We start from the raw sequence: 144,179 nt of genomic DNA, 5'->3' as shown, positions 1-144,179 counted from the left end.
TAAAAACACTCATTATATTCCTAACACCTTTGCTGTAAACTGTTTCGACTTCCAAAAAAATTGTGGCAGATGTTGTTCCTTCCACAAGTAGGAAGTGGATCATAGCCCATGGCTCACACATGACAGGATTTTTTACCAACATCTTCCACACAAGTTGCCTCTACAATGTGAGAGTACATACTACTATTTTCCTGCAATGGTTGCTCTGATCAGGGAACCCCCCTCTACTAGTCAGTGTTGCCATCTCACAAAAAAACTCATTCTGTAATGGTCACAGTACACTTACTTGTTGAATATGCCTCATATTATGAAAGCTCCTAAAGTTTCCAAAACAAGATAGTGGAAAAGCTGCCAGAGTTAACAGAAGAATGAAGAGCCATCTTATTATAGAGAACACTCTGTGGTACAGAAATTAAGAAAGCGAGAGCTGTACTTAATCCATAGGACAAACTTTACTCAAAAGTTGAAACTCCATAACCGCCAGTACTGTACAATTTTGATTTGCAAAAAAATTTTGGCAGATGTTATTCCTTCCACAAGTAGGAAGTGGATCATAGCACATGGCTCACACATGACAGGATTTTTTACCAACTTCTTCCACACAAGTTGCCTCTACATTGTGAGAGTACATACTACTATTTTCCTGCAATGGTTGCCCTAATCGGGGGATCCCCCTCTACTAGACAGTGTTGTCATTTCACAAAAAATCTCATTCTGTAATGGTCACAGTACACTTATTTGCTGAATATGCCTTGTATTATGAAAGCTCTTATCGAAAAATGAAAATATTTGTATTATTCACAAACAATAGAACACTCCAAGAATAAAGCAATAGGTATTTGAAATATAATTGAACAAGAAATAAAGATAGGCAGAGACCTGAATTAAATTCACCGCCTCGAAAATAACTGCAGTGGAAATGATAACACATTGAAATCAGTGGCCAGCAGATTCAGTGAATACTTTGTCACAGAGACAGCAAAAATTGTATCCATTTATAAAGCTAATGATACAGATGTACTAGACATTTCATCAGATACTGGGTACACTCCAACATACATTAGTTTTAAAAAGATACAACATCTAAGAAGACTACAAAACTAAACTGGTCATTGAGGTGTGATAATTCCATTTGCTATGATGTTTCTAGCAAAGAATGGAAATTTTGTGCTGACTTAATAGGCCACCCCTTATACTATTTTTATAATCAGTCACTGATGTAAGGCATTTTTTCTGATAAATATGCTGTAGTAGCATCCCTCTACAAAACTGAAAATAAATGCATTATGTCTGGATAAGTCTCATTTGGCTCCATTCAGTCTTTTCAAAAGTTTTTGGGGTGTGACAGAATACTGACTTATTTTTCTGGTTGACTGCTTCTCATTTTGGCTTAAATAAAGGATTCCCCATATGGTCCATAGGGAGATAGAAAAACTCCACTTGTCATGGTACTTGGACCGAGTTTAAGGTTGCCTGTCTAATTGTTTCCAGAGGTAACAAGTGTTTCATATCATTATCAAACAAATTAAAATGCTGTCACAATCTACTTATTAAGACATATAATCTTTCATTAAAAATTTAACACAATAAATCAAGTATTACAGTTAGAAACTGTGTATATGTCTTGAGGCAGCATAACTCACCATGAGCAAATTATCCACAGTACATTTATTGAGTATTTGAGAATGAGAGCACTGATTGACTTTCAACAAATTTTACACATAATTTCAAATCTTTACAAAACTTTTTCTCACTGACACCCCCAATAAAAGGAAAAAAAGTTATTGCTTACCACAATTTTGCTTTTCATGCAATAAAACTGGCACATTAGGCACGATGATTTGATTTATTATTTCTTTAGTGCTAACTCTGTTTGCTACTAATTTTGCAGAAGGTATACACATGCATTACTGAAGCCACCCACAAGAATATTTCATTGTAAATACATAGTTTGGGAGAAAACTAGCTCTTCAGAAAAATGTAAATAGTTCTTAATAGCCAAAATTAATGAAACCAACATAATTAGGATTTTGTATCGTCAACCATAAATGTTTCACATACTTTATGTGAAATATTTAAAATGTTACTCCAGAAAGAAGTGCTACAGTGTACTGCAGAATGTAACTGAAAGAAACATGCAGTGAGATGAACAGAAATGACATGTTTATTCAAAACAATAATCACACTAATTCATTATGGTTCCCTAGACATTACAGAAGGTGGGACATCATTCGTAATAGTGCTTGTGATCAGAAAAGAACAACAATGCATGCTCTGCAACATGCTCCCCAGTTGACCATGAGGTTGGTAAGGAGTTCTTGTGGTAGGGCTTTTCATTCCTCCATCAGCACTGTTGACAACAGCTAGATGGTAGTTAGCACATGCAATACACCTCTTCAGTGCATCCCACACATGCTCAATGGGATTTTAGTCAGGGCAATGAGCATGCCAGTCAATTGGCCAAATATACTCTCATGCCAAGAACTGTCCCTCCTCCTATGTTGTTTAATGCAGTTGAACATTGTCATCCATAAAAATGATGCCAGGACTGAATGCGTCCCTGAAAGACTCACATGGAGAAGAAGTATAGTGTTACATTAACATTGGAGGTTAGTACCCTCATGCCTCCCCACAAAATAACACTTGGACCACCAAAATGACAATGTTCGACAATGATGGATGTACCCTCACAAGATGAGAGCTGGGAATACCCCCAGGAATATTGTCAAACATTATCATTTTAATGGCCCAGGTGTTATGGTTTTAGGAGGCATAATGCTACATAGACTTATTGACCTCCAAATCTTTGAACATGGTACATTCACCGGTCAATGTTATTCTGACACTGTACTCCTTCCCAAGGTGTGACTTTTCAGGGGTAAATTTGGTCTTGACTTCGTTTTTATGGATGACAATGTGTTACAGCGTTGAGCAGTGCCGCAGATGGGAGTATCTCTTGGAATGAGAGGTTATTTAGCAAATGGGGTGGCATGTCCAACCCCCAACATAAATCCCATTGAGTAGGTGTGGGATTCATTGACAAGACATATCACAGCGCATCGACATGAACCAACAACCTTCCAGCAGATGTCAACAGCACTGGTGGAGGAATGGAATGCCCTACCACAAGAACTCCTTACCAACCTTATGCGTAGAATAAGAGTGTATTGCAGAACATACATTGCCATCCGTTGTGATCATGCACCCTATTAAGAACCATGTTCCACTTTTTGTAATGTCCAGGAGACCATCCTGAATCACAGTGGCTTCAACGTAATTATGGTCTTTGAATAAAAGTGTCATGTCTGTTCATCTCATGGCATATTTCCTTAGTTACCTTCCATACTATATTGTAGCCATTCTTTCTATGTATTGTTCAAGTTTCATGGGGCTATGTTACTTGGCAGAGACATATTGTGTGAAAGTTACTTTGTCCTCAAGTTTCCGAGAAGCAACTATGTTGTCATCACCAGGTGTTTTGATGAATTGTTTGGGTAGGAGATGACACAGGGCTTATATCTCCTTCCCCTGTCCCTCTGACCTGGTTCTCAGAGTGTGGTCCACACTTAGTTGCCAGTGTGTGTCCAGCATTTTCTCTCCGCTACTCCTGCCAATACATGCTCCTTCTGATATTCATGACCAGGAATGGCTGTTGGCAGTATCTCTGCTGTTGCTTTGTCTACCCCAGTTCATTGTGGCCTATCTCCTTCCTCTTCTTACTCAGACTAAGTGCAGTTTCCCAGGCCCTGCTACGGATGTAGCCACTATCATTTTCGATCAGCAGTTTCCATACTTTAATCTATATTGAATCTCACATCACATAACTCCATAAGTTCAACATCTGTATCAGACCATTGTTATAGTCGCAATCCATTCCATCCAGTTCTAATAGGGAGTGTCCTATGATTGCCAACTTATGAAACTGCTGCAGTCTGGTGTGCCATTGGTGTTCACAGCTGTGATTTTCAGCAGTGTGCACCATCTCTCCATCTGACCTATGTACATTATACCACATTGGCAGGGAATCTGGTAAACCCCAGACTTGCATAGCCTGATGCCATCCTTGACACTACCAAGCAGCATAGATGTTTTAGCTGGTGGCCAGAGGACTGTCTTCAGTTTGTGTTTCCAGAGTATTCATCCTGTCTTTCCAGATAATAAACCACAAAATGGATTAAATGCAATGGCTGCATCCTTCAACATTCCTCTTCCATTTCCACCTGCTATACAGTCAGTGCAGGACATAGCATCCTCAGAATTGTGGCTCTGTGTAGTCCTTCCAGAATACTGTCCTCAGGTGTTGAAGTTCTTGGTTGAGACTCTTATTGTAAGAGAGAGTGCAAGTCTTATGTTTGAATGTTTGGAGCACCCTCTTCCTCTGCACTGGATGGAGGCAGCTGTACACATGTAAGTATAGGTTGGTGTGCATCTTCGTACAGTACACACAGTAGCACAACCTGTCATCTGCTATTTGTTCTAACTGGGCATCCAGAAATGGGAGCATTCCATCTACTTTGAGTTCTACAGTATAATGGATGCTCTAGTGTATGGAATTGAAATCTATGATGAGGTCAGTTAGCTTGTCACTCCCATGTGGCCATATAATGAAGGTGTCATGAACATATAGTGAAAACAGGTAGGTTTCTGTTGGGATGATTTTAGTGCTTTCTGCTCGAACTGTTCCCAAGACATGTTGATGGCCTGTTGAAAGAAGACTCCCCTTGGGTACTCCAACCCTCTACTTATAGTAACCACCTTCATAAAGAAAGTATGTCAGCGTCAAAACATGCCTTGTGTCAAATACCTGGCCAATATAATTAGAAGGATTCTTGTGAAACCAGTCTGGTGAAAGAAGAGACAATGTCAACACTCACAAGAATGTCAGAACCCTTAGACTGAAAGTTGTTAAGGCACTCAACAAGATCCACAGATCTGCCAATATGATGTTGACATTTTTTGATTGATTGCATTTATTCCATTTTGTAGCACATCAGCTGGGAAAAAAAATGATGAATGCTCTGGTAACACCAACTGAAGACTGTTTTCCACCCACCAAATAAAATATGGGCACTGTTTGGTTGTGTCAAGGATGACCTTAGACTAGGGAAGTCTGGAGTCTTACCAAATTCCCTGCCAATTTCGTATGACATACACAAATTAGATGGTGCTTACTCTTGCAGATTGTTGGGATAAACGTCAATGGCACATCGGAATGCAGCAGCCTAACAAGGCACACTGCCTATCAGAATTACACAGAGTGGATTATGACCATACTAAGGTTCTGATACAGACATCTAACTTCTGGGAGTGTGTCGTTAAAGAACCTATTGAGATTTGAGAAAGGAATCGTTGAACTGTCGTCATAGTTGCTACATCCTTAGTAAGGTCTTGGAAAGCGCACTTTGTGTTATTGAGATTGAGGCTTCAAACTATTAGCTTTGAGCCACTTTTAGATCTGTTCAGATATCATAGGATATATGTCTGCCAAAACCGAGTTGAGATCTTTCCTTGTGTCATCAGCAGACATTAAAGCTTTTCAGTTGCCCAATAAACTCATTTGAAGATCATTTATGTAGGTTAAGAACAAGAGTGGCCCCAGTACCGATCCTGTTATGATCCCTTATTCCGAGGTTAGTTTCATGCCTGTAAACAATCAGTCAGTGAGACCATCTGCTTTCTGGTACGAAAATAAAACTCCGTTCACATAAGAGAGATGCCATTTACACTGTAACATTTTAGTTTGCCAAAAAGAATTTTGTGATCCACATAATAAAAGGCTTTGGCAAAACCGTGAAATGTACCAGCAGGATAAAATACTTCTTGTTTAGTTCTGCTAGCAGTCCATTTATGAGGTCTTATATTGCTTTCTCTATGAATGATCCTTTATGAGTGGCAAACTGTTGACAGGTTAAATGAGTCAGTATTGTACCACAGGCCATTTCCTCAAAATAGGTCCATAATTAGAGGGGACTAGCAAAACCCTAGATTTATAGATGGTCATTACTGCAACATATTTATTTAAATCTACCAGTAAGTAAGCCCTGATTTATTGATTGATTATGAAGATTGTTCAAAGCTAATTGTATCAACTCAGCATGACATTTTAGTATTTTGCTACAAACACTATCACAGCCAGCAGAATTATAGTGACATTCAAAACTAATATTTGTTAGTGGTGCATGCAGAGTATGCAGAAGTAAATTTATATTTGGCTATTTATCAGTAGGTGAAATGTCTGCTGCTGTTGTGGGAAAATATATATTGGATTTGATGGCTAATGATTTGAAAGGTCACTATTCTGCCAGAACTATTTTCTGGGGCTCAGTTCTATTTGGGTAACTGTTTTTATTTGTTTCTTGTGTAATAATGTTCTAAATTGCTTTTGCTTTATTCTTGAAGTGTGTTATGTCTTTGACAAGTATAAGAGTTCTGCTAGTTAATGTCAGACTAGAGGATATTACAATACTTGAGGTAATAGAGTTTCTTCTGTATGCCAACAGTCATGGAAAAGATCTATCCAAACATTTTCACGAAAGTATGCCTTCAAAGCATTCAGTTTTCACGAAAATCAAACCTGGTGCAATGTTAAATGCAGTGGTGGAGAATATTACAACAGAAACAAGTCAATTGGACAAAGATGCTCACATTGTAATTACTGGCGGCGGCAACAATACATACAAAAACGAAAGCAAGACAGCCCTGCAAGGCTTCCGTAACATATTACCAAAACTATTTCAAATGAACATTGTCATCACAAATGTGCCAGTGTGACATGATTTACCACTGTGGTCATGTGTAAACAAAGAGATTCGACACTACAATTCTGAGCTAAAGAAACTGTGTGATAAATTTAGCCATGTACATTTGATAGACTTAAGTAAGATGAGTCGTGATGAACATACAAAACACGGATTCCACTTAAATAGGAAAGGGAAGGCCAAGCTAGTTTCCCACATAAGCAAGCTGTGCAGTGTGGAGAAAGCTCCAATTGCTCTGGGCTACAACAGCGAGACTTTTTTAGAATAAAGGACCATAATAATAGTTTTCAGGGATGTATTTCGGATATGATTGAGTCCTGTGTGCGCAAAGAAAAGCCAGGCTGTGAAGTAAGTGCTCAGTCATTGCAGGTCAGTTCCAAAAAACCGGTGTATGCAAAATGTCATAAAAAGTGTAACTCAAACAATTTTGATTCGTGCAAAATGGTAAATAAACAAGAAGGGATAACACCCTTAAAGTTAATGCACCTAAATATGCAATATCTCAGAAACAAACTAGACATTCTACAAATATCCATAGAGGAACACTTGCCACATGTACTAGTAATAACAGAACATGGGCTAAAATGCAGTGAAATAATATTCTATAGATTAGAAGGTTACTTACTAGCAAGTAGTTATTGTAGGCAAAACCATAAAGGTGGTGGTGTGGCAATTTATGTTAACAAGGATGTAGAAGCTAAAAAAAATTACTTTCTTGAACACCACACCAAAGAAGGATCAATTGAAATTACAGGTATTGTACTCCACAGTAATGATCTTAAGTTACCAAAGCATAAAGTGATTGGAGTGTGTAGGCCACCAAATGCTGATGTAATGCTGTTTATGGATAAACTTAGTAGTGTTGTTGGTCAGGCCAGTTCTAATGACCTTACTATATTAGGTGACTTTAATATAGATGCAAACTCAAATAGTATAGTAAACTTGAAACTCAGTGACGTACTGACTTCATACAACCTTGCAAATATAGTGAACTCTGACACCAGAGTGACAGACACATGTTCCACTAGAATAGATTATGCTATAATCAACAAAGATGCTATAGATAAGGTAAATTACAGTAACTTAGATTTTATTTTTCTGACCACTTCTGTCAGGTGATAGAATACAAAAATTCAGTTGTGCCTAAAATAACAAAAATTGTGCTACAGAAACGAATGCTGAATACCTCAAATATTAATGCTCTTAAAGACAAACTAGCGAATGAGAAATGGGATTCTGTGTACCAGGTAAAAGAGTCGGATGAGAAATGGAATGAATTCTACTCAACCCTATTGCATCATTATGAATGTAGTTGTCCAGTCAGAGAAATCCAGAAGGTAGTTAAACACTGTCAAAATGGAAGTAATCCTAGACTAAAACTCCCAAAAAATCTGATTAGGCTCAGGCAGCAAGTAAATGATCTAAACCAGCTTTATAAAGCTACTACTATGCAAGTTTTCAAGGAAAAATACAATAGGACCAAGCAAACTTTTAAAACTGAAATTTTCAATTTAAGGAAGCAGATTAACAGCAAAACAATAGAACAGTCTGACAACATAAGCAAAGCATCTTGGAAGCTGATTGACAAATACCGAAAAGGTCTAACAAGATGAACATGGAACCACTCAGCATAAGACATGATGGTAACATTATAAAAACCCAGATACTATATGTAATATTTTTAATAACTACTACATTACTGGTGAACAATCAACGCACGTTACAGATTCACAGATAGAGATCAGATGCCATCTCACCCCGTGTACCAAATTTGAATTAGTGGAAGTGAATGAGCAGGAGGTTCGCAGGGCAATATACATGCTAAAGAAAAAATTTTCATCTGGATGGGATGGCGTATCCAGTGCTATTACTAAAGCACGCTTAAAAGAAATTTCTAAACCTCTTACTCACCTGATTAACTGCAGCATTAGAGAAAACATGTATCCAACGGTTCAAAAAATGAGTGTAGTGAAACCAGCGTATAGAAAGGGAAGCAAGGAAGAAGTCTCCAACTATAGACCAATATCATTAATTCCCACTTTTAGTAAGATATTCGAAAGCATTATCCTTTCTCAGCTAAGTGCCTTTTTCACTAAACATAAACTGCTTGTAGATTCACAGCATGGCTTCAGATCTAAACCAGATATAGACTGGGACACTCAGATGTTTAGGACGGGTGGTAGGGACAGAGCATCGAGTGACATTATACTGAGTGCACTATCCGAAAATTACCTCGAGCAATTAAACAGAGAACCGACTCGTGGAGATAACATATTGGACCTACTGATAACAAACAGACCCGAACTTTTCGAATCTGTATGTACAGAACAGGGAATCAGTGATCATAAGGCCGTTGCAGCATCTCTGAATATGGAAGTTAATAGGAATATAAAAAAAGGGAGGAAGGTTTATCTGTTTAGCAAGAGTAATAGAAGGCAGATTTCAGACTACCTAACAGATCAAAACGAAAATTTCTGTTCCGACACTGACAATGTTGAGTGTTTATGGAAAAAGTTCAAGGCAATCGTAAAATGCATTTTAGACAGGTACGTGCCGAGTAAAACTGTGAGGGACGGGAAAAACCCACCGTGGTACAACAACAAAGTTAGGAAACTACTGCGAAAGCAAAGGGAGCTCCACTCCAAGTTTAAACGCAGCCAAAACCTCTCAGACAAACAGAAGCTAAACGATGTCAAAGTTAGCGTAAGGAGGGCTATGCGTGAAGCGTTCATTGAATTCGAAAGTAAAATTCTATGTACCGACTTGACAGAAAATCCTAGGAAGTTCTGGTCTTACGTTAAATCAGTAAGTGGCTCGAAACAGCATATCCAGACACTACGGGATGATGATGGCATTGAAACAGAGGATGACACGCGTAAAGCTGAAATACTAAACACCTTTTTCCAAAGCTGTTTCACAGAGGAAGACCGCACTGCAGTTCCTTCTCTAAATCCTCGCACAAACGAAAAAATGGCTGACATCGATATAAGTGTCCAAGGAATAGAAAAGCAACTGGAATCACTCAATAGAGGAAAGTCCACTGGACCTGACGGGATACCAATTCGATTCTACACAGAGTACGCGAAAGAACTTGCCCCCCTTCTAACAGCCGTGTACCGCAAGTCTCTAGAGGAACGGAGGGTTCCAAATGATTGGAAAAGAGCACAGATAGTCCCAGTCTTCAAGAAGGGTCGTCAAGCAGATGCGCAAAACTATAGACCTATATCTCTTACGTCGATCTCTTGTAGAATTTTAGAACATGTTTTTTGCTCGCGTATCATGTCATTTCTGGAAACCCAGAATCTACTATGTAGGAATCAACATGGATTCCGGAAACAGCGATCGTGTGAGACCCAACTCGCCTTATTTGTTCATGAGACCCAGAAAATATTAGATACAGGCTCCCAAGTAGATGCTATTTTTCTTGACTTCCGGAAGGCGTTCGATACAGTTCCGCACTGTCGCCTGATAAACAAAGTAAGAGCCTACGGAATAACAGACTAGCTGTGTGGCTGGATTGAAGAGTTTTTAGCAAACAGAACACAGCATGTTGTTATCAATGGAGAGACGTCTACAGACGTTAAAGTAACCTCTGGCGTACCACAGGGGAGTGTTGTGGGACCATTGCTTTTCACAATATATATAAATGACCTAGTAGATAGTGTCGGAAGTTCCATGCGGCTTTTCGCGGATGATGCTGTAGTATACAGAGAAGTTGCTGCATTAGAAAATTGTAGCGAAATACAGGAAGATCTGCAGCGGATAGGCACTTGGTGCAGGGAGTGGCAACTGACCCTTAGCATGGACAAATGTAATGTATTGCGAATACATAGAAAGAAGGATCCTTTATTGTATGATTATATGATAGCGGAACAAACACTGGTAGCAGTTACTTCTGTAAAATATCTGGGAGTATGCGTACGGAACGATTTGAAGTGGAATGATCATATAAAACTAATTGTTGGTAGGGCGGGTGCCAGGTTGAGATTCATTGGGAGAGTGCTTAGAAAATGTAGTCCATCAACAAAGGAGGTGGCTTACAAAACACTCGTTCGACCTATACTTGAGTATTGCTCATCAGTGTGGGATCCGTACCAGGTCGGGTTGACGGAGGAGATAGAGAAGATCCAAAGAAGAGTGGCGCGTTTCGTCACTGGGTTATTTGGTAACCGTGATAGCGTTACGGAGATGTTTAATAAACTCAAGTGGCAGACTCTGCAAGAGAGGCGCTCTGCATCGCGGTGTAGCTTGCTCGCCAGGTTTCGAGAGGGTGCGTTTCTGGATGAGGTATCAAATATATTGCTTCCCCCTACTTATACTTCCCGAGGAGATCACGAATGTAAAATTAGAGAGATTAGAGCGCGCACGGAGGCTTTCAGACAGTCGTTCTTCCCGCGAACCATACGCGACTGGAACAGGAAAGGGAGGTAATGACAGTGGCACGTAAAGTGCCCTCCGCCACACACCGTAGGGTGGCTTGCGGAGTGTCAATGTAGATGTAAAAGAGCTAAGTACAGCCACAGCAGTTACACAGTTCATCCAAGAAGTTTACTGTCTGTTGGACCAGAAGATGCAGACTGCAGGTATATTTTTGGACCTGACAAGAGTATTTGATATGGTAAACCATAGGGTACTTCTTAAAAAGCTAAAATCTTATAGTATTGGGGATCAAGCCATGAATCTTCTAACCATGTACCTGTTGAATTGTAAGCAAAACACTAAATTCTCATACAAACTAGATAATAAAATCATGAACTCCCAGTCCACCAGTGAACCTGTATTACAAGGTGTACCACAGGGTTCAATCCTTGGACCCTTTGTCTTCCTTATATATATTAACGACATTGCACAACCCATTAACTCCCATATTGTAAGCTATGCAGATGACACGTCAATCTTATTCTATGGGAGTGAATCTAAATAGCTAGAATCTCTTGCTACTAGTGGTGTAACATAAGTAACAAAATACTTCAATGATCAGGGACTCAAGGTGAATGTCACCAAATCTCAACTACTGACATTTAAAACAGGCAGTTCTCATCACAACAAGATGAATAGTGTGTGTAATATCTCTGCAACAGAAAATGGTAACTGTAAATTCCTGGGTGTATATGTTGATGAGAAAATTTGCGGTGGACATGCCACATTAATTTCGTATGCGGAAAATCCAGTAGTGCCATATATCTCCTCAGCCAGCTCGAAGATAGTTCCTAACCAAGCACTGAAATTAGTATATTATGTAACACTTTACTCCTTTCTCAATTATGGAATTGAACTATGGGGCTGTGCAGCTGATGTACATTTAAAAATACTACTACTACAGAAAAGAGCAATAAGACACATACATGGGATGGGACATAGAGATTCATGTCGTGAAGTGTTTGTGCAGCACGAATATCTGACAATATATTCTCTGTACATCTTCAAAATAGTTGTATTTTTTATAAGCCAACCAACAGAAGCTATAAAGGGCAGTGATGTACATGATCACAACACTAGAACGAAGTGTAACTATTTACGTAACAGAACAACATTAAAAATGACTGATAGAAGTCCATATATCAGTGGTTTGATTTGTTATAACAAGCTACCAAACTCTCTAAGAACGTACACGGGAAATGTTTTTAAAACAAAATAAAAATCTTTTCTAATAGAAAAATGTTTATATTCTTTTAATGAATTTTAAGATAGTGATTGTAACATGAGGCGTTAGCATATCAGTTGTAATGTGATAAATGTAAAAAATAGACATAAGAAGCAACTTTTGTAAATCTTATCAAGGAACAAGAGTGGCAAGATGTTTATAGTGCTGATACAGTAGACGATAAATATAATGCTTTCCTCAAGACTTTTCTCGTGCTCTTTGAAAGTTGCTTACCGCTAGAACATTCAAAACAGGGTACTAGCACAAACAGGCAGCCTGTGTGGCTGACTAAAGGGATAAGAATATCTTGTAGAACAAAGTGGCAATTATATCAAAACGTTAGAAACAGTCAAAATCTAAATGCAGCAGCCCATTACAAACAGTATTGTAAGGTGCTTAAAAAAGTTATTAGGAAGGCAAAAAGTATGTGGTATGCAGATAGAATAGCTAAGTCTCAGGAAAAAATTAAAACCATATGGTCAGTCGTAAAGGAAGTGGCTGGTCTGCAGAGACAGGTCGCGAATATAGAATCAGTGCATAGTGGGGATGTCCGTGTTACTGATAAGTCGCATATATGTACAGTACTTAATAATCACTTTCTGAATATAGCAGGTGAACTAAATAGAAACCTAGTCCCAACAGGGAATCATATAGTGCTCTTAGAAAAAAGTGTTCCGAGACTGTTACCTGAAATGCTCCTCCATGATACTGACAAGAGGGAGATTGAGTTAATAATTAAATCACTAAAGACCAAGAACTCTCATGGATATGACGGGGTATCTAGCAGAATACTGAAGTATTGTTCCACGTATGTTAGCTCAGTACTTAGCCATATCTGTAACTTTTCCTTTAGGAGTGGTCGGTTTCCTGACCGATTAAAGTACTCGGTAGTGAAGCCACTTTATAAAAAGGGAGACAGGGATAATGTTGACAATTATAGACCTATTTCAATGCCATCGGTGTTTCCTAAAGTTATCGAGAGGGTTGTATATACAAGGTTACTGCAGCATTTAAATTCACATAATTTGCTGTCAAATGTACAGTTTGGTTTTAGAAATGGCTTAACAACTGAAAATGCTATAGTCTCTTTTCTCTGTGAGGTTTTGGATGGATTAAATAAAAGGTTGCGAACGTTAGGTGTTTTCTTTGATTTAACGAAGGCTTTTGACTGTGTTGACCACAAAATATTACTGCAGAAGTTGGAACATTATGGAGTAAGGGGAGTAGCTTACAATTGGTTCACCTCCAACTTTAAGAACAGAAAGCAGAAGGTAATCCTCCGCAATATTGAGAGTGGTAATGATGTTCAGTCCCAATGGGGCACTGTTAAATGGGGCGTTCCCCAGGGGTCGGTGCTGGGGCCACTGCTGTTCCTTATTTATGTAAATGATATGCCTTCTAGTATTACAGGTGATTCAAAAATATTTCTGTTTGCTGATGACACCACCTTGGTAGTGAAGGATCTTGTGTGTAATATTGAAACATTATCAAATAATGTAGTTCATGATATAAGTTCGTGGCTTGTGGAAAATAATTTGATGCTAAATCACAGTAAGACTCAGTTTTTACAGTTTCTAACCCACAATTCAACAAGAACTGACATTTTAATCAGACAGAATGGGCATGTTATAAGCGAGACGGAACAGTTCAAGTTCTTAGGCGTACGGATAGATAGTAAGCTGTTGTGGAAAGCCCATGTTCAGGATCTTGTTCAGAAACTAAATGCCGCTTTATTTACCATTAGAACAGTATCTGAAATAAGTGACATTTCAACACAAAAAGTAGTATACTTCGCATATTTTCATACGCTTATGTCATATGGTATTATTTTTTGGGGTAATTCTTCTGATTCAAAAAGGGTATTTTTGGCTCAAAAACGGGCTGTTCGAGCTATGTATGGTGTAAGTTCGAAAACCTCTTGTCGACCCCTATTCAATAGTCTGGGAATTTTGACATTGCCCTCACAGTATGTATTTTCTTTAATGTCGTTTGTTGTTAGCAATATTAGCTTATTCCCAAGAGTTAGCAGCTTTCACTCAGTTAATACTAGGCAGAAATCAAATCTGCATGTGGAATGCACTTCCTTGACTCTTGTGCAGAAAGGAGTGCAGTATTCTGCTGCATCCATTTTCAATAAGCTACCACAAGAACACAAAAATCTTAGCAGTAGCCCAAACACTTTTAAGTCTAAACTGAAGAGTTTCCTCATGGCTCACTCCTTCTATTCTGTCGAGGAGCTCCTGGAAGAGATAAAAAATTAAGCAAATTCCAGTGTTACATTCTTGATTTTCTTTATTTAAACTAACGACTTGTTTCATTTTATCTGTTTCTACAATCGTGTTATAATTTCATGTATTGACTCGTTCCATGACCATGGAGACTTCTCCTAAATGTGGTCCCACGGACCAATAAATAAATAAATAAATAAACAGCTACAGAATGTGGTGTATTTTATAAGTATAAATATAACCATAGTATTAAGTCTGACGTTTGCAAAAGCCATCATTACGATGGCTCCACCCAAAGAAAATGTAAATAAATAATAATAATAATAAAACTTTTGACTACAGCTTGTCCTGAGAATTAGGTAGAGCAATTCTAAAACAGTCTGAAAAAAATTATATTCATATTATGCACAGGGGTCAGAAGTTAAATGAAGCTGAACATGTTAAATTCTTAGGAAAGCAATTTGGCAGAAAACTATCGTGGTCCTCACATACTGACTACCCGTAAAATAAATCAAACAGCCTGTTATTTTCTATGTCAGTCTTAGCCAATGTAACCAGTACAGACACAAAAAATAGAGTACAACAGTTACTTTGAGGCAGTCATGAGATATGGAATTGTCTTTTGTGGAAATGCTAGCAACTTGACATGAATATTAACCTTGTAGAAAAAAAATCATCAGACACAGTGACATCAGTACTCCGCAAGCCACCTGACAGTGTGTAACACCACTAATCTATCTCCTCCCTTCCCTGTCCCGCTCTTGAATGGCACAAGGAAAGAAAGAGTTTCAATAAGTCTCATTATTAGCCCTTAATTTCTCATCGGGGTCATTTCCCAAGACGTGTGGGAGGAAGTAATAAGTCCCAAAAAACAATGAAATTTACAAAATGTGCTTGGTACCCTACAGTTGTCAATAGGAAATTTATGCAGTCATGACAGAGCTACAAAGAAAAATCTTCTGTGTTTATGTGCCGTCAGTCACACATTTTCAGTAAGTGCAATGGATTCCAGTAAGCAAGTACAAGAACATTTTAAAGCGTAACAGCATATCTTTTGCTACAAAAGCTGCTGCAGGGTTTCCAATTGTAATTTGAGTGCCAGCCTGCGATGATGTTCAGTACATTCAAAGCATTACAGTGAAAGACTGTCAAAATAACACGGACCCTAAATTCAGAGCCTCACATGATCGACGAGATAAGTTGAGTTTCTGCACACTGAAGGACAGTCCAAGATAATAGTATTTTGAATCATATTTCAAGGGGACAGGGCAGTGTACTTCTGAGAAAAGCAGCCACTCTTTTTCAAGAAAAGTACTGGTGTTCTGTGCAAGCTGATTCATAAATAAATGATTTCAGAGTGACTGTGACAAACCTGATTTTTTTCCAAAGATAACTGTTAGTAGAACAAAGGATTGATTGCAGTACATAGAACAATGTCAAGTTAACTGATCCAGAGTTCTAATTTCCTGGAAGGAATTATGTTCTGTTAAGTGTAGGATTTTACCCTTATATTCAGTGATTACATTTGCTCTGTAGAAAATCTCATTATCAAAGAGACAGAGCTGGGTTGGTTTGTGTCATTCCAATAACAATCTACTTTATGTGCATGTTTGTCACTAGCTGGTAGTCTCAAGCTTTGCTAAAACCAATACTGATGCTAAAATTATCTTGAAAAGTTTTGGAACCTAAGAACACCGATTCACTTATAGAACTAAGGAGGAAGACAGGTTTGAGGCACATTTGTGAAATACATGACAAGGGATTTCTCAGGAAGGTTTGTTGTGTGTCTACCATTTTGTGATGATATAGGTTACCTTTTGCATAGCAGCAAGATATTTTTCTTGGGTAGAACAGAGGTTCACCAGGCATCCTAAACACAAAGATGGTTACACAAAAGTTATGATTAGTACAAAGTGTTGGGCGACATGGAACCAAAGAACCCTCAATGACAGCCAGCCCTTACTGCATGCTTCATCATATTATTATCAAGTAATTTGGATCCATCTCCTTGACAACAAACTTGTCTGAACGTTCCACCGTAGAGCCATCCCTTTTTCTTCTTATTAGTTCTACACCAGCATGCTATTAGCTGGTATCCATCAAGATGAATACGCTCAGTTTTAGTGATTTGCAGGTGATACTCTGATATGTAGAGCAAGTCTGGTTAAATTCCATCAATTCTTTCATTTTCTTGCAGAACAATTCTGGTTAAATTCCATCAATTCTTTCATTTTCCTGTGTGAGTATGAAAAGTTCGTGCTTTTTATTGGTAATGCTTCTGATTTGTTGAGAGAGGATAATAAATACATATTCTACAATATCTTTGGCTTTGTCCAAGCTGTAGTATGCTGTAGTATTTTGTTTTACTAAGAGCTGAATAAATTGTAATTATATCTGCTCTACAGTTCTGTCTAACAATGGAAAATCCAAGATGGAATAATTACAACATTATGAAAAGGATAGTTGCTACCCACTACATAGTGGAGATGCTGAGTCACAGATCAACACAACAAAAAGACTGTCAAACAAAGCTTTCGGTCAAACAGGCCTTCATCAGAATTAGACAACACACACACTCATACAAGCACAGCTCACATGCACATGATGAATTTCTCTGGTTGCCAAGGCCAGATCTGTCTTGTGGATGAATTTATCCTAAAAAACAAAGACCCAGTGAACACAATGGAAATCAGTGGGATAGAATGAATACTGCTTGGGTCAGACTGGGTCCTTCTGGCAACTAGTAGTGCATATCAGAGACATCCAGAAGGACTATGTATGTTGCAATTGAATGAGGAGAGCTGCATCAATCACATTTATGTGTGAATGACCTTCTCCCTTGTGTGTTTTCCCAGTAACATTGTACTTAGCTTTGGGGATTGAATTAATAGTTGCCTGGATACATAATTAATACCATAATGAGGCAGTTGAATGTGTTTTATCTTCTGTTTATTAATTGAAGTAGCACCAAATTGTAACAACACTGTTCATTTTCACATTCCAAAATCATAGCATAACTTTTCATAATTTCACAAATTAAACAATGCATGATCTTGAATTACCTAAAACTAAACACACAACTCCAAGAACCATCAACTGCCACTGCTGCTGCCACTGTGGGCACATCAGTTCAAACATGGATATGAATATAGCAATCAATATCTTATGAGGCAATGTTAGAATGATAACGTAATTGAATCTGTAATTTTTAAAAAAGATTGATAGAGCATAATACTTCATAAAATAGAGGACATAATTTTGGTACTGGTCAGTGTATATTTTCAATCTGAAAATTAACATAACATGTTCTGCAAACAGTCAGGCCAGAATAGCTCTTAATTATGTTTTAACTGCAGAATTATTAATTGTACTTTTGTTTTATCTTTCAACAATATTCATCTGTCATTTCTAGGATATACAAATAAAAGAAGCAATTTCAGAAACTGATGACATGTCAGTCTTTTCGGACTTTTCTATAAAAGGAAATTTTTGTAAAATAATGAACTGCAAGTCAAAAACATGTCTACCTGACCACAAAGTAATTATGTACTCACATCCAAGTGAAAACAAGGTTGAACATGTTAGCAGTTATCTACAGAAATATCTGTTTCATATGCGATCAGTGTATTGGAATGATCACCATCCCTGGGATCCATAATTTTGTAGCGTTATCTTCTCATCTGCCATGTTACAAGCTTATCATACCACTCAAAGAATAACACAATCTTCATGCTAATGTGAGGAGTTTTCTAAGCAATGTGCATATGGCATCCTCCTACTTAACCTGTACCACCACAAAATGGTAGAGACACAACAAACCTTCCTGAGTCCCTTGTCATGTGTTTCATAAATGTGCCTCAAACCTGTCTTCCTCCCTAGTCCTGTAAGTGAGTCCGTGGCATCCCAGAATGTTACATGCAGCTTGAACTGTAACTGTCTTAGACAATCCACTACAAGTTATCAGTCACAATCTTTGATGAAAACCTTGATATTGTCATGTAGAAGAAGGTGTACTTAGATGAATGACGAACACTAACTTCACTTAACAAAGGTTTATTCAGCACTTGCACATACAAGAGCGCAGAGCGAACTGCCTCCAGCCAGAACACATACAATATATATACAGCTACAAAACATTCCAGTACAATGATTCTTAACATTTCTGGATACTTCTAGAATGTACCCGAACTGAATATAGAAATTAAAATGGTACAGTCCAGGTGAGTTTTGAACTCACAACCCTGAACAGTTTAGTATCATAACCACTACACCATGGTACTACTCAGCTTCTTCTCCGACATTGCTCCCTCCTTAACTGAACAGCATCTTGGTGTTACGTCCTCCTAGTCCAGGAACAAGTCATCGGTCCTGCATACTCTGACTCCTGATGACTGATTCTCGCCCTGGTGGTAATCTTCTTAGAACTTCTTTTGCTGCTACACTCTTCATCATCTTTCTGCTTGTTGCCTGTCGCTGGAGCTTCGAATTTACCCTGGGTTGCAGGATCCTTATGGGGCTTCATTCAAAGGACGTGGATCGTATCCCTGATCTGTCGTCATCTTGTGTCAGGGTCGAAATCTTCAGCTTCATCAGTAACATCAGACAACTGTCTTACAATCTTATAAGGTCCAAAGTAGTACTTGAGGAGCTACTCAGAGATACCAACTGTCCAAATAGGAGAAGATCCAGACGAGGTCACCAGGCTGGTAGACAACAGGATGGCATCATACCTTCAGCGATCATTTTCTTGAGCCTGCAGTGTGCGGAGTCAAGCTAACTGCTGAGCTTCCTCAGTTCTGGTTAACACCTGGCCAATGTAGTTGTCGTCCACATTATCAGGATGTAACGGAAACACAGTGACCATCGTCATAGTCACCTCATGCCCATGCACCAGGAAAAATGTGTAAATCCTGTGGTGTCTTGTTTGGCGGTGTTGTAGGCAAATATCATGACAGGTAGAACCTCATCCTAGTTGCTCTGCTCAGCATTGACAAACATTGATAGCATATTGTTCAAGGTCTTATTAAGGCATTCAGTAAGCCTGTTAGTTTGCGGATGGTAGGCAGTTGTCGTGTGATGAGTAATGTTGCATCGACAGTTTGTCTCTGTCACAAGATTCGATTGAAAAACTTTCCCTCGATCTGTAATTAATAACATTGGGGCACTGTGTTTTAATACAACATCTTCCACGATGAATTTGGCTACCTCGGATGCTTCGGCTGTTTTCATGGTTTGTGTAATGGCACAGCATGTCAGATAACCAGTGCAAACAATGATCCATCTCTCGCCACTAGCAGGCATTGGAAATCGTCCGAGGAGGTCAATCCCAAAACGCTGGAAAGGCATTTTGGCTAGTGGAATTGTATGAGTCGGCCAGGTGGTTTCTGAGGAACTGCCTTTCTCCTCTGGCATTCCTGACAGTGTGACACATAGTGATGGACACTCCTAAATAAACCTGGCCAGAAACATTTCTTGCACATTGTATTGTAGGTCTTAACAAATCCTAAACATCCGGCCTCAGGTGTGTCATGGAATTTCTGTAGAATATATAAGAGTATGTGTTTAGGAGTCACTGGTAGCCACCTCTTTCCAAATGGATCAAAGTTTTTCTTACAAAGTAATGCATTAACTGCCTTAAATTGTCCTTTCACATCCTCTGACCAATTTAAGGCAAGCATAATTTGAGATATCTTGCCGTCCTTCTTCTGCTCAGCAGAGAGATCCTGGAGTGCAGTGAGACAGTCACTATCTTCATCAAAGTCTTGATGGTCTTGCACAGGGTTTCTTGAGAGACAGTCAGCATCTTGGTCTTTTGTTCCACTTTTGTACACTATGGTGTAAATGTGTGACTATGGCCTCCCATCAGGTAAACTGTTCGCTGGATGCAAGTCTTTCGATTTGAAGCCACTTCGGCAACTTGCGCGTCGATGGGGATGAAATGATGATGATTAGGATATCACAACACCCAGTCCCCGAGCGGAGAAAATCTCCGATGCAAATGGGAATTGAACCCGGGCCCTTAGGATTGACATTCTGTCGCACTGACCACTCAGCTACTGAGGGGAGGGGGGGCTATACTATGGTAATGTCATACTCTTGAAGACATAGTGCCTACCTGGTGAGTTGTCCTGTTGGATTCTTAAGACCTGTCAACCAACAACTATGAATGGCCTTCCAGAGAGATACTGTCGAAATTTGCACATGGCCCGAAACACAGCAAGACATTCTCTTTCTGTAATTGAGTAGTTTCTCTCAGCTTTTGTAAATGTCCTAGAAGCATAGGCTATAACCTTCTCTTTTCCATCTGAAATTTGCACCAGAACAGCACCGAGCCCATACCCACTAGCATCTGTGTGTAGTTCTGTAGGAGCTCTCTCATCATACAGACCAAATACAGGGTCAGTCATCAGAGCTTTTCACAGCACATCAAAAGAATCTTGTTGAGCACCACCCCAGATAAATTTAGCATCAGCTTTTAACAACTCTTGGAGTGGCCTGGCTTTGATACAAAAGTCTTTGATAAAATGACGGTAATAAGAACATAATCCAAGGAAGCTCCTCACATCTCTAATACTTTTAGGAACAGGAAATACCATTATAGATCTCACCTTTTCTGGATCTGGCCGCACACCTTCATTTGAAACAAGGTGTCCAAGTATTTTGATTTCTTTTTCTCCAAAGAGACACTTTCTTGGATTAAGTTTCAGTCCACCTTGTTGGAGACACTTAAGAATGGCCCTCAGCCTTTTTATATGTTCATCAAATGTCTCTGAGAACACTATAATGTCATCTAAATAACAAAGACACATTGTCCACTTCAGGCGACGTAGAAGGCTATCCATCATCTGTTCAAAAGTTGCTGGTGCATTACACAAACTGAACGGCATTACCTCAAACTCATACAGGCCCTCAGGGGTGATGAATGCAGTTTTCTCACGATCAGCCTCATCTACTTTGATTTTTCAGTATCCCGAGTACATGTCAAGGGTCGAGAATAACTCAGCTCCCTTCAGACAATCTAGAGTATCGTCAGTTTGTGGAAGAGGGTAAATGTCCTTTTTAGTTATCTTATTAAGCTTCCTGTAATCAACACAAAAGCGCCAACTGCCATCCCTCTTCCTGACGAGAACCACTGGTGATGACCATGCACTCTGGGAAGGCTGAATGGTGTCATTCCTGATCATTTTCTCTACCTCGTCGCAAATTATTTGATGTTCCATTGCTGACACACGGTATGCTCTCTGGCTTATTGGTTGATGGTCTCCAGTGCTAATCTGGTGCTTCACTATCGATTTGTCTAATTTCCTCTTCACCTGTGGATTGAAGCATTCAGAGAACTATTGAAGAATGGCAAGTAGCTTCTTCTGTTGTTCCTTCATGAGATCTGGTGATAGTCGAGCTAGAAGATCTTGTCTCGTAGTGGCAGCACTAATTTCGCCCACAGACTTGGCATGAGAGGTTTCTATGATGCTCAGCTGTTCTTCAATTAATGCCTCAGTGTTTGCTATGCACACGCATCTTGGAACGATTTGCGATTCATGGTAACGGTTAACTATCCACAATTCACCAAATCCGTTCTTAAATGAGACGATAGAGGCTGGAATGACTAAGTTATTCTTCAGTGATATGCTTCTCTTACATTCCACTACAAGATCCATGGGTTGATGCATGGCATGACATGTAACAGTTACCTTTCTAGCACCGACTGCAGGAATGATCACTTCACCCAGCATACATAGTCTCCACACACTCAGATACGCATCTTCCTGTCCACAGTATCTCATCTCATCTAGCATCATCTCCAAGTGACCACAATCTATAATGGCCCATCCGAGAATTATGTCATGACTACACTCTTGTGAGATGACGAATTCTAAGGGCCACACGAATGGTACATCTTCCGGTAGGTTTTACATATTTCCCATTAGCCACCTTCAGCAGAGATGTTTTGTTGTTGACGAATACAGTTTTCTGCAACGGGCGATGGTACTTCTCCGAAATGACTGAATATGATGCTCCAGATGCCACAAGAGCTTGGGCTGGTCAGCCATCCATGAGGATATCGACGTAGTTTCCTATCATTTTAGTAGTGATCAATGGCGGAGGATTTTTCTCTTCAACAGCCTCACCTCCAAGGAAGGTCCACGCTTTAGTTTTCCAGGTTGTGGTGGCTAGGTGATTGGCTGGAGCTTCTAAACGGCGATGGAGACCTTGATTGGTGTGTTGGAGAGCATCCTCTCCAGTGGCTAGCTTGCGGTGATGGTGACCTACGTCGTCCTGCACCTACATTTTGTTGTTCATCTTCATCGTCCCAGAGTTGGCGTCAGCTAAGATCTGTCTGCTGTCTTCTTGCGCAGGCATCATCAAATATCCACCACCTTTCTCAACAATAGCGCACCACATGTCCTGGTCGTCCGCAGTGGAAACATACTGATTGGTTATCCTGGGTCCTCCAGATGTCAGTCTTCCTTCTGCCCAAACAGGTTCCTCATGCAGAATTGTAGGAACATAACTCTGCCTGGGTATCAACTTTTTCACCGTTTTAAAGGGAAATGAAGGACGACAGATTGGGTTCAATGTCTGTTCCACTTCTTCCCTTAAGACCTCTTGAAGTGTCTCAGTTTTTTGCTCGCCATGCAATCCAAGTGCCTTCTCAATTTCCTCTCTCACTATCTGATGAAGAACACTTGTGAAATCAGTTGCTTCCTACATCACAGACATCAATACGATGTTTGGAAGCTGCTCAAATCTCTTGCGTGTAATTCTTTTTTTGATGCATTGTCTCCATATACTGGCACCATTTTATGAAGTCATCTGTTGTCGAAACCTCCTTCAGAAGTAGGGCTCGATACATGTCCTCAGCAACACCCTTCATGAGATGTGCAACTTTATCTTCCTTCTTCATTCTAGGATCCACTATTTTACAAAGCTGCAAGACATCTTGAATCTTGGATGCTGTAGTTTCTCATGGATGCTGTAACCTGCACTTTAATTTATCTTCAACCTTGCATTTCTGTCGTTGTGTGTCGCTGAAATACTTGCTCAGTTCTGCCTGGAATACTTCCCAGCTTGTGAACTTCTCCTCATTGTTCTCATATCATTGTTTGGCAGTGCCCTCCAAGTAGAAAAATATGTTAGCCAAACACACGGTGTCATCCCATATTTGGCCATACACTGATATACCTTCAGCCACTTGTTTGGATCTCGGCCATCGTCACCAGAGAACCTAGAAGGATGTCTCATGTGGTGGCACACAGTTGCTGTCATCATAACGTCCTCTTCTTCTGCTGTCTCTGGTAGATTGTGATCTGTTGAATATGGCTTGAACTCGGGTTTCTCACCAAGTAACCTGCGGCTCTGTCGTGGCCTGATGGGAGCTACTGTGTCATTGATAATGTGCGCTATCACAAGTTCCAGTACCCAGTGCCTCCACCAGAATAATGTCACATAGAAGAAGGTGTACTTAGATGAATGATGAACACTAACTTCACTTAACAAAGGTTTATTCAGCACTTGCACATACAAGAGTGCGGAGCAAACTGCCACCGACCAGAACACATACAGTATATATACAGCTACAGAACATTCCAGTACAATGATTCTTGATATTTGTGGATACTTCTAGAATGTACTTGAACCAAATATAGAAATTAAAATGGTACAGTCCAGGTGAGTTTTAAACTCATGACCCTCCATTCAACAGTTTAGTATCATAACTGCTACACCACAGTACTACTCAGCTTCTCCTGCGACAATATATTCGCTTTTATAAATATTGTAACTTCTCATTTCATGGCATTGATATACAATCATGAATAGAAAAGAGACACTTTTGGTTGGTAATTTGAGCATTTTGCTTAAGTCTGTAATTAAGAATCATAATAGGTAAAACTAATAATGTATGACAAAAATATCAGTTAAAGGGGCAACAAATTGTTTGCATCATGTTAACTGTGGCACTTTCTATAAATTATTTCCTTTGTAGACTAGTGACTGGAAAAGAATTTTATGTGGTGTTAAGTTGTTGTGTACCTAATATCGAAAAAGGCTCTTGGTCTTGATAACATCACTCTGGAATGGATACAAAATGGAGGTATATCCTTGAACACTAGCCTTTTTACACTCATCCTCTTTGTTTGGGAAACTCGGGAAGTACCTGATGATTTGAAGAATACTGCCACCATCACTATCCTCAAGAAAGGTGATCACAATGTATTTGGGAACTACCATGGTATATTGCTATTTCCAGCTGCAGATAAAGTTCTTACAAGAATTCTATTAAATCAACTCCAAATCATTTGAGAGATAATTTTACCTGAATCTCATTGTGGCTTCTGAACCTTCAGAGGCCCAACAGATATGATGTTTCTGTGCTAGACGACTCCAGAAAAAATGCAGAGAGCAACAGAGGTCTCTACATTTAGTGTTCTATGACTTGGAAAAAGCCTTTGATTCAGTGCCAGCTCTGGCATGAAACACTTTATGTCCTGAATGCTATGTGGAATTTGTTCAAGCTTTCCATGATGGCATATCTGGGTGGGCCCTTCATGTTAACTCTGCATCAGTTTTGTTCTCAACCACTCAGGGTTTGAAACAAATCTATGTGCTCGCTTCAATGCTCTTTGCAGTGTACATGGGTGCCAGGTTGTATGAATCATCTGCAAACAAGCAACGCATGAAGATGAAGTTTTGTTTTGATAGAGGTCTCTTCAGTCTGGCAAGACTTTACTCACAAAAAAGGACACAGGTTACCTGATGACACCACATTTCTGCTTCAAAACCTGCAAAGTTACAATAGTCAGTTGACTGCTTTAAAACTGCATGTGATCACTTTAGTCCTATCAACAATGTGAAAAAAATGAAGGTACTCACACAATACTCACACAAACTGCCCCAGGAATAACACTCCCTGAGTTCAATATCTTCATCTTAGAAACAATACTGGAACACGTTGATCGCTTTTCGTATCTTGAAAGCATCTTGTCTGAATGGTGTCCCTGTGAACAGGATGTCAATAAAAGAATTGGAGTTGCTCAAGCAGCATCCAGATGTTTAATGCACAGAGTCTTCATGAATAAAGACCTAATGCTGCGTATTGAAATCATGTTGTGCAGAGCTGTTGTCATTTCTGTGCTACTATATGGCTGTGAAACTTGACACTCTATCGCTGTGATATCAAAAAACTAGAGCACTTCCACTAACCGAAAATGAGATACATCTTGGGCATTAAGTTGGAGGGCTATGTGACCACTACTGTAGTTCTGGAAAAAGCACAGCGTTGAGGCAACCACCATCCCTCATCAGATGAGATGATTAGGCTATGTTCACTGCATGACTGATACCAGGCTTCCCCTTTAAATTCTTTATAGAGTACTCTGCTTTGGCCGTAGACCTCATGCAGCCCCTCTTAAGTGTTTTGACAACCAGCAGAAACACATCATGAAGATGACTGGTTTAAACATACAACCATGGGAAGAATGTGCCTTGGACTGCTTACTGTGGAGGAAAACTATTTGCACACTGTACACTGCAGGTATGAAGAGGCCAAGCAACAAGTAAGAAAGCTCCATCAATTAAAACCCCACCCTCCTAAAACCATTCACTGTAATTCATATGAGTGCATGTTTTATGGCAGGATTGGTCTGCTCAGTCATTGGAAACACATCCTTTTAAGCTGAGTCAGAATCCTTCCCTATGCAGTAAGAAGTTACGTATTCTCGAAATGAAGCTGCAGCCAACAACGACCTATGAAAGAGTGTTGATGCTGAATATTAACAAATAATTTGTACTTTTCCACAAAATGAAAGCAAATGTAATTCAAATAAAAACATCACAAATTTGTAACTAAAAGCTCATATTTGTAAAAAAAACTGTGATGCAAAGAAATTTAAGTGAGATTGTTAAAGCAGTCGTGACATCAAGACTGTTAAAATATTGTAAACTGTGGGGTCAGGAATTTTTCCTGCCTCGAGATGACTGGGTGTTGTTGTGTCGTCTTCATAATCATCATTCATTCCCATTACGGTCAGAGGAAGGCAACGGCAAACCACCTCCATTAGGACCTTGCCTAGTAAGGCGGTGCGGGTCTCCCGCATCGTTCCCCTACACTCTGTAAAGAAGCATGGGACTTCATTTCCATTTCAGTAATAAAATGAACTACACCTTAATACATAACAAAGATAGGAATTTTTAAAAACTTATAAATATTTTTGTGACCATATGCTTTGGTATTATTTCAGTTTGTTTACTTTGTTTGGCAAACTAATTTGGCTCACATTGTCATTTCCTTGCAAATGTAAAATAAACCCCAGAGATGACATATTTGATTTAATAATATTAAAACCTGAGGACCATCCAACTTCATTTTCACTTCACAGAAGATAAACTGAAATTAGACTTCACAGCAGTTAACATAAAAGGGAAATGTTCATTCCCAACTTTGCATGACATGTATCTAACTTATAGCAATTGCAGTGAAATATAAACACCAAGCAGAATAAAGGAAAGTTATTGTTGATTAAATATTTCATAGTTTAACGATGGTAGAAAACTTAAGGAAGCAGTATGTCAACCCCTCGCTATTATTACGTGATCTTCTTTTTCAAGATCATTTCCCAAAGAGCCTAATTCACATATGACATGTCTAAGCCCTGCTCTTAACTTAAAAATACTAGTTACCTGGTAATCACTTCATGTCTGACATTCCCCCCCCCCCCCCCCCTTGTGACTTCCACCCAGCAGTAAGACTTTCTTATTCTTCTTAAAAAATTTATACTTGCACTTAGCTCTCAGCTTATGCCCTATATTGTCAGACTATTTCTGAATTTCTGGGGTTGTATGAATGCTTTTGTCCTCAGTCCCCAAAGTGCTGTAGCTATTGGACACAGCTAGATTAAAACTATCGGAATGGGAAGAGATAATTTGACTAATTACAATACAGACAGAGGCATTTAAGCAGTCTTTCCTCCTGCACAACTGGGATTGGAAATCTTAACTTGTGATACCTTGGTAAGTGCTCTCTAACATACACTTCATAGTAATTCGCATAGTATGTATGTACATGCAGATTTACTGTTCACCTTTTAGTCCTGTCATAAATTTCGATTCTCTGCAATAAAATTAAACACCTCTTACTTATCTGGTCTCCCCGTCCAACGATCAGCGATTCTCTGTTGCACCAAATTTCAAAAGTTTCTGTTTTAGTTTATTTGAACTGTTTATTGTCCGCTTTTCACTTCTGTACGCAGCTACATGATAGGCAAATACCTTCGGAAAAAGACTTCCTAATACTTAAATTTATATTCGATATCAACGAATTTCTCTTTTTCTGAAGGACACTCTTGGAATAAGAGATGATCTAATGTATATGGACTTAAGATATCCTACAGCATTTCGGAAAACATAAAAACATGTAATTGGCGTGTTATTTTATATCTTTCACTACAATTTCAAAATCAATACAATTAATATTGTACGTCTCAAAATTCTACTTCTCAGTATTCCTACAATCGTCTTCTACTTTTTGAAATAATTAAAATACTGGCTACTTGTATGTACGGTTCATAATCAGTTTCATATATACCGCGTACCATTCTTCGAATTATGTCGATGTTTGGTTTTTAAGATCGATTAGCTGCAACAGTGACGCCAACCATAGACAACGAATTGTTGTAACAACTGTGTTGCAGTTAAATATGAACTGTAGAAATATTTTAGCTGTTGCTTTATGACATGCAAGTGGTGGTAGAGGAAGTCATTTTCAGCAGTGGTAAATGTGTTGGGTTTGAATAATACCAGCTCATGGAAGATCTAATTTCCATGTGTCCGAAGTTAGGGACTACAGTTTTATCGACATAATTACATAACCTTTAAACTGACAGTAATATTCGATTCTCAGAATTTGTTAATTTTGCAAACAATTCTCATGCTGTGTTGGTAGTTGTTGTTTGTCGCAAAAAAGAAGTGTTAAGCTGTAGTCGCATGTAAGGTTTGAAACAGCTATATGATATTCATTTCGTGTATGAGCGATTTAGCCCTCTGTTATGAATTTAAGAATTTCTATTACCGTGAAAAATGAATTATTGTATGGGATGCCTACATGCAGGTTAGCCGTACATTGTTTGAATTTAAGACACCCTCTCGCTACAAACATCTACTGCTCTTAACTTAAAAATACTAGTTACCTGGTAATCACTTCATGTCTGACATTTCCCCCCCCCCCCCCCCCCCCCCCTTGTGACTTCCACCCAGCAGTAAGACTTTCTTATTCTTCTTAAAAAATTTATACTTGCACTTAGCTCTCAGCTTATGCCCTATATTGTCAGACTATTTCTGAATTTCTGGGGTTGTATGAATGCTTTTGTCCTCAGTCCCCAAAGTGCTGTAGCTATTGGACACAGCTAGATTAAAACTATCGGGTTAAGTACATCTCCTGGAGCTTTTCACTGATCTGAAAGACTTGCCTACAATCCAGTCATCTGATCTAGCTGCAACATTACTGCTGCAGACTGTGGTAGCATAACTGCCAGTTCTTCTAGTTCCTGTACAAACATTTTCTTTAAGGAAAATGTTCAAAGTTTATAGTTCAATTAATTATTTGTTTTGGGACTACTATAACGTGCATGAACAACTTTGTATCCTTCTTGCACTGAACATCTTATCTTCTCTGAAACATAAGTAACTGAGGAAATGTCTTTATTCAAAATAATTGTTATTGTAAGTGCCTGGAGACGACAGTGCCCATGCATGTGTGTGAGGTGTGTGCTACTCGATCTGACGAAGAACTTTGTCTGATAGTTTATCCAACAGTCTACTTTTAAATGTACCTGTCCACTGCTCTAGGACTCCTCTACATTGTGAATAACAGTCTATTCTGATTCTTATAGTACAGGGTTTATTCAGTAAAAGTGAGCAGTAATAATATTGTATAAGTAGATAATTGTATAACTTGCAGAAGCCATGTTAAGGACTTTGGAATTCTTACAGTCACATCCCAAAATATTTACTCCTTGATGGTTTTGTTGCCCATGATAAAAATCATTGGTTTACACAGCCACAATACAAGACATAAAAATAATTTTCATGTGGACTTTGCCTACTCGTCTAACGCTGATAATGGAGTTATGTACTCTCATGGGAAGACTTTCAACAAGCTCCTCTCTAACATAAGCAAGAAACTGGAAATCTGTACCAGTTCATTAAAATTAAAATATATCTAGTTAGCAATCTTTTCCACAAACTATCTTAATATCTAGGTTTGAAGATCCAAAAGTTCTGTTAACTGCAAGGCAGTTAGTAGCGTTTGTTATAAAGCTGCGTGACAATTAAAGTACTGTACATAGGACTCAGTATTTACAGATGTTAGAAAATTTTTTGTTTGAAAAATATCATTGTATTCTAGTAAATGATAAGCTATTAATAGCAGATAAACAGAAACTATATTGTAAAACTAAGAAAGCAGAAGCTTTTTTCAGACTAGCAACTTTCTTACTGATTTACTCAGTTCAGTTTAGATAGCGTAAGTTAAGATAATGCTAAGCAGCACAGTAAAATTTATTGTTTATATAGTCTACAGACTAAGTTTCTGTTATGTTCTTGTATTGTGCTGATGTATACCTTGACTTATTCCACATCCCTGAATGTTCTCGTTCTTGATGGGATCTACAGTACACAGTCAATGAATGGGATGTGACAAATGTTAATTCCAAATTTAATGAATTTACAACTGGGTTTCTATAAATTTTTAGAGCTGCTTACCCAAGAAAGCCCTGGATTCCGAAGCAAATCAAAATATTATGTCCTAAGAAAAGGAAATTGTTTGAAATGGTTAGGACAAACAGAAGAGCAGAACTAATTACATATTATAAGTAATACTGTGCTGAGTTAAAGAAAGTGATTAAGAAATAAAAAAAAAAAATCTTTATAATGAGTGAAATCAATAATTCAAATAATAAAATTAAATCTGAATGGCAACAGCTAAATCTGATTTAGAAATGTGAAGGCTATGTTTTTAAAGAAAACAGCCAAATAAAAAATATTGCTAATGTGTTTAATAATCACTTCCTAGAAGCAGCTCAGAAGATTGCCATGGGCTGTTCAAGGGATAAAGTGATAGAATATTTGCAAGAGGAAATTCCTCATTCATTCAGGCAAATTATGATTATTCCATGCCCTGCCAAAGAAATTAAGAACACAATAAACTTTCTCAAAATTAAAAACTTCCATGGAGTTGACAGTATCTCAAGTAAAGTACTGGTGCTAAAATACACAATGTATTCAGTCACATTTACAACACATCATTACCACAGAGGATATTTCCAGGCATACTGAAATACACCACTATCAGACCTCTTACAAGAAAGGTAGTAAGTCAGATGTTAATAACTAACCAGTCTCACTACTTATCTCCTTCTTGAAGGTACTGGAGAACATTATGCATGCAAGAACCATAACACACCTCTCTCAAAATAAGAGACTTAGTTGGTCTCAATTTGGATTTCAAAGTTGACTCTGTGCAGAATACCTCACAAATCAGATTACACATAATTTAAATGACAAAATATTGCCAACAGGTATTTTTTGTGACTTGTCAAAAGAATTTCATTGTGCAATATGCTCTATTCTCCTCGAGAAGTTCAAACATTGTGGTACAGTAGAGCGTCGATTAGCCAAACGTCGGTCAACCGAACGGCCGCTTAACCGAACTGTGTACTCACTTGCACCTGTTACTCTCCCACCCTACCGTCCATCATCCCCCTCACTCCAAAACCAAGTTTCCCACAGTAGTCGCCGCACTGGGCCACCGCTGGCGGAACATTGCTTCTAATGGGGCCTTCACGAGGCGCTGCTGACCGGCCAAGCCGCCAGTTGCTGTGTTTCAACAATCAGCACACTTCTGTTGGCTTGGCACTGGCAGTAGAAGTAGCGGCAGAAGAAAATTCACAAGGTATGATTGAAAATGACAAACAGAATGATATGTCCGAAATTCTCGGTATGCTAAAAGAAATAGATTGCCACGAATGTGATGAAGAAGATGTTCATGAATGGATGAATATCGATGATGCAGATCCAGGACACCAAATCATGCAGGACAGCGAGATTGTAAATGTCGTCACTGATAAAGATGACGCCGCCAGCATCTCATCAATCAGTGCTCCAGAAAGTGCAGATGAAAGTATACCAACAGCTTCTTAGGCGTTCACTTGTTTAGATACTGCCTTGCAATGGTTTGAAACCCAAGATGAAAGTTACCAGTTTCAGATATCTGTAATGAAAAAAGTACGTGACTTAGCTGCTCGTGCTGGCCAGAGTGGCCATGCGGTTCTGGGCGCTACAGTCTGGAACCAAGCGACCGCTACGGTCACAGGTCTGAATCCTGTCTCGGGCATGGATGTGTGTGATGTCCTTAGGTTAGTTAGGTTTAATTAGTTCTGAGTTCTAGGCGACATGATCTCAGAAATTAAGTCGCATAGTGCTCAGAGCCATTTTTTTTTAGCTGCTCATAAGCGTGTAGGCTTGCTTAGACAGACCAAAATAAAGGACTTTTTTAAACGTTAATTTTGTATACTGTGTGTATTGTTCATGCAAAATGCGTATGTAATATGTATATATTTTTGTTTAATAAACTGTACCACATACTATATATTCCTACTGAAGTTGCCTTTGTATGTTACTTTGTAATACTAAAAGAGATGCCTGTTTTTATGAATAAATTTACTGTACAGTACTACTTTTTGGCAAATAAAAATGTACAGTTCAATTATTCGAACAAACCAGTTTTCCGAACACCCATGTCCCCCAATTACTTCGGATAATCGACGCTCTACTGTATTATGAAAAGGATAGTTGTTGCTCACCATATAGCAGAGATGCTGACTAGCAGATAGACACAACAAAAAGACTTTCAGCCACCAAGACCCTTCTGACTTCAGCTGCTAGAGACTGTGGTCATGTGTGTGTGAGTTGCATTTGCATGAGAGATAGAGAGAGAGAGAGAGAGAGGAGAGAGAGAGAGAGAGAGAGAGAGAGAGAGTGTGTGTGTGTGTGTGTGTGTGTGTGTGTGTGTGTGTGTTTTGCGAAAGGCCTTGGTGGCCAAAAGCTCATTTTGTGACAGTCTTTTTGTTGGGTCTATCTGCAACTCAACATCACTGCTATGTGGTGATAGGCAACTATCCTTTCCATAATATTACTACAGTCCATCCTGGAGTTTCCATTGTCTACACATTATGATACAAGAGATAACTTGTTTTCCGTCTGTATAACAAAAAGGATGCAAAGTGTTGCATTAAGAAAATCAGGAAGTGCAATCAATAAAACCGCATCTTCTGAGTGAGAAATAATCACTACCGGTGTACCAAAGGGATGAATATTGGGCCTACTCTTGATCTTGTTGTATGTAAATGATCTTCTATCATAGATTCAAGACTTAGAAATAGTTCTCTTTGTTGGCTATGCAAGTATTATAATTAAGCCTATTTGAGTAACTTCAACACTTGAAATTGTAAATAATATTTACTTGGAAATTTAATAGCTCTCTGTAAATGGACAATTACTGAACTTAGATAAAATACAATAAGTGAAATGTGAACAATAAACATCAGTTCAAACAAGCGAAGAACAGAAGCTTTTGATATGTGGTGTTACAAAAAATGTCTTATTGGTGTAGGTTGAAGTAATTATTCAGAGATGAAGAGTCCTGCACCGGATGGACTAGTATGGAGAACTGCATCAAAGCAACAACTCAACAACCTGTCATAGACATTCACCCTTGCATGTAAAATTCTGTTCTCAACCACAGTAGAGATGCATATTCTACACAGAAATGCTTTTTACTTGTAATATTACGGTTGTGAAATTTACAGATAATCCTAAATTCATTCTTATTATTAGTCACAAATACCATTATGGAATATTGGCATGTAAGTGTCAGAATATCAGGATCCCTGGACCCCCAAAGACACTTCTGCATGATGTTCATTTATTAACTGTTGAAAAAATTCTTATTCCACACTACTCTAGAATAAAACTTTATTGACCTTAGCTGCATTGCCTCAGAAGATTGTGTCCTAGGACAGTACTGAGTGAAAGTATGCAAAGTACACCAGCAATCCTGTCTGAAGGTCAACAGTACTAATATAAAATGGAATGACCTTACAAGCTCAGTCATAGTTCTCTGATAGTGCCCTGGGAAAATGCAGTGAGTCTACGAACAATACAGCTTAGAAATCACTTTGCATCCCATCTTAGATTATTGCTCAGGTGTGTAGGAATCATACAAGATGATATAAATAGAGGATACTGAACATATACAAAGAAGTGCAGCACAAATGGGCACAGGGTTGTTTGACTCATGATACAGTTTTACAGGAATGTTTGAAAATCTAAACTGGCAGTCTCTTGAAGACAGCAATTATCGAAAGAAATCCTACTTAAAAAGCATTCAGATCTAATATATATCAGAGAATCTAGAGATACTCATCACTCCCTGTGAATTGTTCCCATAGGAATGGGAAGAGATAATTTGACTAATTACAATACAGACAGAGGCATTTAAGCAGTCTTTCCTCCTGCACAACTGGGATTGGAAATCTTAACTTGTGATACCTTGGTAAGTGCTCTCTAACATACACTTCATAGTAATTCGCATAGTATGTATGTACATGCAGATTTACTGTTCACCTTTTAGTCCTGTCATAAATTTCGATTCTCTGCAATAAAATTAAACACCTCTTACTTATCTGGTCTCCCCGTCCAACGATCAGCGATTCTCTGTTGCACCAAATTTCAAAAGTTTCTGTTTTAGTTTATTTGAACTGTTTATTGTCCGCTTTTCACTTCTGTACGCAGCTACATGATAGGCAAATACCTCCGGAAAAAGACTTCCTAATACTTAAATTTATATTCGATATCAACGAATTTCTCTTTTTCTGAAGGACACTCTTGGAATAAGAGATGATCTAATGTATATGGACTTAAGATATCCTACAGCATTTCGGAAAACATAAAAACATGTAATTGGCGTGTTATTTTATATCTTTCACTACAATTTCAAAATCAATACAATTAATATTGTACGTCTCAAAATTCTACTTCTCAGTATTCCTACAATCGTCTTCTACTTTTTGAAATAATTAAAATACTGGCTACTTGTATGTACGGTTCATAATCAGTTTCATATATACCGCGTACCATTCTTCGAATTATGTCGATGTTTGGTTTTTAAGATCGATTAGCTGCAACAGTGACGCCAACCATAGACAACGAATTGTTGTAACAACTGTGTTGCAGTTAAATATGAACTGTAGAAATATTTTAGCTGTTGCTTTATGACATGCAAGTGGTGGTAGAGGAAGTCATTTTCAGCAGTGGTAAATGTGTTGGGTTTGAATAATACCAGCTCATGGAAGATCTAATTTCCATGTGTCCGAAGTTAGGGACTACAGTTTTATCGACATAATTACATAACCTTTAAACTGACAGTAATATTCGATTCTCAGAATTTGTTAATTTTGCAAACAATTCTCATGCTGTGTTGGTAGTTGTTGTTTGTCGCAAAAAAGAAGTGTTAAGCTGTAGTCGCATGTAAGGTTTGAAACAGCTATATGATATTCATTTCGTGTATGAGCGATTTAGCCCTCTGTTATGAATTTAAGAATTTCTATTACCGTGAAAAATGAATTATTGTATGGGATGCCTACATGCAGGTTAGCCGTACATTGTTTGAATTTAAGACACCCTCTCGCTACAAACATCTACCTGCCACTAGAGAAAATTAAGTTCATCGGATTTCATTATAGGGCTAGTTGCATTATGTAGGTTTGTTGTAACGTGCTTCCATAGTATATTCGTACAGCTGTCCGTGAGTACTAACGTCATTTTGTTCTTCACACACCTTGCTGCCAGCGAAAAGAAACGCAAAATTAACCTAAAACCAATTTCATTGCCCTTGTTAGTTTTTCGTATTTCATGTGCTCGACGTGTAGGCCGACTGATTTTCAGCAGTGATTATCGTGTTTTACTAGGAGTAAATTCATCTCATTCCGTTTTGATGTCTGAGGGGTCAACGCAAGAAAGTACTGGTCCATGATAGCGTATTCCGAAATATTGCATGTTATATGCGAAGTTAGATTTGTAGTAATCATGTTAGTTGAATGCATACTTGCTAAGAAAAGCCTACGGCTGAAATGTACTATAATGGAAATTAATCTTTCCGATGTTACACTCTTGGGTTCAGAACTGTGGTGTCGGAATCCATAAATTAGGACAATGGTGGTCGACTTCGTTTTCCAGACTTGTAGCATATTTTACTATCACTGCTGACACACAAAAATTTATAGTTGGTTATCAGTATTGTTGACTACATGAACCGTTGTTCCATGATTGGTCAAAGTTCCACTGATACATTAGCACCGGCTATATTTTTGTTTTTATCTAGAGTTATAATGTAACTGTAACGTACATGTACTTAGTAAACAATAATAAATTTCATAATTTATTTATATATGTGGACAATACTAGTGGATCTTCAACACACATTAATCCCCATTCCATGTTATTGAATAGAAAACTGACACTGTTACTAAAGTTGGACAAGAAGTGTATGTTTGATTAGCTATCTGTCTTACTGCCATGTCTGAGAATAGTTTCATGAGATAAAATAAGTGTGTGCACTCACAGGTGTTTCAGAAAAAATGTGTGGTCAGATACTTGTTCTCAACACATTCACTGTAGGCCTACTGCCCTATGAAACATGACATTAATAACAAAATGTTACAGTTCAAAAATAAAAACACTCATAAATGTGTCATCCTGAGTAAAAATATCCCTGGCACAGAATCGAAAATTGTGGAACAATTATAACATCAAAGGGGAATCTTTGCCCACTGTCAACTGATATGTATTAGAATTTTCTAAAATATATTAGTTGGTTAACGTAAATAGAACAGTTATACAAATACTGATAAAGTTTGCCTTTTGAAAATAAGATTTTATGTCTGTGGATGCATAGAATTTGCTACCAAATTATTTACTTGGAATATTTTTCCATTTGTTTAGATGGGCATTGAATTAATTACCAGTACCTAAAGAAATTTAGTGTAATTATAAATTGTGCAGATATTTTTAATTTTTAGATGCTCATACTTTGTAATTATCAAACTTTTCTGTAGACTGAACAATATGCGTGGCACATACTTCATTGGAAACTTTTTATATTATGTTAAATAATTCTTCCGTCTCTTCTTGGCAAGGGTGCCCATATGATAGTTTTTAGAGGGTGACGGGGAGGGGGGTGGGCTCTACCTGTAGGTAGTATTAATAATTTGAAAGGTGAATGGCTTCTCATAGGTAGACATAAGAAAAACTGAAAGTTACAACTCAGTTAAAGACATACCTAACACCAACTTCTAAATCATTTTCTTGAAAAACACTTAACTACACTATATTTTTTCCTGTGTCTGCGAGCTGTGGGGAGGGGACGGCAAGCACTGCCCCCCCCCCCCCCCCGCCCCCTCCACCCCAGGTATGGGTCCCTTGATTCTTGGTAGATCAGTTTCTCAATTATGAATAAAAAAACACGATATTGTGTGTGTTCTGTAGTATTAATTTATGCTGTTCACCATGTTTTCAGCTTAGGTTTTATGCAGATCCCCACTCTAATTTATCCTGTGAAAATCTGAATCACTGCTGCAGTCTACATCCATTTGAGCCTGCTTACAATATTTGTGACCAGGTCATGCTCTAAAATTTTTACCCACCACGCATCCTTCAATTACCAAAGTGGCCATTCCTTGATGCCTCGATTAGTCAGTTTGTGCCATAAATTTCTTTTTTTCTCCCAGTTTCATTCAGAACCATCTCTTTAGTTGTTCAATCTACCCATCTAATCTTCAGCATTTACAGCACCACATTTCAAAAGCTTATAGGCCCTGTTCTCTTCTTGTTTGAACAGCTTACTGTCCATGTTTGTCATGTACAAGACTACAGTCCACAGAAATACTTTCATAAAGGACTTCCTAACACTTAAATTTATATTGACTGTTAACAAATTTTTCTTTTTTAGAAATGCTTTTGTTGCTTTTTCCTGGCTGTAATTTACATCCTCTTTACTTTGGCCCACATCACTTGTGTTGGGGCCCAAATAGCAACCTTCTAATACTGTGTGTGTCTAATTCCCTCAACAACACCTAATTTAACTTGGCTATGTTCCATTACTCTTGTTTAACATTTGTTGATGTTCATCTTATGTTCTCTTTCCATTCTATTCAACTGCTCTTCCAATTCCTTTGCCATCTCTGACAATTACAATACCAACATCAAAGTTTTTATTTCTTCATCCTGAACTTCAATTCCCTTTCTAAATTTCTCCATGGTTTCCTTTACTGCTTGTTAAATATTCAGATTGAATAACATTTGGGATACAATACTGACCCATTCCTTTCTCAGTTACTACTTTCCTTTCATGTTGATGGACTTTGGTAATGGCAGTCTGTGTACTGTACAAGACGTAAATAAATATTTGCTCCCTGTGTTTTATCCGTGCTACCTTAAAAATTTCAGCGTGTAGTCCAGTCAGTATCGTCAAAAACTTTCTCTAAATCTACAAATGCTACAAAGGTTTACCTTTCTTCAACCAATCTTCTCAGACAAGACATTAGGTCAGTATTGTCTCATGTTTTTCTACATATCTTGGGAGCCCAAACTGATCTTCCCCAAGGTCTGCTTCTACCAGTTTTTCTGTTCTTCTGTAAATAATTTGTGTCAGTATTTTGCAACCATGATTTGTTAAGTTGATGGTTCAATAGTATTCAAACCTGGTAGCAAGTACCTTCTTTGGAACTGGAATTTTTACATTCGTGAAGTCTGAAGGTATGTCCCCTGTCTCTTATATCATGCACACAAAGTGGAATAGTGCTGTTATGACTGGCCCTCCCAAGTCTCTCTTTGGTTCAAAAGGAATGTCATCTGCTACAAGGTCCTTGTTTCCACCTAAGTCTTTCAATTCCCTCTTAGATTTTCACAGTATCATATTTCCCATCTCACCTTCACCTTCTTCCTCCCCTCTTTTTTATAATATTGTCCCATATTTGTTTCCCCTACACAGACACACTACATATTTCTTCCACCTTTCAGCTTTGGTATCTTCCTTGCTTAGTACTGGTCTGCCACCGGAGCTGTTGATATTCATACAGCTGCTTCTGGTTAAGTTTTTATATACTGTAACCCCACTTTCTTCCACATTAGCACAACATACCATACCCAAAATTACGCATTTTGGAGAGATCTTTAATGCAGTACACTGGAACTGCATAATTTCATAACTTACTAGCATAAATTTGACAGCCACCAGACTCAACATACTAACTTTGTAAGGATTGAAATCAGGATGGTTGCTGTTCGATTTGTTTCTGTCAGCCATTCACAGTGAGTACAGGTGACACGGTCTATTCAGCCAGTCACAAATGAGCGAAGGACCCATGATCTAGTCATCCAAACACAACATGACTTTTCTGTCACATGATGTAAATATATACAGTTTAAGAACAAGCATATCTACGCATTGACATACAGGGTGGTCCATTGATCATGACCAGGCCGAATATCTCACGAAATAAGCATCAAACAAAAAACCACGAAGAACGAAACTTGTCTAGCTTGAAGGGGGAAACCAGATGGCGCTATGGTTGGCCCACTAGATGGCACTGCCATAGGTCAAACGGATATCAACTGTGTTTTTTTTAAATAGGAACCCCCATTTTTTATTACATATTCGTGTAGTACGTAAAGAAATATTAATGTTTTAGTTGGACCATTTTTTTAGCTTTGTGATAGATGGCGCTGTAATAGTCACAAACATATGGCTCAAGATTTTAGACGAACAGTTGGTAACAGGTAGGTTTTTTAAATTAAAATACAGAACATAGATACGTCTGAACATTTTATTTCGGTTGTTCCAATGTGAAACATGTATCTTTGTGAACTTATCATTTCTGAGAACGCATGCTGTTACAACGTGAATACCTGTAAATACCACATTAATGCAATAAATGCTCAGAATTATGTCCATCAACCTCAATGCATTTGGCAATAAGTGTAACGACATTCCTCTCAACAGCGAGTAGTTTGCCTTCCATAATGTTCGCACATGCATTGACAATGCACTGGCGCATGTTGTCAGGCGTTGTCGGTGGATCACAATAGCAAATATCCTTCAACTTTCCCCACAGAAAGAAATCCGTAACATCTGTAGAACATTACGTAGGAAATCGGCATACATTGCACCATTTAGATAGCCATCGATGAAATGGGGGCCAATTATCCTTCCTCCCATAATGCCGCATCCATACATTAACCCGCCAATGTTGCTGATGTTCCACTTGTCACAGCCGTCGTGGACTTTCCGTTGCCCAATAGTGCATATTATGCCAGTTTTCATTACCATTGTTGGTGAATGACGCTTCCTGCGTGCGTGCAAAAAATATGTCATCGTCCCATAATTTCTCGTGTGCCCAGTGGCAAAACTGTACACGGAGTTCAAAGTCGTCGGCATGCAATTTCTGGTGCATATAAATATGGTACGGGTGCAATCGATGTTGATGTAGCATTCTCAACACCAACGTTTTTTAGATTCCCGATTCTGGCGCAATTTGTCTGCTACTCATGTGCGGATTAGCCATGACAGCAGCCTACTTAGGCATCATCATTTGTTGCAGGTCGTCGTTGACGTTTCAAATGTGGCTGAACATTTTCTGTTTCCTTAAATAACATAAATATCTGGCGAACGGTCCGGACACTTGGATGATGTCGTCCAGGATACCGAGCAGCGTACATAGCATGCCCGTTGGGCATTTTGATCACAATAGCCATACATCAACATGATATCGACCTTATCTGCAATTGGAAACAGTCCATTTTAAGACGGATAATGAATCACGAAGCAAATACCATCCGCATTAGCGGAATGTTACGTGATACCACGTACTTATACGTTTGTGACTATTACAGCGCCATCTATCACAAAGCGAAAAAAGTGGTCCAACTAAAACATTCATATTTCTTTACGTAATACACGAATATGTAATAAAAAATGGGGGTTCCTATTTTTAAAAAATGCAGTTGATATCCGTTTGACCTATGGCAGCGCCATTTAGCAGGCCAACCATAGCGCCATCTGGTTTCCCCCTTCAAGCTAGATGAGTTTCGTTCTTTGTAGTTTCTTCGTTTGATATGCTTATTTCGTGAGATATTTGGCCCGGTCGCTATCAATGGACCAACCTTATATTATGTATACATGGTATCCCAAAAAAGATAACAATACATAGTATATTGTGCAGGAAGGCACACTAATCAGTTTTCAAGAAGGAACCCATATCTGGAAACACACGGCTTTGGCACTGGAGGGCATCAGAGTCTCAGATGGGTGTGTGTTGCACATTATGTAAATAAACCCAACATGAGTAGAACATCGAACTGTTTTCATTAAAAATAGGCTTCGAACTGTGCATCTCCTACATCAATGTCGAGTCTACATCAGCAGTGCTGAGCCTCACGCACATGAGACTGTATTTGCCTCTGTCTTTGATGTATTTCAGTTGCTTTGTGGATCTTATCGTTATGGTCTTCTGGGTCATTCCATGGTAACTCACGTTACTAACAAGGGAACCTCCCCATCGCACCCCCCTCAGATTTAGTTATAAGTTGGCACAGTGGATAGGCCTTGAAAAACTGAACACAGATCAGTTGAGAAAATAGGAAGAAGTTGTGTGGAACTGTGAAAAAATAAGCAAAATATACAAACTGAGTAGTTCAAGGGCAGATAGGCAACATTAAGGACGATGGGAACGCAGGAGCGCCGTGGTAACGTGAGCAGCTGCGGAACGAAAGGTCCTTGGTTCAAATCTTCCATCGAGTGAAAAGTTTAATTTTTTATTTTCAGTTTATGTGACAAACTCTTATGTTTTCATCACTTTTTTGGGAGTGATTATCACATCCACAAGAAAACCTAAATCGGGCAAGGTAGAAGAATCTTTTTACCCATTCGCCAAGTGTACAAGTTAGGTGGGTCGACAACATATTCCTGTCATGTGACGCACATGCCGTCACCAGTGTCGTATAGAATATATCATATGTGTTTTCCTGTGGAGGAATCGGTTGGCCTATGACCTTGCGATCAAATGTTTTCTGTTCCCATTGGAGAGGCACGTCCTTTCGTCTACTAATCGCACGGTTTTGCGATGCGGTCGCAAAACACAGACACTAAACTTATTACAGTAAACAGAGATGTCAATGAACGAACGGACAGATAATAACTATGCAAAAATAAAGAAAGTAGAATTTTCAGTCGAGGGAAGACTTGAACGTAGGACCTCTCGTTCTGCAGCTGCTAACGCTACCACGGGACCACAGGGCTCCTAAGCACGCATTGTCCATTATGTTGCTTATGTCGCCCATGGACTACTCAGTTTGTATATTTTGCTTATTTTTTCACAGTTCCACACAACTTCTTCCTGTTTTCTCAATTGATCTGTGTTCAGTTTATCAAGGCCTATCCACTGTGCCAACTTATAACTAAATCTGAGGGGGGTGCGATGGGGAGGTTCCCTTGTAAGTGACGTTTATATTAAAGTTTTGGACAATTAACAGAAGGAAACGTTTCTATTAAATATTTTTATACCTCAAAACATACTTTATACAAAATGCTCTATAAACCTATATCACAATAATTCTTACATTACTATATGATAAATAAAATAAAAAAGTCTGCTCTGTTTTATGTGAACATTTCTTGTAAGTTTTACACACAATACCGGAAGATCTTATAAGTATTTTAACAAAGTTCCAAACATTTAATCCTTAATAAAATAAATATTAAAACATAATGAACACACAAATCACATTACGACATACGGTAACTCACATTACATTGTCACAGATAACAGTCAAACTTGAAAAAAACCATGGGAATTTACACTTGGAGGGTTCACTTTTCTGACAAGCTTGTCTTTAGTGTAGTATATCTCATTGTTAATTTCACACCACTTCCAAAACTTCCCATCTTTCATCATAACATCAACTATAAACTCACCATTTTCAATTTTAGTAACATTACCTGGAAAATATGAATTGTCATATTTTGCCACCACCCAGTCATCTACTTGTATATCTAGTGATTTTTCTGTTCTGTTATTGTTTTCCTCTGCAGCTGATAAAGTGGTGTGTCCTACAACTTCATTATTATAGAGTTCCAAGTGATGAATTTTAGAAATGTTCAAGAAAGGCTTGCAGTTCTCGATTAAGGCCGAGAGATGTAGTTTTTTGCTTCTTTGGCTAAAGTCTTCTTCACCCATAAAAACTGCTGTCACATTAGAAGAAGAATTCAACAATGCTTTTACAAAATCTGTTGCATTATTTACAACGCATTTCCTGCTTTTCACACGAGACCAAACTTGGCGTTTGACAGCCCTACCAATTCCATCCACTGGCTCCTTCCCATGAGAAGTTGCAAAGTACTTCCATGATATTCTTTTGGCATGAATCTTGCTTAGAACTTTTATGTTGTTGTTGTTGTTGTTGTTGTTGTTGTTGTTGTGGTGGTGGTCTTCAGTCCTGAGACTGGTTTGATACAGTTCTCCATGCTACTCTATCCTGTGCAAGCTTCATCATCTCCCAGTACCTACTGCAGCCTACATCCTTCTCAATCTGCTTAGTGTAGTCATCTCTTGGTCTTCCTCTACGATATTTACCCTCCACGCTGCACTCCAGTACTAAATTGGTGATCCCTCGATGCCTCAGAACATGTCCTACCAACCGTTCCCTTTTTCTAGTCAAGTTGTGCCACAAACTCCTCTTCTCCCCAATTCTATTCAATACCTCCTCATTAGTTATGTGATCTACCCATCTAATCTTCAGAATTCTTCTGTAGCACCACATTTCGAAAGCTTCTATTCTCTTCTTGTCTAAACTATTTATCGTCCATGTTTCACTTCCAGACATGGCTACACTCCATACAAATACTTTCAGAAAAGACTTCCTGACACTTAAATCTATACTCGATGTTAACAAATTTCTCTTCTTCAGAAACGCTTTCCTTGCTGTTGCCAGTCTACATTTTATATCCTCTCTACTTCAACCATCATCAGTTATTTTGCTCCCCAAATAGCAAAACTCATTTACTACTTTAAGTGTCTCATTTCCTAATCTAATTCCTGCAGCATCACCCGTCTTAATTCGACTACGTTCCATTATCCTCGTTTTGCTTTTGTTGATGTTCATCTTATACCCTCCTTTCAAGACACTGTCCATTCTGTTCAGCTGCTCTTCCAAGTCCTTTGCTGTCTCTGACAGTATTACAACGTCATCGGCGAACCTCAAAGTTTTTATTTCTTCTCCATGGATTTTAATGCCTCCTTCAAACTTTTCTTTTGTTTCCTTTACTGCTTGCTCAATATACAGATTGAATAGCATTGGGGAGAGGCTACAACCCCGTCTCACTCCCTTCCCAACCACTGCTTCCCTTTCATGTCCCTCGACTCTTATAACTGCCATCTGGTTTCTGTACAAATTGTAAATAGTCTTTCGCTCCCTGTATTTTACCCCTGCCACCTTCAGAATTTGAAAGATTCCAGTCAACATTGTCAAAAGCTTGCTCTAAGTCTACAAATGCTAGAAATGTAGGTTTGCCTTTCCTTAATCTTTCTTCTAAGAAAAGTCGTAGGGTCAGTATTGCCTCACATGTTCCAACATTTCTACGGAATCCAAACTGATCTTCCCCGAAGTCAGCTTCTACCAGTTTCTCCATTTGTCTGTAAAGAATTTGCGAAAGTATTTTGCAGCTGTGACTTATTAAACTGATAGTTCGGTAATTTTCACATCTATCAACACTTGCTTTCTTTGGGATTGGAATTATTATATTCTTCTTGAAGTCTGGGGTAATTTCGCCTGTCTCATACATCTTGCTCGCCACATGGTAGAGTTTTGTCAGGACAGGCTCTCCCAAGGCCGTCAGTAGTTCTAATGGAATGTTGTCTACTCCCGGGGCCTTGTTTCGACCTAGGTCTTTCAGTGCTCTGTCAAACTTCACGCAGTATCATATCTCCCATTTCATCTTCATCCTCTTCCATTTCCATAATATTGTCCTCAAGAACATTGCCCCTGTATAGACCCTCTATGTACTCCTTCCATCTTTCTGCTTTCCCTTCTTTGCTTAGAACTGGGTTTCCATCTGAGCTCTCGATATTCCTGCAAGTGGTTCTCTTTTCTCCAAAGGTCTCTTTAATTTTTCTGTAGGCAGTATCTATCTTACCCCTCATGAGATAAGCCTCTCCATCCTTACATTGTCCTCTAGCCATCCCTGCGTAGCCATTTTGCACTTCCTGTCGATCTCATTTTTGAGATGTTTGTATTCCTTTTTGCCTGCTTCATTCACTGCATTTTTGTATTTTCTCATTTCATCAATTAAATTCAGTATCTCTTCTGTTACCCAAGGATTTCTACTAGCCCTCATCTTTTTACCTACTTGATCCTCTGCTGCCTTCACTACTTCATCCCTCAGAGCTACCCATTCTTCTTGTACTGTTTTTCGGTCCCCCATTCCTGTCAATTGTTCCCTTATGCTCTCCCTGAAACTCTATACAACCTCTGGGTTAGTCAGTTTATCCAGGCCCCATCTCGTTAAATTCCCACTTTTTTGCAGTTTCTTCAGTTTTAATCTACAGCTCATAACCAATAGATTGTGGTCAGAGTCCACATCTGCCCCTGGAAATGTCTTACAATTTAAAACCTGGTTCCTAAATCTCTGTCTTACCATTATATAATCTATCTGAAACCTTCTAGTATCTCCAGGGTTCTTCCATGTATACAACCTTCTTTCATGATTCTTGAACCAAGTGTTAGCTATGATTAAGTTATGCTCTGCGCAAAATTCTACCAGGTGGCTTCCTCTTTCATTTCTTAGCCCTACTCCATATTCATGTACTACGTTTCTCTCTCTTGCTTTTCCTGCTGTTGAATTCCAGTCACCCATGACTATTAAATTTTCGTCCTCTTCATTACCTGAATAATTTTTTTCATCTCATCATACATTTCATCAATTTCGTCATCATCTGCAGAGCTAGTTAGCATATAAACTTGTACTACTGTCGTAGGCATGGGCTTCGTGTCTATCTTGGCCACAATAATGTGTTCACTATGCTGTTTGTAGTAGCTTACCTGCACTCCTGTTTCTTTTTTTCATTATTAAACCTACTCCTGCATCACCCCTATTTGATTTTGTGAGTAGAACCCTGTGTTCACCTGACCAAAAGTCTTGTTCCTCCTGCCACCGAACTTCACTAATTCCCACTATATCTAACTTTAACCTATCCATTTCCCTTTTTAAATTTTCTAACGTACCTGCCCAATTAAGGGATCTGACATTCCACGCTCCAATCCGTAGAACGCCAGTTTTCTTTCTCCTGATAACGATGTCCTCTTGAGTAGTCCCCGCCCGGAGATCAGAATGGGGGACTATTTTACCTCTGGAATATTTTACCCAAGAGGATGCCACCATCATTTAATCATACAGTAAAGCTGCATGCGCTTTGGAAAAATTACGGCTGTAGTTTCCCCTTGCTTTCAGCCATTCGCAGTATCACAACAGCAAGGCTGTTTTGGTTAGCGTTACAAGGCCAGATCAGCCAATCATCCAGACTGTTGCCCCTGCAACTACTGAAAAGGCTGCTGCCCCTCTTTAGGAACCACACGTTTGTCTGGCCTCTCAACAGATACCCCTCCATTGTGGTTGCATCTATGGTACGGCTATCTGTATCGTTGAGGCACGCAAGCCTCCCCACCAACGGCAAGGTCCATGGTCCATGGGGGGGAGGGAGGGTGGGGAACTTTTATAGTCTCTGCAATATATCTGTTTTTAAACTGGGAAGCAGGACCATCTGACCAGATTGTAACTTGCCTAATATGTTCTGGTAGTTCTTCAAGAAGTCTATCAACATAGGTAATGACAGTGTTCTTTGTGTGATTCAGATTATCAGCTACCAACACATAGGGGTGAGAAGTACCTGAATGCCAAATCATGGCAGTAAAAATACTAATTTGATTCTGCTGCCAATGTACACTTTGAATATCATCTTGACTTGCACATGTAAAATTTTCAGAAATATCGATTTGCATCATTGCAGTTAGCATCGCAGAAGGCAGTGATTCCTTATCACTCTGTTAGTTCTTTGATTGTTCTCTCTTAAAGTAGCAGTGCTCTAAAAATTTAGGTCCCATTGTAAGAAGATGATCAATAAGATTCTGTAATTTACCTTCTTCCTCTACTTTCAAAATTCTGCCATCACTCTCCTGCCACACATACCACTTCGGGCCATACTCTTGTACACCAGTACATAAATTAAGAAGTTCAGCTGCCAATAAATCTTTACATTTCATGCACTTTCCCAACCAACAATCGGCTGTAGGCTCTGCACACATACAAAATTCTGGCCAGCTACTGGTGTACTTAGGTATTTGAGGTACTATACTATGAAGCTAGTTAACAGCACAGATGAAATTCTCGTGATATCTGCAGACACACACATTGTGTGGAAGCTTATTGGCAAGCATGACATGTTTGGGCACTAATTCTGCGAATTTACTTTTACCAACCACTTTGCCATTTTCTTTACAAAACATTGCATGGGTTTCTTTCAAAGGAAACATCAAATGTCGTACTTGCAAGTTACTCTTACCTTTCTCATATTTTACAGTCATAACATCTTTGCGTCCAGGGGCCTGTCTGCTAATGTCATCCCTTTCATAGGATTTGCTCACTGCACTTAGTATTTCATCACTTATTTTTTGTTTAGTGAGTCCTTCTACTTCTAAAGGTTCAACAAATGTATGATACAACCTTCTAATAACACATTTTTGTTTTGTGGGTGATGCTGGAAGTACACGTTTCTCTTTCGATATGGCTTTTCCCAATTTTTTATATGGTGGAGAAGCAGAACTACTTGGTGTAGCTGAAGGTGCTTCCTTGAGCTGCTTCTTGTACTTGGCAACTCTTTCTTTAATATTCCATTTCCTGTCTGCAGCAGTCCTTTCTTGTTCTCTTTTACTCAAACATTTTTCCTGTTCCTGCTTCTTTTTCCTGCATTTTTTCATAGTTTCCTTGTGTTTGATTTTACACTCTTCATATCTGCCTTCATCTTTCAATTTCTGCCTTCTTCTTCTCATCTTTTCAGCTGCACTTACAGGCATTCTGCAAAAATTGCAAATTGTTGTAAAGTAGAAATAGCTATTCCCTATGGGTTTTGGAGATAAATATACATTAAATATGTTGAAATATGTTGTTAGTTGTGTTGTATGTAATTGAGAACCAATCACATTACGTGAATTAAATATCCTATACCAGGAGAAGGCTTCCAGGAGGAAATTTATTTGAGACACCAAATTATCGGGTACACTTATGTGAAGGACAGCATGGCATATAAGTTTCTACACTTTAATGTATTTTGTGAAAATCGTTAAAAAATTGGCATTTGGTAACTCATGTTACACTTTTGGGTTAGGTTATATAAATGTTTTTGTATTTATCATGCATAAATTGTTTGCTTCTAAAAAATATACCAAAAAGAAGAAGAAGTTATGCACTTTAAAGTGATACATAAACCATAAAAAATTATTACAAATTTCATTATTTTTTTCTTTCCTTGAAATTGATCAAATCTTCTGCATGAACAAACTCAACAATATAGTCTTCAAAACAATGGCTCCCACAAGTAAATAGTAGGTTTTGGAGGAAAAAAATCAATCTTTCCAACAAAATTCAATGCCCAATCTACATATGTAACAGGGGAAAATATTTCCACAGAAAAATTAATTTTTTGGTAATGATTCCTCATTTACATGGAATGACCCTTCTGTTGATGTTATATGTGTACCATACTCCATACCCTTCATACTGCACCACAGAAAATAAGGAGTGTCAGATGAAACAACCATGGTGGCTGTGGAACTGGTTCACCTGTTGGTACAGGTCAACCAGTTCCACGGCCACCATGATCACCTGGTCTGACACTTCTTATTTGGTATATCCGTTGACTGGTATAATGTATAAGTTGGATAGATAAAAAAATCTACTCACCAGGCAGTGGCAGGAAAACACACACAGGCTTTGCTTGTGCAAGTTTTTGGAGCCATTGGCTCCTTCTTCCAGAAGAAGGGTTGAAGGGGAAGAAAGAGTGGTGAAGGGAAAGAAACTGGAGAGGTTTAGGAAAAGAGGTAGAGTTCGGAAAAGATACCCAGAATCCCGGGTCAGAAGGGACTTACAGACTGTAAGTCTTCCCTGACCCTGGGTTCTCCGTGACTTTTCTGAACTCTAAACCTTCTCCTTTCGCATAATCTTTATAGAATCTTACAAGTATCTCATCTGGTCGTGACACCTTTCCACTACTGAGCAATTGTAGTTGTTTTTCTATTCTGCAATCAGTTATCTCAATATCTGCCCTTTCGACATTCATACCACTATTGAGAGGAGGGACAGTGCTACGATCTTCTGTGTCGAAACGGTTTCGGAGGACGAAATTCAGTATTTTGGCCTCCTGTCTTCGATCTTTCATTTTGGGCCAGTATGGTCACTGTAAGACCCTGTGGTCTAGGGTTAGCGTCTTTCATTTGTAATCAAAATGTCTTCAGTCCTGGGTTCAAATCCTGCCGCTGCTTAAATTTTGATTAATAATCAGTATTTGCAGCGGAAGACTTCCGGCATAAGAAGTCACCCTCATTCTGGCAGCTGCCTTGTCAAAGAGGGTGGAGGAGTGGACAGAGGATCAGGGCACTCTCTTAACCTTGGGGTGGGAAACTGCCCCTAAAGGCGGAAGAATCAGCAATGATCAACAGCATGAGGGTGCAGAAGACAATGGAAACCATTGCATTGAGGACATATAACACGTATTCACAGGACATGTGGCCTGTAATTGAAGTGTCATGATGATCTCTCCATTGGCTAAAGATTCCGGAGTAGTCCCCCATTCGGATCACCGGGAGGGGGCTGCCAAGGGGGAGGTTACCATGAGAAAAAGATTGAATAGCCAGCGAAAGGATAACATTCTACAAGTCGGGGTGTGGAATGTCAAAAGCTTGAACGTGGTAGGGAAACTAGAAAATCTGAAAAGGGAAATGCAAAGTCTCAGTCTAGTTATAGCAGGGGTCAGTGAAGTGAAGTGGAAAGAAGACAAGGATTTCTGGTCAGGTGAGTATAGGGTAATATCAACAGAAGCAGAAAATGGTGTAACGGGAGTAGGATTTCTTATGAACCGGAAGGTAGGGCAGAAAGTGTGTTACTGTGAACAGTTCAGTGACAGGGTTGTTTTTATCAGAATCGACAGCAAACCAACACTGACAACGTTCAATTATACATGCCAATGTCACAAGCTGAAGATGAAGAGATAGAGAAAGTGCATGAGGATATTGAAAGGGTAATACAGTATGTAAAGGGGGATGAAAATCTAATAGTCATGGGGGACTGGAATGCAGTTGTAGGGGAAGAAGTAGAAGAAAAGGTTACAGGAGAATATGGGTTTGGGACAAGGAATGAGAGAGGAGAAAGACTTAATTGAGTTTTGTAACAAATTTCAACTAGTAATAGCAAATACTCTGTTCAGAAATCAAAAGAGGAGGAGGTATACGTGGAAAAGACCGGTTGATATGGGACGATTTCAGTTAGATTACATCATTACCACACAATTGGCTGCATCAAAATACATTTTACGTATTTTATAAAAGTATAGTTGTTACTAATTTTTACATTATACATTCACATACATACAACATTTTAGTTGGTAGTAATTTGTACATTTACTCATATCATCATTTTACATATACATAAATACGTATAAATACATAAACTTCTTACTAATCAGACAATTTCAGCAGTAATCATTATACAGTTTACGTTCAAGAATTAATTATACGTTTTATGCGTTTAGTTAATGGTAGTTACATTATCTCTTTGTTTATACATTCCTTCCAAATTACTTCCAAGATATTCTTCAGTTTAGTAGTATGCTTAAATTTAAAAAGGGTTAGGGTTTTGACGGATTGTGGCAGTTTATTATATAACTTTAGACTTAGGTGATTGTGACTGTTGTATGTCAATGACAGCCTAGAATGCTGTATATCAAGCATGCAGTTGTTTCGATTGCTGTGCAAATGTAAATTCATTCTCTGTGTAAATTGTTGTACATTTTCTTTTACGTATATTAAGCAGTTATACATATAGAGACTTGGGAGTGTCATTATGTGTAATATGCTGAAGTGCTCCTTACACGTTTCTGTTGGACCCAATCCTTGTATACATCTAATTGCTTGTTTTTGCCATTTGAATACACAGTTAGTGCCTGGTGAATTACCCCATAACAGAATCCTGTATTGTAGCTGTAACTGAAAGAATGCATAGTAGCAATGCATCAATAAACTTTTACTGACAGAATATCTTAATTTATATAGAAGGACAAAGATGAGGTGACTTACCGAACGAAAGCGCTGGCAGGTCGATAGACACACAAACAAACACAAACATACACACAAAATTCAAGCTTTCGCAACAAACTGTTGCCTCATCAGGAAAGAGGGAAGGAGGGGAAGACGAAAGGAAGTAGGTTTTAAGGGAGGGGGTAAGGAGTCATTCCAATCCCGGGAGCAGAAAGACTTACCTTAGGGGGAAAAAAGGACAGGTATACACTCGCACACATGCACATATCCATCCACACATAAGGATACAAGCTGTCCTTTTTTCCCCCTAAGGTAAGTCTTTCTGCTCCCGGGATTGGAATGACTCCTTACCCTCTCTCTTAAAACCCACTTCCTTTCGTCTTCCCCTCTCCTTCCCTCTTTCCTGATGAGGCAACAGTTTGTTGCGAAAGCTTGAATTTTGTGTGTATGTTTGTGTTTGTTTGTGTGTCTATCGACCTGCCAGCGCTTTCATTCGGTAAGTCACCTCATCTTTGTTTTTATATATAATTTTTCCCACGTGGAATGTTTCCTTCTATTATATTTATATAGAAGGAATATTATGTGTGCAAGTTTGCCTGTCAGATAGCTTGTATGGTCATCCCTCGAGAGTTTTTGGTCTATTCTTAGTCCCAGTAGTTTGACACGGTGATTCTCTGTTTTCTGTACCTTCAGATTAAAATAAATTTCTTATGTTTTTGTGTTGTTTATACAGAACTGGTTAGCAATACACCACACCCTACATTTTTCAAAAAGATCATTATTTTTGTTTACCACCTTTGGAGATCATGGTCATATCATCAGCATATAAAACATTTTTGCAGGCTGTGTAGTTTGAGAAATCATTAACATAGATAATAAAGAGGAAGGGTCCAAGAACGGAGCCCTGTGGAATTCCTCTTTTAATTTTCATTAGATCTGACCTTTCATTGTTCACATACACCGTTGCCTGTTATTTAGGTATGACTTAATCAGATTAAGTGATTTGTCTGCAATACTATAATAGTCCCCCCATGAACCATGGACCTTGCCGTTGGTGGGGAGGCTTGCGTGCCTCAGCGATACAGATAGCCGTACCGTAGGTACAACCACAACAGAGGGGTATCTGTTGAGAGGCCAGACAAACGTGTGGTTCCTGAAGAGGGGCAGCAGCCTTTTCAGTAGTTGCAAGGGCAACAGTCTGGATGATTGACTGATCTGGCCTTGTAACAATAACCAAAACGGCCTTGCTGTGCTGGTACTGCGAACGGCTTAAAGCAATGGGAAACTACGGCCGTAATTTTTCCCGAGGGCATGCAGCTTTACTGTATGATTAAATGATGATGGCGTCCTCTTGGGTAAAATATTCCGGAGGTAAAATAGTCCCCCATTTGGATCTCCGGGCGGGGACTACTCAAGAGGATGTCGTTATCAGGAGAAAGAAAACTGGCGTTCTACGGATCGGAGCGTGGAATGTCAGATCCCTTAATCGGGCAGGTAGGTTAGAAAATTTAAAAAGGGAAATGGATAGGTTAAAGTTAGATATAGTGGGAATTAGTGAAGTTCGGTGGCAGGAGGAACAAGACTTCTGGTCAGGTGACTACAGGGTTATAAACACAAAGTCAAATAGGGGTAATGCAGGAGTAGGTTTAATAATGAATAGGAATGCGGGTAAGCTACTACAAACAGCATAGTGAACGCATTATTGTGGCCAAGATAGATACGAAGCCCACACCTACTACAGTAGTACAAGTTTATATGCCAACTAGCTCTGCAGATGACGAAGAAATTGAAGAAATGTATGATGAAATAAAAGAAATTATTCAGATTGTGAAGGGAGACGAAAATTTAATAGTCATGGGTGACTGGAATTCGAGTGTAGGAAAAGGGAGAGAAGGAAACGTAGTAGGTGAATATGGATTGGGGCTAAGAAATGAAAGAGCAAGCCGCCTGATAGAATTTTGCACAGAGCACAACTTAATCATAGCTAACACTTGGTTTAAGAATCATGATAGAAGGTTGTATACATGGAAGAACCCTGGAGATACTAAAAGGTATCAGATAGATTATATAATGGTAAGACAGAGATTTAGGAACCAGGTTTTAAATTGTAAGACATTTCCAGGGGCAGATGTGGACTCTGACCACAATCTATTGGTTATGACCTGTAGATTAAAACTGAAGAAACTGCAAAAAGGTGGGAATTTAAGGAGATGGGACCTGGATAAACTGACTAAACCAGAGGTTGTACAGAGTTTCAGGGAGAGCATAAGGGAACAATTGAAAGGAATGGGGGAAAGAAATACAGTAGAAGAGGAATGGGTAGCTCTGAGGGATGAAGTAGTGAAGGCAGCAGACGATCAAGTAGGTAAAAAGAAGAGGGTTAGTAGAAATCCTTGGGTAACAGAAGAAATATTGAATTTAATTGATGAAAGGAGAAAATATAAAAATGCGGTAAATGAAGCAGGCAAAAAGGAATACAAACGTCTCAAAAATGAGATTGACAGGAAGTGCAAAATAGCTAAGCAGGGATGGCTAGAGGACAAATGTAAGGATGTAGAGGCTTATCTCACTAGGGGTAAGATAGATACTGCCTACAGGAAAATTAAAGAGACCTTTGGAGATAAGAGAACCACATGTATGAACATCAAGAGCTCAGATGGAAACCCAGTTCTAAGCAAAGAAGGGAAAGCAGAAAGGTGGAAGGAGTATATAGAGGGTCTGTACAAGGGCGATGCACTTGAGGACAATATTATGGAAATGAAAGAGGATGTAGATGAAGATGAAATGGGAGATACGATACTGCGTGAAGAGTTTGACAGAGCACTGAAGGACCTGAGTCGAAACAAGGCCCCCGGAGTAGACAACATTCCATTGGAACTACTGACGGCCTTGGGAGAGCCAGTCCTGACAAAACTCTACCATCTGGTGAGCAAGATCTATGAAACAGGCGAAATACCTTCAGACTTCAAGAAGAATATAATAATTCCAATCCCAAAGAAAGCAGGTGTTGACAGATGTGAAAATTACCGAACAATCAGTTTAATAAGCCACAGCTGCAAAGTACTAACACGAATTCTTTACAGACGAATGGAAAAACTAGTAGAAGCCGACCTCGGGGAAGATCAGTTTGGATTCCGTAGAAATACTGGAACACGTGAGGCAATACTGACCCTACTACTTATCTTAGAAGAAAGATTAAGGAAAGGCAAACCTACGTTTCTAGCATTTGTAGACTTAGAGAAAGCTTTTGACAATGTTGACTGGAATACTCTCTTTCAAATTCTAAAGGTGGCAGGGGTAAAATACAGGGAGCGAAAGGCTATTTACAACTTGTACAGAAACCAGATGGCAGTTATAAGAGTTGAGGGACATGAAAGGGAAGCAGTGGTTGGGAAGAGAGTAAGACAGGGTTGTAGCCTCTCCCCGATGTTATTCAATCTCTATATTGAGCAAGCAGTAAAGGAAACAAAAGAAAAATTTGGAGTAGGTATTAAAATCCATGGAGAAGAAATAAAAACTTTGAGGTTCGCCGATGACATTGTAATTCTGTCAGAGACAGCAAAGGACTTGGAAGACCAGTTGAACGGAATGGATGGTGTCTTGAAGGGAGGATATAAGATGAACATCAACAAAAGCAAAACGAGGATAATGGAATGTAGTCGAGTTAAGTCGGGTGATGCTGAGGGTATTAGATTAGGAAATGAGACACTTAAAGTAGTAAAGGAGTTTTGCTATTTGGGGAGCAAAATAACTGATGATGGACGAAGTAGAGAGGATATAAAATGTAGACTGGCAATGGCAAGGAAAGCGTTTCTGAAGAAGAGAAATATGTTAACATCGAGTATAGATTTAAGTGTCAGGAAGTTATTTCTGAAAGTATTCGTATGGAGTGTAGCCATGTGTGGAAGTGAAACATGGACGGTAAATAGTTTGGACAAGAAGAGAATAGAAGCTTTTGAAATGTGGTGCTACAGAAGAATGCTGAAGGTTAGATGGGTAGATCACATAACTAATGAGGAAGTATTGAATAGGATTGGGGAGAAGAGAAGTTTGTGGCACAACTTGACCAGAAGAAGGGATCGTTTGGTAGGACATGTTCTGAGGCATCAAGGGATCACCAATTTAGTATTGGAGGGCAGCGTGGAGGGTAAAAATCGTAGAGGGAGACCAAGAGATGAATACACTAAGCAGATTCAGAAGGATGTAGGTTGCAGTAGGTACTGGGAGATGAAAAAGCTTGCACAGGATAGAGTAGCATGGAGAGCTGCAGCAAACCAGTCTCAGGACTGAAGACCACAAGAACAACAACTATAATAGTCTTTTTTTAATAATTATCTCATGTGATACTGAATCAAATGCTTTGCTTAAGTCTATGAGTGTTGTACAGGTGGTCAGTTTCCTTTCAAAAGCGTCGTGGATTTCAGTTATCAGGCTTTCAATAGCTTTTATGGTCGACTGATTAGTTCTAAATCCAAACTGGCTGTCATTAAGTAATTTATTGCTCTCAAAATACATGTAAATCTGTGTTTGTGAGCAGCTCTCTATGATTTTGGCCAGTGTAGGGACAACTGATATTGGTCTATAGTTATCTGGCATTTCTCTGTCACCCTTTTTGTATATGGGGAGTGTAACTGTAATTTTAAGGCAATCAGGGAAAATGCCATCATCAAGGATTTTATTTGCAAGGTAGAGTAGAGGAGTTCTAATTTCCTTTCTTACAAAGTTACTGAATCCATAGCAGTCTTCTGTTCTAGAGTTGTTCAACTTGTTTACAGAGTTATTTATATCTGTAGCAGTTATTCTACTCCAGTTAAAACTTTTCTCTCTTTTATTCTGTGATTGGGAAAGAAAAACTTCTGCATCAGTTCAGTCATCACTTTTTGGTACATGGGCATTTACTGAATTTATGAAGTGTTTGTTGAGAGTGTTGCAAGTAATTGGGTTAATGATTTCTTCTTTCCCAATGTTTATCTCACTTTTGACTATCTTCCAGGCAGCTTTACATTTGTTTTTAGGTCAGACAGACATTCCTAAATCAGATACTGGATTGTAGGGTGTACCCAGGAGCATATGTAGACTCAGATCACAATGTAATAGTGATGAAGAGTAGGCTGAAATTAAAGACAGTCAGGAAGAATCAATACGCAAAGAAGTGGGATATGGAAGTACTAAGGAATGACGAGATACAGTTGAAGTTCTCTAAGGCTATAGATAATAGCAGTAAGGAATAGCTCAGTAGGCAGTACAGTTGAAGAGGAGTGGACATCTCTAAAAAGGGCAATCACAGAATTTGGCAAGGAAAACATAGGTACGAAGAAGGTAACAGTGAAGAAACCATGGGGTAACAGAAGAAATAAATCAATTGATCGATGAAAGGTGGTAGTACAAAAATGTTCCGGGGGCAACTCAGGAATACAGAAATACTAGTCACTGAGAAATGAAATAAATAGGACGTGCGTGGAAGCTAAGATGAAATGGCTGCAGGAAAAATGTGAAGACATCGAAAAAGAAATGATTGTCAGAAGGACAAACTCAGCATACAGGAAAGTCAAAACAACCTTCGGTGACATTAAAAGCAGGTGTGATAACATTAAGAGTGCAACAAGAACTCCACTGTTAAATTCAGAGGAGAGAGCAGACAGATGGAAAGAATACACTGAAAACCTCTATGAGGAGGAATATTTGTCTGATGTGACAGAAGAAAAAACAGGAGTCGATTTAAAAGAGATAGGGGATCTAGTATTAGAATCAGAGTGTAAAAGAGCTCTGGAGGACTTATGATCAAATAAGGCAGAAGGGATAGATAACATTCCGTCAAATATTAGTTTCATAACACAGCTATTAAACCACGATGGGTCTTTCCCATCCCTTAAGACCTTACTTGGAACACACTTGCCAACAGTATATTTCACAATGCCTTTGAATTTTTTCCATTTGTTCTGTCACTCTTGCTAAGCAAAATTATCTTCCTACCTTTCTTTGTAAGACCAATTGTCATAGATGCTATCACAGCCTTGGATCACTGATACCTTCCTCTATGTTAACTGATTCAGTAATTTCAGCTCTGTTTGTTGCCAGGAGGTCTAAGATTTTACCCTCACGAGTTGGTTCTCTATCTACTCAAAGTAATTTTCAGACACAAGACATCCAGAACAATGCCACATGAATCCCTGTCCGTGGCACTAGTTGTGATAGCATGACACTCCTAATCTGTACCTCGCAAGTTGAAGTCACCCCCTATTACAGCTACATGAGCAGGAAATTTTTTTACAATATTCTCCAAGTTCTGTCTGAAGCGCTCTACTGCTAGAGCTCTGGACCCAGGTGGTCTATAAAAGCCTCTGATTATCATTTTTGACTGATCTTTGATACTTCATCCAGATTAATTCACGATCGGATTCCATGATACCTCGCTAGATTTTATTGAACTCTTTACTGCAATAAACACACTGCCACCATTGGTGACTAAACTATACTTACGATAAATATTCCAATCCGAATGTAAGGTTCCATTGTCTTTAACATGTGGTTTCAACCAACTTTCTGTTCCTGATACTATCTGTGCATTATAATCTTTTATAAGTAATAGTAATTTGAGACCTTTCCTTGGATGCTCCTGCAGTCTACTAAAATCATATTAACCTTTTCTGTCTTTGATCTGTGTGGACGAACATTCTCTGAGGACAGTGGGGGCTAATGTATCAGGCAAATAACCTGTGATCCCAAGGGAGGGTTTCTCTTACCTAAAAAAGCCCCATGTGCATGTCACGCCATACGTACTCCGCTACTGTGGTTGATGCTTCCCGTGTGTTGATAACCCTGTACTGAGCTGACAAGAAATCTTGTTCTTCCTGCCATTGCCCTTCACTAATTCGCACTATATCTAACTTCAGCCTATCCATATACCGTTTTAAATTCTTTAATCCGTGTACCCATTTAAGAGATCTAACATTTGATCTGCTCCAAACCATAGAATGCCAGTTTTGTTTTTCCTGATGACAACATCCTCCTACATAGTTCCTGCCCATAGATCTGAATGGGGGAAATTTTACCTCCAGAATAGTTTACCTAAGAGGTTGTTGTTATAATTTAACCATAAATTAGAGGTACATGCCCTTGATAAAAGTAGCAACTGTAGTGTCCCCTCGCTTTGTCATTCACAGTATCAGCACAGCAAGGCCATGTTGGCTAATGTTACAAAGCCAGATCAGTCAGTCATCTACACTGTTGCCTCTGCAACTATTGAAAAGGCCACAACCCCTCATCAAGAAACACGTTTGTGTGGCCTCTCTACAGATACCGCTCTGATGTCGTTGCATGTATGGTATGTCTGTCTGTATCATTGAGGCACACAAGCTACCTTCACCACAGCAGGATACACATTTGATAAGGGAGGGGAAGCATCCAATAACAAAGATGAAGCTTATCCATTACAAACAAGTTTTACGAATTCTTATCGGGTTGAAGAGTGATAAATTTGGCCATACTAGTGTAAAATTCCTTGAAATTAATCAAAAGTAAATTAAGTATGTTGTAATACAAGACACTATTGATAAGTGTCTCAAAAAAATCCTAGTGATTTATCCAGTTTAGTTTTACTCTTGTAATTTCACCAAGCTAAGAGTACTTAGTTTTGCTTCTATTATATGTATCTTTCAGAGAAATCACAGTTTATAATGTAACATATTGTCATTTGTAGATGGCAACAAAGTGGGGAATTGCAAGTGCAGGCAGAATCAGCCATGATTTTGTTGTTGCCTTGAACACACTGTCTCATGATGAGCACAAAGTAGTAGCTGTAGCTGCCAGGGAGTTTGAAAGAGCGCAGATATTTGGAAATCATCACAAAATACCTTCTGTGTATGGATCCTACGAAGAGCTTGCGAAAGACCCAAATGTTGGTGAGTGTGCATGCCTATTTCCATATTGTTACAAAGTGCCATCTTTACCATTTATAACCCAAGTTCCTATAAATGTAAATACATTGTGTTCTGTACGTTCCTTCATAGAGGAAGACTTTTCTGCAATATTGAATGCTTCAAAGTATACATGAAGAGAAATTTGCTATTGGGAATTTACTCTGTATGCTTGTTCAGGGTGTGTACGACCCGGGACAACCGGGAGATCCGAGAAAAACCCGGGAATTTTTTCATCCGGGAGAAAACCGGGAAAAACTCGGGAACATTTTAGAATTCCGGGAATTTTTCGTTGTTTTAGTTTTCAGTTAAATTTTTGTAATCTTGACTGGTAAGAATCGATATTCTAACAAAGGATATTACTGTATCCCGATACTGCAGAATAATAGTACAACAATAAAATGTGAACGAGAAAAAATTATGAAAATAAAACATAAATTCCAAAGGAAATGTTTCATATACACCAACAAAACACAGTGCTCATACAAGCGTTCGGCAATAGCAAAATGTGTCAAAGGCTTTAGGAAGACTATGCAATGCTTCATAACAACAAAATGCCTCAGATGAGCGTGACGTCACAACTGTTTACATTAGATTCGTTATAGCAGTTACGAGTGGGCTCATGCGCATGCGCAGTTGAGTGGCGTATGAGTTGTACCTTCTCCCTCTTCTGGCTACAGAAATGTGGCTGTTGGCTGTGTAAGCAGTCGCAGCTAGATGCTACCGGGAAAAATTGTACTGTCCCACCCAAGGTGCCAGATTCACGCATGCGCAGCACGGGGGAAGGGCAAACCGATGTATCTGACCCGGATGATAACTGCGGGAAGGGGGGGGGGGGCAAATTCATATTCTTGAGAATAAAAAAACATTGTTTCGCAAAGCTCCTAGCATCCAGCGCACGTTGGTCTATCGATTACTCATATGTTTTTGAAACGAATCCCTGTTGGTTTTAGAATACACTCTGTAAATTGATTTCTGAATGAATCATAACTTAATTTTTGAATGAGTGCATAGTGTACGTGATGTCTGTCAGGGGATTCCTCGTCACAACTAAAAATAAACTTTCCTGCAGGCAAAAGGGGACCGGGTTATACCAGCTGAGCGGAGTAAAGCCGAACCGCTGTATGATTATGTGGTTGACTGGATTTGCAAATGATCAGCGTTATAATCACTATTGAAATCCATAGATTCAGACTGCCAGAGTGGCAATAAACGACTGACAGGAATAACAGCCAAGATAGATTACTTATTATCTTCTCAGTGTATCCAAGAAAATGAAATTTTGTCAGAAAGGTTTTGGGCAGACGCTACCCTAGTAAGGGCCAGTTGTACAGTCCCCGTCTAGCAGCCGCTTAACTTCTATTCTGGAAGTAGTGCGGAAAGTGGTTTGTACGAACATAACGCCTAACCGGAGAATAATCAGGGATAACTAAACCAGTGATTCTGGCAGGTTCAAATGGTCCAATGGCTCTGAGCACTATGGGACTTAACATCTGAGGTCATCAGTCCCTTAGAACTTAGAACTACTTAAACCTAACTAAACTAAGGACAGCACACACATCCATGCCCGACGCAGGATTCGAACCTGTGACCGTAGCGGTCGCCCGGTTCCAGACTGCAGCGCCTAGAACCGCTCGGCCACATTGGCCGGCATTCTGGCAGGGTTAGTGAAGTTAACCAGCGAATAAATTTTGACAAAGGCAGGAATAATTACAGACTCAGTCATGACAAGATTGTTTGTTAGAACGAGGAAGGAGAAGAAACGGGGACATCACACCAATTAGGGAAGAACATGATGATTCCAAATTTATATAAAAATCTTGTACTACTACTTTCCGATCTTATGCTCGAGAAACTGGAGCATATGAATGAAATGTGAAACCATTTCCTAACATTGAGCTATTTGCTTGTAGTAGGCCTAATAGGCATTGTATGTTGGTCTTGGTGAATTATATTCTGTCGTGTTATAAAAATGACCATTTGTGCCAAAACAGTCTCGTTGATTTGGTGTGTGTTACAATTTCTGCAGTGTTAGAAAGGCCTATTTTGTTTTATCTAGCAGACAGTGACAAAATAGATGTAATCAGACCGAGAAACCACACCAATCTTCGGTACTATTTGTATTAACAGCGTACGCAGTATTATACAGGAAAGGAAAGCACGCCATGTAAAGCTGTAGTAAGATTAGAGAGCGAAAACATTGCTAGTAGCTAAGGATTGAAGAAATGTGTACTCTCTTGCTTGTCTGTTGTCTTTACTGGTTTTATGTATCCTATATTTAATTTATCTCACCCAAAACAGAAAGTTATTAGCTAACAGGCAATAAAGAGTGCAAATTTTCTGAAGAGTTCTTGTTCTCCCGGTTACAAATAATCCCAAAAACAAAACAAAAAAAGAAAGAAAGAAAGAAAAAAGAGGGGCAGGATGTCAAACCGGGCGACTGGGAGCAGGAGAGGCACCACAGGACATTTTAATTTCCACTGTCCTGAATGTAGTTTGATGGCCTGCAGTTCAAAATATACACGTTTCAATTCCATGGAGCGAAATACAGTGACGTGCGATAGAAGAATGTTGTGTGAAGAGGGATGGCACTGCACTCTGGCACACTTAAGACCAAATAACATGTCTTACATTTCCTCGAACATATATGTTTTATGTATCAGACTCTTCAGAAAGATTTGTGCTACAAAATGAATATATTTAAATTTTTGACATCGTATCTCAAACACTCAAGGGGGAGGGGGGGCTACTATCGTAGTATTGCCCCGGTTCTGAGATATCGTAGATCCAAGGCTGATGCGCAGAGCAGTCTGAGTTATGGTGGGGAAGTGTGTAGTCTCCACATGACCTGTGTTTACATTTAGTGGTTTTGCTGTTTCCTCTTCCTTTACTGCTCTCGCGTCAAATGAAAACAAAATGGATTTCTGTGTCCAGGAGCTATGAAGTGAATTAAAATACAGTCACGTAATTACAGAAGGCTAATACACGTTATTAGTTTCAGATTTTGTTTTATTTCCACTTTTCTGACAGTCGTGCATTAATTGCCTTGTAGAACAATGAAGTTAGTTTTGTCGGTTTGCTGCAAAAATTTGACTTTTATTAACTTTTTACGCTGAGGCAGTCAGTGTATTTGAAACGAAATGTTTGGTTCCTCACTATTGGCAAATTTGAAATGTTCGCTGCATTTCAGGTGCACATTTTCATCTTCTAGCATGTATGGAATTATGTCACAATAAAGAATCAAAAATGAGTTACTACAGTACTGGTACTCCAAGAAAATTTACATCCCGAAACCCACACTGAAAAACTTAATATCAGGTCGAGGCCTTCTTCATTGAGAATCTAGATATACAAATGTGCTCTTTAAGTATGCACTTTAAATGTCCCATTTTAGTATGGTTCACGAAATTCCGTTGCTCTTGGAGTATCCTCTGATGTCTTATTTTCTTTTATGACATAATGTAAGATCTTTTTATGTTTTACAAGTACGAACATACGGGCTTCCTGCATCATAACAGCTGCCAAAGTGCGGTGGCGCCTGTTATCTGGTGCTCTCTGATGACTACTGAAACGAACCTATTTCTAACAGGTCGTGGGAAAATATTGTGAATGGTGGTTTGAAAAGCGTTACTTTCAAAGTAAATTTCCTTTCTCGCAAGTTGAACTATGTGTGAGAATGTACGATGAATTTCTTAAATCACAGAGCATTTGATGACGAGCCATTTACAAGTATTTCCAGCCCAGAAGATAAGACATTCATGCCGTCATTATGAGCAAATTGATGTAGTGCTACGGGAATCTCTCTCTCCTTTGCAGTAGATAATTTTACTTGTGGAAAACTTTAAGGACAAGTCACTGTACTCGGCTAAAATTTTTACTGGCACAAAAATGGTACAAATGGCTCTGAGCACTGTGGGACTTAACTGCTGGACTAACCTAAGGACATCACACACATCCATGCCCGAGGCAGGATTCGAACCTGCGACCGCAGCGGTTGCGCGGTTCCAGACTGTAGCGCCTAGAACCGCTCGGCCACTCCGGCCGGCTTTACTGGCACATTTGTGTGATATACATATACGCGCAAAAAATATCAACATTATATGTGAAAGCTTTGCTTTTCTTGTAGCAGCACTATGTATATTAATTTAAAAGATTAACTTTTCCTGTTTGTGTATTCGCGCTTCTTAACAGTGATGTTGCTATTAGTTGACTACATCACATGTCCTGAAGTCTGAATATCCGCTGTCATCGGCTGGCGGGCTCACGTGACATGAGCTATGAGTGGCTTACAAAAGTGCTTCGCAAGCTCGATTACATGGTTCGGAAAGTAACATGTGGTGTTCGGTGGAATTCGAATTTACCCTTTCGTAATACGAAAATGTACAGCGTGCATGCTGCTGCACAATAAAAATCTTTCTAGAAAGGGTTTTCTTCCCTGAGTTTTGTTTTCTAAAGTGCCGGGAAATTCTACGCCGTGTATAAAAATATAACCATTCAAAAGGTTGATAAGTTTCACAGTTCCGAGGGAAAATATACTGTCTCTTAATAACCGGAAAAAGTGTGTTTTCATCCGGGAGAAAGTGAATTTTTAACCGGGAAATCCGGGAAAAATCCAGGAATTTTTTTTCTCTGTCCACGTATACACCCTGTTGTTAATAGTCAATAATTAAGTAACTTACTTCTTACAAAAACAGCAAATGTGGCTACCAGTATTTGCTGCACCAAGTAGCTTGTAACTTGTTAGTTACATGTTCCATAGATCATTTGAATGAAGCTACTTCAGGGTGTATACGACCCGGGACAACTGGGAGATCCGGGAAAAACCCAGGAATTTTTTCATCCGGGAGAAAACCAGGAAAAGCTCAGGAATTTTTTAGGATTCCAGGAATTTTTCGTTGTTTTAGTTTTACAGTAAATTTTTGTAATTTTGACTGGTAAGAACCAATACTCTAGCAAAGGATATTACTGTATTCCCGCACTGCAGAATAATACTTCAACAATAAAACATAAACCAGAGAAAAAAACGAAAATAACAAATTGCAAAGGAAGTGCGCCAAATACAACAATGACACACAGTGCTCATGCAAGCGTCTGCCAACAGCAAAATGTGTCAAAGGCTTTAGGAAGACTATGCAATGCTTCATAACAACAAATTGCCTCCGATGAGCGTGAAGTCAACTGTGTACATATAATAGATTCGTTTTAGCAGTTACGAGCGGTCTCATGCGCGTGCGCAGTTGAGTCGCGTTTGAGTAGTAGATTCTCCCGCTTCTAGCCACAGGAATGTGGCTGTTGGCTGTGCAAGCAGTCACAGCAAGCAGATGGATGCTACTGGGAAAAGATGGCGCCAAATTCATATTCTTGAGGGGAAAAAACTTGTTTCACAAAGTGCCTTGCATCCAGCACACGTTGGTCTGTCGATTATTCATATGATTTTGAAACACATCCTTGTAGGTTTTTGAACATTTTTGAACACATTTTAAGTTGGTTTCCGAAAGACTCATAAGTTGATTATTGAATGCGTGCATAGCGTACGTGATGTCTCTGTCAGGAGAATCCTCGTCACATCTAGAAATAAACTTTCGCAGACAAAAGGGGACGGGGCTATATGAGCTGAGCCAAGTAAAGCCGAATGGATGAACGCCAATTGCTGTCTGATTATGTGGTTGATTGGGTTTGCAAATGTTCAGCGTTGTTATAATTACTAGTGAAATCCATAGATTCAGATTACCAGAGTGGAAATAAACGACTAACAGGAATAACAGGTGACAAAGATTACGTATTATCTTGTCGGTGTATCGTAGAAAATGAAATTTTGACAGAAATTTTTTGGCCAGATCGTTACACTAGTAAGGACCAGTTGTACAATCCCCGGCTAGCAGCCGCTTAAGTTCTATTCTGGAAGCAACGTGGAAAACGTGTTCTAAGAATACGTAACAACGCCTGACCGGAGAAGAATTGCGGGATAACTAAACCTGTGATTCTGGCGGGGTTTGTGAAGTTAATCAGCAATCAAATTTTGACAGTGGCAGAATAGCTACAGATTTCTTGGTGGCCGAGCGGTTCTAGGCGCTACAGTCTGGAACTGCACAACCGCTACGGTCGCAGGTTCGAATCCTGCCTCGGGCATGGGTGTGTGTGATGTCCTTAGGTTAGTTAGGTTTAAGTAATTCTAAGTTCTAGGGGACTGATGACCTCAGAAGTTAAGTCCTATAGTGCTCAGAGCCATTTTGAATTCTTGATGGCAAGGTTGTTAGAATGAGGAAGGAGAAGAAACAGGGACATCACACAAATTATGGAAGAATAAGATGATTCCAAATTTTATATAATTTTTGTAATACTACTTTTCGATCTCGTGCTTGAGAAACTGGTGCGTATGAATGAAATGTGAAAATATTTCCTAACATAAAGCTTTTTGCTTGTATTAGGCCTTGTAGGTATCTGATATTGGTACTTCGTGAATTATTCTGTCGTGTTATAAAAATGACCATTTGTGCCTAAACAGTCTTGTTTATTTGGTGTGTGTTACAAAATTTCTGCAATAATAGAAAGGCCTATTTTGTTTTATCTAGCAGACAGTGACAAAATAGACGTAATCAGATCGAGAAACAACACCAGTCTTGGGTATTATTTGTATTAACAGCTTTTTCAGTATTTGGTAACGGCATTTCAATTTTTCATGTAGCAAAATGTTTGACAAATTTCGATGAAGTAACATAGTGTTGCAGAAAGGAAAGCATGCCATGTAAAGCTGTAGCAAGCTTAGAGAGAAAAAAAATGCTAGGAGCTAAGGATTGAAGAAATGTGTACTTTCTTGCTTGTCTCTTGTCGTTATTGGTTTTATGTATCCTATATTTAATTTTGTCACACAAAACAGCAAGTTATTAGCTAATAGACAATGAAGAGTGCACATTTTCTGAAGAGTTCTTGTTCTCCCGATTAAAAATAATCCCATTCGCATTTAATTGCTAGATTTAAAAAAAAAAAAAAAAAAAAAAAAAGGGGGGGGGGGGGGGGCTGTCAAACGGGCCGACTAGGGGCAGGAGAGGCAACACAGGACATTTCAATTTCTACTGTCCTGTGTAGGTTTGATGGCATCCATTACAAAATCTACACGATTCAGTTCCACAGAGCAAAATACATTGACATGCTATAGAACAACACTGTATGAAGAGGCGTGTCACTGCACTTTGGCACACTTAAGACCAAATAACATGTTTTACACTTCCTCGAACACACATTTTATGCTTCAGACTTTTCAGAAAGATGTGCACTACAAGATGAACATATTTTTGAAAACTCGATTTCTTTTTAGTATTGACCCGGTTCGCAAATATCGTAGATCTGGGGCTGATGCGCAGAGCAGTCTTTTGTTATAATGGGTAGTCTCCACGTGACCCATATTTACGTGTAGTGATTTTGCTGTTTCCCCTTTGTTTACTCTCACGTCAAATGAAAACAAAATGGATATCTGTGGCTGGGAGCTGTCAAGTGATTTAAAATACATTAACATAATTACGGAAGGCTAAAATATGTTATTAGTTTCAGATTTGATTTTATTTCCACCTTTCTGACAGTCCAGCATTGGACTAAGGATTGTCGGTATGCTTCTGTGTGGGCTCTAATCTCTCTGATTTTATACTCATGGTCTCTTCGCGACATATACGTAGGAGGGAGCAATATACTGCTTGACTCTTCGGAGAAGGTATGTTCTCAAAACTTTAACAAAAGCCCGTACTGAGCTACTGAGCGTCTCTCCTGCAGAGTCTTCCACTGGAGTTTATCTATCATCTCCGTAACGCTTTCGCGATTACTAAATGATCCTGTAACGAAGCGCGCTGCTCTCCGTTGGATCTTCACTGTCTCTTCTATCAACCCTATCTGGTACGGATCCCACACTGCTGAGCAGTATTCAAGCAGTGGGCGAACAAGCGTACTGTAACCTATTTCCTTTGTTTTCAAATTGCATTTCCTTAGGATTCTTCCAATGAACTGGTGCTCCAAGAAAATTTACATCCCGAAAACCACACTGAAAAGCTTAATATCAGGCCGAGGTCTACTTCATTGGGAATCTGGACGTACGAATATGCACTTTAAGTATGCACTTCAAAAGTGCACATTTTAGTATGGTTAACGAAATTCCAATGCTCTTGCAGTATCCTCTGATGTCTTGTTTCTTTTATGACAATGTATGATCTTCTAATGTTTTACACGTATTTACATACGGGCTTTGTACGTCATGGTAGCTGCACAAGCGCAGTGTCGCCTGTTATCTGTGCTCTCTGGCAACTGCTGAAACGAACCTATTTCTAACAGGTCTCAGGAAAATATTGCAAATGGTGGTTTGAAATGCGTTACTTTCAAAGTAAATAACCTTTTACGTAAGTTGAACTATGTGCTAGAATGTACCATGAATTTCTTAAATCAAAGAGCGTTGATTTAAAAATCAACTCTTTGATGACAAGTCATTTAGAAGAATTTCGAACCCTGAAGATCATTTATGTCATTATTAAAAATTTTACTGGCATATTTGTATGATATATCTTAAAGTGTAACACGCGCAAAAAGATCAACATTACATGCAAAAGCTTAGCTTCTCTTGCAGTTTATTAACCTTAGAGACCAATTTTATATGTGAAAGCTTTGCTGTTCTTGTAACAGAACTATGTATATATTTAAACTATTAACTTTCCCTGTTTGTGTATTCGTGCTACTTAACAGTGATGTTGGTGTTAGCTGACTACATCACGTGTCCTATGCTCTGAATATCTGCTGTCATCAGCTAGCGAGATCACGTGACATGAGCTAAGACTAGCTTACAAAAGCGCTTCGCAATCTTGATTTCAATGATTCAGAAAGTAACATGCGGTGTTTGGTGGTGTTCCTATGTATACTTTCGTAATACGAAAATACGCAGTGTACATGATGCTGTACATCAAAGATATTTCCAAAACGTGTCTTTTTCCCTAAGTTTTGTTTCCTAAAGTGCTGGGAAATTCTATGCTCGTGTATAAAACAATAACCATTCGAAGGATTGATAAGTTTTGTAGTCCCGAGGGAAAATATACCATCGCTTAACACGGAAAAAGTGTGTTTTCACTCGGGAGAAAGCGTATTTTTAGCCGGGAAATCCGGGAATTTTTTTTACTTGTCTGTGTATACACCCTGTACTTGGTGCAGAAAATATTGGCAGCCACATTTGTGATGTGCAGCAAATCAGTTTACAGGATGTCTACCCTAACATTAATGAACGTATTATTTTTTAGTCCTGAGTGCTCACTTTCATGCAATCAGTACTTTCTTTATACTTGATGAGCTATCCCAGAAAATTATTCCATAAGATATTATTGGGTGGAAATATGTAAAATATGTCAGGAAGTTGATTTGTTTGGTTCCAAGACTAGTAATCATATGTAGAGCAAAAGTAGCTGAAGATAATTGTTTGAGGAGCTCAGTAATTTGCTTCTTCCAGTTCAAGTTTACATCAATATGTAAATTGAAGCATTCTACCCATTTCACTAATTGTTGGTATGACTGTTGTGCAGAAATGTATATAGTGTGTTTTCTCAAAAGTAAGGGAGAGTCCATTTTCAGAGAACCATTTAATAATTCTTTGAAAAACATTATTAGCACAAAATCTATTATTCCTAATTGAATGGAGTACTACAGCTTCTTTATGTTCTTCTGAAAACCAAAATTGTCACAATTTATAATTACAAATTAAAACTGCCTCCCCTGCAGTTACAGCCAAAATAAAATCCGGGAATTATTTCATCCAGGAGAAAACCATGAAAAAACCTGGGAATTTTTCATTTCTTTAGTTTTAAGTCAAATTTTTGTAATTTTTATTGGTAAGAATTGTTAGTATAGCCAAGAACATTACTGTATCCTGCTACTGGAGAATAATACTGCAGCAATAAAACATAAATGAGAGAAAAAATAAAACTTTATTTGCAAAGGAAATGCCCCATTCACAGCAACAAAACACCGTGCATGCACAAGCGTCTGCAAACAGCAAAAATGTGTCAAAGTCCTTAGGGCGTAGACTATGTAATACTTTGTAACAGTAAACTCCTTTCTATGAGCGTAACGTCACAACTGTTTACATTAGTTCCCTGTGAGCAGTTGCCAGCGGGCTCATGGCGCATGCGCAGTTGACTCGCGTATGAGCAGTACCTTCTGCCGTTTCCGGCTACTTGAAGTGTGACTGTTAGCTGTATCGGCAGTGGCAGGAAGCAGCCAGATGGTAACGAGAAAAATTTTTCTCACGCGCCCTGGCTGCCAGATTCGTGCATGTGCAGAGTTGTCTCAGTTGTGACCCATGTTTGCGTTAACTGATTTCACTGTTTCTTTTCGTTTACAGTTCCCACGTCAAATGAAAACAAAATGGATTTCTGTGGCTGGGTGCTATCAAGTGAATTTAAAATACTTTCACATATTACAGAAGGCAAAAATATCTTATTAGTTTCAGTTTTCTGATTTTATTTTATTTCCAAGTTTTTGGCAGTCGAGCATTAATCGCATTGCAGAACAGTGAAGTCATTTTTGTCAGTTTGCTAAAGAAAATTGGCTTTATTAATCTTTTCCACTTAGGCAATCAATTTATTTGAAACAAAATGTTTCATTCCACAATATTCGCTAGTTCCAATTGTTCGCTGAATTTAAAAGTGCACGCTTTCATCTTCTGCCATGTATGGCATTATGCCATAATGAACCAAATATGAGATAGTACTCTACTAGTACTCCAAGAAAATGTATATCCCAAAAACCACACTGAAAAGCATAATACCAGGTGGGACCTACTTAATTTTGAATCTGGACAAACCAATGTGCACTTAAAGCCGAATTATGCGTTTTAGTATGGTTTAGGAAATTCCGATGCTCTTATTGACGGGAACTGTCTGCAGTGGTCCCTGGGTTTCCATTGATACCTATTCTTCCGAAAGAGACATGCTGCCCCCTAGTAACTTGTGACCGGATGTAGGTATGATCTTTCGATGTGATCAGGCACAATCTTGCCTATTGGTGCGTCGAGGCAATGGTAGGCCCCAGAGGTCTTGACAGTGTTGGAGTCTTCGCCATCTTTGGGATGGGGGGTCAGAACCGGATCTACCCCTGTTAGCGTAGGATGAGTGTCACAATGAACTGCATCTGGCCTTGGGAGGTCTTATTGTGGGAATCTGGAACTGAAGGAGGAGTTAGTGTGTCCATTGTTACATTGGATCTGTGACAGGCCTGGACTTGATTGATATGCCGGCAACAGTGGCATTCTTGCAGCAGCTGGACTTTGACAATCGTATGTGCAGTCAAACGGAGAATGAAGGCAGGCTGCCACTGCTGATGATCTTGTTCGTATATCTGCACCTACACCGGATCCTGCAGAGAAAACCAATGCCATCCATTAATCCAAAATGGTTAAGGCACTGTTCTAGTAGTATAACATTTGAGGTGCAGAAGTCCCAAAACTCTGACGATGTAAATTGGGGGCCATTGTCAGCGACCATGGATTTTGGGATGCCTTCGAAGGCAAACAAGCAGAATAGCACCTGGATCATTGTTACTGAAGTTGTGGACTGTATGCGAAACACTAAGGGGATCCACTGCTCACATCCGCAACCAGGGGCCACATAGAGCTGAGGAATGGGCCTGCAAAATCCAAATGGAGACATGGAGATAGGACCAAGGAGGCATCATGGCACCATGGGTGGGTAATTGAAAACACCTACCGAGGCGGGATGGGGCCACCGCTTGCTTGCTTTGAATTGTGCAACACTCCTTCACCGTTCTGGCAATATTCTGCATTGATACCCCTCCAGTAGATGTATTGCCAGGTGAGACACTTGTTCAGAATGGTTCACCAATGGTCATCACAGAAAAGCCAAAGAACATTATACCAGTGTGTGCTGGGAGTGAGTACCTGAGCACGGCCCAAGGCACCCTTATCAACATAACACAACACAATGCAAGGATGACGCCTCATGCAGCCTGGTCCAGAAGGCTTGGAATCTGATATGTGAGATGTTTAATGTCCGTGGGCCATCCTTGTGTCCCACGCCCGGGTTCCCGGGTTCGATTCCCGGCGGGGTCAGGGATTTTCTCTGCCTCGTGATGGCTGGGTGTTGTGTGATGTCCTTAGGTTAGTTAGGTTTAAGTAGTTCTAAGTTCTAGGGGACTTATGACTACAGCAGTTGAGTCCCATAGTGCTCAGAGCCATCCTTGTGTTGTATAACACAAAACCTCCTGGAGGACAGGATCATTCAGCATGTGTTGTCCCACGAGATGTGTGTCAATTGGGAGATGGGCTATGACATCTGCAGCCTCACTGTACACATGAAAACATACTTCTGGAGTCTCACTGAATTCCGGATTGTGACCAACAGGTAATTGTGATAGGAAGTTGGCATTGGTATGGACAGCATTAGGGCGATATTGAATATCATTGGCAAATCCTGAGAGAAACAGAGCACCCGTTCCAGCCACTGTGCCATGTGGGTCGGTATTGTTGCTGAAGACTAGAAGAGGTGCAGTATAGATTTATGATCTCTCACGAGTGTGAAATGGCAGTCATAAATGTAATCATGGAAGCGTTTGATACCAAAGATGATGGCCAAAGCTTCCTTTTCTATTTGGCTGTGGTTCCTCTGTGTTGCCATGAGAGTCTTGGATACAAATATGATGGATCGCTCCATGCCATTCCCAGTGTGGGACGAAACTGTGCGGATATTGTAGTCAGAAGCATCAGCCACTAACACCAGTGGTTTCGTTGGATTGTATGCCATTAGGGAAGTAGGCTGGAAGAGGGCCTACTTCAGGTCATGGAAAATATCATATTGGGAAGGCTATATCCATGGCACGTTCTTATGGAGCAAGTGGTGTAGTAGCTCCACAATGGTCACGGCATGGGAAGTGAACCATATATAGTAGTTCAGACTCTAGCTGGTACGCATCTGTGGAAGCCAGTAATTGTTGGTTGACAGACACATGCTGCAGCATATGCCGTATGCTGGAAGCGGTGAAGATATGTCATAAAAGGTGTATACGACCCAGGACAACCGGGAGATCTGGGAAAAACCCGGGAATTTTTTCATCCAGGAGAAAACGGAAAAAACCGGGATATTTTTAGAATTCCGGGAATTTTTCATTGTTTAAATTAACAGTTAAATTTTTGTAATTTTGACTGGTAAGAACCGAATCTCTAACAAAGGATTTTACTGTATCCCACTACTGCAGAATAATACTTCAACAATAAAACATGAACGAAAGAAAAAAACCAAAATAACTTAAATTGCATAGGAAATGCGCCATGTACAACAACGACACACAGTGCTCATGCAAGCGTGTGCCAATTGAAAATGTGCCAAAGGCTTTAGGAAGACTATGCAGTGCTTCATAACAACAAATTGCCTCCAATGAACGTGAAGTCACAACTGTTTACATTGGATTCGTTTTAGAGTTACGAGCGGGCTTGTGCGCATTCACAGTTGAGTCACGTTTGAGTAGTAGATTCTCCTGCTTCTGGCTGCAGGAATGTGGCTGTTGGCTGTTCAAGCAGCCGCAGCAAGCTGCTAGATGCTACCAGCAAAAGGGGGCGCCAAATTCATATTCTTGAGGAAAAAAATTTGTTTCACAAAGCGCCTAGCATCCAGCGAACGTTTGTCTATCGATTATTCATTTGATTTTGAAACGCTTCCCTGTTGGTTTTGTAACAACATTTTAAGTTGATTTCTGACTGAATCATAAGTTGACTTTTGAATGCATGCATTGAATCCTCGTCACATCTAGAAATAAACTTTCGTAGACAAAAGGGGACGGGGCTGTACGAGCTGAGGGAGTAAAGCTGAACGGATGAATGACAATCACTGTCTGATTTTGTGGTTGATTGGGTTTGCGAATGATCAGCATTGTTATAATTACTAGCGAAATTCATAGATTCAAACTACCAGAATGGAAATAAACGACTGACAGGAATGACAGGTGAGAAAGATTACGTATTATCTTCTCGGTGTATCCAAGAAAATGACATTTTGACAGATCGCTACACTAGTAAGGATCAGTAGTACAGTCCCCGGCTAGCAGCTAATACATTCTATTCTGGAAGTAACGCGGAAAACGTTGTTCGAACACGTAATAACGCTTAACCGGAAAATAATCACGGGATAACTAAACATGTGATTCTGGCAGGGTTAGTGAAGTTGTTCGGCGAACAAATTTTGACAGTGGCACCAATAGCTACCGAATTGATGACAAGATTGTTAGAACGAGGAAGGAGAAGAAACGGGGATATCACACAAATTATGGAAGAATAAGATGATTCCAAATTTACGAGGTGTGGCTAGAAAAAAACCGGACTAGTGCTGGTGAAACAATAAAACGAATGCAATAAGGCTGAAAGTCGCGTGGCCTGTCACGTGACTCTCGCTCCGCCTACTGCTCAAGTTTCATCTGCCTCCTGCACTCAGTCTGCCCGTGGCGTCTGTTTTAAGTAGTTGACGTTTTGTCTGTGCGTCGGAAAATGTTGAGTGTACAGAAAGAACAGCGTGTTAACATCAAATTTTGTTTCAAACTAGGAAAATCTGCAAGTGAAACGTTTGTAATGTTACAACAAGTGTACAGCGATGATTGTTTATCGCGAACACAAGTGTTTGAGTGGTTTAAACAATTTAAAGATGGCCGCGAAGACACCAGTGATGACACTCGCACTGGCAGACCATTGTCAGCAAAAACTGATGCAAACATTGAAAAAATCGGTAAACTTGTTCGACAAGATCGCCGTTTAACAATCAGAGCAGTGTCTGAGTTAACAGGAGTTGACAAGGAAAGTGTTAGGCAGATTCTTCATGAAAGTTTCAACATGAACAAAGTGTGTTCAAAAATGGTTCCAAAGTGTCTCACAATTGAACAGAAGGAACGCCGAAGAATGATTTGTTCTGACATCCTGGAAAACATTGAAAGTGATCCCACCTTCTTACAAAATGTTATTACTTGCGATGAATCGTGGTTTTTTACTTACGATCCCGAAACTAAACGGCAATCGATGCATTGGAAAACTCCTGGTTCTCCACGACAAAAAAAGCTCGAATGTCAAAATCGAAATTCAAGGCAATGATGATTGTGTTTTTTTTTTTACATCAAAGGGATTGTGCACATTGATTGTGTACCACAGGGACAAACAGTGAATCAGCATTACTACATTAGCGTCCTGGCTACCCTACGTGAGCGAGTACGGAGAAAACGGAACGATTTGTGGAGAAAAAAGTCATGGATCCTTCACCAAGACAATGCCCCAGCTCACAGTGCGTTGTCAGTGAAGACGTTTTTGGCAAAACACAACATTCCCATCTTAGATCATCCACCCTACTCACCTGATTTGGCCCCCTGTGACTTTTTTCTTTTCCCTAAAGTCAAGTCAGCTTTGAAAGGAACTGGATTTGAGACTGTTGAAGCAGTAAAAGAAAAAGCGACGGAAGTAATGTATGGACTTACCGAAAATGATCTGCAGCATTGCTATGAACAGTGGAAAATTCGTATGGAGCGGTGTAGAGACCGAGGAGGAGAGTACATTGAAGGAGATAACATGAAATTGTAAATAATTGTAAATAAATGTTTTTTCCAGCATCAGTCCGGTTTTTTTCTAGCCGCACCTCGTATATAAAAATTTCGTAATAATACTTTTCGATCTCATGCTTGAGAAGCTGGTGCGTATGAATGATATGTGAAACGATTTCCTAACATAAAACTTTTTGCTTGTTGTAGGCCTAATAGGCATTTGATATTGGTACTTTGTGAATTATATTCTGTCGTGTTATAAAAATGGCCATTTGTGCCAAAACAGTCTAGTTTATTTGGTGTGTTACAAAATTGCAGCCATATTAGAAAGGCCTATTTTGTTTTATCTAGCAGACAGTGACAAAATAGACGTAATCAAATCAAGAAACCACACCAGTCTTGGGTATTATTTGTATTAACAGCTTTTTCAGTATTAGATAACGACATTTCGATTTTTCATGTAGCAAATTGTTCGACGAACTTTGATGAGGTAATAGATTCTTTCGCAGAATGGAAAGCACGCCATGTAAAGCTGTAGCAAGATTAGAGAGAAAAAAATGCTAGGAGATAAGGTTTGAAGAAATGTGTAATTTCTTGCTTATCTCTTGACAGTATTGATTTTATATATCCTATATTTAATTTTATGTCACACAAAACAGCAAGTTATTAACTAATAGTCAATAAAGACTTAAAATTTTCTGAAGAGTTGTTGTTCTCTCTATTACAAGTAATCCCATCTGCTATTAATTGCGAGATTTTTTTTTCAAGAGGGGCAGGCTGTCGAACCGGCCGACTGGGAGCAGGAGAGGCACCACAGGACATTTCAATTTTCACTCCCCTGAATATAGTTTGGATGTGTGGTAGAAAAATGCTTTATGAAGAGGCTTGGCACTGCACTTTGGCATACTTAAGAACAAATAATATGTCTTACATTTCCTCGAATACATATGTTTTATGTTTCAGACTTTTCAGAAAGATGTGTGCAACAAGATGACCATATTTTGAAAATAATTTTTTTTTTTATTTTAAGTATTGGCCTGCTTCGCAAATGTCGTAGTTCCGGGTCTGATGCGCAGAGCAGTCTGAGTAATAGTAGATAGTCTCCACATGACCCGTGTTTACATTTAGTGATTTTGCTGTTTGCCCTTCGCTTACTTTCATGTCAAATGAAAACAAAACGGATATCTGTGGCCGGGAGCTATCAAGTGAATTAAAACACATTCACATAATTACGGAAGGCTGAAATATGTCATTAGTTTCAGATTTTATTTTATTTCCACCTTTATGCCATAATAAAGACCCAAACATGACATAATACAGTACTGGTGCTCCAAGAAAATTTACATCCCGAAAACCACACTGAAAAGCTTAATATCACGTCGAGGTCTACTTCATTGCGAATCTGGACTTACGAATGTGCCCTTTAGGTATGCACTTAAAATGTGCACACTTTAATATGGTTCACGAAATTCCGATGCTCTTGCAGTATCCTCTGATGTCTTGTGTCTTTTATGCCATAATGTATGATCTTTTAATATTTTACACGTACCTACATACAGGCTTCCTACATCATGATAGCTACCCAAGCGCGGTGTCGCCTGTTATCTGCGCTCCCTGGCATTTGCTGAAATGAACCTATTTCTAACAGGTTGCAGGAAAATATTGCAAATAGTGGTTTGAAAAGCATTACTTTCAAAGTAAATATCCTTTTACCTAAGTTGAACTATGTGCAAGAATGTAGCATGAATTTATTAAACCACAGAGTGTTAGACTCAAATTTGAAAATCATCACTTTGATGATGAGCCATTTAAAAGAATTTCAAACCCTGAAGATCAGACATTTATGTCATTATTAAAAATTTTACTGGCATATTTGTGTGATATATCTTAAAGTGTAACACACGCAAAAAGATCAACATTACATGCAAAAGCTTAGCTTCTCTTGCAGTTTATTAACCTTAGAGACCAATTTTATATGTGAAAGCTTTGCTGTACTTGTAACAGAACTATGTATATATTTAAACTATTAACTTTCCCTGTTTGTGTGTTCGTGCTACTTAACAGTGATGCTGCTGTTGGCTGACTTCATTACGTGTCCTATGCTCCGAATATCCGCTGTCATCGGCTGGCGAGATCACGTGACATGAGCTACAAACGCTTACAAAAGTGCATCGAAATCTCGGTTTCAATTATGCGGAAAATAACGTGCAGTGTTTGGTGGAATTCCAATGTATACTTTCGTAATACGAAAATACACGGCGTACATGTAGATGCACATAAAGATTTTTTCAAAATATGTCTTTTTCCCTGAGTTTCGTTTTCTAAAGTGCCGGGGAATTGTACGCCCGCATATAAAACCATAACCATTCAAAGGATTGATAAGGAAAAATATACTGTCACCCGGGAGAACGTGTATTTTTAACCGGGAAAAATCGGGGAATTTTTTTTCCTTTTCCACGTATACACCCTGCATAAATACTCAACCTGGCGGACGAAAAAAGAACATTTGTCAAGGACCGCCGCTGTGAATGTGGAGAAGAGCTTGTCGAGATTCCGGATGAGATCTGCTGTATTCTTTCCAGTGACCAGAATATCACTGAGGTAGCTTATTGTCTCTGGGACATCCTTTACAAGTACATATGGAAGAGTGCTGGAGCACTGGCAATGCCGAATGGAAGCTGCATGTATTGGAACAATCCCAAAGGAATGTTTATGACTGCAATCTGCTGGGTGTTGGTGTCCAATGGGAGCTGGTGATAAGGATCCTGAAGATAGATTTTAATGAACACCATAACCCTCCCCCATTCCCCTCATGCTCTCCCCAGTGAGACAGGAAACAATGTCCTCATGCTTGGGAATGGGATATGCAGCATCTAAGGACTAGGTGTTCACAGTGTCCTTGAAGTTACCACAAATTTGGACAGCACCCAGCAGTTTTTCCACAATCGTGATGAGGGAAGCCCATTGGCTATGCGTGACTGAAATGAAGACGCCCTTGCCGTGGAGGCATTGAAATTCCAGTTGAAGCTAATCCCAAAGAACAAACTCAACACAGCAGGCCTTAAAAATTTTTTGACCGTAGTGGGTAATTCAGTATGTGCCTGGAACCTCGAAACCCCCACCGATGACTTCTGGAACAGTGGCCCAAATTTCACTAGAAGGTCAGTGGTGTAGGGTCAGAGGCCCAGGGTGTGGACAGTTTCAGAGGTGTTGTAGATCTCGAAGCACAAGATATGGAATAAGTCTTGGCCAAGCAGTGTACAGGCCGCAGGGGACGCAACTTCCAGAATCCTCGCTGTGGTTACTGTGGCGCAAAGATGGAGTCTAATCCGAAAGCATCTTGCCATGGAAATGAGGTCATTACTAAAACTACATAACTTTGTTGTGAAGTGGCGCAGTGGAGGGGATCTGTTGATTATCGTAGTCGATGACCATGTATCAGTTTGGAAAGTGACTGGTTTGCTTACTAGCTCAATCTGTTTTGACAGCAGCTGATTAGAATGTGGGAGTACAGCATGTACCAGTGGCACATCTGGAAAATTTGGATGGGAAGGATCCCCCTGGTGTCATCCTGTGCCCAGTCTATGGACATGGAAGTGGACGAGTGACAAACTTTATCTTTGTGGCCGGACTTACCGCAGGCTGTACACGTTGCCTTATGGAAACGGCATTGGTGTTGCGGATGGGTAACAAAACATTATTTACAAGATGGAAATTGTTTGAAACGACGTGTTCTGGACGGTCTTTTTCAGACTTTGACACCAACTGCTGCTGCTATGCTTCCAGTTCATGATGGAAGACAAATACCAGAGCTGGATCTTGGATGGAAGCTGCTGCTCTGACTGATTGCTCAAGAGCCTGAATGATGTGAAGACATGAGTCGAGTGACAGATCTTTGATCTTCAAGAGATCCTGCCAGAGACTTTGTCAGGTGTGTGAACTAAAATCACGTTGTGGACCAGAGCTGATGCATAAGGGAGCTTGCATTGTTCGTTAACACATCGTAACCAGCATTCCTGGGAGAGACCCTAGTTAAAAATCGTGTGTTGTGCTGCAGTAATGTGTATCTGAGTGTCAAAATAATCAGCTAAGCTTTTCTTCACTAAGTGTGGTTGCTGGGAGATGTGACTGATGACCTCAGCAGTTAAGTCCCATAGTGTTCAGAGCCATTTGCTGGGAGATGTAACTGTTGTAGCAACTGGTAGGTTGCGGGTCCCACATTGGCCATTAGAAAGCGCACTGCTGCTGATTGCCACAGACGTTGTACACTGCAAAATTATGTTCTAATCGGGCTTTGTAGCAGGCCCAAGGCTCAATTTTCCTGTCAAAGGGTTGAAAGGGCAGTCGTGCCGATGCACCTGAGCATAGCTGGGCAGCGAGCTGGACCCCAGGCTCCGCAGTATCTGTAGGGGCACCTTCAAAGCAAGAACATCTGGATGTGTAATGTCTACATTCGGTGGCAGGGACATTACTTGTTCCTGATCTACCTGGAACGTGGCACACATACTCTAATCAGTTCAGTAAAATCCTCATCACCACTGCAAAATCTGTTTATGGTTCCTGATTGAAAGAAAATCCCAGTAGGAGTGCAATAGCTTCTTTTTACCTTCCAAAAATGAAAGAAACTGCTCGTTGCAATTTATAATTACAAATTAACACCACCTCTCCTGCAAATGCAACCGAAATGCAATTCTGCGGATTTGATTTCAACTAACTCCCTGGAGCCGGAAATAAACACTGAAATGACCAACACCTGAAGATCTGTTTTTCAGTGGAGAAGCCTATTTCTTAGCGTTAACTTGTCTTTATCGATGGCATGTCACCAAGGGCTTAATTGAGAGACTGCAAACAGTAGGTGCATGGATCAGCCAGTTCTCGTCGATGGGAACTGCTTGTGGTGGTCCTTGGATTTCCTTCAATAACTGTTCTCCAGAAGAGATGTGCCGCCCCCATAATAACTCGTGAACGGATGTAGTCATGGTCTTGCGATGAGACCAGAACCTCTTGCTGCTACGTGTGAGGTACCTGGGGGTCCACAGCTCTGAGTGTGCCTCCTGGTGGTATACTTGAAAATCCCTTATGGCTGCTATGGACCGAGTGAGCATTGCTTTCTGTAACACAAGCATTATAGCCGTTTTGCGTTTTTTGGCTGGTGCCCCTGGGCACCACAGCAATTAGCAATCTCTTCTGTTGCTTTCTCTGGAACTGTGTTTGTTATAACACTAGTATTGTGTGAAAAAAGTATGTTGTGCTTGCTGAATGTTAAGGGGACATCATTTACTTATCTAGGGAACAGGGCTGGACCAAAAATTGAACCTTGTGATTTCTTCCCAGTCACAAAAATTTTCTCTACTTTCAACATAGTTTGAATTATTCAGCACGATTTTTTGCATTTTGTTTGTCAAGTACGATTCAAACTAATTGTGTGTAAAGCCATCAGTTCCACAAAGCTTACCGAGCGAGGTGGCGCAGTGGTTAGCACACTGGACTCGCATTCGGGAGGACGACGGTTCAATCCCGTCTCCGGCCATCCTGATTTAGGTTTTCCGTGATTTCCCTAAATCGCTTCAGGCAAATGCCGGGATGGTTCCTTTGAAAGGGCACGGCCGATTTCCTTCCCCATCCTTCCCTAACACGAGCTTGCGCTCCGTCTCTAATGACCTCGTTGTCGACGGGACGTTAAACACTAATATCCTCCTCCTCCTCCTCCACAAAGCTTAAGTTTTTCCAAGAGAGTAATATGATCTTTGCAATCATCTTCAACTGGAAAGATCACAAAAAATGCCGACTGGTGATATTTTATTATTTAAGGCTTAGGATATTTGATTAATGAATGTAGAATTGTATTCTCAGTTGAGTAGCTCTTCTGGAATCCAAGTAAATTAATTCTACTTAAATGTGAGACCACTCTAGAGCTCATCACTTTTTGAATATTTTTGAAAAAGACATTAGTAAGGAAATCAGATGATAATTATTTACTTATTTCTTGTCATCTTTCTTGTAAAGAAGGTTAACAATTGTGTATTTTAAACTGTCTGGAAAAATTCCCTGAGCCAATGATGCATTGCATATATCACTAAGGACATTACTTATTAAATTAGAACAGCTTTTCAGAATTCTGTTTGAAATTCTATCAACAGCATATGAGATTTTGTTTTTAAAAATTTTGTAATTCTATTAATTTCTGTGAAGGATGTTGGTGCTATTTAAAGTTGCTTAAATTTTTGTAGACTGGTGGTTTTAATGTTATTTTCTCTTGCATCGTCAGTTGACCTGTTTTATCGTCTTCCTGTTACTGCAGTTAGAAAGTGAGTGTTAAAAATACTTGCCAGTTGTGAATTATCAGTCACAACATTGTCATTTAGTTTAATTTTTATGGTTGTCCTGTCTCCCCTTTCATGATATCCCTTATAGTTTTAATTATACTGTCTGCATTATTAATTTTTGTTAGGGTGTGCATATTTCTGGAAAGTTTAAGGACTTTACTTAAAATATTACAGTACTTTTTGTAGAAGGTAAGTAACATCGGATCTTAACTTATTCTGACCTCTATTTAAATTTCCCTTTTCCTCTTATATTAAATTTTAATCCTTTTATTTATATGTGGCTTACTAGTCTTTTAATGGACTTTCTGGACAACATCTTTGGATTGTACAGCTACTAAATGTGGCACAAGAGCTTTGGTTTCCCTGACTTAGCTGTTAGGTATTACCCATTGTGTTAACCATCGTATTAAAACGATGACAGTGATTCTAATTGTCAAATGACTGAAGATAAATTTTCTGAAAGACAGAAACATGTGCCTCACCTGCTCACCTGAAAAAGTGGAAGTAAGCAAGTAGACACAAAACTCTTATCACACCTTACAATTTCTGGAGAGAGGGAGGGAGAGCGAATAAAGGCTTATGTTATTGGGTCACCATGGCAGTGACTTGCTAACTGCTTCCGAGTTTTGCCATGACTAATGGTGTTCTACAAAACGATCTATATTTGATTTCACTAAGTAAGACTGACAAATAATTAAAAAAAACTTGACGTTTCTTGCAAAGATCCAAGATTGTGTGCATGAAACAATTTTGTTAGACGTGGCGTGGTAGGACTTTTTATTCCATGGCTAGAGTCTTATTGCCATAGAAAGCAATGAATCATATTACACAATCCATAAATGAAACAAAACTGAGGCTGAGACAACAACGATATTGTGTTTACAGAGTCAGTACTTGTTTCCTCTTGCACAAAGATGTGGAAAAGATGAAAACTTTTTTAGGGACTGCAACGTTTGATCATATCACACGCACGCTAATTGGGGGCTTGAAGATAATCGATATCTGGCAAACAGTTTAACAATAGATGCTATAGAATCCCACGTGATATAGATTCCCAAATAAATTTAAATGATTTATAGAGTTAATCTTAATAGTAACGTATTAACCTTCCAAAACAGCAAGGAAATGTATGTTTCATAGAACACCAGTTCAGACATCAGAAATGTGTACGTAATCTACTTTAAACGGTATGCTAAATGCTAGAAGTCAGTCTCAGGGGTAAAAAGCCATATGACGCAAACAGTACTGTCTGACTGGAATCTGGGTAGTGGACGTACACAACAGAGTTGGTTGCAGCACCTGTCTTAAAACACTCACTCGGAGTATGCCTGAAGTTACTTTTATGTCCAAAGATTTCTCTTTGTTAGTAATGGCAACCTATGTTCCATTTGCTAGGAACTCTTCAGTCACAAAGCTGGTATAATATTCTATAGGCTATTTTATTCATTAGGAGACAATTTGGAACTGAGAGTGCCTTCTGGATTTCAAGGAACACACCATGAACCCAGGTGCTGGTATCTGCCTTCTGAGTCTCATGAATGAACAGAACAAGCCGAGTTGTGGTGTTTTTTTTTTTTTTTTTTTTTTTAGAATCCACGTTGGTCTCGAGAAAGGTCACAGTGTGGGAGCATGAAAAGTTTTCCAAAATTCAAAAACGCACTGACATCAGCAATGTGGGCCTATAGTTTAGTGTGTCTGTTCAATAACTGTTCCTGTAAACAGGAATGACCTGCATATCTCGCGAGTCACTGGCTATGCTTTGCTCCTTCAGCAACTTAGGGTACATTGCTGCTAGAAGAGGAACAAGGTTCCGTCACCTTACCTCTCTGGAGTGATTTCAATTGATTTTGTATTATGTAGTCACATTTTTCATTATCTGTCATTTTGACATTCATGCAATGATTTAAGGGAGGAACTGTGGTGTATCTTCCTCAATGAAACAGTTGTGGAAAAAGGACTGTGGTGGTTTGGATCTTCTCTCTGTCACCCTCCATTTCAGTGTCATTATGGTCACCGTGTATCTGGACAGATGGCTTTGATCCGTTTAGTAATTTAACATAAGACCAAAATTTCTTAGGATTTAACGGTCAAATTGGTAGGTAGAACCCTACTTTTACATTCATTGAATGCATCGCACATAGCTCTCCTTATGCCAAATTTGCCTTCATTCAGTTTCCTTTTCTTCCTCCTTCTCTGTGAGGCTTTGGCTACATTTAAAATTCCATTGAATTTCTCTTTGCTTTCAGAGTAGCTTTCTGACATGACCGTCAAACCACAGCTGGGCTTCCCCATCCCTCACAACTTTGTTCGGCACTTTTCAGTCCAAGCATATTGTACATTAATGGTTTAAACTTCGTCCATTGATACTCAACCTTTTTTAATATGAGAAATGAATGTTTTGTGTTGACCACTGTGGTAATCTGCTTCTTGTCACACTTGCTAAGCCAAAACAGCTTCCTACCTTTCCTTTGTAATGTTTATCTTCACCCAAATTATTTTGCATTCAAAATCTAAACTAACCTCGCTAAATGTTATTGTATTATTTATGGCTACAATTCCCTCAACAACCAGTGTTCACCTATCTTTTCAATATACACTCCAATTAGAATTTAGAATGTCATTGCTATAACATGTGGTTTCAGCTAGATTTTTGCCCCTAGTGCTATGAGAACATTAGTGCCATTTATAAGTAAGGCTAGTTCTGGAAACTTTCCATAGATGTTCTTAAGTTAACTGATACTTATGGAAAGTTTCCTTTCTCCGATTTCCTTTCTCCTTTCTTTAATTAATGGGATTGATAGTCTTCTGTGTCTGAAATCAGAATATACCTCATTGTGCAATGATGTATTTATATTGAAAAACCACATGTGCATGTCCTACATACTTTGCTACTCCAGTAGCTCCTTCCTGCATATAGTGCACACCTGGTCTAATAAGAGGGATCTTACAATACTCCATGCAATAGCACAATAGCAGAGGTCAAGAAATCTGCATCCAAGACATCATAGCAATGTCAGAACCTTTTGTTTAAGCTTTCAACTCATTCCCAAACCAGAGGACTGTAAACTGTTCTGACAGTACTACACAGTGCTAATCCTGTTCCCACCCTGCATGCATGGCTAGCTCTTTTCACCCAAGCAGCCAGCCACAAATTTAGGAACCAAAGGCGACCTCTGAACCTAGTTGCCAGCCTTCATTTGTGCAGCATGAACCATGATTTGCAGTCAGGTACACCCAGTGCACTCAGTCACTGCTCCATATCTTGGACTAACCTTCTGCCATGCTAACAGAGTGGACACTGTTCTTCCTTCCTGACATGCTAACTATTGCCAGAAGGGAACCTTTCAGTTTGATTGGCTCCAATTCCAACATGGCATCCCTTGCTGGCCTAGATGTATTTCAGCAGTGGCCAATGCCTCAAATCTGTTTTTAAGGTGTACTGGAGCAACTGTGTAGCCAACAACTACTTTCATCTTCTGCCCAAAGATTTGCAAACCCACCACTGTTCACCATTCATCATCAGGTGAGTGTCGACAGGCCAGGATGAGAGAATCAGAAGCTGCTGCAATATATCTACATCTACATGACTACTCTGCAATTCACATCTAAGTGCTTGGCAGAGGGTTCATCGAAGCAAAATCATACTATCTCTCTACCATTCCACTCCCGAACAGCGCGCGGGAAAAATGAACACCTAAACCTTTCTGTTCGAGCTCTGATTTCTCTTATTTTATTTTGATAATCATTCCTACATATGTAGGTTGGGCTCAACAAAATATTTTCGCGTTCGGAAGAGAAAGTTGGTGACTGAAATTTCGTAAACAGATCTCGCCGCAACTAAAAACATCTTTGCTTTAATGACTTCCATCCCAATTCGCGTATCATATCTGCCACTCTCTCTCCCCTATTACGTGATAATACAAAACGAGCTGCCCTTTTTTGCGCACTTTCGATGTCCTCCGTCAATCCCACCTGGTAAGGATCCCACACCGCGCAGCAATATTCTAACAGAGGACGAACAAGTGTAGTGTAAGCTGTCTCTTTAGTGGACTTTTTGCATCTTCTAAGTGTCCCGCCAATGAAACACAACCTTTGGCTCGCCTTCCCCACAATATTATCTATGTGGTCTTTCCAACTGAAGTTGTTCGTAAGTTTTACACCCAGGTACTTAGTTGAATTGACAGCCTTGAGAATTGTACTATTTATCGAGTAATCGAATTGCAACGGATTTCTTTTGGAACTCACGTGGATCACCTCACACTTTTCATTATTTAGCGTCAACTGCCACCTGCCACACCATACAGCAATCTCTTCTAAATCGCTTTGCAACTGATACTGGTCTTTGGATGACCTTACTAGACGGTAAATTACAGCATCATCTGCGAACAACCTAAGAGAACTGCTCAGATTGTCACCCAGGTCATTTATATAGATCAGGAACAGCAGAGGTCCCAGGACGCTTCCCTGGGGAACACCTGATATCACTTCAGTTTTACTCGATGATTTGCCGTCTATTACTACGAACTGCGACCTTCCTGACAGGAAATCATGAATCCAGTCGCACAACTGAGATGGTACCCCATAGGCCCACAGCTTGATTAGAAGTCGCTTGTGAGGAACGGTGTCAAAAGCTTTCCGGAAATCTAGAAATACGGAATCAACTTGAGATCCCCTGTCGATAGCGGCCATTGCTTCGTGCGAATAAAGAGCTAGCTGCGTTGCACAAGAACGATGTTTTCTGGAACCATGCTGATTACGTATCAATAGATCGTTCCCTTTGAGGTGATTCATAGTGTTTGAATACAGTATATGCTCCAAAACCCTACTGCAAACCGACGTCAATGATATAGGTCTGTAGTTCGATGGATTACTCCTACTACCCTTCTTAAACACTGGTGCGACCTGCGCAATTTTCCAGTCTGTAGGTACAGATCTATCGGTGAGCAAGCGGTTGTATATGATTGCTAAGTAGGGAGCTATTGTATCAGCGTAATCTGAAAGGAACCTAATCGGTATACAATCTGGACCTGAAGACTTGCCCGTATCAAGCGATCTGAGTTGCTTCGCAACCCCTAAGGTATCTACTTCTAAGAAACTCATGCTAGCAGCTGTTCGTGTGTCAAATTCTGGAATATTCCATTCGTCTTCCCTGGTGAAGGAATTTCGGAAAACTGCGTTCAATAACTCCGCTTTAGCGGCACAGTCGTCGGTAACAGTACCATCGGCACTGCGCAGCAAAGGTATTGACTGCGTCTTGTCACTTGTGTACTTTACATACGACCAGAATTTCTTCGGATTTTCTACCAAATTTCGAGACAATGTTTCGTTGTGGAATCTATTAAAGGTATATCGCATTGAAGTCCGTGCCAAATTTCGCGCGTCTGTAAATTTTAGCCAATCTTCGGGATTTCACGTTCTTCTGAACTTCGCATGCTTTCTCCGTGTGTACCACAGGGGATCAGTTCCATCTCTTACCAATTTATGAGGTATGCATCTCTCAATTGCTGTTGCTACTATATCTTTGAATTTGAGCCACATCTCGTCTACATTTGCATAGTCAGTTCGGAAGGAATGGAGATTGTCTCTTAGGAAGGCTTCTAGTGACACTTCATCCACTTTTTTAAATAAAATAATTTGGCGTTTGTTTCTGGTGGATTTGGAAGAAACGGTATTGAGCCTAGCTACAACGACCTTGTGATCACTAATCCCTGTATCAGTCATGATGCTCTCTATCAGCTCTGGATTGTTTGTGGCTAAGGATTCTGGGTGCTCCATAGGCACTGGAGGTGTCAGTACATTCATCTCGGTTTCCTCTGCACCACCATGGCCCAGAGCAACAGCTATGGGCAACACAGCTTCAGATTGTTTCCAGCTAGTGACCAATTCCCCTTGTATCCACACTCAACAGTTGCAGTCCCTGTCCATCTGTACCGTGTGTTCATATGTACAACTTGGAATGTAACACCAACCCAGTCACTAGATACAATCTTAAGTCCACTGATGCTCAACAGATATGCATTTAGAATAAGTTAGCCAACAGTAGTAAACATAGTTAAATACCCAGATAATACTCATTTCTTCACAAAAAAGGCCGAGAAAAATGCTAAACTGCGAGGGTCATTCAATAAATAACCCGACCCCATTTTTCTTCCCGACCATTAACATACATAGGAAAACGTCCTTTTATTTGCTTCAAATTTGATCTCTATCTCTACCTCTATCTCTCTCTCTCTCTCTCTCTCTCTCTCTCTCTCTCTCTCTCTCTCTCTCTCTGTGTGTGTGTGTGTGTGTGTGTGTGTGTGTGTGAAGTTTTGAACAACTCTGACATACGAGAGAGCCATAGTTAACATCAAAATGGCGTCTACATAAGACACTTGTTCCAAGCAACTTGCTGTAATTAAATTCTTGGTTGCAGGAAAAGAATCCATGATGAACATCCATAAGTGTTTGTGTGCAGTGTATGGTAATGACACAGTTGATAGGAGCACTGCTGGGCGATGGATAGAGAGAGTTAAAACATCAGGAAGTGCAGAAAGTAAGGTACTTGATTGGCCACATTTGAGACATCCCAGTACAACCACTGCTCCTGACATGGGAATCATGCTGAAGCCATTATTCTTGCAGACCAGAATATTGCAACTTGACAACTGGCTCTACAGCCATTAGTGAGCATTGCAAGTGCATGTGAAATAATTGAGACTCATGGATATTCAAAGGTGTGCTCATGGTGTGTCCCACAAATGTTCGCAACAGACCAGCCTCAGGTGCTCGGCATTCATTTGCTGAGTACGGGCTTGCTTACTCCGGGGTTCCTGAGCTGGGGATTTGTAAGTGCCGCCATTCCCCTGTCACCGTAAGCTCTGGGCATTCTTCAGCAACCACTGTATATCACAGCAGTGGAATGTTGTGTGTCAAAGGGAACAGAGATCTTGGCTTGACTGCCCCGATTGCAATTATGGTAAAAACCTGTTAAAGATCCTCAATCTGAAACTGTGCTGCCTGCTGATGAGATACGTGGCTGTTGAGGTGGAACAGTCATTAGTAGGCAGTTTCTTAGGCAACCTGGTGCACCTCGGTTGTATAAGGCTTACTAGGCACACAGGACTCTGTCTAGTTGGACTTTGATTTCCCTAGCTGCTCATGGGACTGAGATGGATCCTTTGAAGTTCTACGTCCAAGGGGAATGGGTGGGCCGCTGGTAGAGGTACCAACCAACCCTATCAAATAAGAGGGCTCATTTACTATTCATCTGGATTCAGGGATATAAAAAATTCTAATGTCTTTAGTAACAGAACACATGCTGCTGGTCAGTGTGTGTTTTTATTGGTTAAAAGGAAAGAGAAATTTCAAAAAAAGTGTCACCTTTTTACATACAAAAAGGTTTAGAGGGGATTGAGATTCTTTAAAATCAGTTAAGCAGTTATGAAATGGGACACTGTTAGTGGAAACATCAAGTTCCCAACGAGTGAAAAACGTTCAGAAGGCCAAAATCCTTGAGGGATATGCCATTGAAACTGAGCTCCACACTTCATTATACTACAGTAAAGGTGTTGTGATGTGCAGAGACATCGTGGACATCCCCAAAGAAGACTTTTAAGCTGAATAGGCCCTTGTACATGAATATTATGAAAAAGTTGGAAGGTGATTTGATTAAATCCAACCCGTTTATCCTGACTTTTAATAGCATAAAACTGATGGAAAATATTAAGGCAGTTTTTCTTTGGTTAACTGTGCAGCCCTAAGTCCCCAACCCAATGTACTGTTTTAAATCCCAGCCCTTTGGGCACACCACCCTTGGATGTAAGGGAGAAGCCACTTGTGGCAAATGTGGTAAGGCTGCCCATGAAGGAGTCAGATGTTCATCTCCTCCAAAGTGTGAATTGCTCTGGGGCTCACCCTGTCTGGAATAGGGATTGCTGTGTCTTGGTTGCAGAACAGAAGATATAGGAGATCAAAACCACAAGATGTATCCCCTATGGTGAGGCCAAGAAGATTTATAAGGCCATGCATCCCCCAGCATTTGCTACCTCCTGTGCTTTGGTTGTTAATCAGCCAGTACAGAAAACCAATGCTGCTACACAAACAGAGGTAGTTAGTGTTAGCACTAGTACCTGTATTTGTCAGTGCACTTGTGCTGCTGCAATTACTTCACAGCCTACAATTCCTCTCAAAATGTCAGACGAGTCTGTGGTTGCTAACATTGCAGAGCACCCAGGTCCTCAAAAGGTTCACTCTGGTCCACTATCCTGTGCTGCCACTACCACTACAACTACTACTGCTGCAGTTTTGGCTCTGAAGCCAAAAAATCAAAGGCCAACCATCCACCACTGATGGAGTTGGAAAGTAAACAGTCCAATGATGTCAATGTCATCCTATCAGACATCTCTCTTGACTCTTCGGTATAGAGCTGATGGGCCTTGATGTCGGTCTGGGCCAATGATTTTGCCCAAGGAATGAGCCCACAGCCATTAAGGAATGCCCTCCCCAATGAAAGAAATATAGGGCGAAAGTACAACCCCACAATAGATGGCTTCCATATTACAGTGGAACATTATTGGGTTCAGGACACACATAGAGGAACTGAAACTGCTAGCACAGTTATGCCTCCTGTACCTGTGTTTAGAAGAAACACATTTTAAAGCCATTGACCCCCCTGTGCTACAGTGCTGTGCCCTTTGCCGAAAGGATGACCTGACTGAGGACAGTGCTAAGGGAGAGGTTGCTATGTTTGTCAATAATGTGCATCACTCTGCTACTCTCCCCCTGGTTACTGACCTGCAAGCACTTGTTGAAATTCATGTGTGTCAGAGGATCACTATTTCCTTGCTATACCTACCTCTATTGCAAGATGCAATAGACTCTGAGGCCCTAATAGATCTTGTGAAACAACTCTCATGACCATTTTTCCTACTGGGGACTTCAGTGTCCATCATGTCTTGTGGGGATCGACCTCTACTTGCCTTTGGGTTTTGGTTTTGGAAAGCCTCATTTTTCTTATGAGCTGTACATCCTCAGCCCAGGTATTCACACTCATTTCTGTACTACTACTGGGTCATTCTCAGCCATGTACCTCTCTTACTGCTCTCCAGCCCTTGCAGACTCAGTTCAGTGGGAGTTCATTGATGAACTGCATTCTATTGATCATTTCCCACTCTGCATTCACATACTAGATGGAGCATTCCCTGAAGAGAAGCTACCAAAATGGATGGTCAGCAAGGCTAAATGGGTGCTATTCAGCCAGTAGGGTGTGTTTACACACTGCGAAAACGTCCAGGAATGGGTGGACCATATCACACAAGTGGTCTTTGATGCCACTGACCAATCAATCCCAAAGTCCTCAAGTCATCTTTGGAGGCAACCTGCACCTTGATGGACAGAGGAATCCCATCCAGCAACGTGGAAGAGGTATGCAGCTCTTTGATGGTTCAAATTCTGCCCGATAGCAGACAACCTCATAGTCTTTCTAGTTGCAAGAGCCAAGGCTTGACGGGTAATTGAGGAGAGCAAGAAAAGGTCATAGGAAGCGTTCATAGACTCTTATCAATTGTTCCCCTTGTTCTGCTTAAGTATGGGAAGCCATCCAGAGGATTTCCAGTAAACACAGTCATTTACCAATAGCAGCAGTGCTAAAACAGGGGTGTCACCAAACAATGCCTGGAGACATCGCTCAGACGCTGGCAGAGCATTTTGTGAAAACTACTGCCAGTGCCAGCCAAGATCCAGCATTTCGCCGCTACCGTGCAACTGGATTTCAGCTCCCACAATTCTGAGTCTTACAACTGCCTTTTCTCCATGTTGGAGGTGGAATCAGCACTGTCTGAGACTCATGAAACTGCACCCAGTCACAATCAAACCTGGTACTGTGCTTTAACATTTGGCAGCAGTGTCAAAAAGTAAATACTCATCTAATGTTTTAATGTGATATGGCACTCAGGTCATTTCTCCAGCTCGTGGAGAGGGGCAATTTTGATATGTTACCTTAAACCAGGAAAACCCTTGGTTATCAGAGTATCTCCTTAATGAGCTGTGTAGGAAGGATCCTGGAACGAATGGTTAATTGTCATCTGGTATGGTTGTTAGAGACCAGGCAATTCATTAGCCATTCTCAGTGTGGATTCTGGAGATTTCAGTCAACAGTCTGGCTTTGCTGGAAGCAGCTATTTAGCAAGCTTTCCTATGTAAACATCACTGTATCGGCATATTCTTTGGTATCCGTAAGGTGCACCATACTACTTTCAGACACCGTATTCTTGTACAGCTGCATCTATGGGACTTTTGTGACCACCTCCCCAACTTCATATGATCCTTCCTGTCAGCAGTTTTTTAGGATCTCAGTTGGTAATACACTGTCCGATCATTTTGAGCAGGAGAATGATGTCCCTCAGGGCGGTGTTTTCAGTGGTACCCTCTTGGCCATAGCCACAAACAGTATAATGTCCACAGTAAGGAGTCCTGTAAAGTGCTTCTTATTTGTGGACAATGTTGCGGTTTTCTGTTCCTTCTCCAGTGTTGCAACAGCAAGCCATCAGTTGCCACTTGTCACCCGTATACCATACTGTTACATGTCCCCCTGTAGCAATGCAAGGTGTGCCAAATTTGTTATAAAAGTCAGTAAATTACTCAACAGACAGTATTTTTCAGTACAGGTATTTCGTTCATTCCAAACAAGTGTCGATTTGTGACATCATCCAGACACAACTTGACTGTAATCTGGCTCTGTTTTAGCAAACTAATAATTTCTCTCAGGCGATAAAATTTTATTGATTATGAAATACAAGTTCTTGAAGTATATTCAGAATCAGAAATGTTTAATTAGTAATTAATGCCATAATTTGTTTAATGTAAAGGTATTTTGAATTTTGTATGCATAAAAAAAAGTGTGAATTTGTGTGTGGCTTTTACTCTGAGACGAATTATCACTTAGGGTGCTAAAAGTGCGCGTGTTCATTTCGCAGACCTATGTGGTGAATTTTATTTTGTGATCTTGACCCGAATGGAGAGTAAATTCAGTTTCATTTAAACTTTACATGAGATAGACACATCACGTTATTACAAAAGAGTCATTAAGCCCATTAGAGAAAAGTGAAACCTGCGCACTCGATTTGAAATAGTGTGTGATTGAGCTGTCCAGTAAATCGTGTATTATAGTTGCAAATGTGTTTGGACTTAATGCATATTTAAAGGACCAGACTAAAAAATTAGATGATGATCTTTCTGAGTGGATAGAAGTTAAAAATAAGGAAATCGAAGAGAGTCAATACCACTCTTGAGTTGAAATAAGCTGAGGTAGTTAAGGAAAAGTTTCAGGCTATTAAAGATAAAGTAATTGAACAGTTACCTAAGTGGCATAGTGAAACAAATTGTAAATTGTCAGAATTAGAACAAAAATCTTCACGAAATGTATTGACTAAAGACCACTATTTGAAGACAGGATCAACAATTTTAAGCGTATTTTTCCTCGCAGTTGGTCTGAACATGATAGACTTTAATTTATCGTGTCCAAGATCAAAGGTGAAGCAGCACTGTGGGCTGCAGAAGCGAGTGAGAATTGTAAAACACGTGCGGAGTTTGAACAACTTTTCCTAGCGAAGTACTGGTCGAGGAGCAAACACGAGAGGCTACGAAAGGTGGTGTATCAAGCGGAATTTTATTATGGTAAATAAAGGTCCATTAAGACAGTATTTCAAGAAATACATTAATAAAACGAGGTACTGGAGTGAGCCTACTTCCCGTAGAGAAGTGATACGTATTTAAAGGAAGATTCATTTAAATGGGCAATTTCTGTTAGGCCCTCAGGCCCCCATTTACAATTATTGATGTAAAATTTAATGTAAAGTGTGTGTTACAAAGTGTGGTATGAATCCTGGGGTGGCTGAACTAAGCTATAACAGCACAGTACACAACCCTAGCACACTTCAGTGAATCCTGTAACGTCTTCGATCTTATTGTGACATTACAGATTGGGGGGCAGTGTAGCGATGCGAGGGGTACCAAATTTGTTATGAAAGTCAGTAAATTACTCAACAGACAGTATTTTTCAATACAGGTATTTCGTTCATTCCAAACAAGTGTCGATTTGTGACATCATCCAGACACAACTTGACTGTAATCTGGATCCGTCTTAGCAAACTAATAATTTCTCTCAGGCGATAAAATTTTATTGATTATGAAATACAAGTTCTTGAAGTTTATTCAGAATCTGAAATGTTTAATTAGTAATTACATACCATAATTTATTTGTTTAATATAAAGGTATTTTGAATTTTGTATGCATAAAAAAAAGTGTGAATTTATATGTGGCTTTTACTCTGAGACGAGTTATCACTTCGGGTGCTAAAAGTGCACGTGCACATTTCGCTGACCTATGTGGTGAATTTTATTTTGTGATCTTGACCTGAATGGAGAGTAAATCCACTTTTTAATTTAAACTTTACGTGAGATAGACACATCACATTATTACAAAAGAGTCGTTTAGCCCGTTAGGGAAAAGTGAAACCTGTGAACTCAGTTTGGAATACAGTACACGCCAGTGCTGATCGAGCTGTCCGATAAATCGTGTGTAATAGTTGCAAATGTGTTTTGACTTAATACATGAAGTTAGAAATTAATTTTGAGAAAAGTGCTGATGTTTGACCAAAAAATGAACTGAAAGTTAATTCAAAATATCGTTGTCCAGTTTTAATTGTAACACACATCACCATGTTGATTACATTGCCTAACAACACTGTAAAGCAGCTTAATTAATTCATTAGAATGATTTGCAACGTAGTACGGCCCATTACACACACAAAATGTTACAGGAAGTTTGCTGACCGCATGAAAGTATGAGAGTGTGTCTCTTCCCATAAATGCCAATAAACCGGCAGTTTCAAAAGTTAAATTATGAACTGTTGTGTAACTTCATGATTGTCCGATACCACTACGGAACTTGTTGTATCGTATCTCTTCACAAGGCATCTCAAGAAGCCAGGATAAACAAGAAGAAGAAAAAGACTAAAGAAGAGGCATCGGTATACCCCTCTGTTGCACCTATTCACCCATTGTGCGCGAGCAACAAGGCCATTTGGGATCCATGTGCTGGAGTCAGTTGGAGTAGAGCAAGTCCAACCTAAAATCCAGGGTTTTAACCATCTGCCACTGTGCACCCCTGCTTCTGTTTTTAATGCAATATTTTCTGACAATTTATATGAGCACCACAACTGTATAGCTGTCTTTACAGGTGTTCATTCATTGCTCTGTTGTTTTCTGGGATTGTGTCCTTGAGGTCCATATGACTCAAGCCTTGCTGTCTTCCATGCAGAATTATATGTGATCTTGCGGGCACTGGAGCAGATGAGATGTTCTTCCAGTGCTAAATTTCTTATCTGTTCAGAGACTCTGAGTGCCCCTCACTCTCTACAGTGTTTGTACACAGCAGATAAAGTAGTCCAGAACATGCAGGATGCCTTCCTCCAACTACAATGATTGGGGAAGAAGATGTCTTTCTGCTGGGTACCAGGGCACATGGGTACAAAAAGGTGGATCTAGCATCCAAGGAGGCATGTCGTGATCCTCAGCTATTTCAGTGTGCCATTCCTCTGCATGCTATAGCTTCACTGTTGAGATCCAGTGTCTTGCATCAGTGGGAAATTGAGTGGCTCGAGTAACAATAAACTCTGACTAATACAGCCCACAGTGTGACCATGGTGTACATCCTTTCAGCCACATCAATGAGACAAGGTTCTCCTTCCTTGTCTTTGCATAGACCATAGCCCTATGATGCATGGCTTCTTGCTCCAACGAGAGGACTGTCCAATGTTTGGTGCTTATGGCAAATAGATCCCTGTGTGTCACATTTTATTGTACAAAAATCAAACAGTGGAAAGTCCAGGATGGAATGTAACAATATTATGAAAGGAAAGTAGCTACTCATCATATAGCAGAGATGCGGAGTTGCAGACAGGCACAACAAAAAGACTGTCACAAAGGCCTTTGTCAAAAATAGACCCCCCCCCCCCCCCCCCACACACACACACACACACACACACACACACACACACACACTAGGATAGGGCGGCAGACACTTGCTGGTGGGAAGCACACAGGGATGAGATGGAGACAGGGTAGGGCAGCTATGTGCAGTTGGGAGGTTAGATGGAGGGAGGGGGGGGGGGGAGTAGTGGAAACAGAGAGAAGTAAAAATACTGGGTGTGATGGTGGAATGAGGGCTGTGTAGTGCTGGAAAGGGGCTGAATGGGTGAGGACAATGACTAACAAAGGTTGAGGCCAGGAGGGTTACGGGAATGTAGGATATATTGCAGGGAAAGTTCCCACCTGCACAATTCGGAAAAGCTGGTGTTGATGGGAAGGATCCATATGGCACGGGCTGTGAAGCAGTCATTGAAAAGAAGGATGTCGTATTGGGTGGCGTGCTGTGCAACAGGGTGGTCCACTTGTTTCTTGGCCACAGTTTGTCGGTGGCCAGTCATGCAGACAGCCAGCTTGTTGGTTGTCATACCCACATAGAATGCAGCACAGTGGTTGCAATTTACCTTGTAGATCATATGACTGGTTTCACAGGTAGCCCTGCCTTTGATGGGATAGGGGATGTTTGTGACTGGACTGGAGTAGGTGATGGTTGCAGTATGTATTGGACAGGTCTTGCATCTAGGTCTGTTATACAAGGATATGAGCCATGAGGTAGGGGTTGGGAGCAGGGTTTGTGTAGGGATGGACAAATATACTGTGTAGGTTCAGTGGACGGTGGAATAGCACGTTTTTTTTGGGGGGGGGGGGGCATAGTGGGTAGGACATTTCTCATTTCGGGGCACGATGAGAGGAACTCGAAACCCTATCGGAGAATGTAATGTAATTTTTGTTGTGCCTATCTGTGACTCACCATCTCCGCTATGTGGTGAGTAGCAACTTTCCTTTCATAACATTTTATTGGACAGTGTTTTATGTTCTGACCAGCGTGCCGCGGCAGATTTGCCAATGGATCTACCCTCTATTTTAAGTAATGTTCAAATGAATGTGGTTTGAGTTTTACACTTTTGTGAATTGTGCAAGTGTATTTGAGATGGGTTGATGGTGTGGTCAATTTTAGTTCATTGGTATGCAAGAATTTCAAAGGTTCTATTTGCATTCATTTGCTTTAATGAGTGTAAGAGTGCTCAAAACCTGCCTGTTCAGCATCCATAAAACAGAGTGGCACCATTCTCAGCTACCAAAAAGAATAAATTAAAGGCACCTCCCTGTGCTGGCAGTCATGGTGACAATGTTTTGGGATAGTGCTGATGTCATTCTGGTGGATGTGTTGCCAAAGGGGTCAACCATTAATTCAGAGGCATGTATGAAGACAGAACAAATTCAAGAACCGTTTCTGAAGTGTTGAGTGTGACAAGAATCTAAACAAAATCGTGCCTCGACACAACCATGTATGCCCACACGGAAGTCTCAGAACCAGGAAACACACTGCAGAATTGGGTTGAACATCATTGCCTCATCCAACCTGTGGCCTAGACCATGCAACAAGAACATTCAAACTGTTTGTGCCTCTGAAGGATTCTCTATGTAGAATACACTTCAAAGATGATTAGAGTATTTCATGCAGTGAAAACATAGATGCAAGCACAAGAAAAGAAAGTATACTGACAAGGAATACATGCTCTCAAGCAATGCTGATGTAAGGCCACAAAACATGATGGGGACTACGTAGAAAAATAGTACATGTAAAAAAGGATATTTTTTTTATATTGTCATCAAACTCTAATGCCTAAGGACAAGCATGAACTGAGACAAAAGTTGGGGAGCAGTGTTTATTGAATGGCAGTAGTAAATCCTTTGTGTAAATGAAAACTCTGCTTGCTAGCAAATGTACTCAACTCCACATGTGCTTCTTTCTTTACAAACCCATGGTGAAACCTCTGTTTCATTCTTTTTGCAACAAATTTATCATGAGGAAATTGCCATGTTAAACTTCTTACTATCTTTATTCAATGTTTGCCATAGTTCCAGTCATTCAGTTGCTCAGAGACAGAGTTTCTTCACAATATCATTAGTTTTCAGGGTTTTCAGAATGAAATTTTTACATTGCAGCAGTGTGTGTGCCAATCTGAAACTTGCTGGCAGATTATAACTGTGTGCTGGATCGAGACTTGGAACTTGGGACCTTTGCATTTTGCAGGCAAGTCCTGTACCAGTCTACTGCGAAATGCAAAGGCCCCAAATTAAAGTCTCGATCCAGCACACAGTTTTAATCTGCCAAGAAGTCTCAGTTTCCAGAGTGTGTATCACTTCTTAGAGTTACTGGTTGCTTGGGACTTGGGCACTGACTTCTTTCCAATGTTAAGGAAACACTTTGTGTTGTAATGGTGACTGGAGCAGTCGCGGGGTTGAAGTAACGGAAAGCACTGTGGGACCAGTGGAGTGGCCCGCGAACAACAACACAACGGAAGAGGAGGGATGTGACCAAAGAAGGACAGAACAAACATCAACAAGATCGAAACAACTGAGTCACAAGAAAACCTAACAACCACGTCCACTCGTACACACAACAAGAAAGTAAATAAGTGGTCTAAGGCGAGGCGATGTGTCCAGAGACGTATGCAAGGTTACACTGGCTGGCTGAGCGAGAGACAGGCACTTATGTACTCTATCGGGGGCACCACTATTGGCCGGTGGAACCATGTGTTCCACTGTGGCGCCCTCACACTAAATGCGGGCCAAGAGGCACACGCCGCCACAGCTTACGGCACGATGGTGCAGAGACCTCTAGGGGTCTTCGACGTCCATGATGTCTGGCGCGGATTCAAATTCCGTGGCACGTGGTACCAGACTTTGTGCCATAAGTTTATATTTATTATAGTCACCTTTTTTAACAGTTGCAAATCTTTTATTAATTTCTTAAGAAATTTAAGATTAATGCAATGCTAAGTGCTTATACTAATCATGATATTGGTGGGACTAAATGAAAAATACTCAATAGTAAACTAAGGCAGATTGAGACACAAATGTAAGAGGGATGTGCCATGATGGTATCAGTTTCAACTATGTCGCAGTACTATTTCCATGCACACATCTCAAAGGTAGGGAGCATGTTGTATCACTTTTAATTATCATACCTCAACATTCTGTTCTTTTTTTCGTACGGTGCCTGAAATCTGTTACATTGGTTGTAGTAACCTGGTCTCACCCTAACAGAGGAGAGAGAAAGCAGCTTTTGTCATTGGAAAACCTTTCTGGTTTTCTGAGCACTGCACTATACTGCAGCAACTTAAAATGACATTTGGGAAAAATAAACATTGTTTTTAAGCAGATGGTATCAGTTTCACATCACTATCTTAAGTATATAAGTTATAAAGTAAGTTTATAATCAAGGAAAGAGTTTTTCAGTTGAAATTTATGTGCACTTTTGCATTTAAAATGTTTTGTATAGTATAATGCAAAACAAAACGCACATTAAGTACCGTACCTCACAAAATTATCAACATTTCCTGTAAATCTATAGTGTATGTTGCTGAAAGCAAGGGGAAACTACAGCTGCAATTTTTCCCGAGGGCATGCAGCTTTACCGTTTGGTTAAGTGATGACTGCGTCCTCGGATCTCTGGGGAGGGACTACTCAGGAGATAGAAAACTGGTGTTCTACAGATCGGAGTGTGGAATGTCAGATCCCTTAATCAGGCAGGTCAGTTAGAAAATTTAGAAAGGGAAGTGGCTAGGTTAAAGTTAGTTATAGTGGGAATTAGTGATGTTCGGTGGCAGGAGAAACAAGACTTCTGGTTAGGTGAATACAGGTTTATAAATACAAAATCAAATAGGGGTAATGCATGAGTAGGTTTAATGATGAATAAAAAAATTATGATTGTGGGTAAGCTACTATGAACAACATAGTGAACGCAGTATTGTAGCCAAGATAGACACAAGTTCAAGTTCATATGCCAACTAGCTCCGCAGATGACAAAGAGATTGACGAAATGTACGATGAGATTAAAAAAAAAAAATTCAGATAGTGAAGGGAGATGAAAATTTAATAGTCATGGGGGGGACTGGAATTCAACAGTAGGAAAAGGAAGAGAAGTAATAGGTGAATATAGACCGAGGGTAAGGAATGAAAGAGGGAGCCGCCTTGTAGAATTTTGCACAGAGCATAACTTAATCATAGCTAACACTTGGTTCAAGAATCATGGAAGAAGGTTGTATACGTGGAAGAGGTCTGGAGACACTGGAAGATTTCAGATAGAATATATATAATGGTAAGGCAGAGATTTAGGAACCATGTTTTAAATTGAAAGATATTTCCAGGGGCAGATGTGGACTCTGACCACAATCTGTTGGTTACGAACTGTAGATTAAAACTGTAGGAACTGCAAAAAGGTAGGAATTTAAGGAGATGGGATGTGGGTAAAGGAGATTGTAGAAAGTTTCAGCAAATACAGGGGAAAGAAATACAGTAGAAGAAGAATGTATGAGTAGCAAGAGCTCAGATGGAAAACCAGTCCTAAGCAAAGAAGGAAAAGCAGAAAGGTGGAAGGAGTATACAGAGGGTCTATCAAAGAGCGATGTACTTGAGGACAATATTACGAAAATTGAAGAGGACGTAGATGAATATGAAGTGGGAGATATGATACTGTGTGAAGAGTCTGACAGAGCACTGAAATTCTTAAGTTGAAACAAGATCCTGGGAGTAGGCAACATTCCATTAAAACTAATGATAGCCTTGGGAGAACCAGCCCTGACAAAACTCTACCATCTGGTGAGCTATGTACGAGACAGGCGAAATACTCTCAGACTTCAAGAAGAATAAAATAATTCCAATCCCAAAGAAAGCAGGTGTTGACAGGTGTGAAAATTGCCGAACTATCAGTTTAATAAGTCACGGCTGCAAAATACTGACATGAATTCTTTACAGACGAATGGAAAAACTGGTAGAAGCTGATCTTGGGGAAGATCAGTGTGGATTCCATAGAAATGTTGGATCACATGAGGCAATACTGGCCCTACACCTTATCTTCTAAGATAGATTGAGGAAAGGTAAACCCAGGTTTCTTGCATTTGTAGACGTAGAGAAAGTTTTTGACACTGTTGACTGGAATACTCTCTTTCGGATTCTGAAAGTGGCAGGGGTAAAATACAGGGAGCAAAAGGCTATTTACAATTTGTACAGCAGATGGCAGTTATGAGTCGAAGGGTATGAAAGGGAAGCAGTGGTTGGGAAGGGAGTGAGACAGGGTTGTAGCCTATCCCCAACATTGTTCAGTCTGTATATTGAGCAAGCAGTAAAGGAAACAAAAGATAAATTCAAAGTATGAATTAAAATCCATGGAGAAGACATAAAAACTTTGAGGTTTGCAGATGACATTGTAATTCTGTTAGAGACAGCAAAGGACCTGGAAGAGCAGTTGAATGGAAAGGACAGTGTCTTGAAAGGAGGAAAAGCAAGAGAGGAGACTGGAATGTAGTTGAATTAAATCAGGTGATGCTGAGGGAATTAGATTAGGAAATGAGACACTTAAAGTAGTAAATGAATTTTGTTGTTGGGGGAGAAAACTAATTGATGATGGTCAGAGCAGAGAGGATACAAAATGTAGACTGGCTATGGTAAGGAATGCGTTTCTGAAAAAGAGAAATTTGTTAACATCGAGTATAGATTTAAGTATCAGGAAGTGATTTCTGAAAGTATTTGTACAGTGTGTAGCCATGTATGGAAGTGAAATGTGGACCATAAATAGTTTAGACAAGAAGAGAATAGAAGTTTTCGATATATGGTGCTACAGAAAAATGCTGAAGATTAGATGAGTAGATTACGTATCTAATGAGGAAGTACTGAATAGAATTGGGGGGAAGAGAAATTTGTGGCACAACCTGACTAGAAGGAGGGATCGGTTGGTAGTACATGTTCTGAGCCATCAAGGGATCACCAATTTAGCATTGGAGGGCAGTGTGGAGGGTAAAATTTGTAGAGGGAGACCAAGAGATGAATACACTAAACATATTCAGAAGGATGTAGGTTGTAGTAGGTACAGGGAGATACCACATTGCGACAACCAACATCTTGTGTAGATGTACTGAACTTGTTACACAGGTATTGTCTTATATGTGTTTATGTGCTCGACAAAATGTGAGGTGCTCATCCGGCACAAAAACTAAAAAAGGATATCTGGACACAAGGCAGTAATTTTTTGTCTTCCGGAATTTGTTGATTTCAATGACCTGAATCTTCTTGAGCTTAAGCCGGGTTTCCATTTATAATTTCTTAATTTCATGGTTCAGTTTTTCCCTCCTATCTCTCCTAAAGATAGTAGCATAAGGTGAATTGTTTATAGGATGTGCACCATTCTACATTTGAGAGAGATTCAGCAGTTGGTTTCAGATCTGACCCACTGCTGAGGTAGTTTGTGTATTTTAAGATGTTTTGCAGAAATATTCGACAACTCATCGGACTCATTTTGTATAGTTAAATGCATCAAATTGTTCTGTCATTTATTTTTTTTTTTTTTTAGATGTTGTGTACATTGGAGCCATACATCCACAACATTACCATGTTGGAAAATTGATGTTGGAGAATGGAAAACCTATACTTTGTGAAAAGCCACTCACTATTAACTCTAAGCAAACAAAAGAACTCATTGCATTGGCAAGAGAGAAGAAGCTATTTTTAATGGAGGCAGTTTGGTCCCGTTGTTTTCCTGCTTATGCCATGCTTAGGAGGGAAATGAATGCAGGTACATTGGGTGACATTGTCCAGGTCATAGCGAATTTTGGTGTTCCTTTGGAGAAGGAAGACCGCCCAAGGTAAAAATATTGTTATCCTTACTGCTGGTACCTTTTATTATTGTTAAGTGTTAATTGCATAGTTACATAAACAGTTTTAGCAGTTGTTTTGAACATTGTGCGTTGTCTTTCCCACCACCCACCCCACCTCTCCTACAGGTCCTTCCAGAAACCTGCATGTGAAAGCCTCAGCCTAAAATTTAAAAATCTTAGGTTTATTGTGTACACTATAGCCAACATATTTATCACAAGAGAACAACTGTAAAACAATTCTCATTTGTCATTGGTCAGAACCTCATTTTGGTGTAAAGTACTCCGATATAATGTTCTGACACAGATCTGACATGTTTCTGGTGCAAATAAATAGATCTGAAAATGATTCAGAGAGGATCAAAACATGTCCTGTATCAAAAAATGTGGTACTGAGACTAAAAAATAGATTAGAATTGTTATAAATTCATTGCTTACATTTTAAATTTTTTAAGGCTTTTTTTATTCAAAATTGACTCAAGAGAATACTGTACATTAGTTAATCAAAGTTCAGTTCAACTCACTCAATCACCTTTCCATATAATATGTAGCACTTTGTTTTGAATTAGCTTTCATTATTAAAATCTGATCCTGTTAGTAAATATATGTTGTAGTGGTGTGTCAATATTGCTACTCTTACACCCTGTGACAATAGCCAGTACTAAATTCATGAGCTAACATGTCAGATCACTCTGGTGCCATTTTAAAGGTTAAAAATATCCTTTGGCTAACCCTGGATGAGATACCATAGGACCTAATAGGATAAAAATTGGCAAATAAATCTTGGGTGCACAAGTATCTCAGAGAGTATTCTTATGCAGAAGCCAGCAGAACTTTGTTTCTATGAAATTTCCATCACTCCAGTATTTTAAAGTGTTTGATTTCCCTGCTTATTAGATGTAGCGTATGCTCAAGCTCCATGTCAGAAATTGTCTGCTTTTATAAATATTGTGTACTTGCATTTACCAATGCTGATACAGCATATTACACTGGAAAATTGATGTAAGACTTGGATAGAACATGTTGTGTCTGTGTTTGCCATTCAGTGAAACTCAACACAGAAACTTAGCAACTTTATGAAGTATTATTAACTTACTTTGAGAAGATACAGTCTTTCTAAAGACAGACACATCATTACAAAATGTGATTGTTGGATTATTAAATTAAATGTTATAGTACAATGGTTACCAGTCTGGGGTTATATACCCCCTTGAATATATTATGAAATTTTGTAAGGGGTAAAAACAAAAAGCGTTTATGATCAAGAATATGAAATTCAAGTCAAAATACAATGCCTTGGTCTCTGCAAGGACAACATACCAAAAATAGATTGACAAGTGGTAACAAATTTCATGAAAGGTTTTTGGTGAAAATCTATTAAACCTTCAAGTATATGGATTCTATATGCCAAAACTAAAATATATGTTAGTAGATTTTCGAGTGATGTACGTTGGCTGAGATCAAACTGATAATACAGAAAAAGGAGAAATGGACATTACCAAATGTCCCAAGTGGTTGCCATTTCCTTGCTCATTAAAAAAATCTGCAAAAGCGTAGGAGCTATATTTGTTTGAACATTAACTAAATTTTAGTTGTATTTCATAGCTTCAGAATTAGTAGTGTTAATTTTTTTCCTTTGATCTAGCAGTTAGTTGTGTACTAAGCTTTGTTAGGATATCAGGTGACATGCAGTCTTGTTCAGGGGTAATGGATCTGAGAAAGGTCGAGAAACATTGTTCTAGAATGTTGTACAATGTGTGATAGAAACATTAACCCATTTTGAACATTATATTTAAACATAAAGAATTTGAACTTCATGTCAGTGTACGTTATTTGAAAGACCGTGTCATTCCAGCAGTAGTCACAGCTTTGTAGACTGCTAATATTTAAGCACTGTTATTGAAAGCAGATTTTATCCACCTTGGCAGTTGTGTTGGTTTTCGACCCACCTCTGCTTCCTGTAACCAATGCATTTGAAGCATTGGATGAATGCACATCATGCTTTTGCAATTGAAACATCTTTCAAATGTGATAATAGTTTCATAATAATACAGATCTGACATCAGGTGGATGGGACCAGTTTTGTAGTAGAAGGCACTTATAAGTTGAGCCTAGCAGTTCAGGTAAAGAGCTTCTGCTTAAAACATCGGTTTTCCTGGTAGTCCTCATATAGTTCACAGTCCAGATAACTTTGCAGCAGTGAGAGCTACTATCAAGGTAACTCCAGCAAGATCACTTTGTTGGTGAGGTCTTTAACTAACTCTTCCAGCAAGACTGGAGGATAGATGTTGTCTGTGGATACTAAATGGAGCCCACAAAAGATAAGTTGCAAGTGACTCAACAGGTTTTGCCTGGAGATCTGGGGGTACATAGCATTTTATGTACGTAGCTTCTAAAGATAACAAACGCCTAACCTGATTCTCTCAAAAAATTTCATGATATGTGAGGAGACCACTTTTCATTTTTGCGCTACGCAGACAATCAACGTTAAAGTATTGCCCCTGTATACCCTTAACAATTTCAAGCATCATCACTTCATAATGCCAAAGTTACTGTGTGGTGTGGCATGTCTGAGCAAAATATTTTTTACACTATTGTTTTAAGAATGGAGCAGGCGATGCTCTGTCTTATCAGTTCGCTGTGTTGCAACAATTTGTAGTGCTATAAGTGAGCCACATTATGATCTATTTGTAGGTGTGGTTCCAACGGGATGGAACAATTGCTTACACGGCCAGAACACCCATGGGACCTTATGCTGACTGTCTCCAGAGTGCCATGTTTCTTAATGTGGTAATGTTAAATGGCCACCCCATTTTCCCACTTTATCCCCATTTTCCCACTTTATCTACGTGGGATTTTGTTCTCTCAAATCTACATTTACATCCATATCCAGCAGATGACTATGAAGTACTTGGCATAAAGTACTTCCTATCATAACAATTACTACAGCTTGTTCCTGTTCCATTCAATTATAAATAGTATTAGCTTGTTTTGTGATTCCTGAGGGAGCAGTAGTATATTCGAAGAGTCATCACTTAAAAATGGTTCTTGACACTTTGTGACTAGGCTTTCATGGGATAGTTTGCATCTGTCATGAAGAGTCTGCCAGTTCACTTACTTGAACATCTCTGTGACACTCTCCCACAGATCAAATGAACCTGCAACCATTCATGTTGCCCTTCTGTGTATATGTTCAATATCCCCTGTTAGTCCTTCTTGGTATGTGTCCCATCAGTTGAGCAAAATACTAGGATGTGTCACACAAATTATTTGTAAACAATCTTCTTTGTAGACTGATTGCATTTCCATACTATTCTACCAATAAACCAAATTATGCTATTTGCTTTATGTATGGCTGAGCCTGTGTGATCATTCAATTTCATTTTAAAACAAGTTGCCAATCTTTGCACCACTGACAAATCTTATCAACGCTGAATATTTGTAAGGCCTTTTTTCAGACAGTATTTTGTTATAAATAACCACTACACAATCAGTGAAAGGTCTGGGGTTACTATTAATGTTATCTGCAAGGTTGTCAGTATGCGACATGAACAGCAAGGGTCCCAATACAGTCTTGTGGTGCGTGCCTAAATTACTTCTGTTTCTACCGAAGACTGTCTGTGCAAAAAAACCTGTTGCATCCTCCTTTAAGAAATCCTCAATTCAGTCCCAAATTTTGTTCTATATCCCATATAATGATAGTTAATTAACAAACTGTGGTGTATTACTGTCAGATTCTTTTTGAATGTCAAGAAATACAGCCCACAACTGATTGCCATGGCGTATGGCCTTCATGATGATGTGTGAGAAAAGTTCAAGTTGGGTTTTGCACGGTCAATGTTTCAGAATTCATGCTGGTTCGCTTCGAGGTCATTCTGTTACAGATAACTCATTGTATGTTGTAGGATTCTACAACAGATGGACATCAATGATATTGGGCAGTAGTTTAAATGATCATTTCTGCTGCTGTCCCAGGTTCAGTTCCCGGCGGGGTCGGGAATTTTCACCTGTCTTGATGACTGGGCGTTTGTATTGTACTCATCATTCATGAGAGTGGCAAGTTTGGACTGAGCAAAGGTTGGGAATTTGTACAGGCACTGATAACCATGCAGTTGAGCACCCCACAAACCAAATATCATCACTTCTGCTGCCCTTCTTGTAGATAGGTGTCACCTGAGCTTTCTTCAAACTTCCAGGCATAGTTTTTTGGACTGAGAAAAGGTTGGGAATTTGTACAGGCACTGATAACCATGCAGTTGAGCACCCCACAAACCAAACATCATCACTTCTGCTGCCCTTCTTGTAGATAGGTGTCACCTGAGCTTTCTTCAAACTTCCAGGCATAGTTTTTTGTTTGTGGGATCTACAGCACGTTAAGGTTTAAAAAGAAGCTAAGTCAGCCACAAATTCAGTGTGGAATCTGATAGAGGTTCCATCAGACCCTGGAGCTTTACTTGGTTTTAATAATTTCAGCTGTTTTGCAACAATATTGACACTAATGTCTGTGTCTATCGTCTTTGCTGCTGTAGTGTGAGAATTAAGATGGACGCAGGATTTTCCTCTTTAAAGAAACATTTGAAAACTACTGATTTCAGTATTTTTGCTTGACATCAGGAAATTGTTGTGAAAACTGGGTTAGGTGTTTGTTATTTCTGGAAGCTGTGCACAGAAAATTCAATGTAGCACCTGATATTTGGGCAAACACTGTTGCATCTTTTGCATTTTCTGCTACAGCAATTGTTGAAGGATTCATGCATTGCATTTCCCTATTTATAGCCACGTGTGTATTTTACATCTATTGTGTAGTAGTCTGTTATTTTTTAAGTTTCTTTATAGTGACTGTTTATCGTAGAATGTCCCTCCCATTCATGAACTGTTGTACTAGATACATATCTGAACAGTTCATAGTCAACTTTTCATTTAAGCTTGAGCGACAGTTCTCCTACTTGCTCTTGTCCAGAGCTAAATGATGACTCTATCACCTCTTTATCTAGTTAGCAAAACATTTAAATCTTTTTACTTGTTTTAGCCCCGCTTCACACTTTGGTAATCATTGTTGCTATGACTGTCTCATGGTTACTAATTTCAGTTTGTGTGGATCTGCCCAAAGAGGTTGGGTCTCCTGTTTCCATCATGGAGTAGACTTCTGAACTATCCATTCTAGATAGTTTTCAGGGAAGGCATTTAGCAGTGTTTCATAGGATTTTTGTCATCCTCGCTACTTACAAAACTGTAATTGTCCCAGTTGAGTGTTGGATGATCCATCCAATAAAGATACTATAATTAGGGAAGATTGATTTTAGCAAAACTGAGGTTTTCTCTAAAGTTTTGAATACATCTGCAGCAAGTCTGGTGATCAGTAAGAAGAGCCAGTTACATGGCTGTTAGTTATAATGTATGCTACAGTAACAGTAACTCATAAACACTGACTTCTTTTGAACTATGTTATGTGCAGCACTCATTTCTTTCAAAAATTTGCAAAAATATGTGATTATACTGATGATACATGTAGATATACACTAAAATTTTGGGCGAACCCTTTTTCTTTATTAGGTTACTACTAGTAAAATTATATGTAGCACATATATAGATTTCAACTGATGGTATGTTATGAAATATGTTTTCTGTAACACGCAGTGGTCAAAATGCTAAATATATCATGACGTTTATGAGCTTTGATACAATTAACACAAAAACAAGTTTGAATTTGAGTTGAAATTACTTAGGTTTTTGAAATCAAACAATGGAAAATACAAGATGGAATGTAACAATATTACTAAAAGGAAAGTTGCTACTCACCATATAGCGGAGATGCTGAGTCGCAGATAGGTGCAACAAAAAGCAGTTGTTGTTATGACTATCTGCGACTCAGCATCTCCACTATATGGTGAATAGCAACTTTCCTTTTCTTAATATTGTTAGGGTTTTGAAACCAATTCATGTCACACACACAGTAATGAAATACCAGAACTCAGCTAGTAAACATAATAAGTAAACACACAGGCAAAAATGCTTGCATTGAGCACTTAGCTGCTTTCAGGACATCTTGTACACTAACATGCCAAAGGTGAACTCTGTAGTAGCAAACAAAATCTAAAGCATACGCTATCAAGCCAACAACCATTCAGAATTTGTCAAACATCATTTACACCAAAGTGGAGACCATAAATAGAAATACTCTCTCATACAATGTTCACTAATTCTTCATCTTAATGGTTGAAGTTCTTGTAAGAGTGCAGATTACCTTTATTTATATGATTCTGAAATACATCTAACACATTGCCAGTGTGGTGCAAATTAATAACACATTTAATTATTTTTCATTGTAGATCAAAGGAGCTTGGTCGTGGTACTGTACTTGATTTGGCAGTTTATTGCCTACAGCTCGCTATATTCGTATTTGGTCCTGTACACCCAAAAAATATTGTTGCTCTTGGACACTTGAATGAATTTGGATGTGATGATAGCATGGCCTGTGTATTAACATATGAAGGTGGTAAAACAGCAGTGCTGAGTACAAATGCTCGAACGTATCTCCCTAATGAAGGATTTATAGTTGGGACCAAAGGCAGTTTAAAGGTATGTAATTTCATTGCATTCTACAGTAGCATGAAGTAGTATTGAAAGACAGGCATGTTTTATATCTTGCAGGATCTTATCATCTAAAGTAGCATCCAATCAGAGCATATCTGATCTAGTTTTATGAAGTAGCTGAACATAAGAGTTCACAGTGCCAGCAGCTCAACTGAAAACAAAAGTATCAAAGGATATCTAGAAAGAACGACTAGGTCTGTTTAAATAATTGTCGTAAAAGGCACTGTGCATACAAAGAAAGAGACCATTAAGCAGCATGCACTAAGGACTCTCTTTTTAATGTGTCCTCTTAAGTGTCTTCAAACAAAATAGGCCCCACCCACTGGACAGTGCTGCATGTACATACAGTGGTGCCATGTAAGCAAGTGTGGCACCCTCAATACATGTTTCATTGTCATCAGTGCCTGGCTGGGACATGAGAACTCACAAACCTGTAGATAACATGTGGAACTGAAATCCTCCACCTTTGTCCTAGCTGTGCCAAGGGGAAGCATGTCAGGGGCGGACTAGATGGCTTGGGATGTTGGTTGGTAGTCTCTGTCAACCACATTGCTGCTTAGTTGTTACGCAGCAGTGGTGGAGATGGCAGCAGTAACTCCTATGTTGGAACCAGTGATTTCCATTCAGTTATTGCTGGTAGCAATCCTTACGACCTGTTCATATGCTGCTAATCATCATAATCCATTAGTGGCTTACACAGCTAACTAATTGGGATGGCAGAGGTGACTCTGGCAACTCTGCAGAGTTTCCCTGCCAGTACACTATAGTGACCAGCATCCACCCTAGGTGCCCACCCCTGCAGGCCCTGGGATTAGAATAGGCCTGAGGTATTCCTGTCTGTTGTAAGAGGCAACTAAAAGGAGTCTCACACCTTTCAGTCTTGTATGTGATGGTCCCCTGTAGGGTTTGACCTCCATTTTTCGAAATTTTCCCAAAGAGCGAGCCAGTTGGGGAAGGGCGTCTTACGTGGTGCATTGAGATTTTTAGCCCACTTTCTCGTCGTGGCATTGCAGTCCTGCTCATCCTCCATCTCTTGAGTGAGAGCACCTTCCTGGTTGTGTTTTCCTCCACCCACTATGCAGTGTCGTCTTGTGCCCCAATGAGAACCATGGAATTCTTTGCATCTCATATCCAGCACGGTAGCCAGTCCGTTGTGGCAGGGCCGCTTTGTACCCTGTTGGTTGTAGCCTCCTGACTACGTAGGGATCGCTCTGCTGATGCCTGCGCCGTTAACTCCCGACGTATGCCACGGAGTAGATGCCTGTCACCCTTGGGGCAACGGGACGCCCGGCAATGGCCATCCTGCTAGGTGGCCTTTGCTGCGGCTGGGTGTGCCCATGAGGAGGGGCCCTGCTCTGAGTAGGTGGCATCAGGGTGGATGACATGCGATGGAGCGTACCACGTCATCACTTGCTGGTGATCAAATGCCAGCAGTCTCTAAGTATTCCAAGTCCCAGTACAATGCAAGGAAGTATGATCCTAAATTGTTCCCCTCCCTGGCCACACCATGGGAGGAACACCAGGCTAAGGATGGCGGTGAACCTTCTTCGCCCTGGTACCTCATATGTACGAGAGCTGATGGGGACTCCTTTGTCTCAATGAAGCCTCAGTTTTTTGTAGAGCATTTAGAGGACAAGTTTGGGGAGATGGAGGGCTTGTCCAAAATGCGGTCAGGGCAGTCTTGATAAAAACGGCATCCTCTGCCCAGTCACGGGCATTACTTGCTTGTGACAAGCTACGGGATGTTTCCGTTACCATCACGCCTCATACAGGCTTAAATATGGTCCAGGGTATTATATTCCGCAGGGACATTCTTTTGCAGTCTGACAACGAGCTGCACACCATCTTAGAGTGACGAGGAGTTCATTTCATCTGGCGCGTCCATCTGGGTCCAAGGGACAATCAGGTTCCCACCAATGCCTTCATCTTAGTTTCCGAGGCTGACATATTACCCGAGAAGGTCAAGGTGATGGTCTACCTCTGTGATGTCAAGCCATATATCCCTCCCCCAATGCGGTGTTTTAAGCGCTGGTAGTTCGGCCATATGCGTTCCTGCTATACTTCCAGCATCGCATGTCGAGATTGTGAATGTCCATCCCATCCCATCCCATCCCAATACTCCGTGTGCCTCGCCTCCCATCTACGTCACACTGGACTCGCATTCGGGAGGATGATGGTTCAATTCCGCATCCAGCCATCCTGAGTTACGTTTTCCGTGATTTCCCTCAATCACTCCAGGCAGATGCCGGGATGGTTCCTCTGAAAGGGCACGGCTGACTTCCTTCCCGATACTTCCCTAATCCGATGAGACTAATGACCTCGCTGTCTGGTCTCCTTCCCCAAAGAACCCGACCCACCTGTGTCAACTGCGGAGAGCATAATTCACCTTGCTCACCAGATTGCAGGATTTTACAGCAAGAAAGGAAAATCATGGAATACAAGACCCTGGACCAACTGACCTACAATAAGACCAAGAGGAAATTTGAGCACCTACATCCTGTGGCTATGACCTCCTCTTTTATGCTGCTGCTACGAGAACAGTTGTAGCCCCATCAGTTCCGCGAGTTCCAGTCGGCTTTCAGAGCCGGAAGCCTACACCTGCCCCCTTCCCTGTTGCTCCCACACCACCTACCTCAGGAACACTGTCCCCCCAACCACCGGGGACACCAGTCCCCACTTCTCGGCTGAAGCAGCGTAAGTATTCTTCGGCTCCTCTCTCTATGAAGGGGTCCCTTGGGTTACTCCCTTCCCACATTTCTGCTAGTGGGAAAGATAACACCCGCCAGTGGTTGAAGTGCCCAAAAGCATCTGGTCGTAGGGCTACACGATCGTGCTCAGTCCTGCAGACTGAAACAGTGAAACTGTCCCAGCCAGAGAAACCCAAAGATCATCGAGAGAAATCCAGAAAGAAGACCTCCGAGACCAAGGGAATTATGGTGGCACCCACAACACCGCTGCCTACGAGCTCTGTGTCTGAGGGCGAGATGAAGATTGTGGCGTCTGCTGAGGACCTGGATCTTGCCAGACCCTCAGACACAATGGATATAGCCTGTTCGGTGGCAGCAGGTGACCCTGAGGCGTAGACTACCTCATTGAGTGTTTCGTGCCTTCCCAGTCTCACGATCACGTCATCCTCCAGTGGAATTGCAGCGATTTTTTCCACCACCTGACTGAGCTATGGCAACTGTTAACCTTTACACCTGGGTCATTCCATGTGAAGTGTCTTAGGGCTCCCATCTCGACCATCTTCAATTTTGATGAAATTTGTACAGGATGTACCTGAGGGCCCTGCATGAACTTATGCAAAGTTTCAGGCTCACCCGTAACTTGGTTGAGGTGCTAGAGCCATATTCGTGAAGACCACTTTTACAGAGACCGAAATGTCGTTAAGAAATCCTCAAGTTTGGCATTCCACTGTTCCTAATGTAAAACAGCTAGACTCTTGCTTCTGGGTGTAGTGGTACAACTTTGTGTGCTCTACTTATAAGTGTTGCAAGTAGAGTTCAGAAAGCAATACATTTGGCATAATCTCAGTTCAAAGTGGGCAACAAATCATGTCCCGAGTGGGCAACAAATCATGTCACGAGAAATTTTCACCATAGTTTAACGAGGCATAAGTAGTGGAGAAAGTGTGCTATGGGCCTGGTCTTTTGCCAAACTACCGTCTGTCTGGGTGTTTAGTATATCACAAATTTTGGCCTGGCTTGTGTGTTTAATTACTGTGCTACCATCCTGTAAATTTGCTAAAAAACATGAATGTATCAAAATATACCTGTGTTCAGTCATGTATCTCAAAATGGACACCTACCACATTACATTCATTAACACCATTCAACAGAGCGCATTTCATTCTATTAGAAAAACTTATTTTCATTTTGGTTTCTCTTTGGGTAAGGTGCAAAAATGTCGCCTAAAATTTGGAATTTTGTTGCTCGTGTCTTCATTGTTTAAATATTCATTTTGCTGTTTATTCAGTGTTTTTAAACCTGTTTGTGACAAGTTCACTGCTAAATTTAACCACTTAACTGTACTAGAGATTGCTACATAATTTTGGGGAAGCTGAATGCTTATTAATTTTATTTCTTTTCTTTATTTAGGACTCGACAATTAGATTTTAGTGTCTGAAGCATATCAAGTTGTTGCTAAAATGGAAGAACAAGTTAATGTATGCAGTTTCAGAAATACTGATTGCCCATGCCATTTAACAACATATAGTGCCTTGAAAGGACTGAAAGCTGTAAAGCAACTTTCTTTAGAAGAACAAGAATTACTTACTAGACGGAGTGGTTTACGCTCAACTGAAAATACTCAACTATGCTTCAATCATCATGAAGCTTTACTCCTAAAAAGATTTGAATTTTTGCAAAGATCATGCTGCAGCCCATTTGGCAAGAAAAACCACACTGCACGAAAAAGCTTGTGCTCAATCAACATAGTAGCACCTGACCTACTAAAAAGGATAACCATGTCTGATATTAAATCAAGCTAAAAATGTGCCCTTCCTGTAGAAAAGAATTACACTGAAATATTCACAAATGGACGATACATATCAGTCGGATGAAGATGATTAGACTAATGTTGGTCACAATTTTAATACAAGCTTAACATCTGTTGGAATGTCACCATTAAAATTTCAATGAATTGGTGCAAGGATTACAAAAGGATATGCAAAGGGCAAAATACATGAAGTTGAAGGAGCAATTATTAAGAAAATTGCAGAAGTGGGAGGACTTGATCCCAGTGAATTGGAGCAACCATCCATAAGCAAGCAATGCTTGAGTTGTTCAGATTACATTCAGCTGATCCAAGAATTGAAGGAAAAATTACATATATCAAATAATAACGAGAAAATTCAAATTTTGACCTTAGTTCCCCAAAGCTGGTCTATCAAAAGGCTATGGAAGAATTTTTTGTTTCAGAAAGAATGGTAAGGAAGGCTAGAAAGTTAAAAGCTGAACAGGGAATATTGGCACAGCTCAATGGTAAATGTGGGAAAAAGCTTTCAGAGGATGTGAAGGTAAGAGTGATAGAACATTTTTATGATGAAGAGTTTAGTTCGATTTGCCCAGGAAAAAAGGACTGTATTACTTTACGGATAGATGGAGAAAAGGTTAAAAAACAGAAATACTTATTACTGAGCAGCTTAAAAGAAATGTTTGTTGTGTACCGCAAAAAAAAAGGACCGGAAATTGGATTTTCCAATTTTTGTGAATTAAGGCCAAAGTTGTGTGTGACTGTAGGCACAGCTGGTTGACATTCAGTTTGTGTCTGCGCAATACATCACAATGTGAAACTAATGTTGGCACATAGCCCAATAAAAGAAGATTATAATAGCCAAATAAAAAAAGATTACAAAATTTTACTGAGCAAAATTGTCTGTAATTTGGAAACAAAGGATTGCATGCTTCATCGCTGTGAAGTATGTCCAGGAAAAGAAGCTCTAAATGAATATTTGGAAAGCGCTTTTGCAGATACTGATCATGACGATACGATTCGGTTCAAACAATGGACTCACACTGATAGATACACACTTGAAACCAGAGAAATTACAGCTGAAGAATTCATTAACTATTAGTTACAAAACTGTTGGCCCTTTCTACTTACCACTACATTGCAAAGCATCAGAGCAAGCATTTGCAGTTCACTAAAGGAGGTCTCAAACCAGGAGAATTGATTATATTAATGGATTTCACAGAAAATTACTCCTTTGATGTCCAAGACGCAGTGCAGGGATTCCATTGGGAAAATAGTCAAGCTACAATACGTCCATTTGTCATTTACTACAAAGGTAATGAAGACCTAAAGAGTGTCAGCTACTGCATAATCAGTGATTGCCTCCGACATGACACAGTTGCAATGCATGTGTTTTTAATGTACTTTATCAAATCCCTTAAGTGCATTTTTAAAGAAATTAAGCATATTCATTATTTTAGTGACAGTTCTGCAACACAGTACAAATATTTTAAGAGCTTCCTAAATCTTTGCCATTATCAAAAAGATTTTGGCATTACTGCAGAATGGAATTTTTTCAGAACAAGCCATGGGAAACCACCATGTGATGGAATTGGGGGCACAGTAAAGCATTTAGTAGCAAGAGCTAGCCTTCAACACCCAATTGACAACCAAATCTGAACACCAACTGATCTGTTTGAATATTTAAAAAAAAAATGTTCATGGCATTGAATTTATTTATATTAAAAAAGAAATTATTGAATATGCAAAAATTGATCAAGAGAAACGTTTTGAGGATGGATGTACAGTGTCTGGTGCAAGAGACCACCACCATTTTGTGTCAGTTGATGAAAAGCGACTCAAGATTCACAGAGTATCAAATGATACATTGTCCTTCATAGCAAATGTTAACCGACATGCTGAAGTTGCTACTAAACATGTTGCCATTAGGAACTACAGCCTGGCCATTATATTACTTGTGCTTATGATGGAAAATGGTGGATAGGAAATATCTGTGAAGTTTCATGTGAAGAAAAAGATGCCTTGATTAATTTCATACATCCTCATGGAGCTGCTCAATCATTTCATTGGCCTACTAGAAGAGACATACGCTGGATCGCAGAACAACAGATAATTGCAGTCATCCAGTCCCAGCTGCTTCAGTGATGGGGCGACGATACAGTTTGCTGGAAGCAATAGTTTTGGACATCAGCAAAAAATTTAAAACATTTAACAATTGAAGAATTGGGAACCACAGAGAGACCCAAAAAAGGCTTGGGAACGCGCTATATACCCACATTCAGACTTGGGAACCTGCTAGATATTCGCATTCCAGCTTGGGAACGTGCTAGACACCCACTTTCAAGCTTGGGAACCTGCAGTAAAGAAATCCACCCATGGCTGACCTTGCATGGCTATCGGGTGTGGCCCCTTGGTGATGGCGTTACCAGTCTTGAGATTGGTAGTGACATAGCCACCATGGACCAGTGCAAGGATTTTCCAATTACCAAAAAAGTCAGTAGTTTAGGCGAATTTTTTGCACCTTACCCAAAGAGACACCAAGATGAAAATAAGTTTTTCTAATAGAATAAAATGTGCTCTGTTGAATGGTGTTAATGAATGTAATGTGGTAGGTGTCCATCTTGAGGTACATGACTTTGAACACGGGTATATTATGATAAATTCATGTTTTTTAGCAAATTTACGGGATGGTAGCTCAGTAATTAAACACACAAGCCAGGCCAAAATTTGTGGTATACTAAACACCCAGACAGACAGTAGTTTGGCAAAAGACCGGGTCCATAGCACAGTTTCTCCACTACTTATGTCTCGTTAAACTATGGTGAAAATTTCTCGTGACATGATTTGTTGCCCACTTTGAACTGGGATAATGCCAAATTCATTGCTTTCTGAACTTTACTTGCAACATTTGTGTGTAGAGCACACAAAATTGTACCATTATACCCAGAAGCAAGAGTCTAGCTCTTTTACATTAGGAGCAGTGGAATGCCAAACTTGACGATTTCTTAACGACTTTTCGGTCTCTGTAAAAGTGGTCTTCACGAATATGGCTCTAGCACCTCAACCAAGTTACAGGTGAGCCTGAAACTTTGCATAAGTTCATGTAGGGCCCTCAGGTACAGCCTGTACAAATTTCATCAAAATTGAAGATGATTGAGCTGGGATCATCTTATAAACTTGGAATGACCCACCTGCATTTTCTGCATTGCCCTCTAGGAAACCTGGTTCCCGGCAATGTGGACCCCTGTCCTCCACAGGGAATATTACAAGAACCGTATAATAGTGTGTCAGGTGGGGTTCGCGTTTACGTCCTGAACTCGGTATGTAGTGAACCTGTGCCCCTTCAAACTCCTCTTGAAGCTGTGGCTGTCAGGATACAGACGATGCAGGAAATAACTGTCTGCAACGTATATCTCCCTCCAGATTGTGCGGTACCCCCGAACATGTTGGCTGCACTGACTGATCAACTCCCTAAACCTTTCCTACTTTTGGAAGATTTTATCGCCCATAACACCTTACAGGGTAGCACCGTGCTTACTGGCCATGGCAGAGATGTCGAAAATTTACTGTCCCAAATTGACCTCTGCCTCTTGAATACTTGGGCCGCCACACATCTCAGTGTGGGTAACGGTAGTTACTCGGCCATTGATTTATCAATTTGCAGCCCAGGACTCCTCCCATCTATCCACTGGAGAGCACATGATGACCTGTGTGTTAGTGACCCACTTTCCCATCTTCCTGTCACTCCCCCAGCGTCATACCCATGGACACCTACCCAGGTGGGCTTTAAACAAGGCAGACTGGGTAGCCTTCACCTCTGCTGTCACCATTGAGTCTCCCCCACATTTCCCACATGGTGCCACTGATGTCGTGATTGAGCAGGTCACTACAACAAAACTTTCTGCAGCAGAAAACATGACCCTTCATTCTCTAGGGTGCCCCCGGCGAAAGACAGACCCTTGGTGGTAACTGGAAGTCGCTGAGGCAATTGAAGAGCATCGGCAAGCTCTACAGCGACATAAGTGGCATCTTTCCCTAGAACACTTAATAGCCTTCAAGCGACTCCGTGCCCGCATTCGCGTGCTTATGAAGCGACGGAAACAGGGGTGTTGGGTGAGGTACATGTCGACCATTGAATGCCATACGTCACCTTCCCAAGTCTGGATGAAGATCAGACATCCTTTTGGGTACCAGACCCCAACAGCCCTGACATTAACATCAATGGCGTGCTCTCTACCGACGCAAACGTGATTGCCGTGCACTTTACTGAGCGCTATGCTCAGCCTCTTGTGTCGGAGAACTACCCCCCCAGCCTTTCGCACCCTCATACGGTGCATGGAAAGGAAAGTCCTCTCGCTCACTACATGCCACAGTGAACCCTATAATACCCCATTTACGGAGTGGGAGTTCCTCAGTGCCCTTGCACATTGCCCTGACACAGCTCCCGGGCCAGATTGAATCCACAGTCAGATGATTAAACAACTCTTGTCTGACTATAAGCAATATCTTCTCGTCACCTTCAACCAGATCTGGAGCGATGGCGTCTTTCCGTTACAATGGTGGGAGAGCACCATCATTCCGGTGCTAAAACCCGGTAAAAATCTGCTTGATGTGGATAGCTATCTGCCCATCAGTCTCACCAATATTCATTGTTAGCTGCTGGAACATATGGTGTGTCAGCAGTCTGGTTGGATCCTGGAGTCACGTGGCCTACTGGCTCCATGTCATGGCGGCTTCCGCCAGAGTCACTTTACCACTGATTATCTTGTGTCCCTCGAGTCTGCCATCCAAATAGCCTTTTCCAGACATCAACATCTGGTTGCTGTCTTTTTTGACTTATATTAAGCATACGACACAACCTGATGGCATCATATCCTTGCCACATTGTATGCATGGGGTCTCCAGGCCTCGCTCCTGATTTTTATCCAAAACTTCCTGTTGCTCCGTACTTTCTGTGTCCAAGTTGGTGCCTCCCGTAGTCCCCCCCCCACCCCCGTATTCAGGAGAATGGCGTTCCTCAGGGCTCCGTATTGAGTGTGTCTGTATTTTTAGTGGCTATTAACAGTCTAGCAGCAGCTGTAGGGTTGTCGGTCTTCCTTTCTCTGTATGCGGATGAGTTCTGCATTTCGTATTACTCCTCCAGTACTGGTGTTGCTTAGTGGTACCATTGATTGCTGGCAGCACCTCAGTGCTCTCCGCTGCCTGAGCAACACCAACTGGGGTGCAGACTGCTCTACACTGCTGCAACTCTACAGAGCCATTGTTCAATCCTGTCTTGACAATGGGAGTCTGGTTTGTGGTTCGGCGGCAGCCTCAGCATTGCATTTACTCGACCCAGTGCACCACTGTAGCGTTCGCCTAGTGACGGGAGCTTTTAGAAAGAGTCCAGTGACCAGTGTCCTGGTGGAGGCAGGAGTCCCTCCACTGCAGACCCGACATGTACAACTTCTAGCTATGTTGCTCACATTTGTAGTTCTCCTGAGCGTCCGAATTACCATCTCCTTTTCCCATCCGTGGCAGTTAATCTCCCACATCGGCGGCCCAAGTCAGGGATCACGACTGGGGTTCGTGTGCGATCCCTTCTCTCTTAACTGGAGTCATTCCCTTTACCACCTCTACTTGAGAACCATTCACATACACCTCCATGGTGTACACTTCGGCCGAAGCTTTGTCTGGACCTTTTGCATGGCCCTAAGGATTCCATTAACCCCACCACTCTCCGCTGTCACTTCCTGTTGATTCTTGATGTGTTCCGGGATTCTGAAGTTGCTTACACAGACGGCTCGATGGCTGATGGTAATGTTGGCTTCACCTATGTCCACAGAGGCCATATTGAACAGCATTCCTTGCCCGCTGACTGCAGTGTATTCACTGCAGAGCTTGTGGCCATATTTTGTGCACATCAGTACATCTGTTCCTGTTCTGGTTAGTCGTTTCTTCTCTGTTCCGACTCCCTGAGCAGCTTACAAGCTGTCGACCAGTGCTACCCTCGCCATCCTTGGGTAGCGAGCATCTAGAGGTCCATCTCTGCCCTGGAACGGTCCAGTGATTCAGTGGTGTTTGTCGCGTGGGGTAGTTGGGCAGTCTGAGACACCTTGTCACGGTTCGTGCGTCTGCCCCTGTCAGAGGTTCGAGTCCTCCCTCGGGTCTGCAGCCCGTGGTCTCACGGCCGTGTTCTCACTTCCCGAGCCTGCCTTGAGATGACTGGGTGTTTGTGTTGTCCTCATCATTTCATCATCATTCGTGAAAGTGGCGAGATTGGGCTGAGCAAAGGTACAGAATTTTTATAGGTGCTGGTAACCGTGCAGTTGAGTGCCCCACAAACCAATCATCATCTCATCCTCCCTCGGGCATGGATGTGCGTGTGCTGTCTTTAGCATAAGTTAGTTTAAGTTAGATTAGGTAGTGGTAAGCTTAGGGACCGATGACCTCAGCAGTTTGGTCCCATAGGACTTAGCACAAATTTCCAAATTTTCCAGTGGTGTTTGTGTGGACCCCAGATCACATCGGAATCCCAGGCAACAAACTTGCTGACAGACTGGCCAAACAGGCCACTTGGAAATCACTCCTGGAGATGGCACCTCTGAACTGCGTTCTGTCTTACGCCGCAAGGTGTTTCGGCTTTGGGAGACGAAGTGGCATAACAGTGTGCACAACAAACTGGGTGTCATTCTGAGAAGGAAATATAACTTCTTGTGTCTTTGATATTATTAGGCAGTGAATTGAATATTTTAACACTGTCATAGTTAACTAGGACAATGCCTTGACTGTGAATATTTTTATGGGGTGTTTTAATGATTTGTAGAATTGCCTCACAGGCTACTCTTATGTTGTTAGTAAGCCACAGTTTTTAACAACCATGTAAGTTGGACTTTGTATGACGTTTTAGGAAATACAGTCACTGCACCCCTTGTGTTAAAATGTTTCCATCACTATGCTTGAAATCAGATTACTTAATTTGTTTGATGTTATTTGTACAGATACCAAATTTCTGGTGTCCTACAAGAGTGGCAGCACCAGACAAGACATCTGATTTTATTCTTCCAACAGCATCAAAGGCATTTAATTTCATAAACAGTGCAGGGCTGCGCTACGAGGCTATGGAAGTTAGGCGATGCCTGAGAGAAGGTATGATATATTTTAAGCACTTCACACAAAAGAAAGTTTCCATAAGTTTTCAGGATTGTTTTGTCATTTTTTATGAAACCACATATAGGCAGGCTAATATATATGTAACTGTGTTTAGCTTCTGAGAAACAAGATTTTGAAGTTGATAACATGAAATGGAAAAACTGCTTCATTTTATCAAAATTGTGTTGCAACTAGAATATAAAAGGCTCATTTTAGGTGTACTTGCCTTTTGATTTTTGAAGCCAATTTCTGACATTGTAAATGGAGTGGTAGTTATTTTTTTGTTAATGTCATCCACTTAAATGCCTGTTCATGGTCTTTACCTGTACCACAAATTATTTATTAGATAAGTACATAAGTTTATAGCATGTATGTTCATTAGTGTGGCAATATTTTGCTAAGACAATTTATCCGCTATCATTGTTTATTTGGTATGTTGCACTTGTAGATGTGCTTTAAAGCTCTACATTCAAAGAGGTTTTTTTATGCCGTATCGAGTATAGAACAACTAACATTTTCATTATATTTGCTTTTTGAGACTTAATAGAAATGCAGAGGTTGTGGTAGTGTCTTCAAACAATTGTTCTGTTTACTGTGAGATTGCCATGTCAAAGCGGACCACTGTTATGTGAGTGATTAAACACAATGCAGAAAGGTCACCCATAGGATGTTTAAGAATACATTCTAATTATGATGATACACTTCGGTTATCCCTCGAGTTCCCCCCCAGGGGGTCCACAACTCTTTTGTGGATATGTGCGTAGCGAGCACAGGACCCCGAGCTAATGTGGCCCTCCTTCCTTTCCGAGCTGCATACCTTCCTTTTCCGCATCCTTCCCTATCCCCGATCTTCGCCCCCCCCCCCCTCCCCCCCGCACCTCACCTCTGGCTCTTTCCTTCCCTTTCTCCCCCTCTGGGAGTATGGTTTGTGCCTACATCCGGAGACGGACGCTCGTAAATGTAACTCATTCTTCGCCTTCTCTGCTTGTATGTCTTCATCCTTCCTTTGTCCTTCTCTTTTCCTTACCTCTTCTCTTTACCCTTTTCTCTGCTGCGGCGATTGAGACCCCTCTTCTTTCCATTCCCTTTCTCTTTTTTCCTCCCTGTGTGTGTCTGAAGGCCGACCAACACATTTCCATGGGTAGCCGGTGACGGGGTAACGCGTAATTCCCTGCCCTGGGTAGACAGGTAGGACACGTACGTACCCCCTGGTAACGGCCAGGCCCAGGGAGGGGTGATTACCCAAGCTGATACCTTCCAAAAGTGCTGATTGGTCCCTCCGTCCGTTTGTCGGGAGGTGTGACCTGAGGTGTGAACAATCACCTAAGGCGGGAGTGCCCTCAGAGAGGGCCCCCACAAGGGAGGAGCGCGCCATCGGAGACGCTGGTAATCATGGGGGATTCTTCCGCAATGGTTTCCTCACCTTCCAAAATGTCTGCTCACAAGCGTAAGTTCACTGAGTCTCAGCCACAGACAGTTCTTCCATCGTTGCCACAGTTCCTTGTTGTTTCTCGGTCTGATGAAGGTCATGACTCCTCCACGGTCAACCCTTTCATTATTCAGAAAGGTGTCGACGCAATTGCAGGTCCTGTAAAATCTTGTTCCAGATTATGGAATGGCACCTTGTTGTTAGAAACAGTCAGTGCCCTCCAGGCACAAAAATTGCTGCGTACTTCACTGCTCCACACCTTCCCTGTCCGGGTTGAAGCGCACCGCACTTTAAATTCCTCGCGTGGAGTCGTTTATACACGCTCCCTCGATGGATTGTCTGACAAAGAAATTCAGCACTACCTGTCTGACCAGGGCGTAACGGCTGTTCATAGAGTTATGAAAAGGGTTGACACGAACATCATTCCAACCCGCACTGTCTTCTTGACATTTGACAAAGTTCAACTCCCATCGAAAATCAAAGCAGGCTATGAGATAATTTCCATTCGCCCTTACGTCCCAAACCCTACGTGTTGCTATCGGTGTCAGCGGTTCAATCACACCAGCCAGTCCTGTTCCAATCCGGCCAAATGTGTTACGTGTGGCAAAGATGCCCATGAGGGTGCTTGTCCACCTCCATCCCCTCGCTGCATCAACTGTATGGGTGACCAGGCTGCTTCTGCTCGAGAGTGCCCCATTTTTAAAGACAAAAAGCTCATCCAGGATATCAGAGTGAAGGAAAAGGTGTCGACCTTTGCTGCTCGAAAATTATTCGCCAGTCGACAGCCCACCGTGCCTCAGACAGGAAAATACAGCACTATCCTTGCTTCTCCTCAGCCAACAAAGGAGGCGGCCACGCAGACTTGCGACTTCACCTTTAGTACCACGGTTGTCAGATCGGCCAGCGCAAAGATCGCCCGTTCAACCTCACCACTTTCGCCTGCCCACTCTATGGCTCACCCTTCATCGGGTTCTGCTAAATCTCGAGCCCAAAAGTCAGACACCAAGACTTCGAAAAAACAGCATACTCGTGAAGATTTTTTACGTACCCCAACTTCACAACCATCGGTTCCTCCTTCATCTAAACATCGTATTTCCAAGAAGGCTAAAAAGAAACCCAGTTCATCTCCTTTTCTGCCAAGGCGTGTCCCATCTACAGCACCACCTGGCGGAAATCGCCCTCGGCCGTCTTCCGTGTCGCTGAGGCGCACTGCTGGCGGCCAATCAACCAGCCGATCGCTGGTGGCGGGAGCTCCTCCTGAACAACCTATGTATCATGATCTTCTGCCTTCGGCTGAATGCCATTCCATGCTGTCGGTCGCAAGCTCTGAGCAGTCGTTGAGTTGACGGCAACCTTAGTCACATTCCTCCATTTTCTGTTCACCCTATGTCCATTATCCTCTGGAATATCCGCGGCATTCGAGCCAATCGGGATGAATTGTCGATCCTCTTACGATCCTACTCGCCGGTCATCTTCTGTCTTCAGGAAACAAAGCTGCGTCCCCATGACCGCTTTGTTCTCCCGCATTTTCAGTCCGTCCGATTTGATCTCCCCTCTGTTGAAGGCACTCCAGCCCATGGAGGACTCATGATTCTTCTCCATGATACTCTCCATTATCACCCAATCCACTTAAACACTTCCTTCCAAGCTGTCGCTGTCCGTCTTTCCTTTTCTGGATATACCTTTTCTCTTTGTACTGTATACATTCCATCGTCCACACCAATGGCACGAGCTGATCTCCTTCATCTTCTTGGTCAGCTTCCAACCCCCTATTTGCTGGTTGGGGACTTCAATGCCCACCACCCGCTTTGGGGATCTCCACATCCTTGTCCACGTGGCTCACTATTGCTAGACATCTTCCACCAAGAAGATCTAGTTTGCCTCAACACTGGGGTCCCTACATTTTTGTCTGCCTCCACGACAAATTTCTCTCACTTGGACCTTTTGGTCGGTACTGTTCCGCTAGCTCGGCGCTTCGAATGGTTCACCCTTGATGATACACACTTGAGTGATCACTTTCCATGTGTCTTTAGACTGCAGCCTCAACTGCCATATATGCACCCGCGACGCTGGAAGATTGCCGAAACCGATTGGACGTTTTTTCGTCTCTAGCGATATTCGATGACCATCACTTTCCTAGCATCGACGATGAGGTCACACATCTTACTGACGTTATTCTTACAGCTGCGGAACGTTCAATACCACACACCTCCGAATTGCCCCAGCGCCCCCCAGTTCCTTGGTGGAACGAGGCGTGCCGTGACGCAATACATGAGCGGTGACGTGCTCTTCGCGTTTTCCGCCACCATCCTACTTTGGCCAACTGTATCCGCTATAATCAGTTCCGTGCGCGATGCCGTCGTGTCATCCGTGATAACAAGAAGGCAAGCTGGAAATTCTTTACTAGCTCATTTAACAACTTCACTCCCTCCTCGGAAGTTTGGAGTTGAATTTGACGGTTATCTGGCACGCCTAGTTTCTCCCCGGTCTCTGGGCTCACTGTCGCGCATGATACGTTAGTGGACCCCGTCGCAATTTCTAACTCCTTGGGTAAACACTTTGCTGCAATTTCGAGCTCTTCAAATTACCCGCCAGTGTTTCTCCCGAAGAAACGTGCAGCGGAAGTGCAACCTCTTGCTTTCTTCTCTCAAAATCGCAAAAGCTATAATACTGTTTTCTCCATGCGGGAACTCCAACATGCACTCTATTCTTCTCGCTCCTCCGCCCCAGGACCGGATGGTATCCACATCCAAATGTTGCTGCATTTATCAACCCATAGTCTGCGTTACCTCCTTCGCATTGTAGCTGGTTACCAAGCCCCCACAGAACGTATCTCTCCCTATGTAGATCAACACCTTCAACCCATTACATGCAGTCTCCCATCTTTCATCAAAGACATCAACCACTTTCTCGAACGCCTGGAATCCTTACCCAGTCTGTTACCCCCGGAAACCATCCTTATAACCATTGTTGCCACTTCCTTATACACAAATATTCCGCACGTCCAGGGCCTCGCTGCGATGGAGCACTTCCTTTCACGCCGATCACCTGGCACCCTTCCTAAAACCTCTTTACTCATTACCTTAGCCAGCTTCATCCTGACCCACAACTTCTTCACTTTTGAAGGTCAGGCATACCAACAATTAAAGGGAACAGCCATGGGTACCAGGATGGTTCCCTCGTACGCCAACCTATTCATGGGTCGCTTAGAGGAAGCCTTCTTGGTTACCCAGGCCGGCCAACCCAAAGTTTGGTACAGATTTATTGATGACATCTTCATGATCTGGACTCACAGTGAAGAAGAACTCCAGAATTTCCTCTCCAACCTCAACTCCTTTGGTTCCATCAGATTCACCTGGTCCTACTCCAAATCCCATGCCACTTTCCTTGACGTTGACCTCCATCTGTCCAATGGCCAGCTTCACACATCCGTCCACATCAAACCCACCAACAAGCAACAGTACCTCCATTATGACAGCTGCCACCCATTCCATATCAAACGGTCCCTTCCCTACAGCCTAGGCCTTCGTGGCAAATGAATCTGATCCAGTCCTGAATCCCTGAACCATTACACCAACAACCTGAAAACAGCTTTCGCATCCCGCAACTACCCTCCCGACCTGGTACAGAAGCAGATAACCAGAGCCACTTCCTCATCCCCTCAAACCCAGAACCTCTCACAGAAGAACCCCTAAAGTGCCCCATTTGTGACAGGATACTTCCCGGGACTGGATCCGACTCTGAATGTGGCTCTCCAGCAGGGATACGACTTCCTCAAATCCTGGCCCGAAATGAGATCCACCCTTCATGAAATCCTCCCCACTCCACCAAGAGTGTCTTTCCGCCGTCCACCTAACCTTCGTAACCTCTTGGTTTATCCCTATGAAATCCCCAAACCACCTTCCCTACCCTCTGGCTCCTACCCTTGTAACCGCCCCCAGTCTAAAACCTGTCCCATGCACCCTCCCACCACCACCACCTACTCCAGTCCTGTAACCCGGAAGGTGTACACGATCAAAGGCAGAGCCACGTGTGAAAGCACCCACGTGATTTACCAACTGACCTGCCTACACTGTGACGCATTCTATGTGGGAATGACCAGCAACAAACTGTCCATTTGCATGAATGGACAGAGGCAGTCAGTGTTTATTGTTAATGAGGATCACACTGTGGCTAAACATGCCTTGGTGCAAGGCCAGCACATCTTGGCACAGTGTTACACCGTCCGGGTTATCTGGATACTTCCCACTAACACCAACCTATCCGAACTCCGGAGATGGGAACTTGCCCTTCAATATATCCTCTCTTCCCGTTATCCACCAGGCCTCGATCTCCGCTAATTTCAAGTTGCCGCCACTCATACCCCACCTGTCTTTCAACAACATCTTTGCCTCTGTACTTCCGCCTCGACTGACATCTCTGCCCAAACTCTTTGCCTTTAAATATGTCTGCTTGTGTCTGTATATGTGTGAATGGATATATATATGTGTGTTGTGTGTGTGTGTGTGTGTGTGTGTGTGTGTGTGTGTGTGCGTGCGTGCGTGCGTGCGCGCGCGCGAGCGCGCGCTAGTGTATATCCATCCTTTTTTCCCCCTAAGGTAAGTCTTTCCCCTCTCGGGATTGGAATGACTCCTTACCGTCTCCCTTAAAACCCACATCCTTTCGTCTTTCCCTCTCTTTCCCTCTTTCCTGACGAAGCAACCGTTGGTTGCGAAAGCTTGAATTTTGTGTGTATTTTTGTGTTTGTTTGTGTGTCTATCGACCTGCCAGTGCTTTCTTTTGGTAAGTCACATCATTTTTGTTTTTAGATATATTTTTCCCACGTGGAATGTTTCCCTCTATTATATTCATATCATTAATTTGAACCCAATAATTACATTTGTTATTGTCACTGTTGCATTTCTAAATTTTTTCTGTCGTCTTATTTTCTCTTTCTGTTTTTGCCAGTAGTTTCACTTTGTATTCACCTTCTCCTTTTTACCGTAATCTACTATACAGTTTTATCCCGCCTATATATACTCAATAATATGTCACCCACTTCCAAACCATAACCAAAAAAATTTTTCCCGCTTTCAACACTACCGCTGCTATAAAATCAACCGTTTCTAGTTCACAAGCAGTTCCTTTCACCTATTAAACAACCATTTCGGCTAGTTATGATAACTTTCGCTTTATTTCCATTTCCGTTTTTCCCTCATCACTGATAATTTTTAGCCGCTTCCCACAGGTTTTAACGTCATTATTTCTTCGCCAGACAATTGTTAGCCTCATTTTCATAATCTGCCACCACAAAACCACTCCTTTTAATACATTTACACACAGTTTTTTCGAAATTTTCACTGAATTTCTCCATCCTTTAACGTGTTTTGGCGGCAACGCAACCACCTATCCTTTGTGCACATCGTTGTCTACCAACCCAAGTTCACCACAGGATCAACATAGCCCAGCTTTAACCAACACTTTTTCGCCTTTTTTCACAACAGATCTCCAGTTACTTTCTAGTTCACCTTTATCTCTCCCCATATATTTTTATTTTCATTTTCATTTCAGCCACATGTTACACTTTCCACCTTCTAATACCATGTCACCCTCACAACACCCCCACAACGACATCCTTTCGTCTTTCCCTCTCCTTCCCTCTTTCCTGACAAAGCAACCGTTGGTTGCGAAAGCTAGAATTTTGTGTGTATGTTTGTGTTTGTTTGTGTGTCTATCGACGTACCAGCACTTTCGTTTGGTAAGTCACATCATCTTTATTTTTAGATATATTTTTCCCACGTGGAATGTTTCCCTATATATATGAATTAATAGAGGGAAACATTCCACATGGGAAAAATATACCTAAAAACAAAGATGATGTGACTTACCAAATGAAAGCGCTGGCACGTCTATAGACCCACAAACATACGCACAAAATTCAAGCTTTCGCAACAAACTGTTGCCTCATCAGGAAAGAGGGAAGGAGAGGGAAAGACGGAAGGATGTGGATTTTAAGGGAGAGGGTAAGGAGTCATTCCAATCCCGGGAGCGGAAAGACTTACCTTAGGGGGAAAAAAGGACTGGTATACACTCGCGCACACACACACACACACACACACACACACACACACACACATATCCATCCACACATATCCATCCACACATATACAGACACAAGCAGACATATTTAAAGACAAAGAGTTTGGGCAGAGATGTCAGTCGAGGTGGAAGTGCAGAGGCAAAGATGATGTTGAATGACAGGTGGGGTATGAGTGGCGGCAACTTGAAATTAGCGGAGATTGAGGCCTGGTGGGTAACGGGAAGAGAGGATATATCGAAGAGCAAGTTCCCATCTCCGGAGTTCGGATAGGTTGGTGTTGGTGGGAAGTATCCAGATAACCCGGACGGTGTAACACTGTGCCAAGATGTGCTGGCCGTGCACCAAGGCATGTTTAGCCACAGAGTGATCCTCATTACCAACAAACACTGTCTGCCTGTGTCCATTCATGCGAATGGACAGTTTGTTGCTGGTCATTCCCACGTAGAATGCATCACAGTGTAGGCAGGTCAGTTGGTAAATCACGTGGGTGCTTTCACATGTGGCTCTGCCTTTGATCGTGTACACCTTCCGGGTTACAGGACTGGAGTAGGTGGTGGTGGGAGGGTGCATGGGACAGGTTTTACACCGGGGGTGGTTACAAGGATAGGAGCCAGAGGGTAGGGATGGTGGTTTGGGGATTTCATAGGGATGAACTAACAGGTTACGAAGGTTAGGTGGACGGCGGAAAGACACTCTTGGTGGAGTGGGGAGGATTTCATGAAGGATGGATCTCATTTCAGGGCAGGATTTGAGGAAGTCGTATCCCTGCTGGAGAGCCACATTCAGAGTCGGATCCAGTCCCGGAAAGTATCCTGTCACAAATGGGGCACTTTTGGGGTTCTTCTGTGAGAGGTTCTGGGTTCGAGGGGATGAGGAAGTGGCTCTGGTTATTTGCTTCTGTACCAGGTCGGGAGGGTAGTTGCGGGATGCGAAAGCTGTTGTCAGGTTGTTGGTGTAATGGTTCAGGGATTCCGGACTGGAGCAGATTCGTTTGCCACGAAGACCTAGGCTGTAGGGAAAGGACCGTTCGATGTGGAATGGATGGCAGCTGTCATAATGGAGGTACTGTTGCTTGTTGGTGGGTTTGATGTGGACGGACGTGTGAAGCTGGCCATTGGACAGGTGGAGGTCAACGTCAAGGAAAGTGGCATGGGATTTGGAGTAGGACCAGGTGAATCTGATGGAACCAAAGGAGTTGAGGTTGGAGAGGAAATTCTGGAGTTCTTCTTCACTGTGAGTCCAGATCATGAAGATGTCATCAATAAATCTGTACCAAACTTTGGGTTGGCAGGTCTGGGTAACCAAGAAGGCTTCCTCTAAGCGACCCATGAATAGGTTGGCGTACGAGGGGGCCATCCTGGTACCCATGGCTGTTCCCTTTAACTGTTGGTATGTCTGGCCTTCAAAAGTGAAGAAGTTGTGGGTCAGGTGATGAGGAAAGAGGTTTTAGGTAGGGTGGCAGGTGATAGGAGAGAAAGGAAGTGCTCCATTGCAGCGAGGCTCTGGACGTGCGGGATATTTGTCTATAGGGAAGTGGCATCAATGGTTACAAGGATGGTTTCCGGGAGTACCAGACTGGGTAAGGATTCCAGCCGTTCGAGAAAGTGGTTGGTGTCTTTGATGAAAGATGGGAGACTGCATGTAATGGGTTGAAGGTGTTGATCGACATAGGCAGAGATACGTTCTGTGGGGGCTTGGTAACCAGCTCCAATGGGGCGGCCGGGATGATTGGATTTGTGAATTTTAGGTAGAAGGTAGAAGTGCGAGGTGTTGGTGGGGTCAGGAGGTTGATGGAGTCAGGTGAAAGGTTTTGTAGGGGGCCTAAGGTTCTGAAGATTCCTTGAAGCTCCGCCTGGACATCAGGAATGGGTTTACCTTGGCAAACTTTGTATGTAGTGTTGTGTGAAAGCTGACACAGTCCCTCAGCCACATACTCCCGATGATCAAGTGCCACGGTCGTGGAACCCTTGTCAGCCGGAAGAATGACTATGGATCGGTCAGCCTTCAGATCACGGATAGCCTGGGCTTCACCAATGGTGATGTTGGGAGTAGGATTAAGGTTTTTTTAAGAAGGATTGAGATGCAAGGCTGGAAGTGAGAAATTCCTGGAAGGTTTGGAGAGGGTGATTTGGAGGAAGAGGAGGTGGGTCCTGCTGTGATGGAGGACGGAACTGTTCCAGGCAGGGTTCACAGAACAACCCCAAAAGTGCCCCACTTGTGACAGGATACTTCCCGGGACTGGACCAGACTCCGAATGTGGCTCTCCAGCAGGGATACGACTTCCTCAAATCCTGCCCTGAAATGAGATCCATTCTTCATGAAATCCTCCCCACTCCACTAAGAGTGTCTTTCCGCCGTCCACCTAACCTTCGTATCCTGTTAGTTCATCCCTATGAAATCCCCAAACCACCATCCCTACTCTCTGGCTCCTATCCTTGTAACCGCCCCCAGTGTAAAACCTGTCCCATGCACCCTCCCACCACCACCTACTCCAGTCCTGTAACCCGGAAGGTGTACACGATCAAAGGCAGAGCCACATGTGAAAGCACCCACGTGATTTACCAACTGACCTGCCTACACTGTGACGCTTTCTATGTGGGAGTGACCAGCAACAAACTGTCCATTTGCATGAATGGACACAGGCAGACAGTGTTTGTTGGTAATGAGGATCACACTGTGGCTAAACATGCCTTGGTGCACGGCCAGCACATCTTGGCACAGTGTTACGCCGTCCGGGTTATCTGGATACTTCCCACTAACCCCAACCTATCCGAACTCCGGAGATGGGAACTTGCCCTTCAATATATCCTCTCTTCCCATTATCCACCAGGCCTCAACCTTCGCTAATTTCAAGTTGCCGCCACTCATACCTCACCTGTCATTCAACAACATCTTTGCCTCTGCACTTCCGCCTCGACTGACATCTCTGCCCAAACCCCCTTGCCTTTAAATATGTCTGCTTGTGTCTGTATATGTGTGGATGAATATGTGTGTGTGTGTGTGTGTGTGTGTGTGTGTGTGTGTGTGTGTGTGTGTGTGTGTGTGCGCGCGCGAGTGTATACCTGTCCATTTTTCCCCATAAGGTAAGTCTTTCCGCTCCCTGATTGGAATGACTCCTTACCCTCTCCCTTAAAATCCACATCCTTTCGTCTTTCCCTCTCCTTCCCTCTTTCCTGACGAAGCAACCATTGGTTGCGAAAGCTTGAAATTTTGTGAGTGTGTTTGTGTGTTTTTTTATTGTGTCTATCTACCAGCGCTTTCCCGTTTGGTAAGTCATGGAATCCAACTTACGAAACAAAAGCGTTTTCATGTTGATAGACACACATACAAACACAAACACACACACAAACGTGGAACGTTTCCCTCTACACTATTTCAGTTAACATAGGATGAAGAACAGCCACTTAATTTAACCACTTACAAGAATCGTACTTCAAATGACGTTGTTGTAGTCTCTCTCATTATTTTCCACATAAGTGTATCATCATGCCAGATTCCTTTATCCTGTCTTAAATTTTTTGAAAATGTAAATAAAGTTTTAGAAAGTTTCTTCGTACTAACTCAATATGTAATATGCATTCATCTGAGCAACTTCTGTAAGAAGTAAAATGAATGTACTGAAAATATGTTTATTGATCCTAATGTTACAACTAGATTCACCTCAGGAGATATACTAGCTCTATAATTAGTATTTTGTTTCTGTAGTTTTTCTGTAATAGCTGTGAGAGGGATGTCCAATGATGTTACAGTTATTTGTAGTAAGCAAAAGTTTGTCTGGGAACTGCTATAGTTCTTTGTACAACATGAATTCAGCACAGTCACATGTCTCACAACTAATACTATGTACACAGTTCATAATTTCCGTAATAATTCATATTTCAAAGAAATACTTTCTGCCAGAAGCATTTTCTGACTCAACACTGGAAGATACATTTAAGTGGTACAAGTGAGCAACACACCTGTAGTGACTGGCATCAATGCTCTGGTGTGGCCTCAGAGCATTCAAGCACTTAGCAAGTCACGAGGTACCTAGGAGACAAGCGAGTGCATATGGTATGGTTGTAGTCCAAGACAGCCATTGAATTATAAGCTGTGTATGCAATTGTACCAATCTGTTGAAACCATACTTTCCTCATTGCACACCTGTGTCATCAAGGTTCTGGGAAGAACAAGGTTTTGAGCATTGTAATGTAGCATTCTAAATAGAAAACCACAGTAACATGCCTGAGGTGTAGTTTACCTCATTAAATCTAACAACTGCACCATTGTCAAAAAATCACACACTATCCCATTTGTGTGTGCATTTGTTTTTGTTGATCTGCTAGCTCTGAGGAATAGTGTCTGACACCTTAGCATCAATTTCAGTCTTGTTATGTGTATATCAACTGTTCAATGCCCCGACTCTACAGTGATTTGGTTACCTTCTCTCCTTTCACTGCTTCTCCCTGGATTGTCAGGGTCGAGATTTTAGTGTACTTTAGGATGGCTAACATACCCATTTATTTGGCAAATGATGAGCTAGCCACAAGCTATTGAATTAGCTTTTTATCATTAGTTTTATTGTCCTGAACTGAATATTTTAAGCAAGACTGTATTAATAATTTTAAATTTTTTATCTTCCCGTGTGTCTGTGAATGGATATTTTGAGGAATGTGCATACAATTGAGTGAGCAAGTAAAATTTTATCTTTCCCATGTACGAATTTTAGATTTTTTAATGTCTATCATCTCCCAATGTAAGCACTCCCAGTATGCACTGCTCACCAAATGGCATTCCAGCCGCTCTGAGATACTTATCGTCAGGTTTGAAGAAAGCTATTCACTGAAAAAAATTGATTTTTGCGCATCTTAGTGTCTGATATCTTCACACAATAAATAACTAAATTTCTTTTCATTATATGTCATGGTTACTCTGCTGCATCAAATGAAGTAAAATATTGCATGAAATTTTAAAGAGTTTGCTGAGGTAAGTATGCAGTGCATAAACTGTGTATGGCTGATTTTAGCTCATACATTGCAGTATACAAAATGTAGATAAGATACTGAAATTTTATTTAATATTGGGAGCAGAATCATATCACATTTTGTTCTCAAGTAATTGATTTTCATACCCAACAGACTGTTGCACATGACACACCCATTTCTGTCTCTTCAGATCTGTAATAAAGTGGTTATAACAGCAGCCAGAGACTGTGCGTGTGCGTGTGCGTGTGCGTGTGTGTGTGCGCGCGTGTGTGTGTTTCATCTATTTTTGAGGAAGGCCTTGTTGGCCAAAAGTTTACTTTGACAGTCTTTTTGTTATGCCTATCTGCAGGTCAACATCCCCACTATATGGTGAATAGGAGCCATCCTTTTAACAATATTGTTCACAACAATAGTCATATTTCATAAATGGTTCAAGATATAGAAACTAGGTTTTTTTGAAAATTATAGTGCACAAAGAAACACACATTTTGTATGGCCAATACTCAAAACTTATTTTATTTACTGAGATACGGAAGTAACTTGTCCACAGCAATGAGAGTTTGCCAGCTCAGGACGCACACAGGTGTCAATAGCACAGTAGGAAAACCCTAGAGGCGTGCTTATCCATGTCCACAGCACCTGGGGAACATTGGAACAGGACATGCATACACATCTACAGCAGTGAAAGAGTTAATCTGTTTTTATAATTTCATAGTCCAGTTCTCATTTGCAGTTTTCTCTCATCATCTCACAGTTGTCTCCATTCTTTCCTGATATTAGTGGCAGGTTGTCCATATTAGTTCTGTGCACTACACTTGCATATCTGCCTATCTTGGTCAGATAGAGCTCAGATTCATGCTTAGCGAAATTCTTCCCTCCCCCTCTTCTTTTTTGAGTCTAGAATTCATTTGTTAACATGCCCTGTGGCTTGCTTATGGCGTGGGTGACACTCTGCATCTTAGTTCTCAGCTTCTTGTCCTTGTATAAGTAGACTGCAGACAAAATACATCCTTTGTTCTTGCTAGAGTCTCATCAGTTTTATAAACATATATTTACAAATTTAATTACATACCTTTGTTTAATGGAAGGTTTGAAAGGAGTGATATGATTGTATGAGATAGAAGTAGTTCATTTTTATTCAGTGTCACTTACATAAGGTCACAGAAACAGCATAACTTTTTTGAAAGAAGGTATCACAATTTTAGTTTCACCATACACAGAAGCATTTAAACACTCATTCTTCCTGTGCTCCTTATGTGAACAGAAATGGAAATCCCTGACAACATGTACATTGGGAAGCATCCTTTGCCAAGCACTTCATAATAGTTTGTATGTAGATAAAGATAGTAACACAATGAACTATGAAATTCCAAGACAAAATTAACAGCTACAACACTACCATCAATAGTATGGTGTAATAATTTGCTTCATTTTGCATATCTTTATAATGGGTAAGGAAAGTGGAAGCTGTTGACCATGGCAGGTTAGTAAGTACAGTCATTTGCTTGGACTGGTTTGGGAAGACCCAAATGAGGATGGCTAGGTGAGATAAACAAGATTGAAGTCTGTATATGTGAACAGTTTTTGCCACTTGTCAGTTGATTTTAGTAAGTTACAGTTAGCATGACACATTCGAGTATATCTGAAAGTACTCATTTACGAACATATAGGAATGGAAAATCCTTGGTGGACTATAAATAATTGAGTAATAAAGGCAACAGATCACCAGATGGTGGAGACACTAAGCCTTCACTATACACACAGGCAAGACAGAACTTCACCATAAATATAATGGTCCTGGATACTCCATTGTAACTGGTTACAATGCTCAGCCCAAAAGGATCTCAGCTCTTGTTAACCAGTACCTCCAGCCCATTGCCCACAGCCTAGATTCCAATATCAAAGGCATGTCACACTTCCTTCGCCGACTCTCAACTGTCCCCATCTCATTTGTGATATCTAGATCAGTACTTGTCATTGTTAACACCATCTCTGTATACATCATTATCCTCCTCCATGTGGATGGCCTTGCATTGTTGAACACTACCTCCCCTCAGCGTTATTACATCCTCAAACCAATCACCTCATTCTTTACGCACCTAACTAATTAATCCTCACATGTAACAACTTCTCCTTTGAGGAGAAAATAACAAACAAATATACAGCATGCTCATGCACACCTGCTTGGCATCCTCCTATGCCAACCTGCCTATGGGCCACCTAGAGAAAATATTTCTAGTCAGGTTCAGCTCATGATCTGGACTCAGGGCCAAGATGTTCTATCCTCATTCCTCCACAGCCTCAACACCTCTCCCATCCACTTCACCAGGCCAGTATCTCACATTCCTGGATGTTGACCACCATCACTCAGATAGCTCCATACAAACCATTGTCCATATACTATTAACTATCAACAATATCTGAATTTTGACAGATGCTATCCCTTCCACACCAAAATATCATTGCCTATAGTCTGGCCACACACACAGATGGCACATCTGCAGTGCCAAGCAATCCATTGTCCATGATGAGGAAGGTCTTAGTAAGGCTTTCACTGACAGGAACCATCCCGCCCCCCTCCCACCCCAAACAACCCCAGGTGCAAGCTGCAAAGAAGTACTAGATCATCTCTCAGTATCATCGCGGATAGTAACAACTGAACAATATCCTTCACATAGCCTCAACTACTTATCATTGTGCTCAGAAATGAGAAACACCCACTTACAATCCTCCCCACTCCTCCCAGAGTGGTATTCCACACCCCACCCAATCTACATAACATCCTACGCCATCCTTACACATACTTGCTCCCTATGTAAAACTTGCCCAATACACGCACACCGGTCCCATCTCAAGCTTATCCTATTCTGTCAAGAGACAGGGCCGCCTGTGGAAGCAGTCATGTCATGTACCTGTTTTGCACAGCATTTTATGTGGGCATGACTACCAACTAGTTGTCCACTTGAATGTATGACCCCCGCCAACCAGAGCTGACAATCCAGGGATTTAACATGCTACTGAGCACAACATGCTCAATTTCAAAGCCCACTTCATAGCTTGTGTCATCCAGACCATTCCTTGCAATACCAGCTTCTCTGAATTATGTGGCTGGGAGTTTTCTCTTCAAAACATTCTTTGGTCTAGTAGTTGTCCTGACCCCCTGCTGCCCCGCATGCAGCACCTCCCCTGCCCCATGTCTATAAGTTAACTCATCCTGCATCCACATCTTCTTCCTCACAGCCTACCTCTTTCCTCTATTCTATCTCTCCCTGCCAAGCCACCTCTCCACACCACCATATGTTGCATACCATTTTCCCATCTGTGACCAGAATGAACTCATAGATGTCAGATCCCTATCTTGTGCACCTGCTGCCTCTCTCTCTCTCCCAGCAATCAGCGATCTTTACACTGATTAAAACTGTCTGTCAGACTGGGATTCAAACCTGGGACCTTTGCCTGCAAAAAGACGGGGAGAGACATACTTAAAGAATCGTTATTCCTGATAATGTTCAGTTTGACAGTAAAGTAATAATGAAAGAGGCAAATTATTAATCAACACTTCTATTTGATTGTATGCTTATATAACATTAAAATTCTAATGGCATTTGTAGAGGAATCTGTTCAGTCAGTCAAAACAAAAGCAGATACATACAGACACTATCAGTCTACATGTTTGTGGGAAATGCCTGGTGGCAGAACAATATTGTTGCAGCTGTTTCAGATCCATGTAGATTGCAGTGTGTCTGTTTTTATATCATTAATGCAACTGATTGCAACAAATTCTATTGTACTGATGTCAAGTTACCATAAAGTGGCCCACATTGTATCAGCTTTCATTCCATTCTTCTTCACCGATTCACATGTCCCGCATCTTATTTTCGTAGTACCAAACCTCACATTATGTAATGTTGTCATTGCCTCCTGCTTTTCCACCTCTTGCTTTCTTTACATTTTTAATCAGTGTTCATTTCCTTTTAAAGCCTTCGTTTGATGCAGTTTTTTTCCAATTTTACGTCATCTTTCTTCTGCCCTTTTTTGTTTTCACCATCTCTCTTCTGCACTTTTTGTTTCATCTTATGCCTTTTTTGTGTTTTTATTTTATAATATATGTAAATTTTGCTTTGATGTGTCTTTTACACGCTCAGTATTGTTGTTAATAACTGTAAATGCTTCAAAATTATTGACTCTAGCTGTTAAATTTCAACTCAGGGCATGGAGTGTTGTTGCTGTCTCCTTCTTGCTGTATTTTATTTCTATTGCACAAGTTCCAATATTAAAATGATTCTGACATTGTGCTTTTCTGTAATAAAATCCTCTGTAACTTTTATATAAATTGTTGGGTTCGTAGAGATATTGCAAGGCAAATCGAGATTACTTTTTAAATATTTAAGAGGATTGTCTCTGTATAATGTTGCATTTCTTGTACTTTCATTATTTGTGTGAATTGTGAGTGAAACTGAGATGACTTTCTGCACAAATATTCATCCTTTTACCTGTGTTTTAAGTAGTTGGAGCAACAGTTAAGATGCTGCAATTTGGAACAAAGGCTTTGTTCTTAACATTTTGGATTTGATACTGAACACCATAATGCTTCTTATATTTTAAATGCAGTTTGTGCATTATCAAACAACTTGTTGTACATGTAGAAATTATAACCATATCATTTGATATGTTACAGGACTGTTGGAGAGTCCTAAAATAACACATGATGAGAGCATACTGTTGGCAGAATTGGAAGATGAACTGAGGAAAATATTGGGAGTGAAATACGAGTTGTATGAGTAGAAAGTTTTATCACTTAACGTATCAGACAAACCTTTTATTTTGAACATCTGAGGAAACACTAAATGTTGAATTCATGGGTCAGTCAAAGATAATAGGCACATGTCGTCTTCTGTAATCATGAACACTTTTCATCTCTCACACTTTGTGTAATGTGATCATTTCATCAATCACACTGGAAAAATAGAACAGTATGTGACCTTTTCTCAGTCTTTGTTGTCTTCATAAATTTATTGGCTGTCCAGTTTATTTATTGGTTTGTTTTTTTGTGTACCTTTAAGGAGAACTGTGATCTGTCCTTCATGGAACCGTGTGTCATTTACAGTATTTGTACAGTGTTATTCTCATGGCCTCTGCATTTATGAGGAGTATGAACTGCTGACTGTCACTAAATATAATAACTGCTCAGAAGTATTTTGTACTAGTATGAATGATAACTTATATAAGAGAAATGTATTTAAACAAATTTCCTTGGTGTGTATAAACATTACTATTTTACATTTTTGCTAATAAATTATGTATTGTTGCAATAAATGTGCGTCACAAAACATCAACAATAAGTATGTAAAAAAGTAATTATTTTAATCCATCAGTATTTTGAAAACTTAAATTAGAAGTAAAATGTAACTATGCCTTATTTTCTTGAAAATACCAGTTATTGTTCTAGTAAGGATTTTTTGTGGCATGTGAAGGTTGTGGAGAAGTGTTGACGTTCTTTCTCAGATTATCAGTTTATGTAAGAATAGGATCTCTGAAATGTTCATTTTAGTCAACCACAACAGAAAAATCAATTATCTTACACTGTGCTTCCTGGGCATAGCTCATAACTTGAAGTTTCCAGATACAAGCATGTGTTTCAAACTGTCTTTGCAAGACTGCACGGTATGTCTAAGAATGAGACCCTAAAACAAACTTCCAAAAGCTTGCCAATTACAACAGTCTTTTTATTTGTGTGTTCTGCCGCCACTTGAGTAGATTTTTTTATCCATCCAATTAAATAATGTTGTCAAATACCTTTATTGTTACTTACAACAAGAAATGTTGTGTCGGACAGGCACAATGAGAAGACTACTTATGGGAGTAGCAAAGGTTGAGGCCAGGGGAGCAAACTATATGTTGTAGGGAGAGTTCCCACCTGCACAGTTGAGAAAAGCTAATGCTGGTAGGTAGAATCCAGATGATGCAGGCTGTGAAGCAATCGTTGAAGTGAAGCACATCATGATAGGCAGCATGTTCAACAATTGTATGGTCCAGCTCTCTCTTGACCACAGTTTGGAAGCAGCCATTCATGTGCACAGACAGTGTGTTTGTTGTCAGGCCCATGTAGGAAGTGGTACAGTGGTTGCAGCTTACTTTGTAGATCACATATTTGCTTTCGCTGGTAGCCCTACCTTTGATGGAGTAGGAGATGTCTGCGACATGACTGGAGTAGGTGGCATTGGGAGGATGTATGGGACAGCTTTTGCATCTGTCTGTTGCAGGAAAAAAAGACGGAGGCAAAGGGTTGGAAGCAAGGGTAGAGTAGGGAGGGACTAGGATATTGCATAGATTTGGTGGACAGCAGATATACCACTGTGGGAGAGGTGTAGAGGGTAGTGGGGAGCATATTTCTCATTTCAGGGCACAACATGTAGTTGAAGCACCAGCAGAGAGTGGCATTCAGTTGCTCCAGTCCTGGGTGGTACTGAGCCAGTAGAGGAGTGCTCCTCTATGGCTGGATGGTAGGTATGTAGATGGGGGTAGAGGACTGGAAAGAGGAGGCACAAGATATCTGTTTCTGAACAGCTTGTTTTCATTGCATTCTGGACTTTCCATTGTTTGCCTCTTCTCTATTTGCACAAATACACTTTGGTAATGTGTATAAAGCTTCTATGAACTACCATTGAATGTATTTTTTAGAATTAGTCAAATCATTCGGATCTGCGTATTTTGACCAAGGGTGAATTTGCTTGGGGGGGGGGGGGGGGGGGGGGGTTGCCACATGCCCACCCTTCAAGAGGTAAAACTACATTAAAATCAAATGGTAATTTTTTTTGGAATCTGCATCAAAGTTAAGCATTCAGATTTATAGCTCAGGTCAGTAGTTTTTCATTTACCTCTGTATTCCCCAAATCACCACACTTCTTGTGTCTGGGAGAATGTCCCACATTTACCAGTGTCATATACCCCCACCCACCTCTCCTGTTTGATTCTCAAATTCTGCACACCAGATATTAGCAGGTTTCCTTGTCTGCAGCAGGAGCTTCACGTTGTCCATTTGGCATTTAACTGTTTCACCCACATTAATGTCATTGGTACTGTTGTTAGACTGCTTGCCCAGAATTCAGTATTCTATCCAAACAGTTCATCTTGACAGTGTTCAGGGGGTGGTCTTGTGGAAAACAGGGAATACTCAGGAAATTACATTTTAAGTTGAAAAATCTAGGAAATCCTGGGGAATTTCAGGAACTTCATAAAACCTCATGTAATACTGAGCACTGACTGAGTTTTATAAATTATAAATCACGGATTTTAAAATACTTAATACTACGAAGTGTGGTAATTACATGAATATTATTGCCTATAAAATATCTGTGTTTAAAACCTGTGGTTGAACTGTTGTTACGATTAGTATATCTCAGCTGTGAGAAAAGAAAGAAACCCCCCCCCCCCCCCTCCTCCTGCTCAGCATCAGGAGCTTCTAGACACCATCTTCCTCCTCACATCTGGAAGCCCCAAGTGTGAGTACCCACCCTGGTGTCGAGTTTTTCAGTTTTATACATCGTAAAAAGAGCTTCAAAACTAACATTTTTCTTCTATAAAGAACCTGTTGACAAGGTGTAAGTGGCTCCTTACATATTACGTGAGCCAGTGCTTTTTTGTTCCTCAATTGCACAATTTCGGGATTTAGATTATTAAATATATTATTTGAAATTATTCACCAATTTTTACACATTCTCATCCAAAATGGACTATTTTGATGTAGCTGCTGTAAAGTCGAATTAGAAAGTAGAGATATTTCTGCATCAGTCATTTTACTTGATAAGCACCATGTATTTTGATGGTTACTCTTCATCTTCAGGTGGTAAACTGATCAGAGTAAAGTAATTTTATTTGCTTACACAGCAGAAAGTGAGCATTCATGGGCAGCCACACTTGTTGTAATGAGTCCTTTTGACTCCATAATAGCATATCTTTCATTGCATTTTTCTGAACATCAATATGATGGCACATCATTTGGTGACACGTGTGTGATTTTGTTTACATAACCATCCTAAATACAGCTGCATGTACTAGTTTAAAACTGAGGCATCTTCCTCGAATGTTTCCCTTTTTCTGATAATTCTCATCTCCATATCTGCATGGAATTTTTCTGGCACATCTGTGACTGGTTACCTGTATTAACATGTGACATGTAGATACACTATGTGATCAAAAGTATCCAGACACCTGGCTGAAAGTTACTTAAAAGTTCTTGGCACCCTCCATCGGTAACGCTGGAATTTAATATGGTGTTGGCCCACCCTTAGCCTTGATGACAGCTTCCATTCTCGCAGGCGTAAGTTCAGTCACGTGCTGGAAGGTTTCTTGGGGGAATGGCAGCCCATTCTTCACGGAATGCTGCTCTGAGGAAAGGTATCGATGTCAGTCGGTGGTGCCTGGCACAGTCAGCATTCCAAAGCATCCCAAAGGTGTTCTGTAGGACTCAGGTCAGGACTCTGTACGGGTCAGTCCATTACAGGGATGTTATTGTCGTGTAACCACTCCGCCACAGGCCGTGCATTATGAAAAAGTGCTTGATCGTGTTGAAAGATACAATCGCCATCCCTGAACTGCTCTTCAACAGTGGGAAGCAAGAAGGTGCTCAAAACATCAATGTAGGCCTGTGCTGTGATAGTGCCACGCAAAACAAGGGGTGCAAGCCCCCTCCATGAAAAAGACGACCACACCATAACACCACTGCCTCTGAATTTTACTGTTGGCACTACACATGACGTTCACTGGGCATTCACCATATCCACACCCTGCCATCAGATCGCCACATTGTGTACCATGATTTGTCACTCCACACAACATTTTTCCACTATTCAATCATCCAATTTTTATGCGCCGTACGCCAAGCGAGGCATTGTTTGGCATTTACCGGCATGGTGTGTGGCTTATGATCAGCCGCTCGACAATGAAATCCCAGTTTTCTCACCTTCCACATAACTTTCATAGTATGGGAAGAGGTCATTGTTGGCAACTGGAATAAAGTAATAATTGGATCCTTTTACCGACCTCCCAATTCAGATGATACAGTTGCTGGAAGGTTCAAAGAAAACTTGAGTTTGATTTCAAACACATACCCAACTCATACGAGAATAGTTGGTGGTGACTTTAATTTACCCTCGATATGTTGGCAAAAATACATGTTTAATTCTGGAGGTACACATAAAATATCATCCGAAATTGTGCTAAACGCATTCTCTGAAAATTATGTCGAGCAGTTAGTTCATTAGCCCACGTAAATAGTAAACGGTTGTGACAACACACTTGACCTCTTAGCAACAAATAATCACGAGTTAATAACTAGCATCAAAACTAATTCAGGTATTAGTGAACACAGGGTTGTCGTAGTGAGATTGTATGTTATCCCCAAATCCTCAAAAAATAAGCGAAAAATATACCTATTCAAAATAGCAGATAAAAATTTGCTTGACACCTTCCTAAGAGACAATCTCCACTCATTCCAAATTAATAATAAGTGTAGACCAGATGTGGCTTAAATTCAAAGAAATAGTATTGGCAGAAATTGAGAGATTTATACTGAATAAATTAACAAACTACGGAGCTGATCCTCCTTGGTACAGAAAACGGATTATAACACTGTTGCAGAAACCACGAAACAAACATGCCAAATTTAAACAGACGCAAAATCCCCAAGATTGGCTATCTTTTACAGAAGCTCTAAATTTAGCACAGACTTGAATGTGAGATGCCTGTAACAGTTTCCACAACGAAACTTTGTCTCTAAACCTGGTAGAAAATCCAAAGAGATTCTGGTCATATGTGAAGTATGTTAGCGGAAAGAAACAAGCAATGCCTTCTCTGCGTTGATAGCAATGAAGACACTATCGAAGACAGTGCTGCCAAAGCAGAGTTACTGAGCCTTCCGAAATGCCTTCACAAATGAAGACGAAGTAAATATTCCAGAATTCGAATCGAGAACAGCTGCCAACATGAGTAACGTAGAAGTAAATATCTTCAGAGTAGTTAAGCAATTTAAATTACTTAATAAAAGCAAGTCTTCTGGTCCAGACTGTGTACCAGTTAGGTTCCTTTCAGAGTATGTTGATGCATTAGCTCCATAGTTAACAATCATATACAACTGTTCGCTTGACAAAAGATCCGTACCCAAAGACTGGAAACTTGCACAGGTCACACCAATATTCAAGAAAGGTAGTAGGAGTAATCCACTAAATTACAGGCCCATATTGTTAATGTTGATATGCAGCAGGATATTAAAACATATATTGTGTTTGAACATTATGAATTACCTCAAAGAAAACGGTCTATTGACACACAGTCAACATGGGTTTAGAAAACATTGTTCCTGTGAAACACAACTACCTCTTTATTCACATGAAGTGTTGAGTGCTATTGACAAGGGATTTCAGATCGATTCCATATTTCTGGATTTCCGGAAGGGTTTCGACACTGTACCACACAAGCGGCTCATAGTGAAATTGTGTGCTTATGGAATATCATCTCAGTTATGTGACTGGATTTGTGATTTCCTGTCAGAGGGGCCACAGTTCGTAGTAATTGACGTAAAGTCATTGAGTAAAACAGAAGTGATTTCTGGTGTTCCCCAAGGTAGTGTTATAGGCCCTTTGCTGTTCCTTATCTATATAAACGATTTTGGAGACAATCTGAGCAGCCGTCTTCGGTTGTTTGCAGATGATGCTGTCGTTTATTGACCAATAAAGTCATCAGAAGATCAAAACAAACTGCAAAACGATTTAGAAAAGATATCTGAATGGTGCGAAAAATGGCAGTTGACCCTAAATAACAAAAAGTGTGAGGTCATCCACATGAGTGGTAAAAGGAACTCGTTAAACTTTGGTTACTCGATAAATCAGTCTAATCTAAAAGCCGTAAATTCAACTAAATACCTAGGTATTACAATTACGAATAACTTAAATTGGAAGGAACACACTGAAAATGTTGTGGGGAAGGCTGCGTTTTATTGGCAGGACACTTAGGAAATGTAACAGACCCGTTAAGGAGACTGCCTACACTACGCTTGTCTGTCCTCTTTTAGAATACTGCTGCACGGTGTGGGACCCTTGCCAGATAGGACTGATGGAGTTACATCGAAAAAGTTCAGAGAAAGGCAGCACGTTTTATATTATCGCAAAATATGAGTGTGTCACAGAAATGATACAGTATTTGGGCTGGAAATCACTGAAAGAAAGGCGTTTTTCATTGTGACGGAATCTTCTCACGAAATTCCAATCACCAGCTTTCTCCTCTGAATGCAAAAATATCTTGTTGACACCAACCTACATAGGGAGGAATGATCACCACAATAAAAAAAAGGGAAATCAGAGCTTGTATGGAAAGATATAGGTGTTCATTCTTTCCGCACGCCATACGAGGTTGGAATAATGAGAATTGTGAAGGTGGTTCGATGAACCCTCTGCCAGGCACTTGAAAGTGATTTGCAGAGTATCGATGTAGATGTACTTGCAGTGGATCCTGATGCAGTTTGGAATTCCTGTGTGATAGTTTGGATAAATGTTTGCCTATTACTCGTTACGATCCTCTTCAACTGTCGGCAGTCTGTGTTAGTCAACAGAGAGGTCGGCCTGTACGCTTTTGTGCAGTACGTGTCCCTTCATGTTTCCACCTTGCCATCACATTGGAAACTGTGGACGTAGGGATGTTTAGGAGTGTGGAAATCTCTCGTACAGACGTATGACACAAGTGACACCCAATCACCTGACAACATACGAAGTCCATGAGTTCTGCGGAGCACCCCATTCTGCTCTCTCAAGATGTCTAATGGCTACTGAGGTCACTGATATGGAGTACCT

At 40.5% G+C, this 144,179-nt stretch overlaps 1 protein-coding gene across 6 annotated transcripts; it reads left to right on the top strand.

The window, feature by feature from the left end:
* Positions 1-34,875: 34,875 nt before the first annotated feature.
* Positions 34,876-137,652, top strand: LOC124622468 (trans-1,2-dihydrobenzene-1,2-diol dehydrogenase-like). 6 transcript variants are annotated; one of them, XM_047148174.1, is made up of 6 exons: positions 34,876-34,996; positions 58,795-58,996; positions 101,366-101,657; positions 107,996-108,245; positions 119,714-119,861; positions 137,015-137,652. In XM_047148174.1, exons 2-6 carry the CDS (start codon positions 58,795-58,797, stop codon positions 137,119-137,121), a joined length of 999 nt encoding a protein of 332 aa, XP_047004130.1. In that variant the 5' UTR covers positions 34,876-34,996; the 3' UTR covers positions 137,122-137,652. The 6 variants fall into 6 exon arrangements, with proteins under 6 accessions (XP_047004130.1, XP_047004129.1, XP_047004132.1 ...); XM_047148173.1 differs by lacking the exon at positions 34,876-34,996 and adding an exon at positions 35,081-35,210; XM_047148176.1 differs by lacking the exon at positions 34,876-34,996 and adding an exon at positions 35,087-35,107.
* The last annotated feature ends 6,527 nt before the right edge of the window (positions 137,653-144,179 follow it).

This window comes from Schistocerca americana, chromosome 7 (genome assembly GCF_021461395.2).
Source record: "Schistocerca americana isolate TAMUIC-IGC-003095 chromosome 7, iqSchAmer2.1, whole genome shotgun sequence".
NCBI classification, from domain to species: Eukaryota; Metazoa; Arthropoda; class Insecta; order Orthoptera; family Acrididae; genus Schistocerca; species Schistocerca americana.
This window is presented reverse-complemented; position numbering and strand designations above follow the sequence as displayed.

Coding starts and splice junctions, on each gene's coding strand:
- LOC124622468 (XM_047148172.1), top strand. Junction 58,997..101,365: donor TGCGAAAGACCCAAATGTTG/GTGAGTGTGCAT, acceptor TTTTTTTTTTAG/ATGTTGTGTACATTGGAGCC. Junction 108,246..119,713: donor GGACCAAAGGCAGTTTAAAG/GTATGTAATTTC, acceptor TTATTTGTACAG/ATACCAAATTTCTGGTGTCC.